This window comes from Chlorocebus sabaeus, chromosome 5 (assembly GCF_047675955.1).
Source record: "Chlorocebus sabaeus isolate Y175 chromosome 5, mChlSab1.0.hap1, whole genome shotgun sequence".
In the NCBI taxonomy this organism is placed as follows: domain Eukaryota; kingdom Metazoa; phylum Chordata; class Mammalia; order Primates; family Cercopithecidae; genus Chlorocebus; species Chlorocebus sabaeus.
This window is the reverse complement of record NC_132908.1, coordinates 85700301-85819558: the sequence shown is the minus strand read 5'-3', so window position 1 is coordinate 85819558 and position 119258 is coordinate 85700301. Positions and strand designations below refer to the sequence as shown.

Below are 119258 nucleotides of genomic sequence, written 5' to 3'. Positions count from 1 at the left end.
CGGGGGCCTGTTGAAAGGCAAACACTCCCAAATCCAAAGGAAGAGGTCTCAAGGAATGTTTTCACAGGCGCCAGCCTCCCCACCACCATGCCCCCGGTTGGGGTGCCAGGGAAGAAACGCTGTCCCCAGGGCAGGTGGGAAGGGCCCTGGAGGCTTGGAGCCCCCCAGGCTGTGCTCCCCGGCAGAGGGCTGAGGGGTGGTGAGCCTGGGGGTGAGCACGCATGCTGAACCACTCTCTCTCCCCACCACTGTCTCCAGTTGGGGGAGTGGGGGGGTGGCAGGAGCTGTGGTGCCCCTCAGGGACAGCTGCTGGAGGGTCTGGCTGGCCAGACGCCTGGTCAGCTGCCAGGGGCTGAAATTGGAGCCAGCTGGAGCCAGGAGGCCTGTGGGAATGAGGGGACTCAGGAAGCCCCTTCAGTGGGGGCTGGGAAGGGAGTGGCTTCCCTTACTCACTGTGTCCAGCACTCCCTCACCACCCTAGGACCACAAGAGCAATGAATGTTGTGAGGGCCGCTAAGCCCTTTATGTGCATTCTCTTAAACTGGCAAGAGGCTGCCCTCTTGTACCCAGTGACGTCCCAACCACAGCCAGCTGTGCCCCAGCCCAGTCCCTGGGGGCTGAAGCCACTGAGGCCACATCCTCCATGTCCAGGTCCCCCTAGGGGATGAGGAGACGTGGCTCCAGCTAGGCAGTACCCATGGCGGGTGCGGGGGGCCGAGGCCTGGGCTTCCTTCCACGCTGGCTTTCTCCCATTTTGGAGAGACCACAGTGCCAGCAGTCCAGAGAAGATTTTTAGAGGCAGAGTCCAGCAACCTCTGGGGGCCGGGCCCCCAGGCCTGATCACCCCAGGCAGCTGCTGCAGGGGCCCAGGTGAAGCCCAGGAACCCAGGGCTGCCACACACCACTTGGCAAGGTCCTGTGTATTGGGACCTGGCTCAGGCTGGGCCCTTCCAATTGAGAAATAGCCCCGAGTGTGAGTTCCTGGGGGCAGGGCCTGCAGCCACCCCTGCTAGACGGGAACGTGGGGTGGGGGGTTTGGACACCACCCAAGACTAGCCAGGGATCATGTGCCCGCCGCAGGGAGTCCCTATGGAAACCTGGCCGCCAGGGCCCCCAGACAGGGGCGCTCCTGTCGCTCCCCCCTCTCTCTGCTCCACTCAAGACTGGCAATCCCCCGACCCCGGCAGGGGTCCCTCCAAAGACAGGGCACGGCCTGCTGGGTGGTCCCTGCCTGACCCCAGCAGGACTCTGAGTCCTGGGGGTGATTCCACTAGGTGGAGGGTTTGTTTGCACTCACTCCCCACAACCCCGGGAGTGCGCCCCCAGCCCAGAGACCCACCCGGGGCCACTCAGCTCACAGGTCCCCAAAGGCGGCCAGGGCCAGTGGTTCTGGGGGAGACCTGTGCGGCTGCAGTTGAAGACACTGTCCTGCAGGGCCTGGGGAGGCAGCGGGGACCCCCGCAGGTGCGGATGCCTTACCTGGGCCAGCAGCCCGAGGACGAGGAGGAGAGCGGCGTCCATCGGGGCCGAGGCGGGAGCGGGGCCGGAGTGCACCCGCGACCCGAAGGAGCGAGTCCGGGCTGAGTGACAGCGCAAGTGCGCGGGGCGGGCCAGGGCCAGAGGCAGCACGTGTGAGCGGGGCGGGGAGGGGCGGGGCGAGGGCTGAGTGACAGCACGAAGGAGGCCTCTGACGGGCCGAGGGCCGGCCTGGGCAAGGCTAAGGCTGAGTGACAGCATGTGGGCAGGCGGGTGGGGCGGAGCCTCTGGCGGGCCAGGGCGGGGCCGAAGGCTGAATGACAGCGCGTGTGCGAGTGGGGCTGAAAGGGCGGGGCCGGGGCCGAGGGCTGAGTGACAGCGCAGGTGCGCCTGCGGGGCGGGGACCGCACGTGGCTGGTGGGGCGGAAACAGAGGAGGATGGGGCGTGTGGGGCGGGGCTGAGGGCTGAGTGACACCTTGTGAGCGTGCGGGGCGGAGCCGGGGCGGGGCCGAGGGCTGAGTGACAGCGCGTGCCGGGCTCTGGCGGGCAGGACCAGGGCCGGGGCTGGGTCGGAGATGCCCCGGCTTGCTGCGTCGGGCTGTGGGGAAGGCAGGGTGGGTGCGGCCGGGTCAGGCACCAGCTGGGATTCCTTGCTTCTTCATTTCCTGCTGCTTGGGCCCCGGCTCGCCTCTGCTCCAGGGCGTCTGCACTGCAGTCCCTGCGGGGGGACGCCTCCTGAGCACTTCCTCGGGCCCCTCGCCGCTCTGGCTGCATCTCCTGCGCCTCCCCGCATCCCAATGAACACTAGGCCCACCCTCCACGCACCTCCTCGCAGCCTCATTTTACCCAGCTTCTATTCAATATGGAGCGGCTCTGGTTCACACGCCTCTGATACCAGCGCGGCTCGTAGGACATCCCCAATTCCTCCAGTCCACGCGCCTCCTCCGGCATCCCCTTGTTCCCCGAGGCCCCCTGCCTAGAGCACCTTCCTTCCTACAGAATTCCTTCTCATCATCCCTCAACGCCCAAGGTCAACGCCGCCCCCTCCTGGAGCCTCATTGCCACCTGGCCAGAAGCCCTCCCTCCTGTTGACTGTGGCACCTGCTCTCCCCTTCGAGGCCCCGCCCCCTGGGAGGGCGTGGGTGTGGCTCAACACCTGCACAGGCCCCGTGCATGGTCAGGGAGGTCCTGGAGGGAGGGTGGAGGGGGCTGGAAGGAGAAGGACCCTTTCTTTTGAGCAGGCAGGGTGGGGGGTGGGGATTGCTGACCAGCCCAGAGCCAGGCTGGGAAGCCCGTTCCTCTCTGTGGTTGGAGCAGGCCCGGTGCCTCTGCTCTCCTCTCGACTGTGGGTGGCTGTGCAGGTGCAGGCACCATCTGTGCACTTGGCCTGCTTGGAAGGAGGCCAGGCTGCCCAGGAGGCTCAGGCCAGGACTGTCCCTGGCGCTCACTGCTCCAAGATGAGAGACGGCAGGGAGTCCATCTCCAGACTGGGAGGCCTCTGGGGCTAGGGTGTAGCCTGTTGGGGACCACCGTCCCACCTCGGTGGTCAGGGACTTCAAACTAGGGGTGGAGAAGCCCTCTGAATGGTTTTGGTGTTCAGCCTCACGGGACTAGTGCAGGGGTGAGGTAGAAGTGTTCGCCCTCCCCCCAGAAAGAGGCCTGGGGAGGCTGCCGTCTGCCACCCCCAGCTGCTCTCTTCCACCCTGCACCCACCTTGCTTCAACCACCTGCCTCCCACCCACCTCGGGAAGAAACGGAGGCCAAACCCCTCCTCCATGGGATGTGGGGGTTTCTAAGCAAAAGGCTAAGCTGGGCCAAGTCCTGGGTGAGCCCCAAATGCAGGGCAGGGCCAGGGAGGCAGCAGGCTTGGCCACTGTGGGAGGGTGTGCTCCCTGGTTGGCTGGTCATCCCCCAGGGGCAGGTGCCCCAGCGAGGGACCCCGCTCCACGAGCTCCCAGGGCAGCAGGAAGGCCATGAAGCAGGAGCCTGGGTCCAGTCCCACCTCGGAGCCTTGGGCTGGAGGTTCTCCTGCCCCGGGGCCTCAGTTTCCCCTTGTGTCAGAGGAAGGTGGCAGGGAAGGGCTGGGTACCCTGAGTCTGGAGGTCCTGTACAGTGAGGGGCAGGGCTCCATTTTCGGCTGCAGGACCATCAGCCCTAGAAGAGCCCTCCTCTTTCCTAGTGGACCCGGAGATGCCCGACCCTCCCTCTGAACCCCAAGCCTCCAGCGGGGACCCCACTCTGGGCATTCCCCTCCTTTTTCCAGAGTCTGCAGGCCTGGGCCTTCAGGACTCACCTCCATCACTCCTGCCCTCTGCCTTGCCCACCTCAACTCTCCAGCTCGGGGGACATGCCTCATGGGCATGGGGTGGGGGCAGGGCCAGCCGAGGTGTAGAGGGGGCTCCCTGGTCCACAGCCTCAGTTCCCTCCCTATTTCCTCTCCCCAGTATGAGGAACTGGGGGACAACAAACAGGGGCCCAGACCCCCCAGGAGCCCTGCTGCCTTGGATGTCCCAGAGGTGCCCCCACCCCCCAGCCCTGGGCCGCCCCTCCTGACGCCGCAGGCAGTGATCCAGAGTGGGCTAAGGAATTTCCAGCTTTCTCACGACAGATGCAGGCAGGTGCCAGTTTTGAGCTGAGACGCCTTGGTGTCTGCTCTGGAGTGATTCTGTAATCGCACAGTGCACTAACGGTGCTTGGCCCTCGATTATTAAGTTGTATTTATGTAATTACAGTGTATAAATATAAACATACACGCACACCCCAGCCACTAGGGGGCAGGCGTGATGCGGGACGCTGGGGTTGAGCAAGGTGTGTCTGACAGGGGCCCTATGGAGGCCCCAGGCTTAGGCCAGGCGCAGCTCCGTTACCAGAGAGGCAGTGGGGGCTGGAGGGCAGGGGTTAGCTGGTGTGAAGGCGGCTCCTACCCAGGGTGCAGGGCGTGGAGGGCAGAGGGGAGACGTCCAGGGAATCTGGGTGGCACCGGACACCAAGGGAGGGGACCCTGGTGTGAGGAGGCCCTGGTCTTGGTCTGGCAGCTGTGTCCATTCTGGACTGACGGGGAGGGGCTCCGGGGGCTCGCTCTGCAGGCAGCAAGTGCTCCCTGAGGACCCCCTGGACAGGTGCCCCCGTCTGACAGGCAGGGCCTGAGGCTGGAGGAGGCTGGGGTGAGGAGGCAGACACAGGTGGCGCCTGGCCGGGAGCCTGGTGTTGGCCATGAGCCATGCCCTTTCAACATTCTACTCTGGCCTGGAGGCTGCCAGGGTGCTGGGGTGAGGCCGACACCCAGTCCTGGGACTGTCAAGAGCGCAGACCAACCCATCTAGGCAGATGAAGGTCCCCACGGAGTGAGTGAGGGGTGGGGAGTGGATCTGGAAGGGCTAGGGCCACCAGCCCCCAAGGCCCCTGAGCCCCTATGGCCCCTGAACCCCACGGGCCCTGAGCCCTGGCCTGAGTACCTGCGGCTGGCTCTGCGTAGTGGGCCCTACAGAGGGGCTTCCACCATAAGCTTCCTGTGAGCTTCCCCTGGGACAGGGGAGACGTGGCTGGATCTTGGGGAGTGGAGGAAGCCAGGCAGTGTCTGTAGCTGGGGCCATCCTGGACTCCGCTGTGCTAGGGCTGTCTGGGCTCACGGGTGACGTTGCCCCCACGTTCAGGCCACCACCTGTCCCTGGCGGCCACAGGGGGTCAGTCCAGGTGGGCTCAGAGGAGCCCCCATCAGGTATGGGGGTGCTGTTTTTGTTCAGAAGCCCCTGACCCCTCCTGCAACACACATGAAAAGAATATTCGACAAGTGTGTTTAAAAAATCTTGGGCATTCAAAACACACGGATAACCGGCTGGGCGCGGTGGCTCACGCCTGTAATCCCAGCACTTTGGGAGGCTGAGATGGGCGGATCACGAGGTCAGGAGATCGAGACCATCCTGGCTAACACGGTGAAACCCTGTCTCTACTAAAAATACAAAAAAAAAAAACTAGCCGGGCGCGGCGGCGGGCACCTGTAGTCCCAGCTACTCCGGAGGCTGAGGCAGGAGAATGGCGTGAACCCGGGAGGCGGAGCTTGCAGTGAGCTGAGATCCGGCCACTGCACTCCAGCCTGGGCGACAGAGCAAGACTCCATCTCAAACAAACAAACAAACAAACAAACAAAAAGCACACAAAAAAATCCACACAGATAGACAGACGGACATGCTGGACAGGAGGGGCTGCTGGTTGGCGGGGTGGTGCTGGCCCTCCTGAGGACCTGGGGACAGCAGGTCCCTGGAGCCTGATGGTCAGTCCTGGCCCTACAGGGAGTTGGGCACAAAGGGCTCAGGGGGTAGCAGGCCTGGCCAGGCATCCCTCAGGCCCGTCCCTGAGCTGAGGAGGTGGGGTCCTGTCCTGCCCGGCCACCCTGACACTGATCTTGCGTCCCATCCCCCCACAGTGACAGAGGAGCCGACCAGACAGTGGCTCAAGGTGCAGCTCGGCCGGACTCAGGGCTGGCGGGCTCAGGGCTGGCGGGTGAGACTTGGTGGCCCGTCACACCTGCCAGCCCCAGCAGGGGGCAGTGTGGCTCCAGGGACGCCAGCGGAGGCGGGTGGGGGAGGGGCAGCTGGCTCCTCTGATTGCCGGAGGGTCTTCAGGGCAGAGCAGGGAGGGAACGATGGGACCTTCCCTGCTTCCATGTCCAAGCTGGACAGGCCTGCCCCCTCCAGGCCGGCCCAGCACCGTCACCCAGCGTGGACGCCTTGACTTCCACGCTGGAGCCCCAACCTGGGCAGGGATCAGGAAGGCCAGCGGCCAGGTATGCCCCAGGGGAGGGCTGCAGAGCGTGGCCCACGCCCACCTCCCTTCCCCTGGCCCCGAGCACTGGGAAGGGGGGTGCAGCTCACCTGAGGTCTCACCTGGCATTGGCCCCGAGGCCACCCCAGCCTCCCCGATGGCTGAGGCGAAGGTTCAAGGGCGGCCAGGCCAGCAGGGCCTCCTGAGGTCAGCCCAGGCCCCAGCAAGGCCAAGGCTGAGTGGGCAGGGCTGGCCACAGAGATGGGGACCTGGGACAGCACTGCCAGACAGCGGACGTCACCAGGCTCCTCCCGATGCTCAGGCTTTCACAGGGATCCATAAGCTGTAACGGCCCCCAGTCAGCACCCTCCAAAGACAGGCTGCGGCTGCGGCTGGGGCTGATGGCGGAGCAGCCCACACCCCGCAAGGCCCCCAGAGTCCACAGCAGCCGGGTGTAGTGAAGCCTGACCATCCCCACGGGCAGTGCCGGAGCTCCCAGCCGCCTTGCGAGTCATGGGGGTGGGGGCCTCATTTGGCTGAACCCCAGAAGGGCAAGTGGGGCATGGGTGGCCTTGTCCTGCCCCAGCCCAGAAAGCTGTGGTCCCGGAGAGAGTGGCTGTCCAGCCCCCCACACCATGCGAACGTCTCCCGCCCCAGCAAAGCCCACCCAAGGCAGACTCGTCTCTACCCAGTTCCGGATGTCTGTCCTCTCCGCCGCTGTGTGGAGGCCTCTGTCCCTCCCTCAGTGCCCCAGGCCTCTGTCTCTATCCTTCATCCCCATATGCCAACACTGTGACAGGAGGGGGGGTGGAGGAGCGGGGAGAGGGAGCAGGAAGGGGCCGCAGAGGGGAGGAGGGGCCCCATGTGCTCTGGGGCCCTGGAAGGAAGGTCGTGTGATGGGGTCCTCTTGAGCACACTGGGCCCGTGGTAGGGGTGGGCATGGGCAACATGGAGCAGGCCCCCCAAAACTCGTCCTCCCCACTCAGCCACAGGCACTGACCACCCAGGAGAGGGTAGTAAGAGCTGTGGGCTGCCCAGGGAGGGTAGGCAGGGGTGCTGCCCTTTGCAAGGACAGGAGCTCATGGGTAGGGAGAAGGGCATAGGTTAGGGATGGGGGTTAGAGGGACTCTGGCTGCATCTGTAGCCCAGGGGGCTGCTGCCTGGCCTGCACTCCAGGTCTCTGCCTCATCCCCAATGTCCCCGAAGGTGGCCTGTGCCATGGGGCAGTGGCAGCCCCTGGCCACCCAGCCTGGCTTTTGGAGCTGGGTGGTGCCCAGACTGGAGGAGGCCGGGTGGGTGGCTCCTGACCACCATCTTACTGTTCCTACCATCCCATCTCCTGGGTGGTTGGCACCTGTGGAGGGCAGGGCTGCCTCAGGAGTTAGCAACTCTCAGTTCTGATTCCCGGACATGAAGAAACTTGGGGTAACGCCCCAGTTCTCAGAGAGGCCCTTTGAGCTTCCAGCCTAATCATCGGAAGAGCCCAGCTTTGCCCTGGGTCATTCCACAGCCTGCCCTTTGTGGGGACCAGCCAGGAGAGGATGGTCCCATCTTCAAGAAGCTTCTGGAAGGATGGGCCGCCTGGCAGCAGGCGCTTCTGGGCCAGAGCTGGGTGGGAGGGAGGGCAGAGGTCAGGGGGCATGTGCTGGACACTGAGGGCACCGAGTCCTCTCCGCTGCCTCCCTGCTCTTCCCAGCACAGCTGTGCTTGGCACCCCTGCAATCAGGGCAGAGAGGGAGGGGTTAGGGGTCACTGAGTCAGCCCAGGCAGCCCCACCCCTCCCCACCTCCTCCATCGTCTTTCAATCAATATCAAGTGGACGGGAGATAAATTTGGGAGCAAAGAATCCCAAGCAGCCATATAAATCACAGTAATGACCATTCAGATTAAATCAGTCGCTGTAATAGAATCAATTTAGCTGATGCTGCGGGTCTCCCCACGTTTAATCTCCGTCTCCAGCTGCTGATGGGAGAGGGGCTGTTCAGCAAGCCCTCCGGTGACCCTCCAGGCCTGGCCCACAGGCAGGGCTCTGCGGCCATCACGCTGGGAAGAAAGGCTGGGCCATCCTGGGGAAGCTACAGGGGATCAGGGCTCCGGGACCCAGCCATTCCTGTTATCCTCTTTCCCCAGACAGAGTGGACATGGACCAGGGGAGGCCCAGAAAGAGGCCTGCACCCAGGACGGCTCAAAAACCATCGGACAGATCCGAAGCCTCCCCCAGGGCCAGGATTCCAGGCTGAGCAGCCATGCCCCAGGCGGGACTCAAGTCTGGGTAGCGGCCACAAGTCCAGCAGCAGCTGGATAATGTCCAGGGCATTGGCATCAGGCAGGAGACCCGGCTGGACACAGGGCTGTCCGAGAGGCTGGGCCTGAACATAGATCTAGGCTCCCTGACAGCAGCTTCTGGCCTTCTTGCTTCCTGCAGAGGCCCTCACTCTTCCAGCCTCAACCTGGTTCTCTCTCTGAATGTTGGGCCAGATGCCCACCTGTCCTGGGGCCGGCGCCTCTCTCTCTCTCTCTCTTTTTTTTTTCTTTTGTTTGAGACGAAGTTACTCTTCGTTGCCCAGGCTGGAGTGCAGTGGTGTGATCTCAGCTCACCACAACCTCCACCTCCCGGATTCTCCTGCTGCAGCCTCCCGAGTAGCTGGGATTACAGGTGCCCACCACCACGCCCAGCTAATTTTTTTTTCGAATTTTTAGTAGAGACGGGGGTTTTGCCATGTTGGCCAGGCTGGTCTTGAACTCCTGACCTCAGGTGATCTGCCCTCCTAGGCCAAGTACAGACTTTTCATAACACAAACGCTGTGAGAGCTCATCACACACACAGACACTGACTAAGGCAACAACTAAAAGATACTGTTGGCCGGACGTGGTGGCTCACGCCTGTATTCCCAACACTGTGGGAGGCCGAGGCTAGCGGATCACCTGACGTTGGGAGTTCAAGACCATCCTGACCAACATGGAGAAACTCCATCTCTACTAAAAAAAATACAAAAAATTAGCCGGGTGTGGTGGTGCACGCCTGTAATCCCAGCTACTCGGCGGGCTGAGGCGGGAGAATTCCTTAAACCCAGGAGGCAGAGATTGTGGTGAGCCGAGATCACACCATTGCACTCCAGCCTGGGCAACAAGAGTGAAACTCCGTCAAAAAAAAAAAAAAAAAAAAAAAAAAAAAAAAAACCCAGAGGAAAGAAAGAAAGAAAAGAAAAAGATACTGAGACACTGTTTATTCAAATGAAGTCCCTTGAGACAAGAAGTTGAAAAATGTTAGTAAATTTAACTAATGACTATAAAACAAAACAAACTGAAGTTGGAAAACCTCCCCTCCCAAGATGGCGGGGAGGACTCTGTGGGTGCCTGGAGGAGGTCACTGCCTGTCACGGCCTTGGGGGATCCACGGGGTGAAAAGCTATAAACTTGGCTGGAAGAAAACCCTGCAGATCTTATAGCATTTAAAAACGTTAAAGGCCAGCTGGGCTCAGCAGTGGCACGTGTCTGTGGTCCCAGCTGCGTGACAGGCTGAGGTGGGAGGATCGCTTGAGCCCGGGCTACATTGCTACAACATTTTTTAAAGAAAATTAGCTGGGGGCCAGGTGCGGTGGCTCACACCTGTAATCCCAGCACTTTGGGAGGCCGAGGCGGGCGGGTCACGAGGTCGGGAGATCGAGACCATCCTGGCTAACACGGTGAAACCCCGTCTCTACTAAAAATACAAAAAAAAAGTTAGCCGGGCGAGGTGGCGGCGCCTGTAGTCCCAGCTACTCGGGAGGCTGAGGCAGGAGAATGGCGTGAATTTGGGAGATGGAGGTTGCAGTGAGCCGAGATGGCACCACTGCACTCCAGCCTGGGCCGCAGAGCAAGACTCTGTCTCAAAAAAAAAAAGAAAAGAAAAGAAAAGAAAATTAGCCAGGCATGTGGTACATGCCTGTGGTCCCAGCTACTCGGGAAGCTGAGGCAGGAGGATTGCTTGAACTGGGGAGCTGGAGGTTGCAGTGAGCTGAGATGGTGTCACCACATTCTGGCCTGGGCGACAGCAAGACTCAGTCTCAAAACAAACAAACAAACAAAAACAAAAAAAGAGAGAGTAAATGGCCGGGAACAGCTCAGACCGTGCTGTGGAGGAGGCAGAAGTGGGTGCCCCCTCCTGCCGAACATTCTGGCCTCCAGGGAAGCTACGGGAGGTGGGATGGAGCCCAGTGCAGCCTGGAGACAGGGTCTTGGACCAGGCAGAGTCTGGAGCAGGGAGTGCTGGGGCCACAGGGGCAGTGGGGTGGGGAGAGGTGGGCGGCTCCGTGAACGGCGCTGGGAAAATCAGTAATTCCACATGGGAAAAATCAGGGCTGTACTTCCCATCACACACAAATGCATTTCCAATGAATTAACGGCTTCAGTGAGAAAAGCAAAGCTTTGTAACTTTTAGAAGAGCATATGTGAAAACATATTGAAGAGCTTTGAGTAAGAAAGGGTTTTTAAGGACAAGACCCCAAAAAACTCAAACTATAAGAAAGAAGAGATTAATGCATTTGAATACATTAAAATTAAACAATTCTGCACATGCTTTAACAAATGAAACCAAAGGCCACTCACGTAACCAACGTATAATCACGAAAAATACCCACCAGCCCAACAGGAAATGGGCAAAGAACTGAAACAGGCGACTTGCAGGAAAATCAAATGGCCCAGAAACATATTCGAGATGTTCCACCTAACTCGTAATCAGGGAAATGCAAATTACAATAAGAAGATTCCACATCACAGTCAGCACCATGGTGAAAACTCAACATCTCCCATCGGGATGTTGGCCCGTTGGTGAGATGGGGTGTCTCACACCCGCTGCGCACAGCCTCCTTGGAAAGCATCAGGCAAAATCGAGGAAGTGGAAGACATCTGGGCCTACGATCCAGTGATTCCACTCGCAGGAATATCTTCTGGAGAAATTCTTCCACTCTGCAAAAGAGGCTGCACTTGCAGCTGACTGCAGCTTTGCTCTTGGAGGGGAGGGTCCAATGGCTGGGGTCAGTGCACACCCCACAGAGTGACCTGAGGACAACCAGAGCAAGGCAGTCAACACAGGGGACAGCAAAGCCCTACATGAGCCAAAAACGTCCTCACGGAGGAGCCTGCGCTCTGTGGGCCACACATGCCAGCACTGAAACCTAAACCCACGACATCACTCAGGCATCAGGGCTGGGGAAGGCGTCCACCTGGTAACAGAGCCCAGAGGCTTAGGAGGCCAGAGGGCTCAGACTCCATGAACCTGGGCCGGGAAGTGCATGGGGTTGGTTGGCCGTAATCTTCTGTCTTCTGTCCTCAATATTTAAAATGTTTTTTGTTTAAAAAATGTTCTTAGTCCACATTAGTAGATTTCACTATCCTGGGGACAGCAGAAGCGGGAGGGGGACCCGTGGGCTTCCGTGAAGACTGGGAGGAGCTGCGTGGACTCCGCCCGTCGATTAGAAAGCGTGGGTCCCGGGCCTGGGCCCACCTCCCCAAGCTCAACCTGGGGCCAGCTCTGCCGGCTCCCGAACGGCCCTTGAGGCTGCTCTGATCCTGCTGTGGCTGTCACGGATGCTGGGCCCAGGGCGGCCGCACCTGGAGTGTGACTCTGAGGCCAAATCTGTGTTGTTTGTGGACATTTACGTGTCTGTGTGTGTGTGCTGTGAGCATATGTGCACGCCCGTCAGCGTGTGTGTGTGTGCCCAGCGGGCAGCCCATTGAGCTGGCGTGGGGTGTCGTCTTTTTTCTAGCTAAGACGCGGCTCTTCCCCATCGGGATGGGAATATGGGCACGCGGCTGATGCATTAAAGGCACCACGTGCTGCTGGCGTTGCCACTGTCTTAATGGGCTTCGCTGTGCGGCAAGGCAGGGCTGGCAGGTGGTAATGAAGGAGACTGATGACTCCGTGGCTACAGTAACTGAATGGTTGTGTCTGGTCAGACTGTCAATGGGGGGCATGCCCTGCGAGCCAATGACGATACGCTGCCTGGGTGGGCACAGAGAGGACTGAGGGTGTGGCGTCTCCCTCCTCTGCAATGCCAGGGTGTGCAGGTGCACCCATGTGTATCTATGTGTATGTGACGGCTGCACACACGCTTGCTGATGTGGACTCACACGCACCCCCGTGTCCCAGGGAGATGGGGCGGGGCCCACAGGGGAACGAAGCTGGGATGGGCACCACCAGAGGGGCCGCATCACACAGGGGTGGACACAGAACGGAGGCAGCGGCCGGCCCAGGACGGTCAGGGCCTGGCTGGCAGAGCTTGGGGTCCTGTGCCCACCCTGTGCTCCTAAGGCCCTGGGCCAGCCTGGGAGCACCCTGGGTTCTGAGGATGCGCTCACTGGCCTGCAGGCACCAAGCTCCACCCGTCCCAGCTTGGACAGGGCCCTGGGGAGCCCACTGGTCAGGGACTGAGGGGACCCCTCTGCTGAGCCTCTCATGCTGAGCGGCCTCTGCATGGCGCTCCCTCCCCATCCCTGGAGCTGGGCTAGGAACCTTCTGGAACATGCCTTCCACGGGACCCTCTCATGCACCTTGTTCCTGTGTCACCAATGAGGACATGGGCTCTGAGCCGCCGAGTGACCTGTTGGGGGCAGAGCTGGTGCCAGCTGTCCCAGCTTGAGGACTTGCCATAGCTTGGGACCCATGGAGGGAAGGTAGGGGGAGGTGCTGAGGGGATGAGGGGATGAAAGGCAGAGCTGGACCTTGGGGCAAGGCCAGTGGCAGCACCGGGCTCCTGGACACAGCAGATGGCCCCAGGGAACTGGCCCTGCCCTGTCCTGCCCTGGAGACCCCTCCGTCTCCAAGTCCCGTGGGCCTGGCTTCCTGTCCCCAGCTCTTGCCGGGTGTGACGGGTGGGCATGGAGGGTGCCTCAGCCCAGCCCAGGGAGGACCAGCCACGAAGCAGGAAGGCGGAGGGAGTGCCTGGAGCCAGCAGGGCGGCCACCGAGACCCCACACTGACACAGGGACCGAGGCACCCGGGCCGGTTTCCAGGAGAGCCCTGCGTGGGCTCCTCCCTTACTCTTAGGGTTCCCGCCCAGGCAGGCTGGTGTGGGGACTGGGAACCAGCATGACCCAAGACAGGTCGCCCGCGTGTCCTCTCACATCCGATTCCACCAACACCAAGGTTTCTTCTGCAGGCTCCTGGGAGAATCCATTTTCCACCCCTTTGGGCTTCCGGAGGCGTTTCCTTGGCTGGGGGCCCCTCACAAAGCCAGCAGTGGCCGGCCAGCCCCCTCACGCTCACCTCTGCCACGGCTTCCCTCTTCCACTTAGCAGGATGGGGGTACCCTGTGCCCTCGCGGGTCACCCAGGGCAGCCTCCCTGTTGAGGGAGCTGATGGGCCGTCCACAGTTGCAGGTCCCCGCTGCTGTGTGAACTCACAGGTCTCAGGGTGAGGAGGCGGGGGTCTGAGGGGCCGTCATTCTGCCACCCACAGGTGGGAGCCTCCTCACAGGGCATCGGGCCTCAGTGGCAGCTGGGGAGCTGCAGGGGCTGTGGGGTGCCCAGCAGGGCGGGCTCAGTACTGCCCGCAGGATCACCCTGCTGTTAGGGCGACTCGGCGGCTTGCAGCCTTCTCAGCTCAGTTCCTGTCAGCTGACCGGGACGGCCCTGCCCCGCCTGCGCTTGCCCTAGGAGCTGGGGGTCTCCATCCAGCAAGACTGCGAACGAGGCCACCCCGAGACCGGCTGCCACAGATCACATGCTGGCCCTGGCTGCCGGCTAAGGCCAGGGGACACCCTCCTTGAGACTCCCAGGGTGAGGCTCAGCTCCTGAGGACCGAGCGGCCTCTGCATGGCGCTCCCTCCCCATCCCTCCGCTTCTCCAGATCTCCTGCCTGGCTCAATGCACGTCCATCCTGGGCCCTCCCAGCCTTACCTGGCCGAGCCGTGGCCTTGCCCACCTGCCTGGGCCATTCCCTCCTGACCGGGTGCGATCTGCAGACAGCAGTATCAGTGCTGCATAGAGGAACCACGGCCGACGCCCACTGCACGTACTATGTCCGTAAACTGCACCCAGTCCAGCCTGGCTGCTCCCCGTGTGAGCCTGAGCTTGCAGGCCAGAGGAGACGACCTTGGGCTTTGGCCCCAAGCCTGTGAGTCACATCCCTGCCCTCAACTCACCTGCCTCAGCTGCTCATGTGCAAAGCAGGCTGAGTGCGCTGACTTCAGCGGGTACGAGAACCCTGGGAAGGCACTTGAAGGGTGTCAGAACCTGGCAGGTGCCTCCAGTGTGTGGGACAGTGTGCGCTGGGTGTGTGGGGACCTGCGGCAGCGCCCTCCGGCCACCCTCAGAGGGGCTGGTGCTCAGGGGGTGCCTGTTGGACCCGGGACCCGCCCCTTCCCCACACCTGCCTGTGGGGACCTGCGGGCTTTCTGCTCAGAGAGAGGCAGATCCATGGTCGTCCATCCCGTGACAACCGCATGCTCCTGAGCCGTGCTCATGGCTGTGCTCATGGCTGTGCCGGCGGCTGGCAGGGGATGCCGTGGCCGTCGTGGGTGATGGATCAGGAGGTGCAGTCACGGATGTTTATCCTCCAGTGACCTGGTCTCTCCTGTGGCTGCTGAGGAGATGCACGTGGGGTGTGATTGTTCATATCGATCCATTTGGTGAGCTGCTCATTCTCCACGTCGTCAATGTTTTCACACAGGGTCCACTTTACTCTTCCAGGCAGGAGAGCGGCTGCACTGACTGCTCTGTGGCCAGGGAGGAGGGGACAGAATCGACTCCCAGGGCCCATGGAGGCAGGCTCTGTGGGCCTGGGGGGAGTGGGAGTCCTCTCACTCAGGAAGGCTCTAGAAGGGCCACCAAGAGCAGCCGCACCAAGGACCTAGCGGTGAGAGCAGCTGAGCGAGTCCCAACCTGATCAGACACAGTGTGAGGGGAGCCGGGGTCCCAGTGCAGCTGCCTCGGGTGACAGTGATCACAGGCCCGGCTGAGCCTGAAGATGAGGACGGGGGAGGGAGGGAGGGACTGGTGTGCACATAGGTGTCCATGTGCATGTATGTATGCAGGCGTGTGTGAGACACATGCATGTGACATGCAGGCATGTGAGACACATACATGTGATATGTGCAGATGTGTGAGACATACATGTGACATGCAGGCATGTGAGACACATACATGTGATATGTGCAGACGTGTGAGACATACATGTGGTGTATGCAGACATGTGAGACACATACATGTGATATATGCAGGCATGTGAGACATACATGTGGTGTATGCAGACGTGTGAGACACATACATGTGATATGTGCAGACGTGTGAGACATACACGTGGTGTATGCAGACATGTGAGATACATACATGTGATATGTGCAGGCGTGTGAGACATACATGTGGTGTATGCAGACGTGTGAGACACATACATGTGATATATGCAGGCGTGTGAGACATACACGTGGTGTATGCAGACGTGTGAGATACATACATGTGATATGTGCAGGCGTGTGAGACATACACGTGGTGTATGCAGACATGTGAGATACATACATGTGATATGTGCAGATGTGTGAGACATACATGTGACATGCAGGCATGTGAGACACATACATGTGATATGTGCAGACGTGTGAGACATACATGTGGTGTATGCAGACATGTGAGATACATACATGTGATAGATGCAGGCATGTGAGACATACATGTGGTGTATGCAGACGTGTGAGACACATACATGTGATATGTGCAGACGTGTGAGACATACACGTGGTGTATGCAGACATGTGAGATACATACATGTGATATGTGCAGGCGTGTGAGACATATATGTGGTGTATGCAGACGTGTGAGACACATACATGTGATATATGCAGGCGTGTGAGACATACACGTGGTGTATGCAGACGTGTGAGATACATACATGTGATATGTGCAGGTGTGTGAGACATACACGTGGTGTATGCAGACGTGTGAGACACATACATGTGATATGTGCAGGCGTGTGAGACATACACGTGGTGTATGCAGACATGTGAGATACATACATGTGATATGTGCAGGCGTGTGAGACATATATGTGGTGTATGCAGACGTGTGAGACACATACATGTGATATGTGCAGGCGTGTGAGACATACACGTGGTGTATGCAGACATGTGAGATACATACATGTGATATGTGCAGGCGTGTGAGACATACACGTGGTGTATGCAGACGTGTGAGACACATACATGTGATATGTGCAGACGTGTGAGACATACATGTGGTGTATGCAGACATGTGAGATACATACATGTGATATGTGCAGGCGTGTGAGACACATATGTGGTGTATGCAGACGTGTGAGACACATACATGTGATATGTGCAGGCGTGTGAGACATACACGTGGTGTATGCAGACATGTGAGATACATACATGTGATATGTGCAGGCGTGTGAGACATACACGTGGTGTATGCAGACGTGTGAGACACATACATGTGATATGTGCAGACGTGTGAGACATACATGTGGTGTATGCAGATGTGTGAGACACACATACATATGATACATGCAGGCGTGTGTGTGAGACATACATACCTGTGGTCCACGCCCGTCTGCACACATCCCGTTACTGAGGGTTAACTCAGTGGCCGGCGCACTCACCACCTTCTCACCAAGGCCGGCACCAAGCTGCTGTTCTGCACGAGGGCCTCCTCCCAGCCTCCCAGCAAACGAGGCCAGAACCTTTGACACGAGGGTCCGGGAGTCATGGCTCCTCCAGGTCAGTGGTGCCCACAGCACTTACCACGCCGCCCACTGTCTCGCTCCATGCTGTGCCTGGCGCTGCACGTGTCCTAAGGCTCCTGCTCCCAACCCTGGTGCCACCGGGACAGAGTCCAGGTAGGAGGGCGGTGTGGGGCATGTGTGTAGCCAGTCCCCATGGACAGGACTCCCGAGGGAACAAAGCCCCACTCCTTGGTCAGGGCCAGAAGGGCCCAGAGAGAGCAGCAGCCTCAGTTTACAGAGTAGGGAAACTGAGGCAGAGCAGGCTCAGGCCTTCTGTGTTGGGCCTGGACACCTGGGAGGAAGGCAGCCCCAAGGGCCACTGTTAGGTGGGAACGTGGGCCCGGCTTGGCAGTCCTGAGCTGCCTCAGGCCTGTCCTGTCCCGGGGGGCGTCTACGCCTCTGTGGACCCACCAGCCTAATGCCTGGGCTGCTGGCCTGGGCCCTATCTGTGGAACGAATGGAGGAAGCAGGAGCTGGGCCCATGGTCTCCCTGCCCGGGAAGCTGCAGGTGGAGGGCAGGCAGAGGGTGGCAGGGGTTTCACCCTGACCCCGATGAGGGAGGGGCAGGAAGGACAGGGTGGCAGCTACCACAGGCTGCATGTGGGACTTTGCTGGCAGCAGCAGGCACAGTGCCACAGCTTTGGGGACCAGCTGGTCACCAGGAGTCCCGCCATCCCCTGGTGCCTGAGAGAAGCTGGGCCACTCGCCTGGGAGCAGCTCCTGGCAGCACCCCCGTGTCTGGCTGGGGTCAGAGCTGGCTGACTTTTCAGATTCAAGCCCGCCTCCCCAGGAGGTCAAAGGCAGCAGGCACGCAGAGGCGGCTTCGGACCCGGCGGGTGGCAGCCCTGCTCCCAGGGCACCTGCTCCTGGGTCTAACTTGTGTGGCGTGGGCCGCCCAGCAAGGGGCAGGGTGTGCGGGGTAGGCACTGTCAGCCATGTGCAACTTAGGTATCCTTGTGGGGCTCAGTCACGGTGACTTGGCAAACAGGGCCCCCTGCCTGTGTCTCCAGAGGTCAGGTCAGCACCAGAGACCAAGACGGGGAATAAACTGGGCTTTAATGGGGAGGGAGGAGTGGATGAGTTCCCTCCAGGATGAGCTTGTTCTCGGCTGGTGGAGCGGAGGGGAAACAGGGCCTGGCTGGATGCTGGCGGACTGTGTGCACGAAGGCCGACCGACCTGGCACAGGAACCGGCTGGAGAGTCACTCATGACTTTAGAACACGGCATTCAACCGCACATCCTTGGAGCACCATATTCTGGTCAACAAGCTGGTCAGCGAGCTCCAGGCTTTCTGTAGCTTGTGGTATTGTCAGCAGAAAGTCATCCTCATTATTTTGAAAGCATATGATATATGCTATTGGATAAAGCAAATGATTATGGAATCAAGTTTCAGGATTAAAGGAGAGAGATGCAAATGTAAAATTAGTGGAATTAAGTAAAAATCTTGCTATGTTAAATTTGACCTTTCCCCAACAGAAGGCATTTCCTTAGCTACTAGCAAGGCCTAGACACAAACGTCTGACCTGTGGTCTCCGAGTGCCGTTCCCTTGAGTCCAGGCCTAGGCGGGAGGGCAGGGCCCCTTGCTTTGACTGTTCCCAGGGTCAGGCCAAGGGGATGCACAAGGCCACACGGTGAGGCAGGAGTTCGGATGGGGCAGGGCTGTGGACTGGGGTGCCCACCCGTCCTGGAAAACAGGGCTGGGATGCCGCTGTCTGGGATGCCTCAGACAAGCTTGGTGGGCAACATGCTTAAGTGGGCAAGGGCCCCAGGCCACGTCCACCTGTCCCCGAGGCATGTGAACCCAGGATGGGGCTGGCCTCCTGCCCAAGGCATGTGAGCCTGAGATGGGGCTGGCCTCCTGCCCGGCACACTCGTTTCTGGCCACTCTTTCAGACATGCATTCCAGGGGCAGAATGTTCTGGGTAAGTTGAGGCCAGACATTGCTGGGCTATGACTGTTACTTCCCAGAGGCTGTGGGGAAGAGGCAGCCTATTCTTCTGAAAATTGTCCAGAAACTTCTGGATTCTGCATGTGGCCCCTGTGCATCTCAATTGACCCCGCTAAGTAAATGCAATGTGGGTGCACCCAACATTGACAACACACGTTCCTGAGGTTTTTGCATCGGCTACGCCTGTGGGTTCTGGACCTGGATCTGGGGAAAAGCTGGCGAGCCACAGACATGAGATGGGGGGCCATGGGGCAGGTGGGGGTCTGGGTAGAGACGGTGATGGGAGAGAGGGTTCACTGGCTGAGGGGCCAGTGTGGAGATGACCTGGAAGGTCTCTGCGATGGGGGGTGAGGCAGGGTCACAGCAGAGCAGCTCCGGGGCCGTCCGTCCACGCACTTTCTGTGACACAAGCTGATGGACACACAGTAGTGAGCACGGTGGCAAGTGTCCCCACAGCGGGAGCTGCCCTCCTCTGAGAGTGGCACCAGGAGACGCCCAGGACCTATGGGACAGGGCTGGTTCTGGGAGGTTTATGAACCCTCAGCTCCTCACAGGAGGCCCTCTGGGCGGCTGCCCAGACCTATGTGGACTGGGAGACACTGGCTCACGGGTGAGGCACAGGCACGGGCGGATGAGTCTGCCGCAGTCATAGGCCTGGGCAGACAGTGTGGGACGGCACTTGTTTCCTCCAGTGGAGTCTTTATTTCTTTTTTGGGGGACATCTCCGGGACCCGCCCTGGAGAGCCTGGCAACTGCAGGGCACTGTGGGGCGGGAGGTGCCTGAGCCCGTAGGGCCGGCCGCGAGGTCGGTGGTGACCAGGCAGACGTGGGCACGTGGGGCCGGCCGCGAGGTCGGTGGTGACCAGGCAGACGTGGGCACGTGGGGCCGGCCGCGAGGTCGGTGGTGACCAGGCAGACGTGGGCACGTGGGGCCGGCCGCGAGGTCGGTGGTGACCAGGCAGACGTGGGCACGTGGGGCCGGCCGCGAGGTCGGTGGTGACCAGGCAGACGTGGGCACGTGGGGCCGGCCGCGAGGTCGGTGGTGACCAGGCAGACGTGGGCACGTGGGGCCGGCCGCGAGGTCGGTGGTGACCAGGCAGACGTGGGCACGTGGGGCCGGCCGCGAGGTCGGTGGTGACCAGGCAGACGTGGGCACGTGGGGCCGGCCGCGAGGTCGGTGGTGACCAGGCAGACGTGGGCACGTGGGGCCGGCAGCACCAGAGCGTGGCTGCATCGTGCTGCACGGGCGAGGTCGGCGGTGACCAGGCAGAGGCGACACCAGGGATGGTCTCCTTGAGCTGCAACAACTGGCCCAAGGCTGGGGACCTCACGTGGTGATTTCATCCCAAACAGTTTTTGTTCCACGTGCCCTGATTTGGGGCATTCAGGCTTAAGGGAGGCCACAGGTCTCGGACAGGCCCCCGCGGCGCTCGGTGTGGGGCAGACGTCTGCTGCTCCCTGCCAGACCCGCAGTCCGAGTGCCCAGCCCCTGGTGCGCGGGTCACGAGGGGTGGAAGCGTCTGATGAGTGCCTTCTTGTCAATCTTGCCCATCTGGTTCCGTGGGATCTCCTCCACCAGCACGAGCTCCGAGGGCACGGCGTACGGGGCCAGGACATCTCTGCAGAGACAAGCACAGCCTGAGGCGAGTTGTCCCAACACTGCCCAGCGGTAGCTCAGGTGCCCAGCAGTGTGGACAGGTGCCCCTTGGACGCTGCAGCCTGGCCAGGCGCCTCGGCCATCCTGAGGCCTGGCATGTGTCCTGGGCAACCTCAGCTGTCTCTGCCCTAGCAGCCCAGGGGTGGTGACTGCAGGAGGTGCCCAGCATGCTATTATCACTGGTACCACAGAAGTCATGGTGCATGCAGGCCTTGGGCGAGGGCACCCGAGGACGGGCCTGCATAGAGCGGCCTGTAGGGCAGAGGGACCCCCACACCGGGCCAGGCATTCCAAGACCCCGCACTGGAGCTGGAACACCCCATGTCGTTCTGTGGCCGGTTCCCCTTCCAGAGGAGGCATGTGGAAGGGGCTGGGGAGTGGGTGGGCAGGTGGGGCAGGGGCAGCCTGCCCTGCATGGGGTATTTGAGATGGGAGCAAATGCCCCACAGTCCTGCAGATACAAGCCCGCATGGCAAGAGGCCTCACAGACCCCCCCACAGCAGGGACAGCCCCTAAGCCTTGACACCTCCACTCAGGGTCCCCTGTCCTCATGGCCAGAACTCGGTGGGCGGTGCCAATGCAGATGAGCGGGCCGAGGGCAGTGGGCAGGGACGAGGCACTGGGATTGGAAGCTGAGACTGCAGTGGTGCTCGGTGCTCCTCCATTCACCATTAAAGAAAGAAGGAAAGGAAGGAAGGAATGAGATTAACCCCCAAAAGGCGGGAGGCTGTGTGGCCTCCACCCACCCAGCAATGCCCTGAAGGCAGTGGCCACACCCCAGTTGCAGGAAGGGCTGGTTCAGGGCATCCAGGCTGACACTGAGGCATGTCAGAAACGAACTTGACGGCGATTGTTTCAGGTTACTGTCCGGCGGAAAAGTCCAGAAACCAAGTGTTGTAGTTTCTTGATGCTTTTTGTGGAGAAAGCGTCGCCTGCCATCCGGACGTAGCCAGAGACTCAGCACAGGCCCCTCCCCACCTGCCCCTGCCTGTAGGCCTCTCGGGGCGGAGGTGCGAGTCGGCCCAGCTCAGTCCCTCCCTCCCCAGGGGCAAGTGGTTTGACCTCGGTGTCGCTGTCAACCTCGACCTCCACATTTCCAAATCGCTTTTTTCTTTTTTTCTCTTTTCTTTCTGGGACAGGATCTCACTGTTGCCTGGGCCAGAGTGCAGTGGTGCAGTCACAGCTCACCAAAGCCTGGACTTCCTGGGCTCAGAGGATCCTCCCAAAGTGCTACAGACACGCGTCACCATGCCCGGCTCCAATTTTCCTATCAAATTTATTTTGGCACGTACATATTTTATAGTTATATAAAACTATTATAGGTATTTAAATGGAGGTGTAATTTACACCCAGCTGTCCTATGTACAGTGTAGTGAGGGATGTGTAGAATTTTTTTTGTTTTGAGACAGAGTCTTGCTCTTGTCCCCCAGGCTGGAGTGCAGTGGTGCGATCTCGGCTCACTGCATCTCCGCTTCCTGGGTTCAAGTGATTCTCCTGCCTCAGCCTCCTGAGTAGCTGGGATTACAGGCGCCCGCCACCATGCCTGGCTAATTTTTGTCTTTTTTTTTTTTTTTTTTGAGACGGAGTCTTGCTCTGTCGCCCAGGCTGGAGTGCAGTGGCCGGATCTCAGCTCACTGCAAGCTGCGCCCTCCGGGTTTACGCCATTCTCCTGCCTCAGCCTCCCGAGTAGCTGGGACTACAGGCGCCCGCCACCTCACCCGGCTAGTTTTTTGTATTTTTTAGTAGAGATGGGGTTTCACCGTGTTAGCCAGGATGGTCTCGATCTCCTGACCTCGTGATCCGCCCGTCTCGGCCTCCCAAAGTGCTGGGATTACAGGCTTGAGCCACCGCGCCCGGCCAATTTTTGTCTTTTTAATAGAGACAGGGTTTCAACATGTTGGGCAGGATGCTCTCCAACTCCTGACCTCAGGTGACCTGCCCACCTCGGCATCCCAAAGTGCTGGGATTACAGGTGTGAGCACCACGCCTGGCCTGTGTAGGAATTTCTAAAGTTTTACTGAAGCAACTGCCCCCATCTAAGTAGCACCCAGACTGAAAGGGAACATGGCCGGGTTCCCAGAAGCCCCTCTGCCTGCCTGAGCCACTCCCAACCTCCACGTGTAACCGATGTCTTGACTTCTAAGAGCGGACAAACCCTGTGTTGAATGAGAGTGGCTGGCAGTGGTGAGGGCAGACGCCCCTTCCTGGTCACAGGAGGAAAATGCCCAGCAGCTCCCCATTGAGCAGGATGTCACCTGGTGGCTTTTCAGAGGCTCCCTCATCAGGTTCGGGGATTTTCCTTCTTCTCCTAGTTTGTGAAGAGTTTTTGTTATAAAAGGGCTTTGGCATTTGCAAATGCTTTTTCTGTATCTATTGAAATAATATGATTTTTCTTTTTCATTCTGTAAATATGGTGAATTACCAGTGGCTCACGCTTGTAATCCCAGGACTTTGGGAGGCTGAGGCGGGTGGATCACTTGAGGTCAGGAGTTTGAGACCAGCCTGGCCAACATGGCGAAACCCCATCTCTACTAAAAATACAAAAGTTAGCTGTGCATGGTGGCACACACCTGTAATCCCAGCTGCTCAGGAGGCTGAGGCGGGAGAATCGCTTGAACCCAGGAGGCAAAGGTTGCAGTGAGTGGAGATTGCGCCGCTGCACTCCAGCCTGGGTGACAGAGTGAGAGTCCGTCTAAAAAAAAAAGGTGAATTACATGGACTGATTTTTGAAAATGAAAGTAACCCTCTATTCCTGGCTTAAATGCTGCTTGATCAGGACGTGTTGTCTTTTTGTGCGTTAATTGGATTTAATTGGCTAATGGTTTGTTAAGGATTTTGTGTGTCTGCCCACTGGGAACACTGTTCTCTCGTTTTCTTGTCCGGTTTGGATTTCAGGGTAGTGCTGGTCCCATAAAGGGAGTTAGGAATTGTTCCTCTCTGCTGTTTCGTCAGAGACTTATTTTGTTGTGTCTGGTTTTATTTTTTGCCTTCAACGTTTGAGAGAATTTACCAGTGAAACCTTTTGGGCCTAGTATTTGCTTTGCAGTTTTAAGTTGAGAACTCAGAACTGTTCAGTCTGTTTTGGTGTTTGCGTCAGTCTTGGAAATTTGTGTATTTTAAGGAAGTTATCCGTTTCGTCTGAACTGCTGGCTTCACTGGATAAAGCAGCCTTCCATGCCGCCATACTGCCCATCAGAGACCGCAGGCCCGAGGTGAGGTTTCACTTCCTTCCTGATATTTAGAATGCTGTTTTCTCTCTTCTTTCTTGGGGTCTTCTTTCAATCTGAAAACTCATGACCTTTGGTTTGGGGAAATTTGACTGTTAATTTCTTCCCTGGATATCTTCTTTTTGGAACTCCCATTAGACAGTTGGAATGTTTGAATTAATCCTCTAATTTACTTCCTCCTGCCTCCCTTCCTGTCCTTTTTTCTTTCATAGTGAATGGACAAGCACTGCAGTGTCAGCCTAAGCCAGGCACAGCAAGGACGACTCAGGGCTGCAGGGGAGGTAGCTGTGGGCCAAGTACAGCAAGTGGCCTGGAGAGCAAGGGCCTGGCTCCAGGGCTCCCGCAGGACTGACGGAGTCCTGGGCTGTGAATGCACGGCTGGCGGCCTTCCCTGCCCGGTCCTGCCCCTCACAGGCAGCTTCTCACCAGCGGGCCCTCAAGTGCCCTGCACACAGCTTCCTGTCTCAGGGTCTTCTCACAGCCACTGTCATAGCCCAAACGATGCTGGATGAGGAGCCTGACTTCAGAGACATGCACAGAGCAGGAGCGAGTGGTCTGGTGTCCCTGTGCAGAGGGCAGCCCTGTCTGAGGAAAGCCAAGGGCTGAGGAGCATCAGGACTTCAGTTCCTGCAAACTCAGACCCTGAAACTCTCTAGCACTTTCTCAGCACCCGACACCTATCTTTTCTTCTCAAGGTAACTGTTTAATGAAAGCAGCAGCCGCTGCTGAGCAGCAGTGCTCCAGCTGTGTTGTGTAAACCCAGGCATGTGTGGTGCCCTGATGCTGCCCTGATGAAGCAAGGGTTCCTGTTGTCTGTGGAATCACAACAGATGAGCCAAAAATACCTTCAGTGCTCAGGAGAAGGCAAGTCAGGGTGGAGGCAGGGAGGGTGCGTCCAGAGAAGGAACAGAACAGAGACAAATGCTTGGTCTTAAATAATTTGCTATAGGTGAGCTCTTCCTCCTCCTCCACCACATGGGACATGCCTGCCTCCCCTTCCCCTTCTGCCATGACTGTAAGTTTCCTGAGGCCTCCCCAGCCATGCTTCCTTATAGCCTGTGGAACTGTGAGCCAATTAAACCTCTTTTCTTTGTAAATTACCTTCTCAGGTAGTTCCTTATGACAGCAACAGGAAGCAGTCAAATGCCCAGAGAGACAGGGGTGGGTCCCTGGTGAAACCCCACCTTCAAGCCAAACACAGCCTGAAACCTGCAGCCCGGAGTGAGAATTTCTATTCCTGTTTGCCCACTCTTTCTGACTGGTTCTTTCTGAATAATGCTTTTTAACCAACCAAAGGTTACCTTTTCCAGCGCTACCTACAGCTTGCCCCTCCCTATTCTGTGCCCAAAAAAGCCCTGGACCCAGCCACACCCAACTCTGGGTGGTTGAGCACCCTTGCATCCCCTCTCCACTGAGAGCTATTTCATTGCTCAATAAAATTCTTCTCCACTCTCCTCACCCTTCGAACTGTCAGTGTAACCTCATTCTTCTTGGACATGGGACACGAACTTGGGAACCAATGAATGCAGGTATAAGCTATAACACAGGTGGGCTGAGCCAGTGCATAAGCCAAGCATGGCCCAGTTGGTTGAGTGGGTGGGTGCCTCTGTGGCAGGCCTGGGTTGGGGGCATTACCAGCCATGGAGGTCCCCCGCTGGCAAAGTGGCTGAGAAATATCCAGCATCATTTATAGCAATGTGAGACTGGACTAATACAGAAAATTGGTACTGGGAAGTGGGGAATTGCTATTAAGACACCTGAAAATGTGGAAGCAGCTTTGGAACTGGGTAACAGGCAGAGGTTGGAATGATTTGGAGAGCTCAGAAGAAGACAGGAAGATGAGGGAAAGTTTGGAACTTCCTAGAAACTTGTTAAATTGTTGTGACCAAAATGCTAATAGTGATACGGACAATGAAGTCCAGGCTGAGGTAGACTCAGATGGAGATGAGGAACTTATTGGGAACTGGAGCAAGGATTGCTTTTGTTAAGCATGAGCAAAGAGATGACCTAAAACTGGAACTTAGATTTAAAAGGGAAGCAGAGCATAAAAGTTCGGAAAATTTGCAGCCTGACCATGTGGTAGAAAAAAAAAAACAATTTTCTGGGGAGGAATTCAAGGTGGCTGCAGAAATGTGAGTAAGTAAAGAGGAGCCGAATGTTCATTGCCAAGACAATGAAGAAAATATCTCCAGGCATGTCAGAGACCTTCATGGAAGCCCCTCCCATCACAGGCCTAGAGGCCTTGGAGGGAAGAATGGTTCTGTGGGCCACTGCTCTGAGGGACACTGGCCCCTGCATCCCTGTTGCTCTGGGGCTGAAAGGGCTCCAGATACAGCTCAGGCCACTGCTCCAGGGCAGTGAAGAAGAGAAAGATGGGGCTGGAGCCCCCACACAGAGTCCCCACTGGGGCCCTGGCTACTGCAGCTGTGAGAAGAGGGCCACTGTCCTCCAGACCCCAGAATGACCCACCGACAGCTTGCACCATGTGGTGCACCTAGAAAAGTTGTAGGCACACAACAGCAGCCCATGAAAGCAGCACGGGGGCTGTACCCTGCAGAGCCACAGGGGTGGCGATACCCATGGCCTTGGGAGCCACCTCCTTGCATCGGCGTAGCCTGGACGTGAGACATGGGTCTGAGGAGATTTTGGGGCTTTAAGATAACCCTATCTCTACTAAAAACACAAAAAGTATCTGGGTGTGGTGGTGCATGCCTATAGTTCTAGCTACTTGGGGAGGCTGAGGTAGGAGAACTGCTTGCAGGCAGAGGCTATAGTAAGCTGACATCGCGCCACTGGACTCTAGCCTGGGCATCAGAGCAAGACCCCGTCTCAAAAAAAAAAAAAAAACCCAAAAAAGAAAAAAACAAAAAACGATTCGGTGACTGCCTGCTAGGTTTTGGACCTGCCTGGGGCTCACAGCCCCTTTGTTTTGGCTGACGTCTCTCTTTTGGCACTGGAGTATTTACCCAATGCCTGTACTCCCACTGCATCTGGGAAGCAACTTGTCTTTGATTTTACAGGCTCATAGGTGAAAAGAACTTGCCTTGTCTCAGATGAGACTTTGGACCGTGGACTTCTGAATTAATGCTGAAATGAGTTAAGACTTGGGGGACTGTTGGGAAGGTAGGATTGTATTTTGCAATGTAAAAAGGACATAAGATTTGGGAGGGGCCAGGGAGGAACGATACGGTTTGGATTTGCGTCCCCACCCAAATCTCCTGTTGAATTGTGATCCCCACTGTTGGAAGAGGGACCTGGTGGGAGGTGACTGGATCACAGGAGTGGATTTTCCCCTTGCTGTTCTCGTGATAGTGAGTTCTCACAAGAACTGGGTGTTTGAGAGTGCGTGGCCCCTCCCTCTCCCCTCGCTCTGTGACCCCTACCTCCCCACCCTGCTCTGGGGCCCCTCACTCCCCCCTCACTTGGTCTGTGGCCCTTCCCTCCTCCCTCGCTCTGTGGCCCCTCACTCCCCACTCGCTTGCTCTGTGGCCCCTCCCTGCCCCCTCGCTCTGTGGCTCCTCACTCCCCACTCGCTTGCTCTGTGGCCCCTCACTCCTCTTTTGCTCACTCTGTGGACCCTCCCTCCTCCCTCACTTGTTCTTTCCTGCTCCAGCCATGTAGGATGTGTCTGCTTCCCCTTTGCCTTCCGCCATGACTGTAAGTTTCCTGAGGCCTCCCCAGCCATGCTTCCTGTACAGCCTGTGGAACCATGAGCCAACTATACCCCCTTTCTTTATAAATTAAAAAAAAAAGAAAAGAATTTGCTGTAGGTGAAACTAAAAGCTTCCTTTCTGAGCTCAGCCTGGTTCTGTCCTGACGGTCCTATGGGATACCCTTCTGTCCTGATGGCCTTTGACGAGGCCACAGCTTAGGTTCAGCCCTGGGTGTGACCACCAGCACTGCTGGCAAAGGGGAAGGGTCTGTGGATCCCATGCATCAGAAACCACCAGGTGTGAGACAGGTGAGAGAAACCCTTGGGGAAAGGTTCTGGGTAAGGTAAAGGCAAAACAAAAAACACAGGTGAGTTTACGGACTGGGTGGTGGCTGCTGTTGAGGAACGGGCCCTGCCCTGGGTGTGGAGGGGAAAGTGAAATGAGTGAGGGGATGGTGCTGGGGTCTCCATGGAACTGACTGGAGGTGTGTGAGGCACCTTGAAGACCCAGCCCCAGGGCAGGAGAGGGAGAGGCCGTGCAGGTGCCCGCGGAGAATGGGTGGGCCTTGCGGTTCTGCTAGGGCCCAGCACTGGCTTTGGGGCAGCAGGTGGACAGCCTGCCCGTGGCCTGGTGGGGAAGGGCCCAGCGCGTGCAGCCAGGTGGTGTCAACCCTGGATCTCAGCTCCATGCACCTCCTGCATGGGCCTGGCCTGGCTCATTCGGGATCTCTCCTGGGACTAGGACGGAACCCACCACAGGCCTCACAGGGCCCTGTCCCAGGAATGTGAGTTTCTGCCCCCTCAGAATGTTGCCACCAAGTTGAATCTGAGCACGGCTCCTGCCCCCTGCCCTCATCTCTGCCCCCTGTGTGTCTTCACAGGGCCTTCAGGTCTCTAAGGACCCTCACTGCTGGTCTTTCTTGATCCCTCACCTCCACCTCTACGATGGACGATGCCAAGACCTAGGGTGGCCCTCACCCCTGGGCCCCCAAGACTCCATGAGTGCCCCCTGCCCACCCCACCCAGCCCTACCTGGCCCATTCTTTGAGTTCCCTGTGGGACAGTGAGTGTCCTTCTCGGAGGGTCACCACAGCAGTGACCCGCTGGCCCCACGTCATATCCGGAACTCCAATCACCGCCACATCTGCGGACAGAAGAACAGTTTGAGAACATGCCTCAGTGACCCTTGCAGGCCGGAGAGTGCCTGGACGCACAGGAACCGCGCAGTCTGGCCACAGCCCCGGAGCCTGTCCTTGGAGAGGCCCCACTCCGATCACCCGTCCTGGTGCCGGCTGGTCCTGTGGGGAGGGAGTGAGGATGGGCTCCCCAGGGTGGATCTGGTGGCTGGGCACTCACAGGGGCTCTGCCTTCCCACCCCTTGGCTCTCTGCACTCTCCCTGCACAGGCATCATGCAGATGGGAGCTGCGCCCAGTCAGGCCTGGGAGCTCCAGTGGGCATGGGGTCAGTGGCTCCAACACCGAGCAGGCTGCACCCCCACTAGCCCCATATGCCCTGGCCAGGGCAGGGAGCACAGGTGAGTGTCACAGGGACTCCTGCAGGCAGCTGGGACAGCGTCACCTCATCCGCGATCGTCTAAAACTCAAACATGGAAGGCAGCACCCATCTCGCCTGGCTTCCCTGGCGCAAGTCCAGCCACACACCTGTGATGCTGGGGTGGGCCAGCAGGTGCCACTCCACCTCCAGGGCGCTGACCTTGTAGCCTCCGGTCTTGATGATGTCCACTGAGGTCCGGCCTCGTATCCAGTACTGGCCATCCTTAAACACCACGGTGTCCCCTGAGGAAAGGGGGCTCTGGTTAACTGGACATCCTTAAACACCATGGTGTCTTCTGAGGAAAGGGGGCTCTGGTTACTACCCTGTGGCAACCCCAATGTGGAAGCAGCTATGCCAGGTAAGCCCACATTCCTGGTGGTCATGACGCGCATCCCAAGGTGGGACTGTGCCCATGACGTGGGGTCCCATCCCCACGCTCAGCTGTATGCAGTACCTCCAGGTCAGGTCAGCAGTGGGCCCAGAGCCTGCAAGGACCTGGAGGTGCCAGGAGCCCTGCTGGGCCCATGGTCTGCAGACACCCTGCATTAGTAAGCCGGCTCAGGGCCTGTTTCTGTCACAGTGATTGATAACCACTGGTCATGGTGGGACACATGGCCTTTTCTAAGCAACAAGCACAGGGTCTGATGCTTTGACCCTCCCTCAGGATGGATGCCAGGGTGTGCTGGGCCTCCTGGCTGTGCTGCCGCTGCTGCAAAGGCCCCCAGACGGCACCCCTCGGACCGCAGCGCCCCTCACGCAGGTAGGCTCTCGGGGAGGCACCAAGACCCACCAGGCCCTGTCCTGCCGTTTCTCTCAGGCCCACAAGAGAATCCAGACCAAATATTCGTAAAACAAGTGAACCAGACACCTTATAACATCTACCACGGTGGGGTCCAGCAGTGACTGTCTAGCCCCTCTGGATGGGAGAGGCACCACTGGTGGCTGAGGACAGGGCCTTTCCTGGGTGCCTGGAGCCTCCTGCTGGTGCCCGTCTTCTGCCCTCTGCACCTGACCATGCTGGTCCTAGAACAACGGCCAGGGCTGCCCCACACTTTCCTTCCTGGAGCCCTCCTGTGGGCACTGAGCTTCCCCCATTTCTTTCTTTCTCGAGTAGCTCAACACAGACACCACCAGCCACTGAGGGTGAGGAGTCCAGGAGAGCAGGCTGCAGCCTCAGAGCCTGAGTTCCCAGCCCGAAGCTGTCTCATGATGAATGGGCCCATGGTGCGCGTGCCTGCGAGTGTGTATGCAGGCGTGGGTGTGTGCAGGCGTGGGCGTGTGCAGGCGTGGGCGTGTCTGCAGGCGTGGGCGTGTCTGCAGATGTGGGTGTGTGTGCAGGCGTGGGTGTCTCTGTGGGTGTGTCTGCAGGCGTGGGTGTGTATCCCCAGGGGTCGAAGCCCTGGTGCTGAGATATCCCAGGAGTGGTGGCAGTCAGTATCTACCCATCCTTTCTGGCTCGGGGCTGTTTGGCACAGTCAGGCCCCGAGACCTCGCTGCAGGCCTTGTTCAGGGGTCACTCCCTGCCTGGGCCTGGCTGCCTCTGCCCTGAGATGCTTCTCGTGAAGCCAGTGCTCAGGAAGGACTGGTGGGGGCAGCTTGTGGAGTCGTCCATTCCCTGGGCGCCAGGCCCCAGATCCCCGCTTCTCAGTGAAGCCCGGCCTGGCCTCCAACCCCAGGGTCGTCACAGGCCCCAGCCTGCCCGCTGTGCTGCATGCAGGGTTTCCACTGAGCCATGCGGAGGGAAGAACCCCGAGGGTCAGCGTGCAGCATGGTGCCATTCTCAGGGCCCCAGGCTTCTGTGCTGGAGAAAGTGGCAGCTACACCTGTCGGAAAAAGGCCGTGTCTGAGACTCCCCCAGCAGCCCTGGGCGGAGCCAATCAGTGCAGGACTGAGACCTGTCTCTCTGTGACGGACACTTGTCTCGGGGACGATTCTGAAAGGTGCTTCTGTGCTCAGAACGCATGTGTGGCATGCAGGGACCCTCAGTGCTCAGAGCATGTGCTTGGCGTGCGGGGACCCTCAGTGGATGGTGGCAGTCATGTGTCCGTCCCACCCCGGGCATCAGAGGGTGGTGCTGCCGTCAGCCCAGCCAGCACCCCAGGGCCGGCTCCACCCTCCAGCTCAGAATCCCCATCCTCACTGCTGCCTGGAGCTCCTTCCGGGGGTAGGGAGAGGCTTCCCACTGCCCACAGAAGAAAGCCCAAGTCAAGTCACATGTGCGTCTCCTGGGCCTGGACGCCTCTGCCCGGCTGCCTTGGCCTGGACGTTCCTGGCAATCCTCCTTGCAAAGGCCCCCTCTAGGCCGGGGCCCTTCAGGGTCCCTCCTGCTGCACACACATGGCCCCTCTGCCCTAGTGCCCCTGGTCCACCTCCCCAGCCAGTGTCTTGTCTGCAAGGCCTGGGCACCGCCACCCAAAGGGGCTGCCCCGCTGCTTCCCTCTTAGCCCTGAGCTTGCCCTTTGGAACGTGTCAGGCTTTGTTCGAGTTTCTCAGTGCAGAGCAACCTCCGCTCCGAGGGTCACACCTCCCTGCCCATTCCCAGACTGTCCAGCGCCCGCTTCACCTGCCTTGCTGTGCCTTTGCCAAGGGGAAGAGTGGCTGGTTTTGTTCTTCCAGGCTGGGACACTGCTATCAAGGGCTCATGGGCATCGGAGCCAGGGTTTAAACAAAGTCTCAGCCAAGCAAGAGTGGGTCAGACACCGCGGGAGGAGGTCCTGCGGCAGCGAGGGCGATTCAGAAGGTTCAGAGGGCTCCGGGGCAACTCGCAATCATTGTGAAATGCACGTCAAACAAGTTAAATAACCTTTACTTTTTATAACAACCTATTTATCAAAATGCATTGATTCTGGAATTGGAGTTGGCTGCCAATGGGCTGTGTATCTCCTCGGCCTGATGTGTGCATTAAAGGAGTTTTGTTCTGACAGATACAATGTAGCAATCAATAAACTCCTATTACCTGGATTTATGAGCTGCTTTTGAATTCGGTGCTATGTCATGTCTCTGCCTTCCACTGTAATTGAAAATAAATCTCCCAAGACTCAGATTTGAATTCTCTGGAAGTGTGGGTGGAGAGAGGTGCTGCAGTCCCCAGTCCCCCAGCGAGACCTTGTCTGTGGGCCTTGGAGGAAGCACTCCCGGCCGGGGGGTGTCCTGACCAGCACACAAGATAAGAACAATGCCTGTTCTGCTGTGCAGATTCTGTTCCTGAGCCTGGACCTGGAGTGACACCAGCCCCCAAAGCCCGATCCCAGGAAACAGGGTGAAGAGAGGCCCAGAACCAGTCTGTCGGACTTTTGCTCCCAAATGGCACTGATGCCAGCAACAGAATGTGAAGCTTGGCCCCTGGTCCTTGAGGAAAGCGCCGAGGGAAGCCCAAGCCCCTGCCCTGAGACCTCTGCCCCCGAGTCCCTGGCCTCCAAGCCTGGAACAGGTGCCCTGTGTGTGTGCAGAGAGAGAGGCAGCTGGAACAGGTGCCCCATGTGTGTGTAGAGAGAGGCAGCTGGAACAGGTGCCCCGTGTGTGTGTAGAGAGAGGCAGCTGGAACAGGTGCCCCGTGTGTGTGCAGAGAGAGGCAGCTGGAACAGGTGGTCCGTGTGTGCAGAGAGAGGCAGCTGGAACAGGTGCCCCATGTGTGTGTAGAGAGAGAGGCAGCTGGAACAGGTGCCCCGTGTGTGTGTAGAGAGAGGCAGCTGGAACAGGTGCCCCATGTGTGTGTAGAGAGAGGGAGCTGGAACAGGTGCCCCGTGTGTGTGTAGAGAGAGAGGCAGCTGGAACAGGTGCCCCGTGTGTGTGTAGAGAGAGGCAGCTGGAACAGGTGGTCTGTGTGTGCAGAGAGAGGGAGCTGCAACAGGTGCCCCGTGTGTATACAGAGAGAGGCAGCTGGAACAGGTGGTCTGTGTGTGTAGAGAGAGGGAGCTGGAACAGGTGCCCCGTGTGTATACAGAGAGAGGCAGCTGGAACAGGTGCCCCCGTGTGTATACAGAGAGAGGGAGCTGGAACAGGTGCCCCGTGTGTGCAGAGAGAGGGAGCTGGAACAGGTGCCCCCGTGTGTGTGCAGAGAGAGGCAGCTGGAACAGGTGCCCCGTGTGTATACAGAGAGAGGCAGCTGGAACAGGTGCCCCCATGTGTGGAGAGAGAGGCAGCTGGAACAGGTACCCCCGTGTGTGTGCAGAGGCAGCTGGAAACCAAGTTACATGAAAGGCACCACCAGTTGGTTGCCCCTGGGCACCTGGCTAGGGGAGGTGGCTGCAGGGAAGACAGACCGAGGCTCAGAGGGGCAGCAGGGCAGGCGGCCTCCATCGCGGCCAGGCAGAGGCCACCGCCCAGCAGGAGGGAAGGTGCTGGAAGCTCAGGTGGCTGCGGACACTGGAGGCTTCTGCACCTGGACCCCAGTGCCAGCCAGGTCTCCTCTGTGGGCCAGGAGTGGGAGAGGCTTCTTGAGGGCAGAGGGAGTCCCAGAGATGGCCTGAGACCCAGTTCCCTGACCTGGGCTCAGCGCTCACCCGGCGGCTCCCCGACCTGGGCTCAGCGCTCACCCGGCGGCTCCCTGACCTTGGTCAGTCCTCACCTGGTGACTCCTCGACCTGGGCTCAGGGGTCTGGGGACAGAGGAGACCCTGTACATTAAAAAGAGGTGGTCACGGCTGGGCACGGTGGCTCACGCCTGTAATTCCAGCACTTTGGCAGGCCGAGGTGGGGAGATCAGAGGTCAGCAGATTGAGACCATCTGGCCAACATGGTGAAACCCCGTTTTTACTAAAAATACAAAAATTAGCCAGGCATGGTGACCGGTGCCTGTAATCCAAACTACTCTTGGGAGGCTGAAGCAGGAGAATTGCTTGAACCTGGGAGGCGGAGGTTGCAGTGAGCCGAGATGGCGCCACCGCACTCCAGCCTGGCAACAGAGCAAGACTGTCTCAAAAAAAGAAAAGTGGGAGTCACCAAGTGCCAGGATTCAGCACGGCTGGGGCACCAGCAAATCTGAAGGCCAGAAAATGACACAGAAGCGACTTCTAACCCAGAACCCTATACCCAGCCAAACCAGCAAGCAAGGCTGAGGGTAGAACGAAGACACGGAGAGACACGCGAGTCTCCAAGTATTGACCCTACACACCCTGCCTCAGGAAGCCCCGGGGAAAGCAGTCCCCAGAGCTGGGGGCGGAAGTGAGAACAGGAGGATGCTGCAGGCTGGGAGCGGAAGTCCTCACTCGCCAGGAGGGAAGGGGTGGTGGTGACGGGGAAGGAGGCGCCTTGGGGAGACCAGCCCAGCCCACAAGGAATTGGCACCAGGAGACCAAGAAAACCAAGACTTTCCTGACTCTGGAAAACAAACAAAGAGGAAAAATCTCCGTGTCTCCTGGGCTCAGTTCTCATCGGCGACTCCATGGTCTCAACAGTGCAGATGCTGTAGGGCCTGAGCCGGGCCACGCCTGAGGAGGAGCCTCCTCTGCAGGAGTCAAGTCACGGCAGTAAAAAGGAGTCTAGAGGTGGCGGCGCTGGCGGCCCTCAGGATGCAGAGACTGCACAGAAGCAGCAGCTGGTGAGTCTGGGGAAGGGGCACGGCTGTGGTTCTTCTCAAACTGCTAAAACCATTTGGGTCTTTAAGCCACGGGTGTGTAACTTTGGCTTTTAAAAAAAACGTCAAAACACTCACCCTCTGCCCAGAGTCCGTGTGTGTTTCTAGGGAACCCAGGCTAAGATACATCTGAAGGCCATGCCCGTCTCGTGGGCCTGGTGGCCCCGCAGGCTGCACAGAAGGGCATCTTGCAGGAGGGCTGGGGCCACCCCTCCTCAGCATGGCCCGTCAGTCAGCTTGGCACCTGCAGGCAGCAAAACATGGTCCCTCTCAGGAGCTGCCATGTGGACGGATGGCTCTGAGAAGGGAAGAGGGGGCTTCACAGCACAGCCGGCCGAGTGCGGGAGGCTCAGCGAGGTCCTTCTGCTGGACAGAAGGGGCTGGGGCGGGCGTGGCCATTTCGGCACCTGTCATCCCCACAATCGGCTCTGACCTTGGTCGGCACCCTTGGCGCAGGGGCTGGCACCAGCCAGACGAGCCTTGGTTGGGTCTTGGGGCCCCACCAGGATGCCTGTGTTCCTTCCCTTGCCCCACAGAGGTGCCCAGCGGTCCTGTGAAGGCAGGATGGCCAGGAGAGAGTTTTAGTCCATGAGACAAAGGCCCCAGGGCTTCTGAGAAGGTCCCTCTGGACGAGGGGACAGCTGCAGGAACAGCCCAGGTGTCCCCATCTGACCTCAAATGTGCCATCGGGCCTGGGGCTCAGCGTCCACCTTGTTACCACAGTGGGAGGCTGTGGGAGGCTGCGAGGCCGTGGGCCAGGACCATGACACTGCCAGTCCCCACATGGCCTCCACAGTGCCTGCCGGGGAGCTCTGGCTCCACAGGGGAAACCGTGGTGGCTGGGGCTGCTGTCCCTCTGATTTTCTGCTTCTTGAGGCCAATGAGTCCCAACTAAATCACAAGGTCCCTTTAACCCTTTGCCACTGGCCCAGATGTAAGCGCCCAATGGCTGAGACACAGAAAGTTCTGAGGATGCCCTGGAAGCAGTGTACCCTTGCTGCTGCTCCTAACATGCCTCAGACAGGGTGACAACTAGGCTAGTGCCCAGCAGTGGTGCCTGTGACCACCTGGAGGGCCCGGGTGACTGGGCTGATGCTCTACCTTGGGGGATGGGGCCACTCAGGCCCAGCTCTCTTCTCCCTCCCTAAGCAGGACTTCTCAGTCTGGGGGTTCTCCAGCCACTCGCCTCTCCCCATCCTTCCCTGTGAGCTCCTGGTGGTCCTCCCGGGACCTGGGGCTCTTCCCCTCAATCCTTCCCCGCAAGCTCCTGGTGGTCCTCCCGGGGATCCCTGGCTCTTCTCTAAGGAGCTCCTTCAACAGGTTTCCTCTGCCGGCTGGAGCCTAAGACCCCATTCACCCCTGCAAGGACTCCGGCCTGCCCCACCGCCTCTCTCCTGATCCCTGGATGCCCCCTGGAGGGGTTGCTGCTGCTCCCACACCTGCCCGGCAGAGCTGCCCACCTCCGTGTCACCTCCTACTCGCCCCAGGCGGCAAATGTGCCTACGTGTCTTTGAGCGAGGACACGTGGAGTCAGAGCATCTGGACAGATCATTTTGGTTGTCAGAGCGGTTACTTGAGACAGACCTTTGACATCTCCTGGAGCAGCGGCAGAGACCCCTGGCCTCGCAAACCCCCTGTGTGATCTTGAGGCACAAGCAGGCTGTAGGCACGGAGGCAGGTCGGGGGGCAGGAGCGGCCGGCATCAAAGCTGGCAACCTCTCCTCTCATCCTGACCTGGAGGAGACTGCTGAGGAGCTGTAGGCCGGCCTCGGCCATCCTGGCCATCCTCGGCTGTGTCCAGCCATCCCCGGCCATCCCCTGTGCCCGCCAGCTTATGCCAGAATCTGTGTGGCAGGAGGGGCTGGCCAGGGAAAGGGTTAAGTTTAATTTCTCCTGATTTCTATTTAATATCATGCTCTCCCGGCAGGGGCGGCAGCTGTGAGCTGATTGCAGGCTCTCATCATGCAGGCAGCATCGTTAATGGCCTGTGACAACGGCATGCGGCTTCCAGGCCTTACCCCCGAGAGCCAATTAAACACACATACTGCCTTCCTGTTTGCAGCACGTTACAATGAAATTAAACCGAATTTCAAAATCATTTTCTCCTAAAGACATCTCTTTACAATAATTAATGCATGCGATTCCGCCCCGGCTGAAATACGCATCGGCACCGGTGACGACGAGTGTTTCCGCACTCACAGCCCCACATCTCACACGGCTGCCCCCCCCACGGCTCAGGGAGCCCCGCGACTCACAAAATCCACAGGGCTGTGGTTCCTGTGCTTTCAAAGAAAAAAACACCTTCAGCTTTTTATCTGAATTTAAAAATAAAAGAACTGACCAGGAGCGGTGTCTCACACCTGTAATCCTAGCACTTTGGGAGGCTGAGGCGGGTGGATCACCTGAGGTCAGGAGTTTGAGACCAGCCTGGCCAACATGGTGAAACCCCATCTCTCCTAAAAATACAAAAATTAGCTGGTGTGGTGGCGGGTGCCTGTAATCCCAGCTACTTGGGAGTCTGAGGCAGGAGAATCACTTAAACCCAGGAGGCGGAGGTTACAGTGAGCCAAGATCGCACCACTGCGCTCCAGCCTGGGCGACAGAGCAAGACTCCATCTCAAAAATAAATAAATAAATAAATAAATATACAAATAAGTAAATAAAAGAACCGCAGCATGAGTCAGGTTGGGGTCGGGGCATTCAGAGGGTGCTGGAGGGAGGCTCAGAGCACGACCTGCTCTAGTTGGGTTCCTGTAATTCTGTACTCGAAGGGAAGTCATGGACAGGCTTGTTCCCCCAGCTCAGTGTGCACTAATGGGGATGTATAAAAAAGATAAACTGGGAGTGTTTGATGTGCTGACCATGTCCTGTCGCAGAGAGGCTTCTAGGGCCCCAGCCCTGGGTCCTCTGCTGATGTCCCGCCCAGGAAGGTGCCTCCCAGGATGCCTTGGGAAGCCTGTGAGACGCTGCGTGGGGCACTGGCCTCTGCTCTAGGGGCTCATGGAACCTTCGCTTTGCAAACGTGCGGAACGACCACACACCTAGCACACCCGCCTCACAGCAGCACATGCTCCAGGGCCTCTGGGACCCACAGGATCAGGCCATGACGCGGCGAGGCTGCGGGCCAACGTGGCCCCTTCCAGCACCCCTCAAGGAGCCCGTCCTGCCTGACGCTGCAACCCCCGAGCTCTGCTCCCTGTGGAAAGGCACGGGGCAGACGTGTTTCTGATTTCGGGTCAACAGATTCTGATGCGTGATAATAGGCCTCTCTTTTTGGAAAATATTACTTAAAAGTTATTATAAAATAATGATGTTCAGCATAAAATATAGACAGGCCAAAAAAAAAGAAAAGAAAAGAAAAGAAAAACCACCACAATCTCACCGCCCAGGGGTCAGGAGCAGCGCGCACATCTTCAGGATAAACACACCACAGTGAGTACCTGCAGCCACACCCACCGGGGGTCCCACTCTCCGAACGCCCACCCACGGTCCGCCCTCCGAACGCCCACCCACCAGGGTCCCACTCTCCGAACGCCCACCCACGGTCCGCCCTCCGAACGCCCACCCACCAGGGTCCCACTCTCCAAACGCCCACCCACGGTCCGCCCTCCGAACGCCCACCCACCAGGGTCCCACTCTCCGAACGCCCACCCACGGTCCGCCCTCCGAACGCCCACCCACCAGGGTCCCACTCTCCGAACGCCCACCCACACGGTCCGCTCTCCAAACGTCCACCCACACGTGTCCACTATCCAAATATCCATCCACATACGTCCACCATCCAAATGTCCATCTGAGAGGACCAGCTGGATTTCCTGGGCCAACTAAGAATGCCTAAGCCTAGCTGGGAAGGTGACCGCATCCACCTTTAAGCATGGGGCTTGCTCATACGGACCAGTCAGGTAGTAAAGAGAGCTCACTAAAATGCTAATTAGGCTAAAACAGGAGGTAAAGAAATAGCCAATCATCTATCGCCTGAGAGCGCAGTGGGAGGGACAATGGTCGGGATATAAACCCAGGCATTGGAGCCCGGAACCGCTACCCTCTTTGGGTCCCCTCCCTTGGTACGGGAGCTCTGTTTTCACTCTATTAAATCTTGCAACCGCACACTCTTCTGGTCCGTGTTTATTATGGCTCGAGCTGAGCTGTCGCTCCGCATCCACCACTGCTGCCGGCCGCCGTCGCAGACCCGCCGCTGACTTCCATCCCTCCGGATCCGGCAGGGTGTCTGCTGTGCTCCTGATCCAGCGAGGCGCCCACTGCCGCTCCCGATCGGGCTAAAGGCTCGCCACTGTTCCTGCACGGCTAAGTGCCCAGGTTCGTCCTAATCGAGCTGAACACTAGTCACTGGGTTCCACGGTTCTCTTCCATGACCCACAGCTTCTAACAGAGCTATGACACTCACCGCATGGCCCAAGATTCCATTCCTTGGAATCCGTGAGGCCAAGAACCCCAGGTCAGAGAACACGAGGCTTGCCACCATCTTGGAAGCAGCCCGCCACCATCTTGGGAGCTCTGGGAGCAAGGACCCCCTAGTAACACATCCACATACGTCCACTATCCAGATGTCCATCCACATACGCCCACTATCCAGATGTCCATCCACATATGCCCACTATCCAGATGTCCATCCACATACGCCCACTATCCAGATGTCCATCCACATACGTCCACTATCCAGATGTCCATCCACATAACGCCCACTATCCAGATGTCCATCCACATAACGCCCACTATCCAGATGTCCATCCACATAACGCCCACTATCCAGATGTCCATCCACATACGCCCACTATCCAGATGTCCATCCACATACGCCCACTATCCAGATGTCCATCCACATACGTCCACTATCCAGATGTCCATCCACATACGCCCACTATCCAGATGTCCATCCACATACGCCCACTATCCAGATGTCCAAATATCCACCATCCAAATATGCCCCATGGGGCAGGAGGCGGGATCCTGGGACCAAGCTGGCTTCTCACAAAGGAGGGGCCAGGCGGCAGCGGCTCAGGGCAGGCTCAGGGAGAGCAGGAGGGTGGCAGTGGCGGCTGCCAGCAGGCTCCAGGGGTGCTGCCGTCTCTCCTGACCGCCACAGGCTTCCTGGGCCACCTCAATCAGGCAGGCAGGTTCCTGCTCACCCACAGGCCTGTTCTGGCAGGCAGAGAGAATGCGCTGATTTGAGGAACAGTAAACGAACAGCCACACTGCAAACCAGACGCACTGTGGCCGCTGACTTCTGACCCCGGTGGGGAGAAGGATGTGGAGGGCACGAGTGTGGCTGAGCATGGGTGTGGTGAGGTCCCTGGGTGCAGGGTGCAGGGGTGCACCTCAGAGGTGGAGGGTGCCCCAGCCCACGAGGGGCAGCAGGGCCACCAGGACAGGCTGCGTGGGGCCCAGTGTCTGTGGTCAGGGTACGTGCATGCCAGAGTGGCTGTCGTGCTGAGGACAGTGTGGAAGCCTTGTCACGGGGCACCGGGGCCCCTGGCACTCAGGGACATGGCCAAGGAGCCTGCTCTAGAGGCCGGTGGGGAGGTTGGGTGCTCAGGAGGCGGCACCGTAACAGCAGCCCCAGCCCCACCCCACCCATCTTCTGCCTTTGGCTGAAAATTCTGGGAATTCCCAGCCTCAGTGTCACTCAACCTGAGCAGCAAGTTGAGTTCTTGCCTGTTCCCCTCGGGGTCTTCTCCACTCCCACGGGGCTGGGTCCTACCTGTCTTAAACCAGCCATCCAGGGTGAATGCACTTTTAGTTTCCTCTGGTTTATTCCAGTACTCTCGAAACACAGAGGGTCCCCTCACCAGCAGCTCCCCCTCCTTCTCTTCAAGCCCTGGGGTCACCTGTGGAGGATGAAGAAGATGGAGGTCAGAGCCGGGCACACCCTCTTGGGATTGGCCCTTTCACCTTGTGGGCCGCTTCCAGCCCACCCAGGGCCGCGTGCTTTCTGAAACTGAGCACTTTGTTGGAATGTTTGGAAAAGGCGGGTTTCGGCAGGTGGAAGCCAACCATGCTGAGCGAAGCATTCCTTTGTGGGCCCTGGTGCCCCGGCCGGGAGCTGGGTGTCCCCGCTGTCCTCTGCGGGCCCTGGTGCCCCGGCCGGGAGCTGGGTGTCCCCGCTGTCCTCTGCGGGCCCTGGTGCCCCGGCCGGGAGCTGGGTGTCCCCGCTGTCCTCTGCGGGCCCTGGTGCCCCGGCCGGGAGCTGGGTGTCCCCGCTGTCCTCTGCGGGCCCTGGTGCCCCGGCCGGGAGCTGGGTGTCCCCGCTGTCCTCTGCGGGCCCTGGTGCCCTGGCCGGGAGCAGGGTGTCCTTTCATTCCTCTCAGAACAGCCACAGAAGTAGGTGCTCCTACCCCATCCTCTAGACTCGAGCATGTAACCAGCCCAGGCCTCAGCACTCAGGGCCTGAGCTGGATCCAGGCAGCCTGTCCACGTCTAAAACCTGTGCCCAAATCCCACCTTCGGGGTGTTTCTCAAACCAGGGAACACAGCAGCGGGCATCTGTCCACACCTCGCCCGCAGGGGCTGTGGCAGCTTGGGCCGGCAGTGCCCTCCGCAGGGCTGAGTGACCAATCACAAGAGGGAAGACTCCGTGGGAAGGGAAGGTGGGGCCCGAGAGTGGGGGGTTCCTGGAGGCCCGTTACGCACGCGGGCACTGCTGTGGCCCCAGGAAGCACAGCCTCACTGTTCTTCTACTGTGACCGTGGAGAGGGCAGGAGGGAGGCTGGGTTATGTGAGCCTGGGCTGGGGGTCCCAGCAGCACCAGGAGCAGATGGCGTGAGCACGTGGGAGGCCTCGGACACGGTGGGTCTGTGAAGACACCGGCCGAGCCCTCGGCTCATAGGTCAGGAGGGTCTGGGGAGGGCAGAGAAGGAGCAGGGGCTTCAGGTGAGCAGCTGCCAGCTCCACAACCCTCACCCTTCTCAACTGTGAAAGCGGGCAGTGCCCTCCGCAGGGCTGTGAAAGCGTCTGGCTGTGACCCAGGAGGTCAAGGGATGTGTCCAGAGTCTCACTGAGGCTTATCACCTGCCATCTGGAACGGACTTCAAAAAACCAGGGGCCAGGGAAGTAGACAGCAAAAGAGCAGAACCTATTTATCTGACACGGAGAAAGGACGCTGAGACGTCCTGGGGCCAACACTGCCCCACGGCAGACTCCGCCCAGTGTGTCGTCCTGCTGCCAACCTGCCAGCCTGGGCTCCTCCAGGAGGGGCTGACGCCACCCACAGGGGTGGAACACCTGCCCTGCATGGTGACAGGGCTGTCCGCGCAGTGCCCGGCCTAACTCCTGCTGCTCAGAGCCTTGCGTTTGTTTTTTCAAATGAAACCACGGACTTTATCTGATTTCGTGAATGTTTTCACTGCTGTCTTTTATCTGCTCCACTGTCATGGTCAGACTGGCCACTGGTTAGTACGTTTGTGGGACATGTAGAGACAGCAAGGCAAAGGCCCTAAAAATAAAATGACATTGAGACCAATCCCAGGGAAGGAAGGTCAGACTTTGCAGTTAAGCCAACTAGGTCACAGTAAAACAAACACCTCAACATCTTTATAGAATGTTAACAAGACCAAGAATCTCATCCCTAACATTAAAAATGTCCAGGGTACAATACAAAGTTACTCAACATAGGAGAAAACCAGAAAAATAGCAACTCATATAGAAAAAGAATATGACAGCACTGAGACGACATAGTTATTGGAATTATCTGAAAAAGACTTTAAAGCACTATTATAAAAATGCTCCAAAACGTAAGGGCACACTTTGGAAGGCTGAGGCGGGCAGACTGCTCGAGCTTGGAAGGCTGAGGCAGGCAGACTGCTTGAGCTCAGGTGTTTGAGAACAGCCTGGGCAACATGGCAAAACCCTGTCTCTACAAAAAAGACAAAAATTAGCAAGGTGCGGTGGTGCGTGCCTGTAGTCCCAGCTACTTGGGAGGCGGAGGTGGGAGGATCGCTTGAAGTGGAGGTTGCAGTGAGCCGAGACTGCAGCACTGCACTCCAGCCTGGCTGACAGAGTGAGGCCCTGTCTCAAAAATAAATAAATAAAAAATAAAAAATAATAAAAAAAGAACAAATAAAAAAGAAAGGGCAAACACTTGGAAATAAATGGAAAAACAGAAAGTCTCAACAAAGAAATAACAGATATAAAGCAGAACCAAACGAAAATTTCAAAAGTGAAAAATACAGAAATAAAAAATGTCACGGATTGGCTCAAGAGCAGAAGGACGATGAAGAAATGAATCTGACAACTTGAAGAAAGAGCAACAGAAATGACCTAAAATCTGAGCAGAAAGAAAAATAGCCAGGAAAAGTAAACACAAAACACACAAAAGGCTAACAACGTTCATGTTCCTGCAGTGACAGAAGAAAAGACTTAAGTGCAGAAAGACGTTTGATAAAACTTGGCTAAAAACTCAAAATTTGGTGAAAACATAAGCCTATAAATTAAAGAAGCTGAGAGAATCACAGACAAGACAAACCAAAAGATGTCCAAGCCCAGACACATCATAATCCAATCACTGACACAGAGAGGAACAAGGGTTCCCACTACCACTGATTTCTCCACAGAAACAATGAAGGCCAGAAAGAAGTGGAGTTTTATTATTACTATTATTATTTTTGAGACAGAGTCTCACTCTGTCACCCAGGCTGGAGTGCAATGGCATGATCTCGGCTCACTGCAACCTCCACCTCCCAGGTTAAAACAATTCTCCTGCCTCAGCCTCCCAAGTAGCTGGGATTACAGGTGTGCACCACCACGCCTGGCTAATTTTTGTATTTTTAGTAAAGTTGGGATTTCCCTATGTGGGCCAGGCTGGTCTCAAATTCTTTTTGTTCTTTTTTTGAGACAGAGTCTTGCTCTGTTGCCCAGGCTGGAGTGCAGTGGCTCACTGTAAGCTCCGCCTCCCAGGTTCACACCATTCTCCTGCCTCAGCCTCCCCAGTAGCTGCAATTACAGGTGCCCATCACCAGGTCCGGCTAATTTTTTGTATTTTTTTTTTCAGTAGAGACGGGGTTTCACTGTGGTCTCGATCTCCTGACCTCGTGATCCGCCCGCCTTGGCCTCCCAAAGTGCTGAGTTTACAGGTATGAGCCACCATGCCCGGTTCAAATTCTTGACCTCAGGTGATCCACCCCTTCTGGCCTCCCAAAGTGCTGGGATTCTAGGCGTCAGCCACCACATCCAGCCAAGAATCACATTTTTAAATTGCTAAAAGAAAATAATTGTCAACCCAGAATTTCTAATCCAATGAAAAAATCCTTCAGGAAGGAAAATAAAATAAAGACATTCTTAGATGAAGAAAACTAAGATAATTTGTTGCAAGCAGATCTGATCTAAAATAATTCCTGTAGAATGTTCTTCAGATAGATCAGAAGGAGACTTGGTACATTGGGAATACAGGAAAAGGAACAGAAGCGGCAAACAGTTGGATGAATGAAGTTGAGTTCCTTTCTTCTGAAATTCTCTGAAATATTTTTGACTGTTGAAAGCAAAAATTACCATTTTGTCTAATAGAGTTGACAACAAATACAGGTATTACACTAACCACGCCCTAACGGCAGAGGGTAAGGAACCGACATGGAGGCAGGGATGTGGCTCTACATTCTTCTGGAAGTGTTGAAATGTTGACTCTAAGGAGACTGTAAAAAGGAAGTATGTACACTGTAGTCTCTGGAACTATTACTGAAAAAACTATGCAAAGACATTTACGCTAAAAAACTTGAGACAAATTAAAACGGAACACGAAAAAATAACCTCAAAGAAGGCAGTCACGTTAAGCAGTAAAACCCTCAGGGAACAAGAGTAAACAAATAGTAAAATGGTAGACTTAAATTCAAGCATATTAATAATTACATTAAATGTAAATGGTCTAAACATACCAATTACAAAGCTTGTCAGGCTGGAGTAAAAAAACACACATAATCCAACTGCATGCTGTACATAAGAAACTTCCCTCAAATACAATTATACATGCAAACGCCAATCAAGAGAAATTAAAATAGCTATATTAATATCAAAGTAAACTTAAGAGCAAAGAGTATTACCAGAGCATTAAATGTTAATAAGAGTCAATTCACCAATAAGACACAATCATTATAAATGTGAATGTACTAAACAACAGACTTTCAAAATACATGAAGCAAAAACTGAAAGTGGAAACAGGCAGTTATAGTTGGAAAATTCAACCCCTTCTTTAGTAACAGAACAAATGGTGAGAAAACCAGCAAAGATATAGAAGAACTGAACAACAAGATCAAACATCTTCATCTAATTTACAGAACAGACATTTACTAAAACAAGCAGGACACACACTCTCGCTCAGTCACCCAGGCTGGAGTGCAGTGGCACAATCCACAGCTCACTGCAGCCTCAAACTCTCAGGTTCAGGTGATCCTCCCACCTCGGCCTCCTGAGTAGCTGGGACAAAAGGCATGGAACACCATGCCCAGCTAATTTTTTTTTTTAACTGTTTGTAGAGATGGGGTCTCACTATGTTGCTCAGGCTGGGCTCAAACTCCTGGGCAGTGATTCTCCTGCCTTGGCCTCCCAAAGTGTTGGGATTACAGGTGTGAGCCATGGCGCCTGGGCAGAATATATACTCTTTTCAAGTACACCAGAACATTCTTGAAAAGAACCACATTGTAGGCCATAAAACACAACAAATTTAAAATAATTGAAATATACCAAGCACGTCTTTTGACTGCAATGGACTTAAACTAGAAGCCAATAACAGAAAGATAATGGAAAAATATCCGAATATTTCAAAAACATGTGCTGTACTTCTAAATAATCCACAAGCCAAAGAGGAAGTCTTAAGGAACATTAAAAATATGTTGAACTAAATGAAAATAAAAATATATCAAAATTTAGGCTGGGTGTGGTGGCTCACGCCTGTAATCCCAGCACTTTGGGAAGCCAAGATGGGCAGAACACTTGAGGTCAGGAGTTCGAGATCAACCTGACCAACATGGTGAAACCCAGTCTCTACTAAAAACAAAAAATTAGCTGGGCATGGTGGTGCATACCTGTACTCCCAGCTACTTGGGAGGCTGAGGCAGGAGAATTGCTTGAACCTGGGAGGCAGAGGTTGCAGTGAGCCAAGATCGTGCCATTGCACTCCAGCCTGGGCAACAAGAGTGAAACTCTGTCTCAAAACAACAACAACTACATATATATATACACACACATATATATACACACACACACACACACTTATAAACTATATATATATAAAAACTTGGGGATGCAGCTAAAGCAACGCTTAAGGGCAATGTATATCATTAAATATACACCTTATAAAGAGGAAAGGTCTCAAATCAATAATCTAAAGCCTTACCTTAAGCAACTAGAAAAAGAGAAAAGCCAGAAGCAAGTAGAAGAAACCAAGAACAAAATTGGTGAAATTGAAAACAGAAAAATAAAGAAAAATCAATGTATCCAAAAGTGACTTCTTTGAAAAAAGAGCCATAAAACAGATAAACCTCCAACAAGGATAACAAAGAAAAAAGAAACAGAAGACACCAATGACCAACATGAGGAACGGGGCCATTTATAACTCCAGGCCCTGAAACCACGAAAAGGTTAAGATGGGGATTCCCTAATTAACCTTTTAATGGTTTCATGGCCTGAAGGGAAACTCTACACAAAGAAATGTAACAGATTAAATGAACCAATTCCTCAAACATTATATGTACCAAAAGTCACCCAAGATGCAACAGATAACCTGAACGGTCCTATAAGCACTAAAGAAATTGAATTCATAGTTCTTTTTGTTTCAAAAAAGAAACATTGGTAGGGCACAGTGGCTCACATCTGTAATGCCAGCACTTTGGGAGGCGAGGAGGGAGAGTCACCTGACGCCAGGAGTTCAAGATCAGCCTGGGCAATACAGCGAGACCCCAACTCTACAAAAAAAAAAAAAAAAAAACAATTAGCTGGGCATGGTGGCACATGCCTGTGGTCCCAGCTACTTGGGAGGCTGAGGCAGGAGGATCACGTGAGCCCAGGAGTTCAAGGCTCCAGTGAGCTATGATTGCACCACTGCACTCCAGCTTGCGTGACAGAATGAGACCTTGTCCCACACACACAAAGTAATAATAGAAAAGAAAACCTCTAGGCCCAGATGATTTCATTGGTGAATTCCACCAACATTGAAAGAAGAAATAATACCAATTATACACAATCTCTTCCAGAAAAAAATAGAGAAGGAGGGAACACTTCTCAACTCATTTAATGAGGCCAGCATCACCCTCAAACATAACCCAAGTAAAGTATAAAAATGGGAAACTACAGACCAAAATTTATCACGAATAGAGACGCAAAAATACTCAGCAATATGCTAGCAAATCAAATCCAGTACTACATATAAAAAAAATGACCCACCAGGACCAAGTGGGGTTTGTCCTGGGAATGAAAGCTTGGTTCGACGTAATCTACCATATTAACAGCCTAATAAAGAAAAATCAATCAATACAGAAAAAGTTTTTGAAAACATTCAACATACATATAGTGATAAAAACTCTCAGCATATTGTAGATAGAATGGAATCTGCAAAAGCCAGTAACTAACACACTTGCTGAAAGACTGGATCCTTTCCCTAAGATCAGAAATAAGAAGGTCCACTCTGCCTGCTGCTGTTCAATATCACATGGAAGTCCTAGTCAGGGCTTTGGTCATACAGATTGGAAAGAAAGAAATAAAACTGTTTGTATTTGCAGAGAACATGATTGTATTTGTAGAAATTCCCAAGAGGTCTACAAAAATCTCCTAAAACTAGTAAGTTAATTCAGCAAGGTAACAACTAAAGTATTTGAGGCCAACACAAAAAAATCAATTCTATTTCTACCTACTAGCAATGAACAATTGAAAACTAACGGCAGCAACAAAAACCTGACCGTGCAAAGTGGCTCACACCTGTAATCTCAGCAAGTTGGGAGGTCGAGGCAGGCAGCTCACTTGAGACCAGCCTGGCCAACATGGTGAAACCCTGCCTCTATTAAAAATACAAAAATTAGCCAGGTGTGGTGGCACACATCTGTAAACCCAGCTACCTGGGAGGCTGAGGCATGAGAATCACTTGGACCCAGGAAGTAGAGGTTGCAGTGAGTTGAGACTGCACCACTACACTCCGGCCTGGGCGACAGGGCAAGACTCTGTCTCAAAAAACAAACAACCCTCTCCCCACCACCTGCCTGCCATACTTACAATAGTTTAAAAAGGAGAGGAAAAGGAGGAGAAGGAATAGAAAGAGGAGTAAAGAAAAGAAGAAACGTTAGGCCGGGTGTGGTGGCTCAAGCCTGTAATCCCAGCACTTTGGGAGGCCGAGACGGGCAGATCACGAGGTCAGGAGATCGAGACCATCCTGGCTAACACGGTGAAACGCCGTCTCTACTAAAAATACAAAAAACTAGCCGGGCGAGGTGGCGGCGCCTGTAGTCCCAGCTACATACTGAGGCAGGAGAATGGCGTGAACCTGGGAGGCGGAGCTTGCAGTGAGCTGAGATCCGGCCACTGCACTCCAGCCTGGGCGACAAAGCGAGGCTCTGTCTCAAAAAAAAAAAAAAAAAAAGAAAAGAAGAAACGTTTACGTATGAATCTAACACAAGTACAGCATCTATATGCGGAATACAACACAAAAGAAACCAAAGAAGATCTAAGTAAATGGAGAGACATACCATGTTCACGGATCTAAGTAAGTGGAGAGACATACCATGTTCATGGATTGGAAGACAGCAGAGTAATTGTTAATTCTCCCCAAAGTGATCTCCCCTATCAGAATGGCTAAATTCTAATCAACATCTCTTTCTCTCTTTTTTTTTTTTTAGACAGTCTCGCTCTGTTGTCCAGGCTGGAGTGCAGTGGCACAATCCTGGCTCACTTAAACCTCCCAGGCTCAAACAATTCTTGTGCCTCAGCCTCCTGAGTAGCTGGGATTACAGGCATGTGCCACCACAACTGGCTAATTTTTCGTATTTTCAGAAGAGACAGGGTTTCACCACATTGGCTGGGCTGGTCTTGAGCTCCTGGTCTCACGTTGATTTGCCTGCCTTGGCCTCCCAAAATGCTGGGATTACAGGCATGAGCTACCACACCTGGCTTTCCAATCAAGATCTCAAAAGGACTTTTTGTAGATATAGATGAGCTAATCCTTTATTTATTTTTTTTTTGAGATGGAGTTTTGATCTTATTGCCCAGGCTGGAGTGCAGTGGTGTGATCTTGGCTAACTGCAAACTCCACTTTCCAGTTTCAAGCGATTCTCTTGCCTCAGCCTCCCGAGTAGCTGGGATTACAAGCACCCACTACCATGCCTGGCTAATTCTTGTATTTTTAGTAGAGATGGGGTTTCATATTGGTCAGGCTGGTCTGGAACTCCTGACCTCAGGTGATCTGCCCACCTTGGCCTACCAGAAGTGTTGGGATCACAGGAGTAAACCACCACACCTGGCTAGACAAGCTAATTCTAAAATTAATATGTGCACTGAAACAACTCTGAAAAAGAAGAATTAAGCTAGTGAAATCACATAACAATTGTTAAGACCTACTATAAAACCACAATAGTCAAGACAACGTGGTGTTGGCAAAAGAATGGAAACACAGATATAGATCAAGGGAACAGAACAGATAACCTATATGTACACCGTCTCAAATATGTCCAATTATTTTTTAGCAAAGGGGCAATGGCAATGTAATGCAGAAAGAGTAGGCTTTCAACAAATGTCACACACACATGCAGTGCGCGCATGGGTATCACATACACACGCAGTGCATGCACGGGTATCACACACATACACACAGTGTGCGCATGGGTAACACACAGTGCATGCATGGGTATCTCACACATGCAGTGTGCGCATGAGTATCTCACATATATAGACACAGTGCGCACACAAGTAACACACATACATGCAGCGTGCACAGATTTAACACATATGCTCAGTGCGTACACGGGTATCACACACACACACCACACGCACAGGTATCACACACATATGCGCAGTGTGCACACGGATATCATACACGCAGTGTGCACATGGGTATCACACATACGCAGTGTGCACATGGGTATCACACATACACGCAGTGTGCACATGGGTATCACACACATGCGGTGCGCGCACAGGTATCACACATACACACATGCAGTGTGCACATGGATATCACACAGTGCCCGCACCGGTATCACACACATACGCAGTGTGCACACGGGTATCACACACACATGCAATGTGCACACGGGTATCATACACCAATACACACAGTGTGCACACGGGTATCACACACCAATACACACAGTGTGCACACGGGTATCACACACCAATACACACAATGTGCACACGGGTATCACACACCAATACACACAGTGTGCACATGGGTATCACACACATGCGGTGCGTGCACAGGTATCACACATACGCACATGCAGTGTGCGCATGGATATCACACAGTGCCTGCACCGGTATCACACACACATGCAGTGTGCACACGGGTATCATACACCAATACACACAATGTGCACACGGGTATCACACACCAATACACACAGTGTGCACATGGGTATCACACACATGCGGTGCGTGCACAGGTATCACACATATGCACATGCAGTGTGCGCATGGATATCACACAGTGCCCGCACCGGTATCACACACACATGCAGTGTGCACACGGGTATCACACACCAATACACACAGTGTGCACACGGGTATCATACACCAATACACACAGTGTGCACACGGGTATCACACACCAATACACACAGTGTGCACATGGGTATCACACACATGCGGTGCGCGCACAGGTATCACACATACACACATGCAGTGTGCGCATGGATATCACACAGTGCCCGCACCGGTATCACACACACATGCAGTGTGCACACGGGTATCATACACCAATACACACAGTGTGCACACGGGTATCATACACCAATACACACAGCGTGCACACGGGTATCATACACCAATACACACAGTGTGCACATGGGTATCACACACATGCGGTGCGCGCACAGGTATCACACATACACACATGCAGTGTGCGCATGGATATCACACAGTGCCCGCACCAGTATCACACACCAATACACACAGTGTGCACACGGGTATCACACACCAATACACACAGTGTGCACACGGGTATCACACACCAATACACACAGTGTGCACACGGGTATCATACACCAATACACACAGTGTGCACATGGGTATCACACACACATGCAGTGTGCACACGGGTATCATACACCAATACACACAGTGTGCACACGGGTATCATACACCAATACACACAGTGTGCACACGGGTATCACACACCAATACACACAGTGTGCACACGGGTATCACACACCAATACACACAGTGTGCACACGGGTATCATACACCAATACACACAGTGTGCACACGGGTATCACACACACATGCAGTGTGCACACGGGTATCACACACCAATACACGCAGTGTGCACACGGGTATCACACACCAATACACGCAGTGTGCACACGGGTATCACACACCAATACACGCAGTGTGCACACGGGTATCACACACCAATACACGCAGTGTGCACACGGGTATCACACACCAATACACGCAGTGTGCACACGGGTATCACACACCAATACACGCAGTGTGCACACGGGTATCACACACCAATACACGCAGTGTGCACACGGGTATCACACACCAATACACGCAGTGTGCACACGGGTATCACACACCAATACACGCAGTGTGCACACGGGTATCACACACCAATACACGCAGTGTGCACACGGGTATCACACACCAATACACGCAGTGTGCACACGGGTATCACACACCAATACACGCAGTGTGCACACGGGTATCATACACCAATACACGCAGTGTGCACACGGGTATCATACACCAATACACACAGTGTGCACATGCGCCTCACATCCTATGACACTGTCAGACAGTTCAGCCTGGAGCTTAGCCATTTTGACTTTTGGTGTTTCCTTCAGGTTTTTTCTGTGTGTATCTATGTGTGGAATAGCTGTGCACACACTGTGTATGTGTGATACCTGTGCGTGCAGTGATACCCGTGTGTGTGCTGCATGTGTGATACCCATGTGCACACTGCGTGTGATACCCGTGTATGCACTGCATGTGTGTGATACCTGTGTGCATACTGCGTGTATGTGTGATACTCATGTGTTCACTGTGTGTGTGATACCTGTGATACGTCACAGGACATGACGAGTGCTACGAGCCAGTCACTCGACAAGGTGATGGAGGGGGCTGAGCCCTGGGTCTGGCAGGCCAGCTGCCAACTGGGGAGGGTCCAGATACTCTGGACCCGGGGATGATCCTGGAAAGGTGTTCTCCCATCCCCACACGGCACATGCCTTCCTGCGGGTACTTTGTTTCCTAACAAATATGACACCAAGTCTCATAATTCAGGTCCGAAGGCCTGGTTGATCATCTGCCCAGAAAGAGTCATGAGTCATCCCAGAGGCCTAGGGACAGCTATTCTCATGACTAGAGACAAACTGGTCCTGAGGGAGCCCTTCTGGGGAGCAATGCCGGCTGGGACCCACACCTTGGCCCAGACAAGAGTGGATTGGACGGCCCAGCTGACCGCCACAGCCTCACCTGAGCCATGTGGATCTGGGACCGCAGCACTGAGGGGCACCCTTGGGCTCTGGGATGCTGTGGAGAGAAGGGCCACTGTGTGGGGCTCAGATGAAAATACTAAGTGTGAGCATGGGGTGGGGAGTTGCTTCGCATGAGCCCCCAGGAGAGAGCAGCAGGTCCCCGATGCTGGGGCTTTTCAGAGTTCGCAGCGCCCATGCTGTCACCTGGTCGTCCTGGGGCGCCCACCCAACCCTCCGGGAACCCTGAATCTCACGTGTCAGAGGGCACAAACCCTGAGGCCCTCAGGCTGTGCTCCTCCCCAATAAGGGTCTCAGCCCCTGGTGGAGCCAGGCCCTGCAGGGCAGCTGTACCCCGCCTGCTGCACGGACTCCTTGGCTGAACAGGAAATGTTCCCGGGCCTGCTGCCAGCAGATGCCAACCCCCCGTATGCTAAGATTTAAGCAGCCCCAGAGCATCTGTGTGGCTTCACCTTGCAGGGTCTCCCTGCACGCCTGTCGCAGAGGCCACTGCGCGGCATCTCTGTCAGGGTGCCCAGGTAGCTGAGTCTGCCGCTTCTATTTCAAGCCTGTTTCAGGGAAGAAAGCTGCAGACAGAAACAATTAAAGAAACTCGGGCAGGAGCAGTCAGGTGACGCCGCAGCCAGTGCAGGTGTGAAGCTGTTAAGTTTTGTTTTAATTTAAGACAGAAACGCTCCCCACCCCCGCTCCGCCCCTTTCCGTGGCAACATCTCTGCCATTTCTGGCAGAGCAGGTGCTGAGAGGCAGAAGCGTCAGCTGACTGACACCTGGAGAAGGCTGCACAGCCACGCGGCGTCTCACTCCTCCACACGCCACTCACGCTCTGCTCTCTGCTGGGGACATTCCTGACTAGATGGTGTCCCCAACCCAGGCACAGACTGAGCCCCGTCCCTGCAGACAGGGCTGGACTGGCTGAGCTGGGGGGTCTTTGAGGTGGGGGCAGCGGTACCACAGGGCACAGAGTCGAGAGCCAGGAAGGGCAGGTGTATTCAGGAACCCGATATGCAGGGTGTGGCCAGCAGCCTAGTACTAGCAGGGCAGAGGCATGAATCCTAGGAGAGGGGTGTCAGGACAACAGCACAGGCTGGAGCCTGAGGCCGCCCTACAGAGGGCAGGGGAGGCGGGTATCCAGCAAGGGGCAGCCACCCAGGTGGGTTTCAGGAAGGTGCCCCACGGCTCTGTGGGGGCCACAGTGGGGGCCACAGGGGATAACAGCCCACTGCGAGTGGCCCAGACCAGGCAGGACACACCGTGCGGCCCTCCACACAAGGTGCGGCCACTGCACCTTTCAGTGTCATTTAATGACACTGAAAGCCACCCACGTCCTACTTGTTTGCTGGAGCTAAAACGTCCAACCACGACCATCGCTCCAACCCTCACGTGGTCAGGTGTGGAAACCAAGGTCCAGGGAGGGCGTGTGGCTGTTCCCTCATGAGAGCAGGACCCACAGCCCCTCAGCCTCTGTGCGGGGAGCTCAGTCGTGCCCGTGAGGGCTGAGACGGCGCCACAGAGAAGGAAATGTGCTGAGATGAGACTCAGGATCCCTCAATCTTTGAAAACCTCAGGGCAACACAGTCAATCATGTGTGGTATCAGGTGTGCATACTGGCTTTAGAGAAAATAATTTCCTTTTCAATCAAGATTCCACTTCCCCATAATCCCTAGAACTTTCTCTGTGACGTGAATTCACTTGTGATGAGCAGATTCTCATGTTAAAATCCTCACAGAAATAAGACAATGTCCTTTCTTCTCGTTCACGCTTGTCAGTTTTAGAATAAAGTACTAGATGAGGAGGCCACCACAGAGTACTGCACGGGCGCCCACCTCAGTGTGCAGGGCTCTGTCAATCTCCCCACACCTACTCTGGGGGCCTGTGGTCAGCGTCCCCTCAGGACGGGTGCCCGGGTCAGGCCAGTTCATATTTCTAACCAGACTCCCATCAACGACAATGGCCTCTGCTGCTTTCTCTCTTCCCTCAGCCAAGGCCATCGTGGTCCACATCAGCCCGTCCATGGATGGGGCCCCTGGGAGGAGCTGTGTGTCTGGGTGTGAGTCCCTTTGGTGTTCTGCCCTGGGCTCCCTCTGCCCACTGCTCTGTGAGTGCACAGACGAACCCACAGCAGGCAGGGCCCAGGACACCAGCCGGCACCTGCAATGTCCAGGAGGCCGGTCCCCTGCATGGAGGGGAGGCTGCCTCCAGCGGAAAGACACACCAGTGTAACCACCCTGGGGGGAGCCCAGCCTGGACACACAGCCACTAGCCTGTCGAGAGCAGAGTGGCTTACCTTGGTCCCCCTCTCGTCTCCCTCTGCGTGGACGGTGTAGGAGCAGCCTTCCTTTTGTGGCTTTTCTGAGATAATGCGCACCTGTACTCCGGGCAGCGGGGTCCCCACAGAACCTACAAGAGAGGAGAAACACTGAAAGGGAGGCTAGAGTGAGGAGCCTGGAGGAGAGAAGTGTGCCCTGCGCTCGGATTCCACTGGGCTCCTGTGTGCCACGTGCAGGAGTCTGTGTGGAGGGAGAGATGTGCCCTGTGACCCCGAGAGAACACGGCCTAGGAACCAGCGGGTGAAGAACCACACAATATGTGGCTGGTGAGCACGGTGTGCTCAGGCCCAGCCGATGCCACAGCGATGGCCACGCAGCACAGCAGACGCTCACGTGGCACACTGCGCCTGCCCTGCCCCGGGCCCCTCAGACATCACTTTCCCAGTTATCTCCCGAAGCCTCACAACTGCCCACGGACTCTGGTGTCATTTCCACTTTTATACACTTGTTGGCCAGGGAGCACTGGCGCCTCGCCCTGATGGCCCTGGGGCTGTCCATGATGAGGGGACCTGTGCGTGCCTGGGACACGGGCGGGCTAAGGCAGGACCTGCCCTATGTGTCCAGGAGGGGCTGTCCTGAACTCTGCATGGCAGGTGGATCACACTTTGTAGTAGCTCATTTATTAGAAACCCATGATTTGCTCAGCGTATCTACCCCGCCTGCACAGTTCCAACGTGGCTAAAATCAAACCTTACACTGGCCAGGGTGGGGGCAGAGCCCAGGTGGGGAGACGTGTCCCGCTGGCACACACGGGCTGCCGCAGCCTCGCTCTGCCTGTGGTTTAGGGTGCTGGTGGGACGGTAGAGGCTGCTCATGGAGCGCGGCCCTGGCAATGTGGCATCAGTATGGGCACGACCTGGGGGCAGAGCAGAAGTGGGACTTCCTGTCTATCCCGGGGTGTGAAGCCTTTGCCCTGGCCTGTATCAGGGAAGTGCCTGAACGCTTATCATGTGTGAGAGTCCACGCTGAGGTCTGAGGCACTTCAAGGGTCAACATCGAGGGTCAGTGCAGCGAACTCTGTAACCCACGGGGCGTCCCGGCCTCCAGACGCTTGGTGAAGGGTTGTTGGTGCCTGGCTCGCTCTTGCTGGTCCCGCAGGCAAAGCCGGGCTAGTGTGGTGCACAGAGCGTCACCTAGGGAGTTCTCTGTGATCCCAGGTGTGCAGACGTCCCGAATCTCCACTCTGGTCAGAAAACCGTGTCACCACCATGGGGGGTGTGGTGGGGCCGGCTTCAACCCCCTTTCTCCCATTCTTTCTCCTCCTTTATGTTTTGCTTCTGAAGATTTTAAAATGGGGGTGAAACCCGCGTAACACATGACTTGCCATTTCACAGTGCGCGGCATGGCGGTGTTCCGCACACACACTGCACAGCCCCCCGCTTGCACCAGTCAGAACCCCCGCATGGCCCACGACTGCCACACCCTCCCTCCCCAGACCTGGCCCCACGTCTGCTGTCCGCATCCGTGGGTTTTCTGTTCTGGGCGTTTCACAGGAACAGGAACAACACAGGCGGCCTCTCGCCTCTTCCTGGTGATGCCTCTACTGGGGTGGGGACGCCTCTACTGGGGTGGGGACGCCTCTACTGGGGTGGGGATGCAGCGCCAGGACACGGCACAGTTGGGGTTGGGGCGGGGCTGCAGGTGGGGAGGCCGTGTGGCCGTCCCACACCATCTGCAGAGGCTGAAGAGGCTCTGGGATGGTGTCTGGATTCTGCAGAAGACGAGCAGTGGCACTGCCCATGAGAGATTGAGGGGGGGGCCCCCGCCCTCCAGGTGCTGTTCATGAGAGATTGAGGGAGGGGCTCCCGCCCTCCAGGTGCCGTTCGCTGTGCCCCGGGCATGTGACAGTGTAGATGTGAGAGCTCAAGGGAGTGAACAAAGGCCGGCCCTGTGAGGGCCAATGTGGATGGGCGCGGCCGCAGGCAGGTGGGGGGCACTGCCTTCCTGCCACAGCCCACCTCTAAAATCTGTCAGCCAGCCCCTCCCTGATAACTCTGACTGGCCTGCGGCCCCTGTCCTGGTGTCTGGGACGCCCTGGTGCTCTGCGTGCCTGGGACCCAGGGAAGGGAAACCACCAGTAAGGTCCTGGAGCTCCCTGTCAACACCACAGAGCGGCCCAGGAGCTGTGAGCACCTCTGAACTCAACCTCCAATTAGAGTGTGATTAGGCCCAGCAGTCGTTGGCCATGAATTATTCATCTCCCTCCACAGGAACCGCACAGCGCAAGCCCGCCATAAGCATAACCACGACAGAGCTCACCCTCCACCCCGCTTCTCTCTCTCCCCCAAGCACAGAGGGGGCACAGTGCAGTGAGGCCAGGCGAGCCCAGAGCCTGCGGCTGGAGCCGACCCGAGTGCCAAAGCCACGGCCACCAGGGTGGGGGTTAGAGCCTGAGAGTGAGGAAGTCTCTTCTCCACTGTGCCCTCCGGAAACACGGCTCAGGAGGCTGCATTTTGGAGTTTTTGTGGGGCCTGTTGGATTTAATGCTGAGGCGACTTCACTTACTCTTTTCCAAACCAAAGAACTGACACTGCTGGTGATTTAGAGGCAAGGACAAAATCAGATACTTGATTCTGTTTTAGAGAAGAGGGTATGTCCCCAGCACCAAGGCATTGTCTTTGGCACCTGAAGAAACCTGCAGTCGGTAGCTGAAGACTCGGGGACTGGTGCTCTCGCATTTCCTGCCCAATGACCCTGAAGCTTCAGGGTCTCTGGATCCCCTTTCTCAGCTGGGGACCCCTCTCCCTGTACCATCTCTCTGGGGCTCCTTCCTGTTCGCCTGGGAGTTCTGATTCCAGTGCGGGGAGGGTGAGCCTCCCCTGGGCCTCTGGGCTCCTGTCTGCTCCTTGGCACCCTCGGTGTGGACAGCGGTCCCTGGGCTGCTCCTGACGCCCTCAGTGTGGACAGTGGTCCCTGGGCTGCTCCTGATGCCCTCGGTGTGGACAGCGGTCCCTGGGCTGCTCCTGGCACCCTCGGTGTGGACAGCGGTCCCTGGGCTGCTCCTGACGCCCTTGGTGTGGACAGCGGTCCCTGGGCTGCTCCTGACGCCCTCGGTGTGGACAGCGGTCCCTGGGCTGCTCCTGACGCCCTCGGTGTGGACAGCGGTCCCTGGGTTGCTCCTGAAACCCTCAGGGTAGATAGCGGTCCCTGGGCTGCTCCTTGGCACCCTCGGTGTGGACAGCGGTCCCTGGGCTGCTCCTGACGCCCTCGGTGTGGACAGCGGTCCCTGGGTTGCTCCTGAAACCCTCAGGGTAGATAGCGGTCCCTGGGCTGCTCCTGGCACCCTCGGTGTGGACAGCGGTCCCTGGGCTGCTCCTGGCACCCTCGGTGTGGACAGCGGTCCCTGGGCTGCTCCTGACGCCCTTGGTGTGGACAGCGGTCCCTGGGCTGCTCCTGGCACCCTCGGTGTGGACAGCGGTCCCTGGGCTGCTCCTGACGCCCTCGGTGTGGACAGCGGTCCCTGGGCTGCTCCTGACGCCCTCGGTGTGGACAGCGGTCCCTGGGCTGCTCCTGACGCCCTCGGTGTGGACAGCGGTCCCTGGGTTGCTCCTGAAACCCTCAGGGTAGATAGCGGTCCCTGGGCTGCTCCTTGGCACCCTCGGTGTGGACAGCGGTCCCTGGGCTGCTCCTGACGCCCTCGGTGTGGACAGCGGTCCCTGGGTTGCTCCTGAAACCCTCAGGGTAGATAGCGGTCCCTGGGCTGCTCCTTGGCACCCTCGGTGTGGACAGCGGTCCCTGGGCTGCTCCTGGCACCCTCGGTGTGGACAGCGGTCCCTGGGCTGCTCCTGATGCCCTCGGTGTGGACAGCGGTCCCTGGGCTGCTCCTGGCACCCTCGGTGTGGACAGCGGTCCCTGGGCTGCTCCTGACGCCCTCGGTGTGGACAGCGGTCCCTGGGCTGCTCCTGAAACCATTGAAGAGGCCACCGTGCTCCTGGCAGCGTGACTGCCTGGGAAGTGTGTGTGTGTGTCTGCGTCACTCACTAGCCGCATGACCCCTGGCAGGCTCCATGGGTTCTTGTGTGTGAATGGAAAAAATGACCCCACAGCAGGGGCTGTTTTGAGAAGATCAAATGAGGACACCCACAAAGCAATTCTATGTAAACAGTCATCGTCAACTACAAACTCTCTGTGTAGACAGATTCTGAATACACAGAACCTGTCCTGCTCACACATCCGGAACAAAGAGAGGACAAAGCCTGGAGCCCGTTACCCTTTCAGTCCTCACTTGCCTGCAGCCTGCAGCCCTCAGCGAGCTGAGCTCTGCTCATTCCGTCCATATTACGTGGTGACTGTGGCCGGTGGCACTGGACAAAACCAGCACATCCTACTAAGAAGGACGACGACGAGGACAGAGACTCGAGGGACTGCTCCCATTTGATTTCAAGGTCCCCATCTTATTTCCACCAGACAGCTCTAGCCACTGAAGAAAGAGCTGGTGCCACAGCCACCATGGGGACGTGTGAGTCAGCCCAGGGCAGGGGCCACCAGCACTGATGACGGTTTCCTGGGGTCTGAGACTAAAGCACGAGCCGGCCCACGGCAGGGGCCACCGGCACTGACAGTGGTTTCCTGGGGTCTGAGACTAGGATCTATTTCTCACCACTCGAATTGACTTCTTTTCACAACACACCCCCACCTGCCCTCTACCCTGGGCCCTGTCGAAGCAGGCTCTGTGCTCCGTGTGGCCGCCCCGCTGGCAGCTCTGCATGGCAGCCGAGGATCTCACTGTCATGGCCCTGTCATTTTGCTCATGATGACCCAGCCAAACAGAAACCTCCCTTTACACTCAGAATACACCTAGCAGACCCTAAGGCTCCCCAGGTCCAGCAAAGGGACCTAAGCCGACAGCCTCTCTTCCTCCCAGCCCAGCAGCCAGCCCGCCCTCACACTCACTTTGCAGGCCCCAGCACCATATCGCTGCCTGGCACCAGCTGGTCCCCGCCTGGGCCTGGACTCCTATGTCCAGGCTTCCCCTAGAGCCCCAGGAATCAGGCAGGCATGGAATGAGCCAAAGGGCATGCGGGAAGAGCAATGGGACAGAGCAGAGTCCAGCAGCCGGCCCCGGAGGAGTCAACGGACTTTCAACAAAGATCACCCGTTCCATGGAGAAGGGAGTCTTTTCAACAAACAGTGCTAAAAAGCTAGACGTTCACACACTAAAAAGGAACTGTGGTCCGTATCTTGCACTAAGTATAAAAATTAACTCAAAATGGATCACCGTGCTAAATATAAGAGCTGAAACTATTCTCTGTGACTTTGCGCTAGGCAAGGATTTATTAGATAAGACCTCATATAGACAATTCATAAAACAAATTGATAAATTGGGCCAAAATCTAAAACTCCTGATTTTAAAGATGCTGTTAGGTGAATGGGAAGACAAACCACGAGCTGGAAGATGATATTTAAAATTACACAGCTGACACTTGCGTCTAGAATTTTAAAAAGCTCTCAAAACTCAAGAAAACAAATGCCCCAATTGAAAATGGAATGACAAGAACAGAAGAGGTGCTCAACGCCACCGTCATGAGAGAATCATGAACGCAACAAGACACCCCCACCGCCCACTGGAGCACGGGTGCGCCTGACCTCCCGCCCATCGCAGGGCGAAGGGGAGGGCGCAGCCGCCCTGACACAGCAATCTCTCTCCTAGGTATCTGCCCAGGTGAAATAAAAACCCACGTTCACACAGAAATCTGCACACAAATGTTTATAACATCTTACGTGTCATTGCTTAAAACAGGGTCACAAGTGGTGGCACATCCACGCGACGATGCCACTCAGCAGTGAAAGGCGCAGACTCTGATGCACACAGCACAGACGACTGCGGGCGGAAGCCAGGCGGAAGCAGACAGGCTCAGAGGCCACGTCCTGCAGGATTCAGCCATGTGACCTCCCAGAAGAAGCAACACCACAGGAAGAGAAACAGGAACAAGGGGCTGGGACTTGGGGGTGGAGGGGGTGCGAAGCACTAGGAAGGAAGTTTGTGAGGTGAGGAACCCTTCTCTATCTCTGTCTTGACTGTGATGATGTTTCTGAAGACTCTCAGAGCTGCACGCCAGAGGGGTGAATTTTACTGTGTCTGCAGGTAAGCAGCTGCACAGACAGACGTGCGGGATGGTCTCACTTTTACGTCTGCACTGAGATCTCTCTTCTGCTCTGGACAGACTGAACGGGCCACACAGAAACAAGCAGGGCGGCCCCCCAGCAGTGGGCTCTGCTCCCAGAAGTCCCTGTGGAGGACCCGGGGCTCGAAGGCTTGGGTCAGATGAAAGTCAGAATGGGATGTGTTAGGGAGGGCTGGACAAGAGGGGCTCAGTACCAGGAGCCCACATCTAGAGAAGGAAGACAGGTGCCTGACTCATCCCACCCTCCCCACCACACCCACCTGCCCTGGCACTGCTGCTGGCGCTGCGTGGCACCCGGACTCCAGATGGAGGCTGATGTGGTCTGGAGCCAGCAGCATGGCCCCTGGCCTTCCTCTGAGACGTGCACCGACGCCTGTGTTCCAGGTGTTGCTGTTCTTCCCATTGTCTCCCCAGTCATCCAGCCAGGGGCCAGCACAGACCCCCCCCCACCCCTGACTGAGGCTTGGGAGAAGGCTGATTGGCCCGGAGGGGACAGGTCACCGTGCATCCCGAGTGCCCTCCTGGCCTGGTGGCCTGTCCCACAGGGCAGCATCCTTCACGCCGCCTTTCATTCCAAATGTGGGTGGTTCGAGACTGGCCCACCTTGGGGGGCTCAGGGCAAAGTGGGAGAGGAACACAGCTGTGGGAAATGCTCGTACCTGGCAGGCGTGCTGTGGCGGTCAGGGGCCCGGACAGAGCCATGCCGATCTCAGTCATGCCGTACCGCTCCAGCAGGGTGTGGCCCGTGATGTTCTTCCACTTCTCCAGCACCGGGATGGGCAGGGCAGCTGAGCCTGAGACCATGAGCCTACGTGGCACAACCAAAGGCAGGTTTAGCCCCTCGGGACGCGGCCCTCGCGTGCAAAGGTGGCAGGTTTAGCCCCTCGGGACGCGGCCCTCGCGTGCAAAGGTGGCAGGTTTAGCCCCTCAGGACGCGGCCCTCGCGTGCAAAGGTGGCAGGTTTAGCCCCTCGGGACGCGGCCCTCGCATGCAAAGGCGGCAGCTCCTTCACGAGAGCAGGAGCCCCAGGCGTGGGTCCGGCACCACCGTGCGACACCTGGGACCAATGCTGCAGTCTGCACTAGGGCGTTACTTTGTTTTTTGAAAATGATTTGTTGGGTTTATTTTAGAAGGAAGCAGGTCCAACGGCTAATGAGGGTAAACAATGTGCTTAGGGTCCGTGGTGTCCCCCGCAAAGTTCCTGCGCTGTTCACAACCACGCTCAAGAACACCAGTGACCGTGCAGCTGCCCACCACACAGTGATCACAGGTGAACAGCAACGGTGCTGCGGGCTGCAGCCAGGCACATCTGGGGACTAGAGCCAGCTCAGCTTGCAGGGCTCCACAGGAGAACGTGGACACGGATGAATGGCTGCAGCACCCAAGGGGCTCAGAACCGCCCACAGAGCTGGAGCCGTCTTGGCTCACACGCTTGGCTCAGGTTTGGCAGGAGAACACGGGTCCTGAGAACCCTGAGTGCCCGCGCTGCTCACACAGCATTTCCTGCAGCCTCACGGGCAGTAGGGAAGGTGCTTTTGTTAGTGGTTTGAGCAGAGTGGTCCCTGCTGCTGCCCCTGCTTTACGAGGAGGCACCACTGACAGGACCCTCGCTGGGGGATCCAGATGGCTGAGGTCTCATTGCCTCCGTCATCCCGGAAATCACCTGATCCTCTCCTTCACTGACCTCGTTCTTGCCCTCTGTTCCTTAGATTTAGTAAAACATGCTGCTCATCTTGCTCAGCTCAGGGTCTTCCCAGCCCCAAGGCATCCCAGCAGTAGCAGCAGCAAAACCATGGGCTCCGGCGGCCTCACAGAAAAGGGGCGAAGGAACGGTAAAGAGAGCAAAGTGGGATCAGATATATGCCTTGCACAACCTGGAATTCTCTCCAGGAACGAAGGTGCTGCTTCCCTGTGCACTTCCTGGGGACTGGGAGGAGTGCGCGGCAGCCACAGACACGCACACATCCCACTGGAAACTGGATGACAGTCAAGCCTTCAGTTCCTGCGGTGCGCCTGCCACACCACCCCCTCCCTCTCACAAAAAGAAAAAGTGCCCCACCCACGACTCTGCTGGAGAGGAGGGCCTGGGATGCGTGTGAAGACTCACTGAGCCACACGTGTGCATTTCCAGTTAGTGCACCACACTCCAACAGCCACGAGGGAAAAGAAACGTTCCCATGCCTGCAGGTTCAGGCAGGAGTGTAAAGCAAACACGCCCCTGAGTGGCCCCAAAGACCAGCTCGTCCTGGGAGGGAGGGGTTTATCCAGGGAGCTGGGAGGGGAGGAGCAGGGCTGAGAGGAAAAGCAGCAGAACATGCCCCAGGCAGGAGGCGCCACAGGGCTGCCCACGAAGGCACTGCATAGTAGAGGCAGGAGCCGTGGGACATTGGGCAGACAAGGCATGAGTGAGCGAGTCGGCTTACTGTCCTCACCCTTGTCCTTCAGACTCCATGACAGAGAGAGACGGACGGGAAAGAGAGAAGACAGATAGATGGAGACAAAGACAGATGGAGAGACAGGAGAGATATAGAGAGAAGACAGAGAGACAGACGGAGAGACAGATGAAGAGAGATGGAGAGACAGAGAGAAAACAGAGACAGACGGAGAGTCAGACAGGAGAGACAGAAGACAGAGAGATAGATGGAGAGATAGAGACAGACGGAGAGAGAGAGAGACAAAGAGAGACAGAGAGAGACAGAGAGACAGAGAATGACAGAGAGAGTGATACAGAATCCAAGTAGCTATCAACGTGGATGAGATTATAGATATACATACAGACGGGTAGAGAGAGAGACAGGGAGAGAAAGAGAGACGGGGGGAGAGAGAGAGAGATGGGGAGAGAGCGAGGGAACACTGAAAGGAAATGGAAAGCAGTGCTTCCCAGAACTTAGTAGAAGTGATTTATTAGAAATAAGTCGTATCTGTTGATCTTTAAGACTTTCTGAACGGGAAAGTGGGCTCTTTTCACTTACCTAATTTTTTCTTCACAAACTGCACGCAAGAAATCCTGGGCGTGCGGCTGGGTAAAATGCCTGTCATAGTACTCCATCAGCTTGGTGTATATTGTAGGCACTGCCATGAAGACATTGATTCGCGGCATTTCAGAACTTAAGAACTTTTCCCAAACCTACGGAGGAAAGGAAGCACTCGGTAGGAAGATGAGCAGGCACTGAGGCCGCAGCAGAGGCTCCTGGCTCCAGGCACAGCGTTCTCACATTCTCATGGTTTACATTCAAGAGTCTGCAGTGCCTCCCGTCTAAAAGGGGTGCCTCAGACTCTGACCCCTTCCCACAGAAGCCATGTTGCGCGGGACAACTGCATTTGGCCTGTGGGGGGAAGAGCAATCGTGAGTAGAGCTGGGAAAGGCCTTCGGGATCTGCAGCCTGCACAGACATGAGTGGCCAGGCTCTTCCAGCTACACAGAGGAGGGCGGATGTGCACCTTGGGGAAGCTGACAGGAGGCCCCGGTCAGCCGCCCACCCGCAGACCCGAAGTCAGCACACTTCCCAGTATGCACAGGCATGCAGTGACTAGTGAACGGTGAAGTCTTTTATTTAAAAGAGTCATGTGAATTTTATATTTTACTCCATAATAAACATTTCTTGCTTACATATAAGTATGTTTTAAGTTCCTCACTTGTTAGCAGTTTATCGCGTTGCCCATAAAGCTTCAGGAAGACCTGGTGAGCCACGCTCGTTCCATGGCCCTCTCTACCCTCAGTGTTCCACACGGAGCCCCGAACGGTGTGGCGGAGGGCACTCTTCATGCTGTGGGGTCAGCACCTAAGGAAGGCTCATGACACACAGGACAGATCTCGCCCACAGGGCATTGAAACTGGGGTGGATGGATGCCGATGCCACAGTCCAGCCCTAGTCCATCTCATCTCCTCACTGGACTCTGGCAGTGACGAGTACCTCACCACAGCTGCCTGGCAGAGAAAGGCAGGAATCTCCAGAGAAGAAATAGTATAATTCTTTCAAAGACAAAGATTAGAACTCTTCAAAGTTACAAAGCATGTAAGGAAACAAAGATGTAACCCCAAATTGAAGAAGTCTCAGGAAATCCAAATATCAGGACCACCAGACAAAGCCCTTCAAATAACTGCAACAAGCAGATTAAGGAATTTAGAAGAAAAGATGAAGGCCGGGCGCGGTGGCTCAAGCCTGTAATCCCAGCACTTTGGGAGGCCGAGACGGGCGGATCATGAGGTCAGGAGATCGAGACCATCCTGGCTAACACGGTGAAACCCCGTCTCTACTAAAAAATACAAAAAAATTAGCCGGGTGCGGTGGTGGGCGCCTGTAGTCCCAGCTACTCCGGAGGCTGAGGCAGGAGAATGGCGTGAACCCGGGAGGCGGAGCTTGCAGTGAGCTGAGATCCGGCCACTGCACTCCAGCCTGGGCGACAGAGCAAGACTCCGTCTCAAAAAAAAAAAAAAGAAAAATAAAAAAAAAAAAAAAAGAAAAGATGAACAACGTGGGGAAAATGGAGAATTGCAAAGAGAAGTTGAACTGCAAAAAATTGTAAAACTGAAAAACATGAGATCTGAAATGAATTCACTCAATAGACCAAATAACAAACAAGACACAGCAGAAAAGAGGAAAAAAGTCAGACACAGTCAACGGGCGTGATCTACGCTGACGCGCAGACGGCAAAGCAAAGACACAGGCGACCAGAGTGCGGGAGACGGCAGCACCCGTGGAGCAGCACCCATAACACTGCCATCGAGGGAGGGCGGGGGAACAGACAAGCAGGCGGAGAGAGGACATGCTCGTGGACGGGAACACTCCACGCTGTGAAGACGGCAGTTCTTCCCACGCTGAGCTCCAGCTTCAAAGCAATCTTCCCAAAATTCCAGTAAGCTTTATTTTGCAGAAATTGATACACTTATCCTACATTTTACACGAAAAGGCAAAGGACCCAGAAGATCCAAAATAAATTTCAAAAGGCAGATTAAAGGTGAGAACACACGGTTCCCAACTCCAAAACTGACATAAACCAGAAGTAATGAATACAGTGTGATGTTGCGTAAGATCAGACAAGAGACCCACAGAACACACTTGAGAGTCCAGAAACAAACTAACGCACAGATATCTGGTCACGTGATTCTTGGCAAAGAAGCCAAGTCCCCAACAGGGGAAAGGACAAAAGGACAAATCTTTCTCACAAATGGCAACGACACACTGAATATCTCCATGAAGAAGGTGAATCCTAGACCCTACCTCACACCAGATGCAAACTTAACCCAAAGTGGGTCAGAAACCTCCATGTATGAGCTAAAATTAGAAAACTTCTAAGAAAAAACGAAAAGGAGTATCTTCATGACATGACCTGTGGTTTGGCAAAGACTTCTCTGAAGAGATAAAGCACAATCTATAGAGTTTAAAAATTGGGCCGGGCGCGGTGGCTCAAGCCTGTAATCCCAGGACTTTGGGAGGCCGAGACGGGCGGATCACGAGGTCAGGAGATCGAGACCATCCTGGCTAACACGGTGAAATCCCGTCTCTACTAAAAAATACAAAAAAAAAAAAAACTAGCCGGGCAAGGTGGCGGGAGCCTGTAGTCCCAGCTACTCGGGAGGCTGAGGCAGGAGAATGGCGTAAACCCAGGAGGCGGAGCTTGCAGTGAGCCGAGATCGCACCACTGCACTCCAGCCTGGGTGACAGAGTGAGACTCCATCTCAAAAAAAAAAAAAAAAAAAAAAAAGTTAAAAAATTGATAAAATGAATTTATTTTAAAAAATTTTTTATGAAATGAATTTCATCAAAATTAATGTGTGCTTCAAAAGACACATTAAGAAAATAAAAAGACAAGCTGCAGTTAGAGGGAATATTTGCAAACCATACATCTGAAAAGAGACTTGTATCCAGAATACACAGAGAACTCTTACAACTCAATAAGAAGACAAATAGCCCAATTTAAAAATGGTCAAAAGATTTCATTAGACAGTTCACCAAAGAGTACATATGGATGCAAACAAGAACATAAAAAAACAGCACTGGGCGCAGCGCTCACGCCTGTAATCCTGGCACTTTGGGAGGCTGAGGTGGGAGGATCCCTTGAGCTCAGGAGTGTGAGACCAGCCTGGACAACATAGGGAGGCTCTGTCTCTACAAAAATAATTCAAAAGGGAAAAAGTAAAAATAAACATAAAAAATGCTCAACATCTGGCAGGGTGCGGTGGCTCACGCCTACAATCACAGCACTTTGGGAGGCTGAGGCAGGCAGATTAGTTGAGGTCAGGAGTTCAAGACCAGCCTGGCCAACATGGTGACACCCCATCTCTATAAAAATACAAAAAATTAGCTGGGCCTGGGGCTGTGCACCTGTAATCCCAGTTGCTGAGATGGCTGAGGCAGGAGAAGTGCTTGAACCCAGGAGTGAGCCGAGACCGAGTCACTGCACTCCAGCCTGAGTGACAGAGCAAAACTCGGCCTCAAAAAAAAAAAGAAAAGCTCAACATCAGTAGTCATTAGGGAAACACAAACTGAAGCCAGTGACAAGTGCTGGCAGGACGTAAAGAAATGTAAACTCTCATAGGCTGCTGGTGAGAACATACAGCAACACAGCCATTTTGGAAAACAGTTCGCCAGTTTCTTTTCTTTCTTTTTTTTTTTTTTTTGAGACAGAGTCTTGCTGTTACCCAGGCTGGAGTGCAGTGCTGTGATCTTGGCTCACTGCAATCGCCGCCCCCTGGGTTCAAGCGATTCTCCTACCTCAGCCTCCTGACTAGCTGGGATTACAGATGTGAACCACTGTGCCCGGCTAATTTTGTATTTTTAGTACAGACAGTTTCACCATGTTGGTCAGGCTGGTCTCGAACTCCTGACCTCAAGGGATCCACCTGCCTCAGCCTCCCGAAGTGCTGGGATTTCAGGTGTGAGCCACCGTGCCCAGCCAGTTTGCCAGTTTCTTAAAACACTGAACAGAAAGTCACCATACAACCCATCAATTCTATCCCTCTGTGTCTACGTAAGATCAGTGAAAGCGTGTCTACAGAGATTTATACGTAAATGTTCACAGCAGCATTATTCATCGTAGCCCCAAACTGAAACAGTCCAAATGCCCATCAGATGGTGAATGGATGAGGAAAATGTGTTGTGTCCATACGATGAAGTACTACTCAGGAACAAGCTACTAATGCACACAATAGAACATGGATGAAACTCAGAACCATCCTGCAAGTGAAAGAAGCTGGAATAAAAGACTGAGTGTGACGCAACCCATTTGCATGCACTGCCATCTAAAACAAGGAAAGTCTAGAGGCAGAAAGCAGATTCGTGGTTGCCAGGGGCTGGGAATGGCGGGGGGCGGGGAATGGACACTGGTTTGAGGGAATGGCTACACAACTCATAATTTACAATAGTGAATTTTACGGTGTGTGAATTGTATCTCGATAGAGCTGTTTTTGAAAAGGAAGGGTGCAATAAAAACAATTTCAGTGAAACAAAATTGAGGGATTTTTTAGCAAAGCTGTACTACAAGAGCTACTAAAAAGAAGTTCTCCAGGCTGAAGGGAAATGAGTTAGGGGGAAGCAAGGTGCTTCCTGGAGAACCTCTGTAGGGATAAATGAAGGTACCAGAAGAGGAGACATGTGGATAATTTAACAAATTTAAGGACTCCTGATATGGTTTGACTGTGTCCCCACCCAAATCTCAACTTGAACTGTATCTCCCAGAATTCCCACATGTTGTGGGAGGTACCCAGGGGGAGGTAATTGAATTACGGGGGCTGGTCTTTCCTGTGCTATTCTCATGATAGTGAATAAGTCTCACAAGATCTGATGGGTTTATCAAGGGTTTCCGCTTTTGCTTCTTCCTCATTTTCTCTTGCTGCCACCATGTAAGAAGTGCCTTTTGCCTTCCGCCATGATTCTGAGGCCTCCCCAGCCATGTGGAACTGTGAGTCCAATTAAACCTTTTTCTTCCCAGTCTTGGGTATGTCTTTATCAGCAGCGTGCACATGGACTAATACAGTAAATTGGTATCAGAAGAATGGGGCTGGGGGCGCATGAAACATGCAGCCACGTTTGAGAACTCTTCTGCAGCTTCCACTCAAATGAAACATATGTCTAGCCTGTGAGCCGGCACCAGGAGGTGCAGATCCAAGAGAAATGTCCACAGGGACATCTGTGTGAGAATGTTCATAGCAACCGTGACTTCTAATAGCCACAAACTGAAAACAATTCCAAATCTTTCAAGAGCAGAATGGATAAGCATACTGTGGCTTCTGCACACTATGAAATACAACACAGCAATGCAAAAAGAACAAACTGCATTTGATGCAACACACAGATCAACTGTCAAACAGTACAGTGAACCAGAACACAAATGTGACCCTGAGGCACGGAAAATGGAGCACACGTGTAGAGGGACAGTGCTTAGGCGGGGAGAGCATGCGTGTAGAGGGACAGTGCTGAGGCGGGGAGAGCACACACACAGCGGGACAAGGCTGAGGGGCGGGGAGCAGGCACAGAGGTGAAAGACACGAAGGATGGCATTTCTTGGAAGTCATCCAAATCTTCAGAGGGCAGCTGCCGCCCTAAAGAAGGGCACTGAGAGCTGAGTGCGACCTCCTTCCTCCAGCACATCCCAGTGTGTTGCCACACTTCCAAGACCTGTAGGACCTGGAGGCCCCTGAAGTGCTCCTTAACATTTGACTAACTAGCAAGTGCTTCTGAGGCAGCAGGAGCAGGCCTGTTGCTCTAACCCAAGTTACCACAGCACAGACCCTGCCAGATGGCAGTTCCCACGCAGGCTGCTCCGAGGAGCCACCCCCAGCTGCCCTGATTTGCTGCCCTGCCCTCCTGAGTCCATGCTGCGATCCTGAGGACGTCAGCCAGGGCAGCGCTGTCGGAGACAAGTGACTGATCTGAGCCTCTGGCGACTTTGCGGCGACTTTGATCTCTAGAGGCTGTGGCTGCATATCCATCTTCCGGCATCCTCCTCCTGTCCCCCAACCCCATCCGTCACCTGCAGGCACTGACACACACGGCCCTCTGTGCAGGATGACTTGAAGACACCGCATCTAAGACTGTCCAATACCACCGCAGGTGTCTGGTCACCCCACACTTGTATCCTACACATTCTTCAATACAATCTTAGACAACCCCAATATTCAATAACGCTGACAGCTGGATTTTACACATAGAAATTTCTAAAGTCAGAAACCCTGAAATTTGGGAGTTGATGGAAAAGAGCTGCAATCTTTTGTAGCCACAGCATCAAATTTGTTTAAATATTAAGTTTTTGGCTGGGCATAGTGGCTTATGCCTGTAATCCCAGCACTTTGGGAGGCTGAGGCAGGTGGATCGTGAGGTCAGGAGTTCTAGACCAGCCTGGCCAACATAGTGAAAACCCGTCTCTACTAAAAATACAAAAATTTAGCTGGCTGTGGTGGCGGGTGCCTGTAATCCCAACTACTCAGGAGGCTGAGGCAGGAGAATCGCTTGAACCCAGGAGGCAGAGGTTGCAGCGAGCCAAGATCGCGCCACTGCACTCCAGCCTGGCTGACAGTGTGTGACTCCATCTCAAAAAAAAAAAAGTTTTCACAGCATAGTTTAGAGAAAAATCTGAAGTAAGCGTCAAAAACAGTGCAGGTCTGAGGCTTTCCCGTGTCCATTAAAGGTCTGAGGCTTTCCTGTGTCCACTGAAGGTCTGAGGCTTTCCCGTGTCCATTAATGAGCCAGTCTGCAGTGTCTGGAATATGACAGCAGACCCCCAGGCAGAGACCCCAGGGCAGATACTCTCAGAGCAGAGATCCCTGGGCAGACGCCCTTGTGACACAGACCCCAGGGCAGGGACTCCCATGGCTGACGCCCCTGGGCAGAGATGCCGCAGCAGCAGCTCCCAAGCTGTGTGCCTGTGGGCACCAGAAAGAGCCAGGTGGTGTCATTCACACAGTGCTGGAGAAGAAGCAAGCTGAGAAAGTCCAGATCCTTGACAGCGGGTCTGTGCCAGCACCTGCACCCACCTGCCTCTCACCCTGAGAGTAACACTCTTTACTCGGGAGGACGGAACCAACCTGCCCTTGGCTCCCTGGGAGATGCTCTGCCTCTGCCCCTGCAGCTGCATCTCACCCTGGCACAGTCCACGACAAAGGCCGTGGCTACCTCTGCCCAAGTGACCATGGCAGACCAGCCACCGCCAGCACCCGCGCAGCCCCCAACAGAGGTGCAGGCCTCTGCCCAAGTGACCATGGCAGACCAGCCGCCGTCAGCACCCACGCAGCCCCCAACAGAGGTGCAGGGCCAGGCTGCCAAGGAGCAAGGGCTGAGGTGGGGCAGGTTGAGGAGGCCCAGTCACAGGCACAGAAACCAACACCCTCGACAGAGCTGACGGCCAAATGAAAGGAGGGGCTCAAGGTGGAGAGGAGGGAACAGCCCCAGAGGAGCCCCCAGAGACATAGCAAAGGCACCAAAGGTCCCTACACACCAGGCGCTGCACCACCCACACAGCGCACACACGGGGAACTCACTGCAACAAAACCACCTTCGTGTTCACCAAGGACAGCTGTGTCCATTTAGGGCGCACCCCAGAGACAGCCACACGGAGGGTCGGGCCACTAAGCCAGATCCCTACCGGGGGAGCCAGGACAGGTCTGGAGCAGAGCGCCAGGCAGATGTCTCCAGGATGGACCACACAGATGAGGCCACCTCAGTGTCTGCCATCTTAACCAGAGTGCTGTGTTGCAGCTGTGGTCAGTGCTGAGATGTCCATGAAAAATAAGGGCTGAAGCCAACAAGAATGTGGAGTGTCAGGGATACGGGGCCCTGGGGAGGCTCTTCAGGTGACCCTGGCGACAGGGCCCTCCGGAGGCTCTGTGGCTACAGGCGCCCTGGCAAGCAGTGGAGGGAGCTCACGGCTAATGACGCAAGTGTGTTGGCAGCCACCTGTCGTTGGCACGGCAGTAACTGCTAGATTTTAAAGAGGTCGTTCTCTAAAGCCCAGTGTTATCATCTGTGAAGAAACTGGCTCACTTGCTCTTAGAAAGCTGTTCTATATACTGGCTTCTCTTTCAAGACCTTCCCTCCAGTGGAGGCTGGAGAAGAGCCCCTTCTCTTTTTGAAGTTTGTGCCCACTGTGAGCCAGGCTCCAGACCAGGCCAGACCCTCCTACACGCCCCTCGGGCTTAGGTGGCCAGGACCCCTTATTTTCCGGGGATGAGACTAAAGATCAGAGAGGTGGAGGGCCAGATGAGAGGCCTTCTCTCCACCTCCAGCCACTGTGTGGGGTCGGGCGCCCCACAGTGAAGAGGACGGCCTCTCAGCTGCAGTAGCTGCAGTAGCTGCAGCAGCAGAGAGGTGGGCGGAGCCTCTCAGCTGCAGCAGAAGCAATAGGGAGGTGGGTGGGGCCTCTCAGCTGCAGCAGAAGAGAGGTGGGCGGGGCCTCTCAGCTACAGCAGAAGCAGCAGAAGGGAGGTGGGCGGGGCCTCCCAGCTGCCTCAGAAGCAAAGGGGAGGTAGGCGGGGCCTCTCAGCTGCAGCAGGAGAGGTGGGCGGGGCCTCTCAGCTACAGCAGAGGCAGCAGAAGGGAGGTGGGCGGGGCCTCCCAGCTGCCTCAGAAGCAATGGGAGAGGTGGGCGGGGCCTCTCAGTGGCAGCAGAGAGGTGGGCGGGGCCTCTCAGCTGCAGCAGCAGCAGCAGAAAGGAGGTAGGCGGGGCCTCTCAGCTGCAGCAGAAGCAGAAGCGAGGTGGGCGGGGCCTCTCAGCTGCCTCACAAGCAACGGGGAGGTGGGCGGACCCTCAGCGGCAGCAGAAGGGAGGTGGGCGGGGCCTCCCAGCGGCAGCAGAAGCAGAGGGGAGGTGGGTGGGGCCGACCGCTCACAGGGCCCCCTTCCCGGAGAAATTCACACCGCACTAGGGTTTGAGTCCTGAGCTCCGGGTCAGAGGCCTCAGAGTTCCACACAGCCTTCAAGGGGGCCCGAAAGACTTCAGACAGGAAGAGTCCTGGCAAGAGCAGTGAGTGTGGGACCAGCCACTGGTGGCTGCTGTGCTCTGGGCTTTAGGACTGTGCCTCTGCTGGCCGGGACGTCTGCCCTGCAGGACAGCCCTGCACAGACCAGGAGCCCAACCCCAGGCATCTGGCCTCAGAGATGGGCTATTCTGTGCTGAGAACGATCATGATACGACCCAAATCCTAAGGGCTTTTCCCTACATTCACTTTTTAAACTTTTTTTCCTGTGAATAAAAGGCGTATTCATTATATGGGCAGGGGTTGGAAAACATCCGTGGCCTCACTGGAGGGCTCCGCTTCACTACACCTGTGACATACGCACACCCCGTCCTTCCTGTGGGCTCAAGGCCTGCCCCTCATGCCCTCTGCAGCCCGGTGAGTGGCTCTCGCCTGCAGTCAGCTGGAATGCACACAGGGCCACAGCAACTCCTAAAAGCCACCGCCATCCCCAACTGACAGGCGAGGCCCCATGCTGCACACAGGGTCCCACCTCAAGCCCAGGTCCTTTCCCTCCAAAGCAGCATCCTGATCTGCCCTGGAGACAGCTCTGCACAGGCAAGGCTGCGCGTGGCACCTCGGCGACGACTGCTTCCGCCCCAGTGCTGTGTGTGGCCAGTGCCACGTCCTCCCCTCCCTGCCTGCTCCAAGGGAGACACTACAGAGGAAGCAATGCAGAGAGGGGAAACAGAGACTCTGCAGCAGCCCTCCAGCTGGGCCAATACTCCAAAGTAACCCTCCCAGCCAGCAGCTCTCCAGCCGGGCCAGTACTCTGGAGTAACCAAGAGCTGCCACAGTGGCCACATCATAGCTCAAGGGGCCACACCCTACACCCTGTACCCCGAATGTGTCACCTCACGCAGTGGTGGGAACTGCAGGTGGGTGAAGCGAAGGACCTCAAGATGGGAGATTATCTTGGAATATCCGCATAGGCTGTACAAAGAGAAGCCGAAGGAGCCCTGACTACGGAGAGAAGGAGGCCGTGTGCCTACAGAAGCAGAGCAGGACGTGAAGCAGCTGGAGCCAAGGGCACAGGCGGCCTCTAGAAGCTGGAAGACGCAGGAATGGACTTTGTCATGGAGCCTCCTGTCGGAACAGCCCCACCATACCCAGCGTCAGCTCCGCAAGACTCGTCTCTGAATCCTGGCCTCCAAGCATGTCAGAACAAACTCGCAGTATCTTAAACCAAGTGTGTGAGCGTCTGCTGCAGCTCCAGGAGCCCATCCACAGTCTCACTATTCACGGTTTCAGTGACGTGCGGCCCACTGCAGTCTCGCAACAGATGAGCACGGTACCGGAAGGTATTTTGGAGACAGGAGAGCACTTTCCCATAACTTTATTACAGTACGTGGTTATAACTGTTCTGTTACTGTTAATCTCTTACTGTGCCTGACTTACCGATTCAGCATTATCATAGGTACGTATGTATAGCAAAAAGCATTGTAAGTACAGGGTTCCATGCTACCCAGGGTCTCGGCATTGGCGTGTCCCCTGTGGATGGGGTGACTGCACCCCAGGGAAAGGCACCTGGTCTGAGGGCGTGGCCAGAAGCCCTGACCCCGACCAGGGAAAGGCAGCTGGTCTGAGGGTGCGGCCAGGAGCCCTGACCCTGACTCACCTGCTGGGCGCTGAATTCAGGCATCATCACACAGGTGGCTCCCACCCAGAGAGGACAGAGCAGCGCATTGACCACACCGTGGACGTGGTGCAGTGGAAGCACATGGAGGATCACGTCGTCTTTGGTCCATGCCCACTTGTGGACCAGCCCGGTCACCTGCAGGGGACAAGAGCGAAGCTGAGAGCAGGAGCGAGACTGTGGTCCGCAGCAGCATACACAGACCTGGGGCTCAGGGACAGGAGCTCTGGGCCTCTCAGCTGAGGAAGGGGAAGAAGGCTGGCTCTTTGTTGCTCCCCTCTAGCAGCCTCTCAAGATGACGACGAAACCACAGCAGATCTGCTGGGTCACTCACTTACCCTGGGGACAGAGGACAGCACCACACACAGCCGGGGCTTTAGGGAATTTAGACAGTAGGGGAGTGGCTCTGCAGACACCAGGCAGACAGAGCTGTGACTCAGCATCGCCATCCCCAGCTCCGTCCCTGCCCAAGCCTGGACTCAGGGACCCAGCGCCATTCAGGCTGGAATCGACTCCTAGCCCAACCACTGGCTCAGCCGACAGCACCGCCCTCGCAGAGCTCTGCCGATTTGTGAATTATTGTTACCTGCTCAGCCAGGACAGAACCCAGGGCCAGGCATCCTCAGCTCTTACTGAGAAGCAGCGTGAGGCACGGCCCACTGAATCCACCGTCCAGTCTCACGGAGGACGCTGCCTGCTGCCTGCACAGGCTCCAGGGACAAGCACATGTGAGTGCCACTCCCCTCAGCAAGGACAGAGGAGTCCGGAGCCCGTCCCTCCCGACAGGTGCGCTGCCTCCGGGAATGACGGCGCAGGCCACCCAGGGCCTAGCCTGCAGCGTGTTCATGGTGCCTCCATCAACCCACGACTCCGTGGGGTCCACTTCCTGCCTTCCCCTTCGTGGCTTTTGGCTTTCATTTTTACTTTATTGCTTCAACCGCATAGGAGACTTTATGACACTATACAAATGACAAGTAAGTGATGTGGCTGGAGAGTTCTGTGAAGATGTGACTGAGGTCACAGGACACAAAAATAACGAGTAAGACGCAGGTGTACGTGGGGTCCTGACCAGGCATCCTAACACGTGGCTGGCCTCGGAAAAGCCCCTCAGCATTGCAGGCAGTGAGTGGCCCCTTCTGACCTCACGCCACGTGGTCCTGGCGGGGTCACTTGGTGGCCCCTCAATCCCTCTACACCTGAAGGCTTCGCCCCTGCCCGAGCCGTCCTGCGTGGCCAGTGGCTACACCCTGCGGGACTGTGTCCGTGTATCTCACACGGGTTTGCAGGATGGTGACAACCATGAACGACTCCACAGAGAAGCAAATGAACAGATGTGCTTCTGGCCCGGAGCCCACCCAGAGTGCCGCGCCGTGACCGATGCCATCGTGGCGAGGGGCCCGGAGCCCACCCAGAGTGCCGCGCCGTGACCGATGCCATCGTGGCGAGGGGCCCGGAGCCCACCCAGAGTGCCGCGCCGTGACCGATGCCATCGCGGCGAGGGGCCCGGAGCCCACCCAGAGTGCCGCGCCGTGACCGATGCCATCGTGGCGAGGGGCCCGGAGCCCACCCAGAGTGCCGTGCCGTGACCGATGCCATCGTGGTGAGGGGCCTGGAGCCCACCCAGAGTGCCGTGCCGTGACCGATGCCATTGCGGCGAGGGGCGGCACTCACCACAGCCCTGATGTTTTGGTGCGTGCTCAGTACGCCCTTGGGTCTCCCTGTGGTCCCACTGGTGTAGATGATCATGGCGCCCTGGTCCCTCCACCCCTGCTCTGGGACTGGGACCTCTGCTGGTTCCTCTACTGCTCCAGTGTAGACGGCTGGTGTGAGCGGCAGCAGCGGGACCCCCAGCTTCCTGACCACCGGGCTCAGGAGCTCCAGGTACTCCTGGCCGGCAAGGACCACAGAGCTCTGGGAGTCGCAGATGACATACTCCAGTTGGGCTGCGGGGTGCTTCCTGTAGAGGGGGACTGCCACACCGCCGCTCATCCACGAGGCCCACTGGGCCACCACATAGGAGGCGTCGTTAGTGCACAGGAAGGAGACCCTCTCCCCCCGGAGGTCCCCGCCGACACACCCGCGGAGTCTGCAGATCTCCTGGGACAGGCGAAGGCTGCGGGAATAAAGCTCCCTGTACGTGTGGTGGCCATGCTGGTCAACCAGGGCGGTTCTGTCCCCAAAGGCCAGGGCGCGGGTGAACACGGGGGCGCTCCTGTCCGAGCGGGCTGCCGGGGCTGTGTGCAGAAGGCCACTTCCTCTGTGTTTCACAGGAGCCAGCCGGCAGGAGGCCGAGGCACAGCCCAGGCGCCGGAAGGTGAGCATCACATGGGGCAGCATCGCACTGACAGGTGTTCCCGGGAGCCTCCTGGGGCCAACCTGGAGAAAGGCAAGGCACAGCACGTGAGTGCCCAACCGTCCCATCCTAACGTAGCCACGACAGGATCTAAAACACCTCCCAGTACCCAGCCAGGTACGCCTGCTGCACCTTCAGTCAGAAGGCAGCGCATCAGACAGGCCGCGTCCAGCCTTCCTCGCCTACGCCACTGGAACGTTCCGTACGCGCCCAGCATCTCAGCTTTCTATTTCACTTCACTAGTTTAAGGATTCCCAAATCACACAAGATTCTGAACAATGAAATAAACTAGGTAAGTTTATTTCAAGGAGAAGCATATAAAATTCAATACACTTACGGTACATCTGAATAATGGGTTTTAGAATCTTGAGCCTGGAAAACCACCCATGAGAGGAGGAAGTGTGGAGAAGAGCTCAGTACAGCCCCTGCTCACAACAGGCATGGCCTGAAGACCCCGCCCCTGGGGCAGACACGGCCTCTGCTCACAACAGGCATGGCCTGGAGACCTCGCCCCCGGGGCAGACATGGCCTCTGCTCACAACAGGCATGGCCTGGAGACCTCGCCCCCAGGGCAGACACAGCCTCTGCTCACAACAGGCATGGCCTGGAGACCCCGTCCCCACGGCAGACATGGCCTCTGCTCACAACAGGCATGGCCTGGAGACCCCACCCCCAGGGCAGACACGGTGCTGCCTCGCTCAGACCCTTCCCACACAGGTGCATGGTGGAAATGTGGTGAGGTGCCAAGGTTTTTTTTTTGTTTTCTTTTTTTGAGACAGGGTCTTGCTGTGTTGCCCAGGCTGGTGTAGTGATGCAATCACGGCTGACTGTAATCTCGACTTCCTGGGCTCAAGCCATCCTCCACCCTCAGTCTCCCGAGTAGCTGGGCCCACAGGCATGTGATACCACACCCAGCTTTTTTTTTTTTTTTTTTTTGGTAGAGACAAGGTCTCACTGTGTTGCCCAGCCTGGTCCAAAGTCCTGGGGTTATGGCAGGTGTAAACCATGCTTTTTTCCTTCTTTTCTTTTCTTTCTCTCTCTCACCATTTTTTCTTTCTCTCTTTCCTATCTAACTGAGATGGAGTCTCACTCTATCCATCTATCTATCTATCTATCTATCTATCTATCTATCTACCTACCTACCTACCTACCTACCTACCTACCTACCTACATACCTACCTACCTATCTATCTATGATGCAGTCTTGGTGTGTCACCCAGGCTGGAGTGCAATGGCATGATCTGGGCTCACTGCAACCTCTGTCTCCTGGGTTCAAGTGATTCTCCTGCCTCAGCCTCCTGAATAGCTGGGATTATAGGTGCGTGCTACCATGCCTGGTTAATTTTTGTATTGTTAGTAGAAATGAGGGGTTCACCGTGTTGACCAGACTGGTCTCCAACTCCCAACCTCCGGTGATCCATTCACCTCGGCCTCCCAAAGTGTTGAAATTACAGGCGTGAGCCACTGCGCCCAGCCAAGCCAAGCTTTAAACCAGGCAATTCACAGGGCTAGAGAATGTGTTTTAGGTTGAACTATAATTCTCCCCTTTCCCCCAAAAAACTTTACTAAATGACTAATAAATCAGCAGGAAGTGAGGGCTCCCTGGGAGGAGCCGTGCGGGCCCGCGATCCGCTGGAATTCTTCATTCAGAGAAAGGAGACTGAGAACAAGCCAGGGCACAACGCTCCAGACGCGTGAGGGCTGGTCCAACTCTGCAACACGCATTCTGCAGCCAGAGGACACTGCCCACGGGACACCACCCCAGGACGCGGACACAGGCCCGGGGTAAAGCCCCCGCATTCCAGAGCAAGGAGAAGGGGTGCACTTTCCACGAGGCTCCTGCATCCCTGGCCTTTTATAATCGAAGCTTCGCTTGACTCACGAGGGCACGGGACAATCTGCTTTCTCAGGCTCTTTATGACCAGCAGAACTGACCATGTTTCCTTCCCAGCACTGATGCGGCCTGCTGGGGTGAACAACAGTCACTCGCTCTGGTTTCATGCCCCCAACTTCATAGCTCCTTCAGGTACTGCACTGTCCCTACCTCAGCCTCTGAAGTAAGAATAGGCTGGTCTGCCTCCCTTCCTGGCGGAAGCACCCACTGGGCACTCAGGGGCCTCTGACAGCGTCCCAGGCCTGTGGCCCACGCGTAGTCAAGTTGTCCATGTGGTTCTCAGGGACTCTGAACGAGTATTATTTTGACAATGATGCTACCATCTAACACACACATATTAGATTAGGTTTCATCTCAGCATTTTGCCTCAACCACACTCTGTTCAGTAAACAAACAAGGCAACCACTTGTTCACACACAGAAAAGCAAAGGAGGCCAAGTTCAAAGTCACCCAGCTTCCGAGCCAGAGAGAGAGGTAAGGGGAAGCTCACAGTTCACAAGAGCAGCAGGCACAGCTGCTTCAGCAGGTGGAGGGGCACGATGAGGCGAAGGCCTGCACATGCTCATCCTCCTGGGGTGGGCACCAGGACTGGCGCTGTAACCCGGAAGGCCGGCGAGGACACCTGCCAACGGGCATCTGTGCTGAGGACCCAGGCTGTGTGTCTAACGCTTCTCACAGGCACAACACTCAACACTCAATGGGGGAAGGGAAGCATGTTATTTCCAAGCTAAAGACAACATTATAAAATAAAACCAAGGGGCAGCAGTGACCCCACAACCCTGTCGCGTCTCCTCCTGCACACCACGTCCCCTCTGCGGGATCTGTGGCCACGTTCGGCAGGCTCGCTCTCTCCAGCACAGCTCTTTCGTTAACTAGCGAGGGGAAAGCTACTGTGTCACTGCCTGCGGTTTGTACTAAACAGTTTTATTCTCTGCTCTTAGTCTGAAACCGTATACAACACTTCATCGTCACCTAACAAAACAAATCTCATGACAGTGAAAACTGTCAGAACCAAAGTATGTTTTGTGCTTGAGACCCTCAACTACTGCCCTTGGTTTCTGCTTGCTTGATTTGGGTGTCTGCCTCCTCTGCTAGCCTGGGGCTCTTAATGAAGCCCCTGTCCCAGCCAGAGGGATCTCCTGCCTCTGGCCCAGGCCAGAGGAAAACGACCCATGCCGGGCAGCACAGCTCCGTGGGCTGCCTGGATGTCCTGTGTGAGTATTCTCTGAATTCTACCAAACGGTCAGCCCTGTAGGCCACATCATCTCCTGACGTGAGGCACCCATGTTCTGCCCTCCACATCTGTTCAGAGGCAGGGCCATGGCTGGTCCGCCCACACACCCGCACTCTGCTACCATAGAGAAACCCAGAGAATGTCAAGGAAACAACTGGGCTCGACCAGACACAAGACACAAGATCAGCACGTGGGCTGTGCCAGCTTCAGAAAGCAGCAAACCAGGGCAGCCCCACCACACTTCCTTCCTCACTTCCAACCAATCCTGCACTGCTTTACAGGTGTGAGGGCACGGAAACAAGGAGAATCCACACACAGAAAACCAACCAGGCACTGGGTGTTCTGGGTCACAGCCCCGAGGCCAGATTTCCGCTGCTAAGAGCCACAGGGAGTGTCTGGGGTGCGTGGTGCAGGGGACGGTGCTTTCTGGGGTGCCAAGGAGTGGAGTACTAGGGCGGCCGGCGATACTCACGAGTGGATATAGAAGTTGCCTGTCATTGTCTGTAGCTGTTTCTCAATATGACAGAAGCACATGAAAGGGGGATGACAGCTTTCCTCTAACTAAAGCTGCTGCTCAGAAAAGGTTTCTGCAGACCACAAAGAACCGAGTTCCGACAAAGCGAGTTCATGCTTGTGCTGTGCACATGCTAACCACATGCTGAGCACACACAGCACACACTACCAGAGCACAGCCCCAACTTCGGCATTTTTACAAATTCCTGGGTCACCCTGCAGCGTGAAGCCATGCAAGAGTAAGAGTGGATTCCCCACAAAACCCAGAGGTCAGCAGAGCTGGCGATGCAGATGTGCACAGCTGGGCTGGGCAAACTCAAAGTGCTGGCTGAGAAGAAACTGCTGTTCTCCTGGGCGGAATCCAGAGCCCTGCCTGTGGCTGGGCACTCCTGCCACCAACCCCTGGGAGGTGACAGACATGACTGGCCCCATGTGAGACGGTCCCAGCTCCCACAGAGCCCATGTGCTATGAGGAGAGGCCACGGGCAGGAGGGACAGAGGGGGGCCTGGTGGGGAAGCTTCCTACGGAGGCTGAGAAGCGCCCGGCCCAGCCAGCGTCTGCCGGGGGAAGGGGAGAGTCCTGGCACCTACGGCCGCGTTCACTCGGGGTGTCTAGGGCACAGATGCCGGGAAGTGACATTGCTGGGTCATCTTTAATTTTGAGAAATACTGACAAAGTCCCCTCCAATGAGGTGCTGATTTATTCTCCCACCAAGCATGTGGAAAACGGAACCAGCCCCATCAAACCAGCGTTTAAGTCCCTCAGGCTTGAGACCAACAAGCACCCAGTCATCAATTCTTTTCAGCACAGAGGTTGAATCCTCACGGTCATCGGATCAGAGCCCTGCCTTGAACAAGCAGACAGAGTCTACTCAGGGCAGATGGCCATGAGCGGTGTTCCTGCACATCTCCCGGTCCAGAGGCATCCCAGCTCCCTCAGAGAGAACCCCACCTTTCAACCACCGGAACCCCTTCTACCGTGGGGCTCCCCATCACCACCAGGAGCGCAGTGTTGGAGGGACACTGCCCACCAAACAAACGGAGCTCAGTCAGGGGTCTTCCACCCTCATCAGCCAGCTTCACACCCCTGCTACGCGGCACCCTGATAACCCAAGGTCAGCAGCGTCACCACGTGGCTGGGAAAGGACTCTAGTCAGAAGCTGAGAAAGGTGCATGAGCCAGGACAGCCTCCTTGGTGAAGGCGTGCTGGAACCACTGAGCCACTGAACACAGCTGCTCTCCAGCCCTCACGGAGGCAGGCCGGCCCTCTCGGTGTTCTAGCCATCAGGTTCTGAGATCAGACCACTCAGGCACTGGGGCTTTTCGGGAACACACATGCAGCGCCAGTGGGAGGCATCGTTTCCGTCTTCACCAGAGTGCTGGTTAACAGCAGAGTTTAGAGTCGCCACAGGCTTTGACTTGAATGGCCGTTCTCTTGTCCTCATTTCCTCACTGGCCTAGCCCTTCACTTCCCACCACTAAGATGGGACAGTAACAAGATCTGCCTCACAGGTTCCACGTGAGAATGTACGAATGGTCCGGCACAGGCCAGGCAGAAGACAAATGGCCGCGCCATGCTCAGCAGGGTGCTCCCCATGGAGCCTCACAACAAAAATTACTAGATCAGAACGACACTGGCATTCAAATGAAGGGGCTGGTTTCAACATGAATAAAGTGGCACCTGACCTGTTCACCACCACACCTGGCCCCCCACCCCAGACTTTGTGTTTGAAGTGGATGCCAGCACTTCCTCCTGTGACTGCCCCGATGACGGTGTAGGGCAGAGGAGGGTATGGGGCAGGGGAGGGCTGTGCTTGGCCTGCAGGGCAGGATGCGTTTCAGCATCACGCCTGTGGTTTGGGGGGTTGTTTTCAAAATTACATTTTTAAGTAGCAGACATTCACATTGCATTCATGAACAGGACATTCAAATCAAAAAAACCAAAAGGGAAAAATACACTTGAAACGCATATCGATTTTAGGAAGAAAAATATTATTTAAAAAATGCCATCTGGAAAGGTGACACAACAATCCCAAGCCCATAGTTTAATCCACCATTTGTGTCTGCCTTGAGAAGACGGTTCAGAGCCAAAGGAGTGAGAGCAAGGGAAGCCTCATCTTATGTCCCCAAACACCTGCGGAAAGAACACTGGCCTGAGCCAGGCTTCACGCCACGAAGCTCCCAGGGTCCAGCGGTAGTAACACGTGAATACCTGTGCTCCCAGGCCCACCATGTGAACCCTCCTCAACAAGGTCTCAGCCCTGGGCCCTATCACGAATGTCTGTCCTCGCAGGCTGGGAAAGCAACAACTATGCCCCAGACACAATTCGTGTTCCCATCTCTAAACGCGTTCCCTTTCTGGCAAATTCCTAATCATTCTTCCAAGCCCAGTTCAAATATCACCCCTTCTTTTTTAGTTTTATTATTTATTGAGACGGTGTCTTGCTCTGCCGCCCACGCTGGAGTGCAATGGTACTGTCGTGGGTCACTGCAGCCTCCGATTCCTGAGCTCGAGTGATCCTCCTGCCTCAGCCTCCTGAGTAGCTGGAACTGCAGGGGTACACCACCACACCCGGCTAATTTTTACATTTTTTGTAGAGACAGGGTTCTCACCATGTTGCCCAGGCTGGTCTTGAACTCCCGGCCAGAAGTGATCCTCCTGTCTTTGCTGCCCAGAGGGCTGGGATTACAGCCATAAGCCACTGCACCTGGCCTGCCTGCTGGAATTTAGACTTAGGACGGCAACATCAACTCCTGACTGCACGGGGCCTCAGCCCTGTAAACCTTCCCTCTCTCCAGGGAATGGGCTGCCTGCAGGGCCTTCCAAATACTTCACGGCCGCACGTCGCCATCGTTTGCTCACAGATCTACCTGCCCTCAGGAGCTAGGCCGGCTATGAAGCTGTGCCCCACGCGCCCAGCAAGGTGCACGCAGCAAACAACTCAAACGGGGAGTACCTGAAGGGTGACTTCTGAGGCCCAACGAGAAATGGAAGTGAATGTATTCCAGACACAACCGAACACGATACTCTGAGGATGCCTGAACACGGACCCCGCCGGCTCCACCGTCTCACCGGGCCCGGCGTCAGCACGCCTTCTCTCCCCCGTCCCCGCGCGGGGGGCCCCGCTCCCCACCGGACACGAGAGGCTCGGCGGCCCGGGAAGGCCGACGCCCGGCCCCAGGCGGCTCGCAGGGAAGCGGCCGCGCCACGGGCCACGGCTCAAGCCCAGCTGCGGCCCAGGTGCGGGCGCTGGAGCCCGCGCCCCCGAGAGCTCTGCGCCCGGCCGACCCCGCCGTGGTCCCGTGGTCGCCGCCGCCCGCACCTACAAGACGGCCGCGGTCGCGGGGCAAGATCTGCCCGGCCACAGCTCTTCCTCGTCCTCCGCCGCGCGCGCGCCGGAGTCGGGCCGGAACCGCTTCCGGCTCCCAACAGCGTCCCCGGCGCGGCGCGTCCGTCGCCCAAGCGCGTCCCCCCGGCGCGGCCCCGTGGCGGCGGGTTCCGGGCGCGCGCGTTCCCCTCTCCCTCCTGTCCCGTTGTGGCCGGGTCGGGGCCGCGGGCTTTTCGTGAACCGTGGCGGAGGCAGGCGCCGTGGTCTCCGCCAGTCCCAGGCTACTCCGATCAGAACGCCGCGCGGGAGCGTTCCGAACGCGGATTGCTGGGCCTCGCCCCGTCCTCCCAAAAGGGGGTCCCTGGGCTCTGGGGCTGGGGGTCTGCGCGCCGAGCTCCTGCCTTCTTCTTCTTCTTCTTCTTCTTATTATTATTATTATTTTGAGATGGAGTCTCGCTCTGTCACCCAAGGCTGGAGTGCAGTGGTGCGATCTCGGCTCACCGCAACCTCCGCCTCCCGGGTTCAAGTGATTCTCCTGCCTCAACCTCCCCAGTAGCTGGGACCACAGGCGCCCGCCATCATGCCTGCCTAATTTTTGTATTTCTTGGGTGATTTTAAACGGACCGCATTTGAGAATCTCTCCTCGAAGGGACTTGGGAACCAGGACACGGATATGAAGCTAGACTGTTGGAGGGCAGTGGCGGGAAACATTTAAAGCCAGACGCAAAGTCCAGTTGGCTGAAATGTGAGGGTTTTTTCCCCCTAAAATAAATACAAATAGCACAAAGACATGTGCTGGCAAACAGTAGTACAAATTATCTGCAGAACCGTCCGGGTGTGGTGGCTCACGCCTGTAATTCCAGCACTTTGGAAGGCCGAGGTGGGCAGATCACGAGGTCAGGAGTTCAAGACCAGCCTGACCAACATGGTGAAACTCCGTCTCTGCTAAAACTACAAAAATTAGCTGGGCTTGGTGGCGGGCGCCTGTAATCCCAGTTACGTGGGAGGCTGAGGCAGGAGAATCTCTTGAGCCTGGGAGGAGGTGGAGATTGCAGTGAGCTGAGATTGCACCACTGCACTCCAGCCTGGGCAACAGAGTGAGACTGTCTCAAAAATAAAAATAAAAATAAAAAATTAGCTGCAGAACCTTGCACACTGTTTTTCTGTAAGTATATTCTTTTCTCTGTCCATCTTCCTCTCTGGTGATGGTTGTTGGGGCAGCAGCCGTGTCCTTGGAAAGCTCAGGAAAGGGCATTTCAGAAGCCCGAGGGTGGTTTTCCTGGGAGGAAGGAGCTGGATCTGGGGGAAGTTTGTAATACAGAGTGTGGGAGAACAAACGCAAATTTCTAGTGCCCCTGGTTGCCACCCTGCTAGGTATCATACAGAAAAAGCAAGTCCAATCCTCTGCCACTGGGACGGACTTGATCTGGTGTCAGAATTCTGTCTGCTTCCAGGACTCAGCAGGCTGAATGGTGTTTCCAACGAGGGCAGTAGGAAGAGTAAGGAGGGCGTCTAACATCGGGATTCAGCCCCAGGCTGTGTGTGTGCAAATTTCTGTCCCTGGGAAGTTGCAGAGCTCAGGCCGGGTCGCTCACCTGGAGACAGGACTTGGGTCAGGGTGACACCTCCCGTGGTCCTTGGCCGTGGCTCTGTGAGGGTGGCAGTGGGGGAGGGTGCAGTCTCCGAGAAATGGCCCAGTCATCCTATGAGCGGGGTCCCAGCCATGCCTGGGCTCTGGTCGGCATCATAGTGGCAGGTGGAAAGCAGGAGCAGTCGGGAATTAGCAGACATTGGAGGACAGTTTCTAGCCAGAGAGATGAGGCTGAAAACCCGCAGAACAACTGCAGGCAGCCAGGCTGTGCAGAGTGAAGAGATCCCCAAACCACCCCCTGTTAATACCCTCAGAGAAACAAGAGAAGCGACAGCCCCCGTGAGTCCAGAGCGAGATGCCCCGAGAAAGAGCGTTCCAGTAACATAAAGGGGGGCGGGGGGCGAGATACCCTGAGAAAGAGCGTTCCAGTAACATAAAGGGGGGACCGGGGGGGCAAGATGTCCCGAAAAAGAACATTCCAGTAACATAAATGGGGGCAGGGGTCGAGATACCCTGAGAAAGAACGTTCCAGTAACATAAAGGGGGGCGGGGGGCGAGATACCCTGAGAAAGAACGTTCTGCCGGAGGCACGGTGGCTCAAGCCTGTAATCCCAGCACTTTGGGAGGCCAAGACGGGCGGATCACAAGGTCAGGAGATCGAGACCATCCTGGCTAACACAGTGAAACCCTGTCTCTACTGAAAGTAACAAAAATTAGCCGGGTGAGGTGGCAGGTGCCTGTAGTCCCAGCTATATGTGAGGCTAAGCCAGGAGAATGGCATGAACCCGGGAGGCGGAGCTTGTAGTGAGCCGAGATAGCGCCACTGTACTCCAGCCTGGGCGACAGAGCAAGACTCCGTCTCAAAAAAGAAAAGAAGGGTCAGTGGCAGAGATAGCGAAGGGCCGGCCGGAGGGCAGAGGGCACCCTCTGGAGGAGGCCAGGCTCTGCACATCGGGCCACTCAAAGTCATGGGTAGGGAGCACACCTTCCAGTGCCCAGGGGCTTGCTGTGAAAGTAAGTGGGGTCCAACTGAAGCCCCCTAACTCCAGGAGCTCACACCAAGGCCCCCATCCACTGGCCATGTCCACACCTCACCATGTGCCCCTCTGACCACATCTGTGCCCCGTGGGGCCAGAAAACAGCTGCTGATCCCCCAAAGCCCAGAGAAGTTCCTTGTGGCTTCATTTTCCCTCGTCCCTAGGAGGCTAGATCCCGGCCAGTGCTCCATGGGCAGGAGGCTGCCCTCCCACCTGCTCCTCCACAGTCCTCATTTTGGACAATTGCATTTTTAAAACTTTAAATTATTACAAGTAATATACTCACCGTAAAGAAGACAGATGGAAAAACCCAGATAAGCATAAACAGTTAAGTCATAAACTTAAACATAAACCCAGATCGCTTGCCTTGCCCCAGTCGTGCTCCCTGACACGTGTGTGCATGTCCGTGAGCATGGCGTGTATTTGTGCAGGTCACGATGTTCATGTGCATCTTTGCACTCCCTTCCACCCTTGCTTCTTCCTTTACTGCCTAAGGCCCATATCACGGGGATGGGAATTTTGGCATTTGACCTGGAAGCATTTGCCCCACCTGGGCTTGGAAAGAGTTCTGGGCAGGCCCTCAAAGTTTGCAGGAGCCTCCAGAGGACCTGAACATAGCTTAGATGCTGAGTCCATTGCACACACACCCAGAGTCATACACACAAGCCCTGGGCCATTGGCCCTGAGGCCGACCTCCCTCCCAGAAGGTGACGTCACCAAAGCTGACTGCTGGGGCCACGCGTTGGACATGGGCACGATGGGGGCGGGCCCAGATCATGGGCACGATGAGGGAGGCCCAGGTGGAAGGAACGCCAGGCACGGGCACGTAGTGACCTCAGCCCTGGACACGACACGCTTTCCCCACAAGGAAGAGACACACAGGCCTCGCCGGGCAAAGCTGTCCAAGTGCCACACACGTGTCCCGGCAGCTGACGCTGGCTTGGCACAGGCCCGGCTCCCAGGGTCTGGCTTCTACATGTGGAGCGGTGGGCACAGCTGCCAGCTCTGCACAGCGGCTGCGAGGGGAGGCCTGGCTGCTGCCTTCTGGGACCTGTGGTGGGGACGCTTTTCCTGGAGCCTGAAAAGCTTTCCAGATCCTCCCTCCTCCTGCCACACTCCTCCTCCTGCCACACTCCTCCTCCTGCCACACTCCTCCTTCTGCCACACTCCTCCTCCTGCCACACTCCTCCTTCTGCCACACTCCTCCTCCTCAGGCCTCCCTCCTCCCTCTGCCTTCTCCAGCAGCTCTAAGCCCCGCAGGGTCCTCTCATCACTCAGCGCCCGGCCCGAGGCACCACCTGCACCATCAGGGCAGTGGCCTGTCCCCATGGTTTGTGCCAAATCAGGGCAGACCCAGCGTCGTCTGTGGGTGTGTGGGCCGAGGTCCTGTTGGCCGCACAGTTCGCGGGTCTCCAAGCCTCCGTTTTGACCCCAGAGCGTGAGCCAGCTGGTGCCACCAGCAGGAGGGACCCAGAGTTTCTGAGAAACCCAGAGGCTGGACGCCCGTGTCCGAGCTGCAACAGCACCCACGGGAGAGAACCCTGGGACATGGCGAGGCCCCACGTGAGCCAGGGAAGGCCTGGCCTTGAACAGCAGAAAACACAGACGCCCCCGGCTAATGAAGTTCCTGCGAAGTTGCGCTGTATTCCAGCAGACGGGCCCGCCGGCCTGAGGAAGTCACACGCACGTCCCTCTGCGCTTCTCCCTGTTGGGTTTATGCACCGCCTCCCAGACGTCGTGTAGCTGGCACAGATCTCCCGCGCAGTCATTGCCTGAATCTCCCACGCGGGCATTGCCGGGCTCCGCAGGAGGGTGCAGGAGGGGCGCCGGGGAGCACCCAGCCTATCTGGCTGCAGTGGTGGCATTTTAGGAGCCAGAGTCCAGGGCCCGGATGGGACAGATTTGGGGTTTTAGGGGAGCAAGGTGGATTCATCCATCCATACTGCCTCACCAAAAACGGGGTGCATGGGGTGAGGATGAAGATGAAAACGGTGAAAATGGGGGGTGGGGTGGGCCCACAAGCGGGCAGGCCTTGAAACCATCTCACCACAGAACATTCTCGGGGTGCCCCGGCCATGGGTCCAGGAGAAGCCACCCCCAGGGGAGGCTGGCTTTCCACAGGTCCTAGGTCCCCGGGGCTGTGAGCCCAGACAACAGGACTGAGCCACTGAGGGGGACAGAATCCATTCGGTGGAGTGACGTGAAGCCCTGGAAATAAAACCAGGTGGCTTTTTTAAAATAACATAAAATAACATAAAAAATAAACATAACATAAAAATAACATAAAAATGACACTAGGGAGGAGAAAAACCATACAGCCATCTCTTATACAAGGGGTCACGTTCCTAGACCCCTGGGGATGCCTGAACCCCACAGGTCCTATGTGTTTTTGATCTGACAGCAGAGGCAGCTCCTGGGGGACTCACGGGTGCAGAGTGTCCACTGTGTGAATCTACTGGACAAATGGAGGATCCCGTCCTGGGTGGACAGGGCGGGGGCGTCAGAGTTCGTCAAGCTGTGTACAATTTAAAACTTACGAATTGTTTAGTTTTAGAATTTTCCATTTAATAATTTTGGAGCTCTGTTGACCATGGATAACTGAAACTGCAGAAAAAGGGAAACCCTGGGCCGGGCACAGTGGCTCACACCCATCATCCCAGCACTGTGGGAGGCCGAGGCAGGTGGATCACCTGAGGTCAGGAGTTCAAAACCAGCCTGGCCAACGTGGAGAAACGCCATCTCTAGTAAAAGTAAAAAAAAAATTAGCTCGGCATGGTGGTGTACGCCTGTGATCCCAGCTGCTCGGGAGGCTGAGGCAGGAGAATGACTTGAACCCAGGAAGCCGAGACTGCACCATTACACTCCAACCTGGGCAACAGAGCAAGACTCCATCTCAAAAAAAAAAAAAAAAAGAAAAGGAAACCCTGGCTAAGCAGGGATGTCTGCATTTTCCTATTTCTTTTTCAGACCTTCATGTCCTTGGAGATGCCATTGGAGCTTCCTGGCAGCATTGACCAAGTTGCCCCTCCTTTCCTGACAACCTTGGCCTCAGCGCTCACCTTCTGGGCTCACCCTGCTGAAGGCTCACCTTCTGGGCTCACCTTGCTGCGGGGTAGCCAGAAGAGCCCAGGGGCAGGTGCCAGCCTTTAGGAGGGGTTGTGCCTTTTCTGTTCCAGAATCAGGGGAGAGTCCTTCCTACCAAGCATGCCAGTCTTCTTTTCATCCAGGGCTCCTGGGATCTCTAAAAATGCTGGAGATTTCAGTGAAGCCCCAGAGGGGGCGCGATCCGACCTGAGGCGAGCCCTGGAGTTTGCCGGGGGCAGTTTATAGAGGCCCCCCAACAATGGAGTTTGCTGGGTGTAGCTTATAGAGGCCCCCCGACAATGAGTGTAGCTTATAGAGCTCCCACCCCCCACAGTGGTCTTGCCAATGGCTGCACCCTCTTTCAATTTCCAGATGAGGGTCCAAGAGGTGCTGTGGTCACAGTGATGAAGGTGGGGCCTGGGATTGCAGCCCAGCAACCACCTGGGCCCAGCCCTGCGATGTGTCCTCAAGGCAGGAGCTGGGCTGGCTGCACGGGGGCCACCTACAGAGTCATTCCTGGCTGCCTTGCCTGGGGTCCGGGGCCTGACTCCGTGAATGAGTGGTGCTGATGGAGGCTCCAGGACATCCTGCGGGATGTGCAGACACACTGAGGGTGCCCATCTCAACGTCACTGAGTCCTGGGGCCTCTCTCCTCCTGGAGAACCCCAGGGAAGCCAAGTGATGCCACACAAGGGCAATGTTGAATTTTGTTATTTTTAAACGTAGTTTATTTGCAAGCATGGACGTTATTATTGGTGACAAGTGACTTGGGGATAGTAGGTGGGAGCCCCTGTGGGCTCCATCCTCTGTTTCTGCTGTTCCTTGGCCGACAGGAGACTGGGCTCCCTGTGGGGCCTCCCGGGTTTCCTGGGCCTTCCTCTCCGGGCCCCCAAACCCCAGACAAGTCACTCTGGGCTCCAGTCCTCAATTGCCAACTGGAGCTTTGCTTTGGGGACTGAGTTGGCTGACGGCTTGTCGGGACCTTGGAGACCTGGGCCGTGGGTGTCCCTCCAGGGGCTGGGCTGGGAGTGGAGGCTCCTCAGGATGTCTCCCCTGCTCACAGGTAGCACAAGCAGAGGCCCCAGGGCCATGGTCCACACCGGTGCTTGTGTGAGTGTGCACATGTCCACACAATCAAATGCTCACACACAGACATGTGCAAACACTCACACACGGATATAGCCAGACACCCACATTCCACACGTGCACACACTCACACATCCACATATGACACCACATGCCCACACACAGACATGCATGAGCACACACAGACACAGTGGACAGACACGTGTGCGTGCAGCCACATGCCCACACACACGTATACACACGCACATATTCGCAGGCACAGTGAATGCACACCATATACACTTGTATGCCTGTGTTCACACACCTGTGTACACACGAGTACACATGCTCACAATGGGCAAAGCCACACACTAACACATGCAGACACTCACATGCACTCACGCATCTGCTGACAGTCACACATGCCACATGTACACACATGTACACACATGTACACACACGCTCATATGGACACACCAACATACCTTCACAGATGTGCTCACAGTGCACACACTCACATGCATGCACATACACAAGGTATGCACACACACATATACACCCACACGCAGTCACACATGTGCATGCATGAACACACACCCTCACACTCGCGTGCATGAACTCAGCTCTCACCGTGAGCCCGTGCAGCTGGCAGCACAAAAGGTAAAATTAATCGGCAGCCGGGAGGACGGCTGTAGTCACGTGGCCGTCAGCCGCAGACATTGCATTTCGATCAAGGGTGCAGAGTTGTTGCGAGGTACCCAGGTTGGAGGCCTGTCTTGTGCTCATCTGGGCCCAGCACAACAATGAGCCTAGCAAGAGCGTCAGTGCAAGGGCAGTGCTCTCACTGGTCTCCTTGGTCTCCTGGCTGCAGCCACACTGGGCCAGACCTTCTTTGTTCAGCAGGCACTGGTCACGCCTTCTCGACGCAGACGTGAGGTGCGTTTACGCACTCAGTGACCTGCGCTGGACACAGCGAGGGCAGGTGCCCAGTAGCAGGGATGAGGCCTCTTGGGCTGGCCGTGACACCCTCCCCTGCAGCTCCAGCTGTCTGCCTGGGAGGAGGGGCTGCCTGGGTCTGTGAGGGCCACTCAGCAGCACTGCAGGTACCTGGGGCTCAGAAAATGCAGAGGCATCCCCTGCCCTGCCCAGGCATGGGATTGGCTGAGGCATCCTGCCTTCAGCCTGGTCCACACATGACAGGTCCACACATGACAGGTTCACATGTGACAGGTCCACACTTGACTGGGGCATGCATGACAGGTCCACACATGACAGGCCCACACGTGACAGGTCCACACGTGACAGGTTCACATGTGACAGGTTCACGTGACAGGTCCACACATGACTGGTGCATGCTTGAGTTGTTCATTACATGAACAATTCATGACATGACTGGGCCGTGTCAGCTCCAGCTCCCTGCAGAATTTCGTTGACTGTGCTGACTTCCAAGGCCGTGGCCCCTGCTCCCTGCGACGTGGCTGCAGTGCGGATTCCTGCACACACACCACTCAGGAAAGGCAGCAACAGGGTGCTGTGAGCATACAGGGTCTGTCTTGGGAAGAAAAATGTAGGTTTTCTGGGAGGGAAATTGGCGGGTGTAGTTGTTTCCCGCATGCGCCATGACCAAGCGCCACACATGGGTGTGGAAATGGTGCCGCCGTTCTCCACAGCAGCAACTCTCACACCCGCTGGCATCCTACAACTCGATTCAGTCCCGTCACCACCCGTGTGAAAGTTCTCAGCGTGTCCCACCCTCACTAAACAGGAGCTGGAGGCCATGAAGGAGGGGCCCGCACGCGCGGGGTGTGCCCATGAGAAGAACCAAGCGAGAGGCTGGGTATGGCGGCTCACGCCTGTTATCCCAGCACTTCGGGAGGCTGAGGCAAGAAGATTGCTTGAGCCCAGGAGTTCGAGACCAGCCTGGGTTGGTCCCGGTCGAGACCCCGTCCCTATAAAAAAATTTAAAAATTAGCTGGGCATGGTGGTGCCCACCTGTAGTACCAGCTACTCAGAAGGCTGAGGTGGGAGGATTGCTTAAGCCCAGGAGACAGAGGCTGTAGTGAGCTGAGATTGTGTCACTGCACTGAAGCCAGGGTGACAGAGTGAGACTCTGTCTCAAAAAGAAAATGGAACTATGCAAGAAATTCCTCCGGGCCACAGCACTTCAGATAAGTGTCCTGCATAGGCCGGGCGCAGTGGCTCACGCCTGTAATCCCAGCACTTTGGGAGGCCGAGGCGGGCGGATCACAAAGTCAGGAGATCGAGACCATCCTGGCTAACACGGTGAAACCCTGTCTCTACTAAAAATACAAAAAAATTAGCCGGGCGCGGTGGTGGGTGCCTGTAGTCCCAGCTACTTGGGAGGCTGAGGCAGGAGAATGGCGTGAACCCGGGAGGCGGAGCGTGCAGTGAGCCGAGATCCCACCACTGCCACTACACTCCAGCCCGGGCGACGAGCAAGACTCCGTCTCAAAAAAAAAAAAAAAAAAAAAAAAAAATGTCCTGCACAAAGGCAGCTGCCTGACATCTTGACAGCCAGGGGAAGCCACTCCCGATGCCCTTGGCCCTGCAGGACCCGGCTCTGCTGTGCCTCTGAGCCAGCCTGTGCCAGCATTGTCCTGCACCTCACCTCCTGCTGCAGGAACCCCTGAGGCCGGAAGGACACCTGTCGAAAGCCACCACGGGCAGGCCTGGTGTGGGGTGGAGGCTGCGATGAGGGCCACGACTTCAGCTGACTGGGGGCGCCACACAGAGCCTTGGGCTCTGTGCTTCACCCGCTTTTCTTTTTTTTTTTTTTTTTTTTTTTTTCTTTTGAGACGGAGTCTTGCTCTGTCGCCCGGGTTGGAGTGCAGTGGCCGGATCTCAGCTCACTGCAAGCTCCGCCTCCCGGGTTTACGCCATTCTCCTGCCTCAGCCTCCCGAGTAGCGGGGACTACAGGCGCCCGCCACCTCGCCCGGCTAGTTTTTTGTGTTTTTAGTAGAGACGGGGTTTCACTGTGTTAGCCAGGATGGTCTCGATCTCCTGACCTCGTGATCCGCCCGTCTCGGCCTCCCAAAGTGCTGGGATTACAGGCTTGAGCCACCGCGCCCGGCCTTACCCGCTTTTCTTACTCGTCCTCCCAGCAGTCCTGCGAGCTCAGAAGCCTCAGGGCCTCCACTTCCAGGAGAGGAAATGAAGATCTGGTGCCAGGTCGCCCAGCCCAGGCTCCTGGCGTGACAGACGTCAATTATCGTCTATGACAGTAACAGGGACCACTCTTACCCACCAGCACCCACCCCTGGCCCAAGCACCTGGTCACTTGTAGGTGCAGCTCTCCTGGGTGCCCGGTGACATGGTGGGGAAACAGATTCAGGGAGATTCATGGCCTCGTGGGGGGCCCCCGCAGGTGGCCAGGTGGCTGGTGGGTGGAGGGGAGCTGGGCCTGGCCCGGGACTGGGCCACCTGCCATTGGTGCGGGGACAGGGGCCGCTCCTCCCTCTCCCTGGCTCCCCATGAAACCGGGCCCTGGGAACACCTCTGATCCGTGTGTTTTTATTTAAACGCTCCCTAGAGCATATTTGTCTCGAGTACGAGGGGCATCTGGATTCAATCAAAACGACAGCTGGGCGTCTCGCCCCGGCCATTCCAGAGTGGGCGTGGAGCCAGCCAGTCTGTGTGCAGTACGGCTGTCCTTGTGTCCCCTCCCCAGGTACTGCTGGGCCCTCGGTGCCTCGGTGTCCCTTCCTACACGGCTCCCCAATGTCCCCGAGGAGCCAGCCAGCCCCCAGCACCTCCCGCCTTTGCAGACCACAGAGTATGAGGGAAAAGCGCTCGTGTCTGACGTCCTGGCCGTGCGCTCCTGCAGCACTCTCGTGCTTATCACCACATGGCACATACTTCTCCTCCCACCTGTACCCTGCTGCTGGGAACGTGCCTGAAGGCACATTCCCACCTGCACAGACATTCCTGCCAGCGAGTCTCCTGAAAGGCAGGAGGCCAGGAGAGGCCGTGGGGGTGCCCTGTGCCTGGTATTAGACAGTAGCAGCTGGTGGCATGATGATTAGGCTTGGCCCATGGAGAGTCATCTTGTTCTTCTCCATGACAAGCACCTGCTGGAAGGCGACTTCCTCTTGGTTTGTTTAGGGAACAGGGACAAGGGTCCAGTTGGGAGGAGCCAAGCTCACGTGGTCACCTGCAGTGTTTCCTTTCCTCTTCCTCCTTTAAAAACTATTTCAGGCCGGGCGCAGTGGGTCACGCCTGTAATCTCAGCACTTTGGGAGGTTGAGGAGGGTGGATCACGAGGTCAGGAGATCGAGACCATCCTGGCTAACATGGTGAAACCCCATCTCTACTAAAAATACAAAAAATTAGCGGGGCGTGGTGGCGGGCGCCTGTAGTCCCAGCTACTCGGGAGGCTGAGGCAGGAGAATGGCCTGAACCCAGAGGCGGAGCTTGCAGTGAGCCGAGATTACGCCACTGCACTCCAGCCTGGGCGACAGAGCAAGACTCTGTTTCAAAATAAAAGAAAAAAAAAAAACAAACCTGGAACTGAGGTCTTATTCTGAGCCAGCACTGGGCTTAGGGATTTACACAACATAACCCCATTCAACTTCACAAGCCCATAAAGAGGGGCCCTGACTTCCCTGATCTACAGCTGAGGAAAGTGGAATGGGCAGGTCAGGGTATGGGGACCCCAGCTGGGAGCACTTTCCCCGCTGGCCTCGGAGGCGGGAAGGGAGCGGAGCCAGGAACCATGCAGCAGAGCTCAGGACACCCGTGGGGTCCAGAGTTGGGAAAGGAACTGGGAGGGAGTGGCAGAGGTGTGGAGGGGAGACAGGTATTGAGGCCTGGGCTCCACCACTTGCTCTGTGATCTCCAGGAAGGCCCCTGGCCTTGCTGAAGCTGAGTTTACTCATCTGTAAGATGGGATGAATGCTGGCACCAACCGAATAGCGGGGGGAGGATCAAATGAGAAGGTCAGGAGATGCAAGCCCTACGCGGCCAACGCCGTGTCTGTCTTTCCTCTGTTTCTCCCGGATGCTGGGTTCGCCAACAGGAGAAGAGAAGCTGGGGAGAGCAGCTGGACCCAGTGCTCACCTGGCTCACCTGACCTCCAGGAGCATTTCCTGGAGGACCCAGTGCTCACTCGGCTCACCTGACCTATTTCCTGGAGGACCTAGTGCTCGCCCGGCTCACCTGACCTCCAGGAGCATTCCCCAGAGGACCCAGTGCTCACCCGGCTCACCTGACTTCCAGGAGCATTTCCTGGAGGACACAGGTGACCTGGCTCCTGTCCCATTTGCCCATTTGTGGGGACAACTAAGCAATGTGGTGGTGGCTCTGCCCAGAATGAGCGCTGGCCTGGAAGCCTGCAGCCCCGAGGCTGGTTCCCACTGGTTCTGCCTTCTCCAGAGCAGCCGTTCCTACCAGGCCAGTTCCCCTGCGGAAGCTCCCAGTGGACACCTGAAGCCTCTGCCATACCCCTCAGTCACAGCCCCCGAGACCAGGTAGGTTTGCCTCTGAGCTGGGCTGGTGCTCCAGTAGGGCAGACTGGACTCCAGTGGTGGAGGAGAAGAGAGGTGATGGTAGCTGGGCAGCCACTGGTGGCACAGCAGGCAGGCAGCATGTTATCCAGAAAAGCAAACGGAGGCAGAGTGGTGGGCAACGTAGCTCAAATCCAGGCTTTTTACCCCAAGGCCAGAATTTTTCTGCTTTGAGGCAGAGGGAGCAGGCGAGGCAAGGGTGCTGGTGGGGGGCGAGGGCAGCAGGGGTGAGGGCGGTGGGGGGGGTGAGGGTGGCAGTTGGGGGGGCGGTCAGGGGTGGGGGTCAGGGCCGTGCCCCTTGCTGCACCGAGGGGCCCTGGCGTACCTTGGAGGGCTTCCCTCTCACCAGCCAGCAGCACCCCTAGGGTGCCCGGCTGTCCCTCCTTGAGTCCTGTAGACTTTGGCCCATCGGGGCCACGTGTGGCTCTGCTCAGCCTGGGGGACAAACTCATGATAGACAGGGAGGGGTCCGGGCAAAGACGCCCCCAAACTGCTCTCACGGGGAGACAGCCTATCTGGTGGGTGGGACGTGTGGTCGGTGCGTGGGATGTGTGGGTGGTGGGATGTCAGTGGGTGGGATGTGTGGTCGGTGGGTGGGATGTGTGGCCGGTGCGTGGGATGTGTGGCCGGTGGGATGTGTGCGTGGGATGTGTGGTCGGTGGGTGGGATGTGTGCGTGGGATATGTGGTCGGTGGGTGGGATGTGTGGCTGGTGCGTGGGATGTGTGGTCGGTGGGTGGGATGTGTGGCCAGTGCGTGGGACGTGTGGCCGGTGCGTGGGATGTGTGGCCGGTGGGTGGGATGTGTGGCCGGTGCGTGGGATGTGTGGCCGGTGGGTGGGATGTGTGGCCGGTGGGTGGGATGTGTGGCCGGTGCGTGGGATGTGTGGCCCGTAGGTGGGTTGTGTGGCTGGCAGACATAGGCTACAGGCAGGAGCCACTGCTGCAGCTGGAGTTCACACTCCCCAGAGCCAGATTCCAGTTGGTGAGAGTCACCCCCTGAGACCTTGCTCCATTCCCGGGCAGACCCTCCCACCCTGGCCCACTTATAGATGTCCTTCAAGGTACAGCTTAAATCTCACCTTCTGCATCAGACAGTTCGGGCTGCTATAAGAAAGGACCAGGGGCTTGAGGGCTTATACACAACAGACCTCTCCGTCTCACAGTTCTGGAGGCTGGAGTCCAAGATCAAGGTGCTGGCGTGGTTGGGTTCTGGTGAGGACCCATTTCCAAGCTGCAGATGGCCAGCTTCTCACTGCATCCTCACATGACAAAAAGAGGGCTGGTAGCTCTCTGGGTTCCCGTTCATGAGGGCAGCAGTCTGATTCATGAGGGTCCGCCCTCATGACTTAATCACCTACCAAAGGCCCCACCTAATACCATCACTCTAGGAATAATGATTTCTTTTTTTCTTTTTTCTTTTTCTTTTTCTATTTTTTTTTTTGAGGCAGAGTCTCGCTCTGTCGCCCAGGCTGGAGTACCGTGGTGCGATCTCGGCTCACTGCAAGCTCCGCCTTCTGGGTTCACGCCATTCTTCTGCCTCAGTCTCCCAAGTAGCTGGGACTACAGGGGCCTGTCACCACGCCTGGCTAATTTTTTGTACTTTTAGTAGAGACGGGGTTTCACCGTGTTAGCCAGGATGGTCTCGATCTCCTGACCTCGTGATCCGCCCATCTTGGCCTCCCAAAGTGCTGGGATTACAGGCATGAGCCACCGCACCAGGCTGGGATAAGGATTTCAATATATGAATTTGGGGAGGACAGAAACATTCAGTCCACTGCACCTCCTGCACAATTCCAGCTCCTCCCAGTGGGGTCACACCCTGTGCTCTGAACTCAGCCTCTTCCCCCAATTTCATGAGATACTTTGTGAAGCAGCATGGCTTCATGGGACAGGACAGTGAAGCAGCTATGGACATGGGCTCTGGACATGGGCTCCAACCAGAATGTGTAGCCCCAAGTCCCTACTCTGCCACTTACTGGCTGTGGGTTACTGAGTTACTGTGGGTTAAGTGAGTTACTTTCTCTGCTTCACTGTCCTCACACGCAAAATAGACACGGTCATTGGCTTATTGTGAGAATTAAATGAGTTAATATGTATAAACTGCCAAGAACAATGCCAACACAATCATCAACATCACCATCACCGCCGTCATCATCACCATATCATTGCCATCATTATCACCACCACCACCATCACCACCATAATCATTGCCATCATCATAATCACTATCACCATCCCCACCATCATCACCATCATCACCATCACCATCATCACCACCACCATCACCACCACAATTACTGCCATCATCATAATCCCTATCACCATCCCCATCACCATCATCACCATCACCACCACAATTATTGCCATCATCTTAATCACCATCACCATCCCCACCATCATCACCATCACCATCACCATCCCCACCATCATCACCACCATCATCTTCATCACCATCATCACCATCATCACCATCATCACCATCATCACCATCCCCACCATCATCACCATCATCACCATCATCACCATCATCACCATCATCACCATCATCACCATCCCCACCATCATCACCATCACCACCACAATTATTGCCATCATCTTAATCACCATCACCATCCCCACCATCATCACCATCACCATCACCATCCCCACCATCATCACCACCATCATCTTCATCACCATCATCACCATCATCACCATCATCACCATCACCACCATCATCTTCATCACCATCATCACCATCATCACCATCACCGCCATAATCATTGCCATCATCATAATCACTGTCACCATCACCATCATTGCCATCACCATGACCATCATCTTCACCACCACCATCATCACCATCACCATCGGGGTTGAACTTCCAGCTCCTTCTCTACTAGCTGCATGGCTTCAGGTGGGCTAGTGAACCTTTCAGTACCTCGGTCTCCTCCTCTGTGAGTGGAGGTAACAATGCTTCCACTCCCAGATTCCTTTGAGGATGAATGTGGCTAACCTGTGCCCCGATATGACAGTGCATGTGGGTAGTCACTTCCTTGTGCCAGGAACATGCACAGAGTGTCACCTCATTTGGTCTCCTCAAGGACCTGGGGGGTGGAAGTATTCTTATCCTTATTTTACAGACGCGGAAACAGGCTTGGGTAATGCAGGATTCTGCCAAGGCCTCACAGCAGTCAGTGGAGGGGCTTGGAGAATGCCCAGAACCACCTGTGGCCAGACTCCGTGTCCCTTCCTGACTCTCTTCTAGTGGGACCCACCCGCGCCCCCCATCAGCAATTTTCACTCCCACGCATGCAGCAGAGCCCCTGGGGAGCTGCAGCAGTGCTGCTGGGACTGGTCTGGCTGGAGCTTGGCTCCAGAACCTCCCCCCAGCTTCCCAGGGCCCCTGAGTGAGCTGAGTTGAGACAGGGGCCACTGACCCCTCTCAGGGCCTCCTGTGGTGCCTGGCACTGGGGAACTGTCATGACTAGCCAAAGCCTGGGCCAGTGGCTCCTGTGGGAAGGGGTCCTGACAGTACAGCAGGGAAAAGGGGGTAAGGGCTGCAGTGCACCCTGCTGAAGTCCAGCCTCCAGCCCTGGGGAGGAGGTGGCTCCCTCAGGCCCCCCAGGCAGGTAGATTAGGGGCAGGGCTGCTGGCACCGGGCCCGACTGCTCTGGGCAATACATTTTGCAAGCAGGAGTCTGGGAACAGGACATGTGAGTTGGTGCACAGACGTGACGCACACGGGGATGGGTACCACTGGACAGCAAGGTTGCAGGGTGTGGCACTGCTGTGGTGTCACAGGTCTGGCCCAGCCAGCCCCCGGGAAAAGTGGCTCTTCCCTCCCCAGCATCTTGTTTTAGCCACAACACTCACCAGGTGACCCCGCTGCAAAAAACTAGAAACAATTCTCAGTAAACGAGCCTCTGTGGGCCACTATTTCTCCATGTCCTCACTGGCTGTGACCTCCACTCTACAGAAGGGGACACTGAGGCTCAGAGAGGTCCAGTAGCTTGCCCAGGGCCACACAGCAAGCCCTCATCAGGAAAGGGCCAGCCTCTGCTCCTGGTGTGTCCGTCCAGAACTCGGGCAGCCACATAACATGGCTTTGCAAATGTTTCTGGAAGGTGGCGATGAGGCAGCAGGTCTGTGTCCACACTGCATGTAGTGGGAGAAGGGCCACAGGTCTCGGGGCCAGGCCAGGCTGCACCCGCTCCTGGCCTCCCCACCACCTCCCCTCCCGGATTCATGGTGAGTTCCACAAACATTCCTACTCACCTGAGTGACAAGTACCTCGAGAGAAAACGACACAGGGGCTTAGGTGGGTGGGGACAGCAATCCACAGTCGCCTGCAGAGGCAGAAGCCAGATGCGAGGGGCTCCCCGAAAGTCAGGCCTGGAGAGGCAATTCCGGAGGAACTTCCAGCTGACGGGGAAACTCCGGCCTGTCTGGAGATGGCTCACGGTCCGTCCAGCCAGGGTCGGGGGACCAGGAGGGACACGGCTCACAGCCCGTCCAGCCAGGATCAGAGGGACCAGGAGGGACACGGCTCACAGCCTGTCCAGCCAGGATCAGAGGGACCAGGAGGGACCACCCAGTGCTGAATGCAGGCTGACCGGAGCACTCTGAGAGAACGGGGCGGGGGCTGCTGCTTTGCACCGGTGTCTGGAGGGCCTGCCCAGCTGCTCAGTCAGGACACCACGGCGCTTAGCCCCTCAGCTGCACTGGGGCCGAGGCCTCAACTCTCCTTCCCAAAGCGCGTTTCACAGACTGCCAGCTCTGGGAGAAGTCCCAAGAAAAACAGCGTTCCGTGTCGGGCGGTTCGGGGAACACCAAACGCTGTAACCTCCCCTCCCATCCCCTTGGAGGTCTGTCATGTGTTTGGACGAGTCCCGTGGACGGAAACCCGTCACTGTGTTTGACCCAGATTCCTGGACACATCTGACTTGAGCCCTTTGTGCAGACCACAGACCGAGGCAGTGGAGGCCACCAAGCTCTTGGATCCAGGGCCCCCCTCACTCCGTCCCCTTCTTGCCTCCACTGTGGCCCCTCTGGACCCGGCTCTCCCTCTCCCTGCAAGCCATGCGTGCTCACCACCTTCCCGAAACTGCATGCGGGGCCCCTGCTGAGCCAACGCTCTGCTGCCACCATCCTGAAATGCTTAATACTTCTTAAAGAAGGGCACACATTCTCATTGTCTTCTTTTTGTTTGTTTGTTTGAGACAGGATCTCACTGTGTCACTCAGGCTGGAGTGCAATGGCATGATCTTGGCTCACTGCAACCTCCAACCCCCAGGCTCAAGCGATTCTCCCACCTCTGCCTCCCGAGTAGCTGGGATTACAGACGCTCCACCACGCCTGGCTATTTTTATTTTTTGTATTTTTATTAGAGATGGGGTTTCACTATGTTGCCCAGGCTGGTCTTGAACTTCTGACCTTGTGATCCTCCCGCCTCGGCCTCCCGAGGTGCTGGGATGACAGACGCTCCACCACGTGCCCGCACATTTTCATTTTCTTTTTTTTTTTTTTTTTTTTTGAGAGGGAGTCTGAGTCTGGCTCTGTGGCCCAGGCTGGAGTGCAGTGGCCGGATCTCAGCTCACTGCAAGCTCCGCCTCCCGGATTTACGCCATTCTCCTGCCTCAGCCTCCCGAGTAGCTGGGACCACAGGTGCCTGCCACCTCGCCCGGCTAGTTTTTTGTACTTTTTAGTAGAGACGGGGTTTCACCGTGTTAGCCAGGATGGTCTCGATCTCCTGACCTCGTGATCCGCCCGTCTCGACCTCCCAAAGTGCTGGGATTACAGGCTTGAGCCACCGCGCCCGGCCCACATTTTCATTTTCTATGGGCCCTACAGATGACACAGCTGGCCCTGCCTCTGGGCCTCAGTTTCCTCTCCTGAAAAGGGGAGGGGTTAGTAAAAAGGACAGCTGCCTCTCAGGGTGCTGAGGGAAGACTCGCTGAGGGCTGAGAACAGGGGCCCTGGTCACCAGACCCCACCTAGAGCAGCCATGTCCCCAAGAGGCCTCGGGGGAGGAGAGACGCCCACGTGGACATCCCTGGGGCCGGCCCAACGCTCCCTCTGATTGGCCGCAGAATCAACGCTCCCTCTGATTGGCCGCAGAATCGCTTCCTCCCTGTGGGCAGGCAGCCTGTGGACAGGGTGGTGGTCTTCCTCACCCCCTGGGGTCTAGCCCATCTCTCCTCTGCTGTGGACACTCAGCACCCACCCCAGGTGCCTGGACACGACCACCACCTTGGACACCACTGCCTGGAAGAAGACGGGTTCCCATGCCACCCTTGAGAAATTTGCCTGGTGTGCCCACGCGGCCCTCACCTGCCACACCCGGCACAGACCAAGCAATTTCACTTCCCAGTCCCCGGGGTGGGTGGCAGCAGGCACGGTGGGTGGAATGTTCCAACACCCACACACTGCACACTTCCGTTCGGGGCAGCTGGGCAGGGCGGCCTCTGGGAGCATGAGCCCCTCAGAGTCCAAGGAGCCTGTTGAGAGCCCAGCTTCCAGCATCGGGGGACGGCTGGGGACAGCGCCTCTGCTCTCACAGCCTGGGGTGCCACTGAGCCCCAAGGACAGACCCCCAGAGTGGAGGACACTGCCCAGCCCTCTGAGCCTCCTTGCCACATGCCGTGGGTGGTGGACTGGGCCCCCGGGAGCTCTAAACCGGTCCCTGGTCTGTGACACCCTCCCCGGGCCACCAGACAGAGCAGGGTTATGATGTGCAGAGCAAGCGACGCCTCAGAATGTGCCTTCCAGGCCGTGGTGGGTGGTGAGAGGCAGAACTCTTCTAGAAGCTGGAGCCAGGCCTGAGGCTATGTCCATCGCAGGACGGCCCTGGTGGCCCCGGGCTCTCCCGGCAAGTCCCTGCAGGCCCAGGTCTCCCTGCCGTGCTGGAAGGAGGGCCGCTTAGGACCACAGGAAAACCCTCCTGTGGGTGGGAGGCCGGGGTCCTAGCAGGTTGGCCTGGGATCTGCTGGGCCTGCTCTGCGGGACCCGGAGAAGTCACTTGGAGAGGGAGCTCTGGAGCCACAGGGTCACAACTGCGTGTTGCTCAGATCTCAAGTTTGTGAAGCCTAGAGGTCGGATGACGGGCCAGGCTCGCAGGATACACTTGCCTCATGGACGTCTCTCCCCGAACCACCGCAGGGCCTGGTCAAAGGGCGTTCACTCTTGGCGGAGAGAAAGGAGACACGTCTCACACACCTGACAGGGAAGGAACAGGAGCGAGCAGCTGTTCCCGCCTGGCTGACGAGCAGACTGAGATTCAGAGAGGAACCCAGGCAGCCGGTGGGCAGCAGTCTCGGGCCTCAGCACTGTGATGCTCCCCTGCCCAGGTCCTGGTTAGAAGCCTAGTTTAACGGGACTCCCTGATAGCCGAGGGGCCATGCCATCCCACAGGGCACCCTGAACACCAGCCGCTGGCCATTCCCCACCCCTCCCCTGCAGGATGCAGCGTGGAGAACCAAGCCAGGGCTGATCTGGTGGGGCAGGGATTGTGTGGAGCCAAGAACACGGCTGAGGCTCCCCGCCTCCCACAGCCCAGAGGCAAGACCCAGGCTGAGGCCCGGGGAGGCTCTTCTGTGCCCCTCCCCACAGGTCACTCCCTGAGCCAACCATGCCCCTGGGTCACAGTCGGGGTTCTTGGACAACCTCTTTTCCTGGAAGCCATGAGTGCTCCTGGGTTATGTGGCCCAGCCAGCCCAGCGGATGGCCAGGGTGGGGATGGTCATGCGCTCAGCAGAAGGCCAGCCCACGTTTCCGGGGGCCCCAGTGGCTGGGAAACTCCCAGGGGCCGGGCCCTCCCCGCCCAGTCTCCCTTCCTCCTTCTCTGGCCTGGCCTGGCTGGACCACACCTGGGACCGTGGCCACCTGTGCCCCCTTTTCTCAGCCTGTTCTTGCTTGGGCCACCCGGGACACTCCAGCACCCCAAGACAAGTCAGGGCCAGTAGACTCCCCTGCAAAGAGGGCCCCAGTGCGGAAGCCCTCGGAGACGTCAGCCCTGACTCACGGTGCGGAGGGGAGACGGAGCTACCGTGCAAAGGACGCTTCAGCCCCGCCTTGGCAGGCTGGATAAGGCGGAGTGCACCAGGCCCTTGGGCAGCCCAGTGGGCAGAGCCCAGAAGAGGGGGGCGCACGGCCCGGCCTGAGGAGCAGGGTGGGGACCCTGTACCAGGCAGACACCCTCAAGCCTCCCCATGCCCCTTTGGCCTTCCCTTACTTGGCTGGGGCTCCCTTCCTGCAATCGAAGAGCCCCTGGCATCTCCAGCCCTTGGGCCAGGGGACCTGGACCCCACCCCCATGTGTCCCCAGAAGCTAAAGGGACCCTGTGGAATGGGGCCGGACTTAGGCTTCTTGCCCCCCAGGCAGGCGTGAGGCTCCAGGGGAGCAGAGCAGGTCAGCAGCTGCTCAGAAGCCTGGCAGGGTTTGCAGGGCCTGGGTTTCCCCGAGCTCATCTGCACAGAGCCCTGACTTCTGGCTCCAGGACCAGAGCAGGAGACATGGGAAGAAGAGCGAGGGTAGAAAGTGAAGTGCCAGGGGAGGAAGGAGGTGCTGGCCCAGGAGGCACATGCACTGGCCCGGGAGGGTAGAGAGCAGGGTGCCGGCAGTGGGAGGCAGGTGGGGGTGGCCCAGGTGGCATGTGCACCAGCCTGGGGCCAAGGGGGCGTGGGACTGTCCCTCTAAGCCAGGGATCCTGGTTTTGTCCTTGGATCAACTCATGCTGTCAGGAGCGGCCAGGCCGCAGGGGTCAAAGGTGACCACAGGCTCTAGCAGCTTTCCCGGGCCCAGAATCCCCCGTCCAGGATGGGCCTGGAGTGTGACCACCACCCTAAGCCCCAGACACACTCATCCAGCCACCCTTGAGGGTGGGGCCCAGGTAGAGCAGGGCTCCCTGTTTCCTTTTGGGCCTGTGTCTCTGTGGGGGCACCCAAAACCAGCACTTTTTGGCTTCTCTGCAGGCCTCCATGAGTACCTTCAGGAGCCCCCCAAGCCCTCCCACCTTGCCGTCCCCCCAGCTCCCACCGACCTCACTCCCTCCCCTCCCACTGCAGCCTTCCTGCCACCATGGCCGCCCCGCTTTGTCACCCTCCTCTTGTCAGACCCCATCCTTGTCCACACCCCGTCCTTCCCGCCCTCTGTGCTCTGGGCTCTGAGGCCCTGCTTGGTCCCCTTCATGCCCCTTAACTGTGGGGTGTCTCACACACTTCTATGATTCTCACGGCCTCTTTGAGGCTGGGTGGTCCCAGACCCCCACCCCCACTAGGAGACCCCACAGCTCCTCAACCTCCCCTTGTCCGTGGGTCTCCATCAGCTTGGGGTCCTTGGGCCTGGTTGCCGCATTCCCATCGCCCTGCCGAGCCTGGGCCCCAGGCTTCACCCCCCACCTCCTGCCCTGCCTCGCTCCAGCCGTGCCCTCACGGGCTCCCCCTGCCTGATCATCCGGCTAGCTCCGTGGCGATCGAAGCTTTGGAGAGCCCGGGCGAGCCCCTAAAGGCCTAAGCTGGAGTTGGTACACAGTCTCTCCCACAAAACTGCAAGGTTCCCACTCCTTGTGGGGGAGCAGCAGGGCCCCTGTGTGGGCACGGGTGAGGGGTGCAGGGACGGGGCCACCTTTGCAAGGAATCTCCCCACCCACCCTGGAGCTTCACACTCCTCACCATGGGGGTGGAGGCTGGAGGTCAACGTTTCCCCCACAGCCCAGCATCCCTTCGCCCTTTCGGTAGCCAGACCTTGAAAATCACTGGGAAACTTCCTGGGTGCAGGTGGACTCTGCTGTTAGCCCAGGGCCCTGGCAAGAGGCTGCTGGCCCGTGTGGCCAGGTCTTGGCCACTGGTCCGTGGAAGCCGGGGATTGGTTAGGGGAGCTGCTCCCAGCTGCTATTTTACTTCTTCATAATTTTACATCATGAGGTATTTTTTCTTCTCTTAAAACTTCTCCACAGGTGGCTGCCGTACTTCATTTGAGGGTATGAGGTGACGACGGGGCCAGCGCCCCTGGGGCAGCTGAGACCAGGGCGGGGAAGATCATAAATCAGGCAGGAGCCAGTGCCCGGTGGAGGTGAGCACATGGAGGGACGGTGACCACTGGTCCTGGGAGCGAGCACGGAGCCCACCGGAAAGCAAGGAGCCCAGCGGGAAAGCTCTGAGCCTATGGGAAGGGGCGGAGCCCACCGGGAAAGGGCGAAGCCCACGGGAAAGCGCGGAGCCCACGGGAAAGCGCGGAGCCCACGGGAAATCAGGGCTGCACACCAGTTCAGATGCTTCCAGTGTCCACTGCATGCCCTGTCCGCCTCGGAAGAAGGTGGGCGCTCAGGGGCACCCTCAGCATCGTGCTGTGTCCACACCTGGGGGCTGCTTCTGAAGGAGGAGGGGCATTTGCAGGAGGAGGGGAGAACCCCAGGAAGAAGGAAAGACCCCAAGGCCCGTGGCGGGGCCGCCCTGCTGGGCTGAGGTGCAGGACAGGGGGACGTGTGCGGACGGATGTGTAGCTTGGATTTCATCCTGTAGATTTAACCTGCACGGACCAGGCCTGTGTCTGCCTGAGGCTTGGCTGGGGTTGCTTGAACGCACGCATACAGAGTTCTAAAAGGCCATGGGAAGGCGCCTGAACCTTCCCTTAAATCACAGGAGTGAGCAGGAAAGAATCCGCGTGATGGCCGGGCTAAGATCCCAAATCCCAGTAATCATTGTGACATGGTTAAGGAACAGGGTGCAAGTCCCACCAAGAATTCCAAAAGAAAACTTCATATGCAAACCAGAATCACATCCATCAGCTGAGTCTTCATTTTCTTTTTTTGAGACAGGGTCTCGCTCTCTCGCTCAGGCTGGAATGCGGTGGTGCAATCTCGGCTCACTGCAGCCTCTACCTCCTGGGCTCAAGTGATTCTCACACCTCAGTCTCCCGCATTGCTGAGACTACTGACGTGCACCACCATGCCTGGCTATTTGTTTTGTATTTTTAGTAGAGATGGGGTCTCACCATATTGCCCAGGCTGGTCTCAAACTCCTGGGCTCAAGCAATCCTCCTGCCTTGCCGTCCCACAGCCGTGCACCACTGCACCCAGTGACGAGTCTTCATTTTCTTCACATGCCAACAAAAATAAGTATCCCTGGGAGGGCAGTGACAGGGGAGGCAGAGGCAGGCTAAGTGCTCACACACGGGGAAATGGTTCCTCACACAGGTGGTCAGAGAAAAAGAAGGCAAGTACTAGAAAATTAAAACAGGATGAATATCTCTCTAGCTACTAGTGAAAAATAGAGTGAAATGTGCCACACCTGCCTAGGGCTAGAAAACAGCAGACACAGAGCAACACCAAACAATCATCGCCCTAAGATGACGGGAGCACATGTGTCACCGGCAAGAGCAAAAAACATGCACGGATCCCCCCTGGCAGCCTCAGATCTGCTTTCTGTCCCTATGGGTTTGCCTACTCTGGGTACGTTCTGAGTTAATTTTTGTTTAAGTTGGGAGACTTAGGTCAAAGTTCCTTTTTTTTTTTTTTTTTTTGGCCGATAGATGTCTGATTCTTCCAGCACCATTTGTTGAAAAGCTGCTCTTCCTCCACTGAATTGTTTGTATGTCTTTGTCAAAAATCAGGTGGGCATGTTTGTGGCGGTCACTTTCTGGGTTTTCTGCTCTGTTCCGTTGGTTCGGGAGTCTACCCTGCTGCACACGTCACTTTCTCAACACTGTCACGATGGATGAGGCTTTAATACCCACGCCAGCTAGAGTGACGCCTCCACTTTTTTCTCCCTTGTTTCAGGATTTGGTTTTATTTGTTTGAGCTGGAGTTTTGCTCTTGTTGCCCAGGCTGGAGTGCAGTGGCACGATCTTGGCTCGCTATAATCTCTGCCTCCCAGGTTCAAGTGATTCTCCTGCCTCAGTCTCCCGAGTAGCTGGGATTACAGGCACAACCACCACGCTCGGCTAATTTTTGTATTTTTAGTAGAGATGGAGTTTCACTATGTTGGCCAGGCTGGTCTCAATCTCCTGACCTAGTGATCCACCTGCCTCAGCCTCCCAAAGTGCTGGGATTACAGGCATGAGCCATCAAGCCTGGCCTAATTTTTGTATTTTTCAGTAGGGACGGGGTTTCGCCATGTTGGCCAGGCTGGTCTTGAACCCCCGACTTCAGGTGATCCACCCGCCTCAGCCTCCCACAGTGCTGGGATTACAGACATGAGCAACCACGCCTGGCCAAGATTGTTTTTTTGTTTTGTTTTTTCTTCCGAGATGGAGTCTTGCTCTGTCACCAAGGCTGGAGTGCAGTGGTGTGATCTTGGCTCACTGCAACCTCTGCCTCCTGGGTTCAAGCGATTCTCCTGCCTCACCCTCCTGAGTAGCTGGGACTATAGGCATGTGCCACCATGCCTGGCTAATTTTTGTATTCTTATTAGACACAGGGTTTCACCATGTTGGCCAGGATGGTCTCAATTTCCTGACCTCATGATCTGCCTGCCTCGGCCTCCCAAAATGCTGGGATTACAGGCATGAGCCGCCGCACCCAGTGGTTGTTTTAAGTATTCTAGGTCCTTCGCCTTTCTTTACAAATTTTATTTTATTTATTTTCTTTTATCTCCTCAACCCCAATCGTTAACCCCAAGCCCCAGGCAATAACCACTTTACTCTTAGCTTCTATGGGGGATTGGCATTTTTAGATTCCACACATTTGTAAGATGGGCAATGTGTGTCTCCGCACCCAGCTGATTTTACTTGTGTGACGTCCTCCAGGCTCACCCAAGACGTTGCTCCTTTTTGAGGGCTGCATAATACTCCATCGTGGGTGTGCCAAGCTTTCTTCATCCATCCACTGAAGGGCAGAAGGTCAAGGGTGGGACCTGTATCCACCGTCCTGCCACCACCCTAACAGCACCCCCTCGGCCACTCTCCCATGGTCTTCCTGCTGTGGAGGCCGAGCTGCCCAGGGAGGCTGAGGCTGGAGGCAAGGTTTGGCCACCTTTGCCAAAGGCCTGGGTCCCAGGGGCAGGGAAGGGCTACCCCCATCGGTGTACAACCTTGACAGTCCAGGTCATCTCTGGGGTGACGCCGGACACAACAGTCTTTCCCTACCCCCCAAGTCAGGCCAGCCCAGCCCTGGCACCTCTCTGGCAGTGGTTAGCTAGGGTTAAAGCTAACTGGGCTCTCCTGTCATCCCCGCCTGGCAGTGGGGACCCTCCTGCTGCCTGTACTGAGTGGCTCGCTGGTTAACTGTGGAGGAAACCAGTGGCTCTCGATCCCTCAGTGTTTCCTTACAGCAGCCTCTGCACTGTTCAGGGAAATTGTGGCGTGAGCACCTCTGCTGTGTGTGGAACTGGAAGCAGCTTGGGCTTGGTGGCAGCTTGGGTTGCCAATGGCCACTGAGCCCAAGCTTGAGGCTCCAGGCCCTGGTGAAGGAGACAGACAGGAAGGGCTGGTGGGGCAGGAGAGCCCAGCACAGACTGCACCATCTCAGACTGGCCTGGGCGCCCGCTAAGGAGGCTCCCAGAGGCCCAGGTCCTGCAGCTGTCCAGGAGGAGGTGGTGGGAGGTGTCCCAGGATGGAAGGAGCGCGGCCCCTCCCCTCCTCTCCCATCCTGACTCAGCAGGGCCCTGCTGGGCACACGCCTCTCTGCCTGTCATTAATGCCCCGTTCATACCCCAGCTCAAGGCGGAGCAAATGGCCTGGCGGGCACCCTCCCTCCACCCTGCACCTGTCCTGCAGATGTCTCAAGGAGAGGAGAGGAGGACAGGAAGGACTGGGGCTCCCGCGTCCACCTGGGAGGAGGAGGACAGGGAGGAGGGCAAGGGCTCCACGTCCACCTGGGAGGAGGAGGACAGGGAGGAGGGCAGGGGCTCCGCGTCCACTTGGGAGGAGGAGGACAGGGAGGAGGGCAGAGGATCCTGCATCCATCTGGGAGGAGGAGGACGGGATCCCGTGTCCACCTGGGAGGAGGACAGGGAGGAGGGCAGGGGCTCCGCGTCCACCTGGGAGGAGGAGGACAGGGAGGAGGGCAGGGGCTCCGCATCCACTTGGGAGGAGGAGGACAGGGAGGAGGGCAGAGGATCCCGCATCCATCTGGGAGGAGGAGGACAGGGAGGAGGGCAGGGGCTCCCGTGTCCATATGGGAGGAGGAGGACGGGATCCCGTGTCCACCTGGGAGGAGGACAGGGAGGAGGGCAGGGGCTCCTGCGTCTACCTGGGAGGAGGAGGACAGGGAGGATGGCAGGGGCTCCGCGTCCACTTGGAAGGAGGATGACAGGGAGGAGGGCAGAGGATCCCGCATCCATCTGGGAGGAGGAGGAGGACAGGGAGGAGGGCAGGGGCTCCCGCGTCTACCTGGGAGGAGGAGGACAGGGAGGAGGGCAGGGAATCCCGCGTCCACCTGGGAGGAGGATGACAGGAAGGAGGACAGGGAATCCCGCGTCCACCTGGGAGAAGGAGGACAGGGAGGAGGGCAGAGGCTCCCGCATTCACTTGGGAGGAGGAGGAGGACAGGAAGGAGGACAGGGGATCCCGTGTCCACCTGGGAGAAGGAGGACAGGGAGGAGGGCAGGGGCTCCCGCATCCATATGGGAGGAGGAGGACGGGATCCTGTGTCCACCTGGGAGGAGGACAGGGAGGAGGGCAGAGGCTCCCGCGTTCACTTGGGAGGAGGAGGAGGACAGGAAGGACAGGGAATCCCGCGTCCACCTGGGAGGAGGATGACAGGAAGGAGGGCAGAGGCTCCCGCGTTCACTTGGGAGAAGGGGGACAGGGAGGAGGACAGGGGCTCCCGCGTCTACCTGGGAGGAGGAGGACAGGAAGGACAGGGAATCCCGAGTCCACCTGGGAGAAGGAGGACAGGGAGGAGGGCAGAGGCTCCCGCGTTCACTTGGGAGGAGGAGGAGGACAGGAAGGAGGACAGGGGCTCCAGCGTCCACCTGGCTTTGCCCACTCTCTCTCGGGCTGGCACTGCTGAGTGCTCTGTGGGCGCTGGGGCTGGTGACCTCAAGGACAGCCGGGGTTGGTGGAGGGAACCCGAGATGAGAATCCAGGCCTTGGTGCACGACCTTGGACAAGGGACTTCTGCCCCCTGGGCCTGCGTGAGGTGGGACAGCCAATCCCAGTCCTGCAGGGAGGTAGCAAGAGCAGAACCCAGGGCGGCTGGCCCCACAGGCCCGTGAGGACATCCTGACCTTGCTGTTGGTCCCAGGTCCTGAGCGCATTAAGGCAGGAGTGGTGGCCGCTCTGAGGCACAGGCTGTCCTCATGGGGTGAAATCCAAGGTGTTCGGGGGTGCCACTGCAAACCCGAGGCTCTAGAGGGCTGCCCCCAGCATCATTGGGCATGGCTGGGAAAGTGCTGTCAGTGTAGCCAAGGGCTGAGGCAGCCGGGCCCCCACGATTGCCCGAGAATTCTCTTCCTGAGCCTGGCCTGCTTCTGGCTGAAGATAGGAAGGTGCCTGCCGGCCGGGCGCGGTGGCTCACGCCTGTAATCCCAGCACTTTGGGAGGCCGAGGCGGGCGGATCACGAGGTCAGGAGATCGAGACCATGGTGAAACCGCGTCTCTACTAAAAAATAGAAAAAAATTAGCCGGGCGCGGTGGCGGCGCCTGTAGTCCCAGCTACTCGGGAGGCTGAGGTAGGAGAATGGCGTGAACCCGGGAGGCGGAGCTTGCAGTGAGCCGAGATGGCGCCACTGCACTCCAGCCTGGGCGACAGAGTGAGACTCCGTCTCAAAAAAAATAAAAAAATAAAAAAGGAAGGTGCCTGCCAACGAGGCCGGCTATCGGGGCTGACCCGGGTGCCCTGCCTCACCCACCTGCCTGCCCTCCCTGCCTCCCTCTGATCTTTACTGTCAGCCACCGGGAGGGTCTGCAGGGCGGGCCATGGGACCCTGGCTCTGCAGTGATGGTGGCTGCCATGGCTGTGTAGAGGAGCAGGGTGGGGTGACCAGGTAGTTCCCAGTAGGAGGAATCCATTCGCTGGTCCCCAGGGCTCACCTGGGGGCTGACACTGAGGCTCAACGGAGCTGAGGGGGACCAGCTCTGAGCGTGGCACACACAGAGACGCACACACCAGGCCCACAGTGACACGCAGAGCCATACAGGGACTCAAGGCAAGACAATCACACTTGGTCGGGCGCGGTGGCTCAAGCCTGTAATCCCAGCACTTTGGGAGGCCGAGACAGGCGGATCACGAGGTCAGGAGATTGAGACCATCCTGGCTAACACGGTGAAACCCCGTCTCTACTAAAAATACAAAAAAACTAGCTGGGCGAGGTGGCGGGCGCCTGTAGTCCCAGCTACTTGGGAGGCTGAGGCAGGAGAATGGCGTGAACCCGGGAGGCGGAGCTTGCAGTGAGCTGAGATCGGGCCACTCACTCCAGCCTGGGTGACAGAGCGAGACTTCATCTCAAAAACAAAAACAAAAACAAAAACAAACAAAAAACTAGCTGGGCAAGGTGGCAGGCGCCTGTAGTCCCAGCTACTTGGGAGGCTGAGGCAGGAGAATGGCGTAAACCTGGGAGGCGGAGCTTGCAGTGAGCTGAGATCCGGTCGCTGCACTCCAACCTGGGCGACAGAGTGAGACTCCATCTCAAAAAAAAAAAAAAAAAAAGACAATCACACTCATGCTGTCACACACACGCGCAGGCAGGTGCACATGGCCAGTGGTGCTGGATCCGCCTAAACCAGTTGTGGAGCCAACAGGGCTCCCCTCTTCCCCGCTCCAAATTGAGTGACATCGCATCATAATTGGGTGACATCACACCATGATTGAGTGACATCACACCATGATTAAGTGACATTACATCATAATTCAGTGACATCACACCATGATTGAGTGACATCACACCATGACTGAGTGACATTACATCATAATTCAGTGACATCACATCGTAATCCAGTGACATCACAATATGATTGACATAACACCATGATTGAGTGACATTACATCATAATTCGGTGACATCACACCATAATTGAGTGACATCACGTCATAGCTTGAAGTTGGTGGGAGAGTTTACACCACAGAAATGGGCGAACATTGCCAGGCAGGGCTGTTGCAGGTTTGGGTTCCTGCCCACCAGCACCTGCTGCAGCACAGTCACATAAACAGGTGCACACGGACACACATGCCTGGACACACTCGCATTCCTGCACATTCACGGAGGCTCCTGGGCACACACGCAGCCCTGCATGCTCACACTGCCTCGTGGTGTGTATGCACCTGGTGGATGGCCCACACACACGGTGGCATGCTCTCCCATGTAGTCACAGGCAGATGCACACCTAGGCACACCCGCATGTGACTCTGCACACACTGGAAGTCCACCTGTGCTCATGCACACACCCAGACAGGCACACAACGTCACAGTCCAGCACCCAGGCCCGGCCACCGCACATGGCTGTACCATGACATTTAACCTGCTCTGGGGATGGGGCTTTGGCTCTGGCACTGGCTCTGATGTTTGAATCTGGGGGTTCACTGAGCCCTCACATCCTGCTCAGGAAGCTTAGGTATGGACGTGCGAAGCTGAGCCTGTTGTCTGCACATCTCTGCGTGTGCAGGGCCAGCAAGAGCTGCAGGACAGGCTCAGCCTCTGCCCCCAGCTCCAGGAGGCCAGGTGCCCTGCATGAGCCCGGGCAGGGAGGCTCATAGAGCCATGAGCCCAGGAGAGGGGCCCCTTCTGCAGCCATCAGGAGATGCCTCTCTTCCAAGGGGAGCAGCCTGGTGGCACCCGCTCGGGGAACTGGAGGCCCTGGCTGGGGAGGTGCTGACCGCGAGAGGCCTCAGAAGGTGTTAGGGTTCCTGAGACCCTGCCAGCGGTCCCCTGTGATGGATGAGGTGTGCGACCTGCCGGCAGCAGGGTGCTGACTCGCTGGGAGTCCCCTGACTCAGTCCGTCTGTCGGGGTGATGGGTAGAGCCTGGGGGAGCCCGGGTGGGGGCTGGCAGAACACCAGCAGCTGCCCACACAGGGTTGGGGGAAGCCAGGCGCTCCCTGATGGTTCCAGGTTCCGTCCCTCCCCAGTGGTCACTCCAGCTTATGGTGTCGCTCTGTGGTCAGACTGTGGCTGCGGGGCCGGCCCTCCTGCCTGCCCTCGAGCTGATCACGTCCTGAAGTGTTCCCAGCCCCGCAGCTGGACACGCTGGTGTTTCACTGTCCTGGGTTCACATCTACTCTTCCCCACTGGTCTGCCGCACGTCGTTTCGTTTTAGCAGGACGCGCCCAGGCACGTGGGAGGTTAAAGGAAAGGTCAGTGCTTTGCGGGTGCTTAGCAGGCCTGTGCTGATTCCCGCCAGGCGGCTGCGCGCTGAGCCTTCCCTCCTCTTCTAGATGAGCTGAGAACAGGGAGGAGGGTTCAGAGGGAGGCGGGCTTTGCTTGCCCTTCTCCTGGCTCCTGCACCTCACATCACACGTCACCTGCAGTGGTCACAGTGGGCCTCAGACCTTAGGTCCTGCTGGGTAGCCACGGCGGGCCACAGAGCCACCTCCAGGACCTGCAGGAGGAGCCTCCAGGCTGAGGGAACAGCTGGGGCCTCAGTGGAGGAGCTCCCGGAACATTCCAGGGGCAGCAAGAAGGCCCGTGTGGTGGAACAGAGTGAACCCAGGGAGGCAGCAGGGGCCGGGTTCCAGGTGGGCGAGGCCGCAAGGTCAGCTGAGCAGCCCAGGGCCCTTACCTCCCCACTCCTGGCGCTAGGCCGTACCTTCCAGAACCTCCTCCGGCCTGGGGCCTGGGAACGCCCAATGCAGAGGAAGACCCAGGGGCCTGAGGTCAGAGGTTGCAGCCTAAACGCAAGCTGTGACCAGGAGCAGCCGGTGGCACAGAGGGTGGGATGGAGCAGGGCACAGGGTGGGGACCTGTCAGACACGGGCTGGGAGCAGGTGAGGGGAGTGACAGCCACAGGGCAGATGCCACAGGCAGGAGCTCCCCTGTTCACTCCCGCAGCTCCCAGCCATGCCCTGGGGGTTGGCACTGGCCGTGTGTTCCTGCTGCAGGGCACGGGGAAGACGACCAGGTTCTTCTGGGGAGCAGGGTGGCCCCAGGAGCCCCAGCCATGCAATCCGCGGCTCTGGGGTATCCAGGGTGTTGAGAGCATCTCAGGGCTGAGTCTCGGGGTCAGCCCTGGAGGGTGTTAGCTCCACCCCTGTCCTCAGCCTGAGGCTGAACTTTCACGTCCAATTGGGATGTCGTCTGCCCCTCAGACGTAGGTCAGGACTCTGGAGCTGTGCCCGCCGCAGGCAACAACCCCCAGGGTTGTCCCGCCAGACTCTCGGCCAGCTTTGCTCTCTCGCCGGCCGCCGTGTCCGCACAGGAGCCAGGGTTGGCACTCGAAGAAATGCCTTTCAGGAGAAGGAAGGCAGGGAGTTGAGTGTGGTCACCATGGCAGGCCGGTGGGGGAGGCGGGGGGCTGGACGGGGACAGGGTGGCCCGGGGCTGGCACGTGCCCCAGGGGACCCGGCCGGGGAAGGTACGCCCAATCAGGAGGCTCTGTGATGTGACGTGGATCCGTGTTTCCTCTTCTTCTTCCTGGGGGTTTACGTAAGAGGGAGAGCAATGGGGACAGGCAGGGACGGAGCTGCGGGCTGAGGTTCCTCCACTTGGCGAAGCCCCTTCTCTCTGCGCCCGCCTGCTCCGGGCTTTCTTGGCTGTGTCTCCTCCTGACAGAAGGGATGTGTGTTGCCAGGGGTGGGGGCTTGGCGTGTGTGCGTGTGAGAGTATGTCTGTGCGTTTAAAATACAGAAAAAAAGAAGCGTGCCTATACTCAGCCGTGAGACGCTGGCCAGGCTCCATCCGTGCCAACTCCCCTCCGAGCTGGCGCTGGGGACTCCGGAGGCACAGGGAGGAGGAAGGTGCGGGCAGCGTGCGGTGAGGATGGACACGTGCCACCGACGCATGCCAGCGGCTGCATGGGGCCAAACGCCCACCCACAAAACCCACCGCGGTCTCTGGCAGCCGTGGCGGGAGGCGGCAGCCGTTGGCAGAGGTGCTGGGGAGGGCCGGCTGGGGCAGGTGGATCCCGGCAGCGGCAGTGCAGGTAAAGTGTGCGGGCTCGTGGGGCGTGGGCACCTGGCATCTGCGTCGGGTGCCAGAGGCCGGGGCTGGATCTCAGCCTGGCTCTGGGTTACAGGGCGTGACAGGGTCGGGGAGGGCTGAATCCCCCAGGGGTCTGGGCCAGCCTGGTAGAGGACGGCTCCTCCCGGCTCCCCCAGCGTCGTCCTGGGGCCTGTTTCCAGGTAGACTTGGCCCTTGGTCCTCCAGGCAGCTCGGCTGGGTGGGCTGGGTGGGGCCAGCACGGGGTGCCTATGGGGGCTGCAGCACTCTGGCCTCCCTCTGGGGTCTCACGGCCGTACCACCTCCGCCTGATGCCCTGTGGGCCCCCAGGGCCAGGTCCCCTCTGCCCGGTTCCGTATAGTCCCGCAGACGGTCCCCCAATGTTGCTCGCTCTCCCCAGGCGGAGGCTGCAGGGCTGCACCTTGGGGTCCAGGGCTCCTACGGGAGTGCGTCTGCCCTCCCTCCTGTCTTCCCAGAGCCCCCTGCCCCACCTCTTGCTCCCAGCCTGGCTTGGTGCCTCGGAGCCTGTGCAGAACAATGGGACAGACGTCAAATGTGTGGTAGCAGGAGTGCGGGTGACGGTGCCAGCGAGCCCAGCTGCTGAGGGTGGGAAGGAGCCCGAGATGAGGGACTCCCCAGCAGCTCCAAGGCAAAGTCCTGCTGCCCTTCCCAGCAATTACTGGCTGGGCAGAAAGAGATGGGGCCCGTGGGAGAGGGGATTTTCACCTGCAGAAAGGTGGGTGACACCCAGGTGGGCCAGCGTGGAGCCGGCAGGGCTGGGGGTGTTAGCCGTGGCCCCTCAGTGTGATCCATGGCGAGCAGGATGGCAGAGGTGGCCAGACACAGCATCAGCTGGCAGAGACCCACGCCCTGGCAGGGCTGCGGCACAGAGAGGCCCTGGCTGTGCCGGGGGCTCCGGGCTGGCCGCTGCCCAGTCAATGCTCTGAGCAGCCTGTCCAGTCCCAGAAAGAAGGTTCCACTGGAGGGGCGATTAGAGAGCCTGGGCAGGGGCTGGGGTAAAGATGACTGGGCCCCCAGCTCCTCAAAGCCCAGAAGGAAGTTGGGCCTATGGACCTTAAGATTCTGAGCCTAGAGCCAGGCTGGCCCACGGGAGCCTCCACCTTGAAGAGGCCAAGAGGAGCCTCTGAGGCCAAGGTCAGGAGCCCGGACTGGGCTGAGGGGCAGGGAGGGCTGGGGGGGCGGGGGAGGGCAGTGGTCTTCTAGTCCAGACTACCTTGACCTTCAGGGCAAGGCTCAGAGCCCTGCAGAGGCCCAGCCTGAGATGTCCCAGAGGCGGGGATGGGGCGGGGCTCCCAGGGACTGGCCGTCCTCAGCCTCCTCTTCCCCTTAAGCCTGCAGCCCCAGTAGGCGCTGCTTCAGCCCAACTCTGGCCATCACTTCATGACGGGGGCTTCCCTTTCTTCCCCTTCGAAGTGCTGGTGGTGGGGGTGACCCCAGGTGGGCCTTGGCGCAGGTGACCTTCCCCAGCAGGCGCCTGGACCTGACCCTGAGGTCACTGCCCTCAGACGGCACGGGCATGGAGGGCGGGCGGGGCCGGCCGCAGCGTCGGTGTCAGTGGGATAAACACCCAGGTGGGGAGGCTCCGGGGACTCGGGGCACAGCAGAGGCCCTGGTCCCTCAGGCGACACATTCTAGGGTTCCCGGAGGAGACTGGGGTGGGCGAGGTGCTGGGTGGGACCCCCTGGCCTGGGTCTGTGCTGGGTGGGATATCAGGACCTGTAGGTCCCAGACCTCCATTGTGAGGAGAGTGGTGTGAGTGGGTGCCCCTCCCTCGAGGGCTCCAGGGGACCTGGAAAATGGTCCCCATGGTGGGACAAGCTGGAAGCTGCGACCCCCACGACAGAGAGTGCCTGGATTGGGGACCAGGCTTCTCCCACCCTGCTGGGCAAGGTCCAGCCCCTCACCTCCCACCCCCACCCCCTCACCGGCCGGCCTGAAAACCCAGCAGACAGCTCGCCCACTGAGGGTCTTTGGGGGTCCTGGCCGCCCACTGGGCTTCCAGCAACAGGTGCAGGCCCCCCTGGCCCCAGCCACAGCGCCATCTCACGTCCCGGGTGTGTGCCGTCCCTGTGGCACCCTGTTCCAGCCCTGCCTGACCCCAGATCGAGACCCTCTCTCAGGCCCCTTCCCACCCTCCGCTGCTCTGACCTGGCCATGGGCCTGAGTAGGAACGGTGGGCAGGGGACTGTCTGGGAATTGAGGAGGTTGGCCCTGCCGTCACCCTCACTGTGTCACCCACAGCCGCCCCCACACAGGGCTGGCCTTTGCCAGGGGAGCAGGCTTGCCAGGCCACAGCAGCAACAGGGACCCTCCTGCCTGCCGCAACCCTCCTCCCTCCACCTCCGAATTTCACAGTCCCTGCTTCCCGCGCTGGCTTGGAGCTCCCTAGAGACTCCTGCCAGATGTTCCTGGCGGCCCCACATCGCTTCCCTAATGAAATATTCATGGGCCTTTCTGTCTCTTGACATAAAGCCTTCCTCAGCTCCGCACACCACGGAAAGGGAGCCAGCCTCCCAACGAGCCCAGGAAGGAGTGGGCGCCCGGCCAGCCCCTCCCCCTGTGCCAACCCTGGCTGCCCACTGTGCCTCCTGCGACAGTGACGGGGCCTCCGCCTCCCTTTTGCTCTGCTAAGGGTCAGGGGTCCAGCTGCCTGCACCCTCACCCAGCCCAGAGGCCTCCCTGCTGCCTCCGCCTCCCTAGAGCCCAGTGTCAGCTGTGCAGGCACATCAGCCCCGTGACTGGGCTCTGGAGGGAGGGCAGCCACCACCCTGCCCAGGAGGGAGCCAGCGCCTGTGTGTCCAGGACCACCCTCACAGGCCCAGGGAGGAGGGGTCCCTACCTCTTCCTTCAGTACCTTGTGGCCGAGAGCTCCTTACCCCATGCCAATAAGACCGGGTTCCTGGAGCCCACCTTGCCCCTAGCTGCGTGGTGGCCAGCCTGGCCTTGCGGTCACCTGCTGTCATCCGTCCACGCCTCTGCCCGTGTGCTCACACACGTGGTGTCGGCACCATGCCAGGTTCTGTGCGGACATCAGACTTCATGACGTTGAGTAAAACCAGCCCAGCCTTGCGCTCCAGGTGTTCACACCGGCTCCCACCAGGCCATGTGGGCGGAGGACTTTGGGGCAGGGCTGGTGAGGCCAAGAAGGACAGGGTGGACGGAAAGTTTCAGGGCCTGGGAGCTGTGGGAGGAGTAGAAAGCGGCCAGTTGGTGAGTCCCACACAGGCGGGACCTTTGCGCCCCAGGTCAAAGGAAAAGGGAGCAGGCCCTGGCCAAGTCCACACCAGCCTCTGCTTGGTCCACAGGCCCTGTCTGGCTCTGCTGGGTCTCCTCAGTCAGGGGGTCCATGAGACCCTGGCCCC

General features: G+C 57.0%; 2 protein-coding genes and 1 pseudogene across 11 annotated transcripts in view; all 3 read right to left on the bottom strand.

Moving 5' to 3' along the window:
- CDH15 (cadherin 15) overlaps positions 1-1572 on the bottom strand; it is a 20708-nt gene extending 19136 nt beyond the window's left edge. The window contains exon 1 of the mRNA XM_007994378.3: positions 1480-1572. Within this exon, the coding sequence (XP_007992569.3) occupies positions 1480-1521 (42 nt within the window). The 5' untranslated portion in view covers positions 1522-1572. The remainder of the gene's footprint in view (positions 1-1479) is intronic.
- Positions 1573-4320: 2748 nt separating this feature from the next.
- LOC119627744 (uncharacterized) lies at positions 4321-5070 on the bottom strand (annotated as a pseudogene).
- A 5668-nt stretch (positions 5071-10738) lies between these two features.
- On the bottom strand, positions 10739-83662 carry ACSF3 (acyl-CoA synthetase family member 3). 10 transcript variants are annotated; one of them, XR_012093018.1, is made up of 11 exons: positions 83561-83662; positions 75915-76619; positions 74226-74381; positions 63630-63784; positions 61317-61465; positions 54490-54602; positions 40286-40412; positions 29100-29234; positions 28470-28581; positions 14593-20520; positions 10739-11278 (listed from the first exon to the last, which is right to left on the bottom strand). XR_012093018.1 is itself a non-coding variant. In XM_007994373.3 (10 exons), the coding sequence occupies exons 2-10, from the start codon at positions 76578-76580 to the stop codon at positions 20403-20405; spliced, it is 1731 nt and encodes a 576-aa protein (XP_007992564.3). In that variant the 5' UTR covers positions 76581-76619; positions 83561-83662; the 3' UTR covers positions 10739-20402. The 10 variants fall into 10 exon arrangements, 4 of the variants coding, with proteins under 4 accessions (XP_007992564.3, XP_007992565.3, XP_007992566.3 ...); XR_012093017.1 differs by having other exon boundaries at positions 10739-14934; positions 16764-20520; XR_012093016.1 differs by having other exon boundaries at positions 10739-18306; positions 18476-20520.
- Between the last annotated feature and the right edge of the window lie 35596 nt (positions 83663-119258).

Bases quoted from the DNA above. Each gene is read 5' to 3' on its own strand.
- ACSF3 (XM_007994373.3), bottom strand. From the start codon at position 76,580: ATGCTGCCCCATGTGATGCTCACCTTCCGGCGCCTGGGCTGTGCCTCG. The intron at 61,466-63,629 runs GTAAGTGAAAAG...TGTGCCACGTAG, and splicing joins GTTTGTGAAGAAAAAATTAG to GCTCATGGTCTCAGGCTCAG. The intron at 28,582-29,099 runs GTGTGTGGCTGG...TTCTGTCCGCAG, and splicing joins GGCCCACCCCAGCATCACAG to ATGTGGCGGTGATTGGAGTT.